Source organism: Notolabrus celidotus, chromosome 20 (genome assembly GCF_009762535.1).
Source record: "Notolabrus celidotus isolate fNotCel1 chromosome 20, fNotCel1.pri, whole genome shotgun sequence".
NCBI lineage: Eukaryota > Metazoa > Chordata > Actinopteri > Labriformes > Labridae > Notolabrus > Notolabrus celidotus.
The window spans coordinates 11012170-11155921 of record NC_048291.1 but is presented as its reverse complement, the minus strand read 5'-3'; the positions used below and the strand labels follow the sequence as shown (position 1 = coordinate 11155921).

General features: G+C 40.0%; 9 protein-coding genes across 10 annotated transcripts; 3 read left to right on the top strand and 6 right to left on the bottom strand.

Moving 5' to 3' along the window:
* Nucleotides 1-1037: 1037 nt before the first annotated feature.
* Nucleotides 1038-4175, bottom strand: rnf151 (ring finger protein 151). The gene is made up of 4 exons (XM_034711007.1): nucleotides 3639-4175; nucleotides 2314-2483; nucleotides 2107-2203; nucleotides 1038-1619 (listed from the first exon to the last, which is right to left on the bottom strand). Exons 1-4 carry the CDS (start codon nucleotides 3639-3641, stop codon nucleotides 1149-1151), a joined length of 741 nt encoding a protein of 246 aa, XP_034566898.1. The 5' UTR covers nucleotides 3642-4175; the 3' UTR covers nucleotides 1038-1148.
* Nucleotides 4155-29394, top strand: tbl3 (transducin beta like 3). The gene is made up of 23 exons (XM_034710967.1): nucleotides 4155-4348; nucleotides 4469-4520; nucleotides 5475-5570; nucleotides 6180-6227; nucleotides 6341-6482; nucleotides 6570-6654; nucleotides 6859-7029; nucleotides 7114-7189; nucleotides 7276-7372; nucleotides 7457-7668; nucleotides 8230-8371; nucleotides 9015-9073; nucleotides 9293-9399; nucleotides 9516-9651; nucleotides 13865-14104; nucleotides 14658-14728; nucleotides 17303-17459; nucleotides 18235-18293; nucleotides 19108-19211; nucleotides 22728-22802; nucleotides 23241-23399; nucleotides 24039-24132; nucleotides 28520-29394. Exons 1-23 carry the CDS (start codon nucleotides 4317-4319, stop codon nucleotides 28896-28898), a joined length of 2793 nt encoding a protein of 930 aa, XP_034566858.1. The 5' UTR covers nucleotides 4155-4316; the 3' UTR covers nucleotides 28899-29394.
* Nucleotides 29395-34418: 5024 nt separating this feature from the next.
* On the bottom strand, nucleotides 34419-37940 carry noxo1a (NADPH oxidase organizer 1a). Its single transcript, XM_034710985.1, has 8 exons — nucleotides 37702-37940; nucleotides 37534-37614; nucleotides 37378-37450; nucleotides 37107-37290; nucleotides 36511-36692; nucleotides 36307-36426; nucleotides 36036-36153; nucleotides 34419-35924 (listed from the first exon to the last, which is right to left on the bottom strand). Exons 1-8 carry the CDS (start codon nucleotides 37765-37767, stop codon nucleotides 35159-35161), a joined length of 1590 nt encoding a protein of 529 aa, XP_034566876.1. The 5' UTR covers nucleotides 37768-37940; the 3' UTR covers nucleotides 34419-35158.
* A 5960-nt stretch (nucleotides 37941-43900) lies between these two features.
* Nucleotides 43901-50644, bottom strand: gid4 (GID complex subunit 4 homolog). Its single transcript, XM_034711008.1, has 6 exons — nucleotides 50243-50644; nucleotides 48436-48495; nucleotides 46779-46886; nucleotides 46255-46356; nucleotides 45956-46086; nucleotides 43901-45864 (listed from the first exon to the last, which is right to left on the bottom strand). The coding sequence occupies exons 1-6, from the start codon at nucleotides 50465-50467 to the stop codon at nucleotides 45801-45803; spliced, it is 690 nt and encodes a 229-aa protein (XP_034566899.1). The 5' UTR covers nucleotides 50468-50644; the 3' UTR covers nucleotides 43901-45800.
* Nucleotides 50645-53164: 2520 nt separating this feature from the next.
* Nucleotides 53165-56343, bottom strand: LOC117832046. Its single transcript, XM_034711009.1, has 7 exons — nucleotides 56154-56343; nucleotides 55784-55852; nucleotides 54796-54890; nucleotides 54549-54675; nucleotides 54328-54448; nucleotides 54180-54250; nucleotides 53165-54000 (listed from the first exon to the last, which is right to left on the bottom strand). Exons 1-7 carry the CDS (start codon nucleotides 56223-56225, stop codon nucleotides 53875-53877), a joined length of 681 nt encoding a protein of 226 aa, XP_034566900.1. The 5' UTR covers nucleotides 56226-56343; the 3' UTR covers nucleotides 53165-53874.
* Nucleotides 56344-71856: 15513 nt separating this feature from the next.
* drc3 (dynein regulatory complex subunit 3) lies at nucleotides 71857-75883 on the bottom strand. Of its 2 annotated transcripts, none has more exons than XM_034710983.1 (13): nucleotides 75507-75883; nucleotides 75305-75421; nucleotides 75056-75222; nucleotides 74795-74941; nucleotides 74569-74679; nucleotides 74365-74489; nucleotides 73580-73742; nucleotides 73378-73488; nucleotides 73165-73296; nucleotides 72827-72897; nucleotides 72410-72527; nucleotides 72176-72307; nucleotides 71857-72062 (listed from the first exon to the last, which is right to left on the bottom strand). In XM_034710983.1, the coding sequence occupies exons 1-13, from the start codon at nucleotides 75640-75642 to the stop codon at nucleotides 71937-71939; spliced, it is 1656 nt and encodes a 551-aa protein (XP_034566874.1). In that variant the 5' UTR covers nucleotides 75643-75883; the 3' UTR covers nucleotides 71857-71936. The 2 variants fall into 2 exon arrangements, with proteins under 2 accessions (XP_034566874.1, XP_034566875.1); XM_034710984.1 differs by having other exon boundaries at nucleotides 74365-74486.
* A 904-nt stretch (nucleotides 75884-76787) lies between these two features.
* On the top strand, nucleotides 76788-104422 carry LOC117832051 (TOM1-like protein 2). Its single transcript, XM_034711015.1, is given in 22 exon segments — nucleotides 76788-76885; nucleotides 84197-84281; nucleotides 87687-87767; nucleotides 88032-88065; nucleotides 88067-88136; nucleotides 88139-88179; nucleotides 88616-88750; nucleotides 88843-88986; nucleotides 89402-89447; nucleotides 89450-89517; nucleotides 90232-90291; nucleotides 90293-90366; nucleotides 91478-91520; nucleotides 93942-94008; nucleotides 94011-94112; nucleotides 94465-94582; nucleotides 95986-96061; nucleotides 96945-97019; nucleotides 100900-100959; nucleotides 101532-101545; nucleotides 101547-101566; nucleotides 101684-104422. Coding segments are annotated over 22 exon segments (1611 nt in total). The 5' UTR covers nucleotides 76788-76833; the 3' UTR covers nucleotides 101830-104422.
* Nucleotides 104423-106227: 1805 nt separating this feature from the next.
* srebf1 (sterol regulatory element binding transcription factor 1) lies at nucleotides 106228-123956 on the top strand. Its single transcript, XM_034710965.1, is given in 22 exon segments — nucleotides 106228-106601; nucleotides 111716-111829; nucleotides 111832-111957; nucleotides 111960-112292; nucleotides 114429-114604; nucleotides 114720-114857; nucleotides 115088-115306; nucleotides 115420-115534; nucleotides 115777-115934; nucleotides 116131-116347; nucleotides 116494-116678; nucleotides 116830-117091; nucleotides 117357-117523; nucleotides 117729-117897; nucleotides 118057-118165; nucleotides 118753-118862; nucleotides 119484-119616; nucleotides 119741-119906; nucleotides 120494-120712; nucleotides 121391-121502; nucleotides 122148-122180; nucleotides 122183-123956. Coding segments are annotated over 22 exon segments (3552 nt in total). The 5' UTR covers nucleotides 106228-106495; the 3' UTR covers nucleotides 122368-123956.
* A 2057-nt stretch (nucleotides 123957-126013) lies between these two features.
* Nucleotides 126014-139232, bottom strand: LOC117832343 (retinoic acid-induced protein 1). The gene is given in 59 exon segments (XM_034711436.1): nucleotides 126014-126145; nucleotides 129521-129570; nucleotides 130565-130658; nucleotides 130885-130946; nucleotides 130949-131137; nucleotides 131140-131358; nucleotides 131361-131573; nucleotides 131576-131822; nucleotides 131825-131927; nucleotides 131929-132055; nucleotides 132058-132124; nucleotides 132127-132218; nucleotides 132221-132547; nucleotides 132550-132670; nucleotides 132672-132728; nucleotides 132730-132804; nucleotides 132806-132844; nucleotides 132846-132884; nucleotides 132886-133040; nucleotides 133043-133145; nucleotides 133147-133280; nucleotides 133283-133474; nucleotides 133477-133570; nucleotides 133572-133822; nucleotides 133825-133923; nucleotides 133926-134021; nucleotides 134024-134065; nucleotides 134068-134187; nucleotides 134190-134402; nucleotides 134405-134493; nucleotides 134495-134529; nucleotides 134531-134652; nucleotides 134655-134796; nucleotides 134798-134846; nucleotides 134848-135188; nucleotides 135190-135275; nucleotides 135278-135424; nucleotides 135427-135592; nucleotides 135594-135727; nucleotides 135730-135777; nucleotides 135780-135858; nucleotides 135860-135877; nucleotides 135879-136006; nucleotides 136009-136185; nucleotides 136188-136239; nucleotides 136241-136291; nucleotides 136293-136443; nucleotides 136445-136586; nucleotides 136589-136615; nucleotides 136618-136669; nucleotides 136671-136841; nucleotides 136843-136935; nucleotides 136937-137106; nucleotides 137109-137166; nucleotides 137169-137324; nucleotides 137326-137366; nucleotides 137369-137455; nucleotides 137458-137581; nucleotides 139155-139232. Coding segments are annotated over 59 exon segments (6843 nt in total). The 3' UTR covers nucleotides 126014-126136.
* Between the last annotated feature and the right edge of the window lie 4520 nt (nucleotides 139233-143752).

Here is a 143752-nt window from a genome sequence, read left to right as displayed (position 1 = left end):
AATATTACTCCAATACAAGTGAAAGTTGCTTAGTCAGATTATTACTTGAGTTAAAGTACTGAAGTACTTCCTTTTAAAAATACTCAAGTATTCAAAGTACTTCTTAAAAAATCTCAAAACATTGTATTTTCAAAATACACAAGTGCAGTCAAGATTGCATTGGATCACATTCAGTTACATTATGTTTATTTAGAAACCATTACTTGAAATCTCTACAAACCATAGAATAAAAACAGCAACTAAGTTACTCCAAGCACAGACAACTTAGTTTAAAATGTTTATCTGGAGTTAAACAAATGTTACGTAGCTCAACACGCTTTCCTAGGTTGGACAGTGGATTTTTGGGAAGAGTGGGAAACAGGGTGAACAGTTCAAACGATACGTATCATTCTTCATTTCATAAACCTCTAACATGGGCTGAAGATATGGTCATGGATGCTCAGGTGGAGAATTATAGCCATCATTACCACCTCTAATTGACCTGCCTGATCTGATTGAAATCTGCTCTGTGTTCCATGTTCAACCGTGGGATTAGATTTCAGAAAAAATAAGGAAATCCATGAGCTGACGTCAAAGCAAAAGTGGTGAGTAACTAAAGCATTGATAGAAATGTAGTGGAGTAAAAAGTACAATAATTGTCTTCTGAATGTAGTGGAGTAAAAGTAATGTTTCCCCAAAAAAACAATACTCAAGTAAAGTACAGATACTAAAAAAATGCACTTAAGTACTGTACTCAAGTACATTTACTTTGTTACTGTCCACCACTGCTCTTATGTAAAGCTATCTGAAGCAAAAGAACACAAACGAAAACCAGAAGCCACGTAAAGACACTCAAAAAAATAACGACAGAAAACTGCCACTGTCACAAATAACTTTTGTATTTCTATAAATTAGAATTTTTCTAATTTGAATAGCTTGGTTTGTTTTATGACAGCTAATATTTTGTTTTCTTTACTTTTGAATGAAGATTAGTAGGCCTATGACATGTAATGTTAAACACTTTATTTAAAAAAAAATGATGAAACTACAACACAATGTTACAGAGTCACTCATTTAATCATACATTCAAAAACACACTTTTAAAGAAATGAACACGCAGAATTATACAAAGCAGTAGCCAACCAGCAGCAATAAAATGTGATTTATCATCAACAGTTGCTGTTGTTGCTACCCGGAGTCCCACTGGAGCCGCCACTGCTCTCTCCAAGGTCTTCTTCTTCTACTTCGTTCAGGTCGTCCATAACCTCCAGGCTCTCACAGATCAGCCCTATCTGCCTCTTCATATGAGCCATGGTGCTCTGCATCCTCCTCATCTTCCTCTGCAGGGCAGTTGCAATGGCCCTGTGGTTCCTTTGTCTGGCTTCATACTCCTGCCTCAGTTGTTTGTAGCAGTTGTGTTGAGCCTGAGTGCGGTGGGAGAGTACCGTCCCACAGCCCATGTGGCAGGGCTGACGCCAGTGTTCACAGTGGCGTGCGTGAGTGTCCAGGTCCCTGCGGAGGAGCTGCGCCCGGCAGCCCTGATACGGGCAGGGGATGAGCTCGTACAGACAGCTCATGCTGTGGCAGTACTGCTCTGAGAGGGGGAAGGTTTCTGCACAACCACGGATCTCATTCTTACACTGTTTGGGATCAGACACAGAGAAATACAAACAGATTTATGGCTTTAAAGGTATGATTTATATATGTCAGACTTCAGCATCTTGGAGTATCCTTTACACATCGAAGTAGTTTGTTGACATAAATAGTCAAGAAGAGGTGAGATTGCGAGAGTTGGAGGAAGGAATCAGAAACTTTATTGAGATATCAGCAGGAATACTCACTGATAAAGTAAATCCTAATTTAAAATGCCCTTGTAACATCTTGACAGTTGTCTTTACAACATGCACACTGAATTTATTAAGGCCAGATAAACTCTGAGTTGTCCTTTTTACTGGCTGTCTCCTCTGAGCTTTTACGTTGATAGTGCAGGGTGACTTTTGAAGGCTGTTATGTCTCTGTTAAGTCCATCTTTTCCTCTTCAAGTACCAATGTACCACAATTTTGAGAATCAAGACTTTCGTATATGAAATAAATATTTGTATATGACTTTTCACTTTCATTCCCTACCTTGATCTTCATTCGTCCAATAGATTTGCTTAGCTTGAACATGACAAAGATCAAGCTTGGGTTTACAGGCTTCCTGCAGCAGGGGCAGGTCTCTTGCCTACAAAAGATAAACACTTGTAATCAGTATAAAGCACACAATAACACAGTAATACTACACCTGTTACAGTAAATTATTTCTACACTCTTGTCTGGTCATGCGGACAGTACCTCTTCAGCCACTGTAAGATGCATTTCTTGCAGAAGATGTGGTGACATGCAGCTCTCACCGGACACTTGAGGACACCCTGGCAAATAGTGCAGATCAGATCGTAGTCTGGAGTGTCCACAAACAGCTCCACATCGTAACCCCCGCTCTGTGTCGACACATCTGGGTCCGCCTGGATGTGGCACATAAAAATACTTCTTTATTCTTGGTTATAAGTTTTGTGTGTTTTTTGTAGACGTTAAATAATTTTGATAGCTGACAGACTGTGACGCTTACCAACTCATAAGTCTATTCTGTACAGCTGTAAAACACAGCACTTCAACCAGTGGGGGAAAGTAACTTATTACTTTTACTCACATTAGTGTAATTGAGTACTTTCCTGAGTGGTTTTATAATCAGTACTTTTACTAAGTATTTTCTGTGGAAAGAATCGTACTTTGCAACATTTCAACTGACTGGATAATATATACACTACAAAAAACTCTTATTTTCCAAAGTGAATTTGTCTTATATCTCATTAAACGTAACTCTCGCTAACCTTGACGTGTTTGGTCCTAATATAAATCTTGCTTCAAGATAAAGTGTTTTCAATGAGTTCCCTGAAGTAAGCATTATATCTTGTTTCAATAATTTTTGCTAGTTGTATACCCTGGATAGTTTCAGAGTCAAATACACTTAAGACATTAAGGCTGTTGGTTATATTACAACAAATACCTTGAGAACGTATGCTTTTACATAAACTGGAGGGCATATCTTGTTCCCCCACCTTCACCGCCATGTGATGAAAAATAAGTATTCAAGTACATTTCAACTAAAGCACTTTTGTAATTGACCAGATTAACTGGGTGGTAGTTTCACTTCGGCTTTGGTTAAATGTCATTAAAGTTATTTTAACTTGAGGCCTACTCAAGCACTGACATTAACTACACACAACCTGTCAACAGGGTTTTTAACATAAAGCTTGGAGATGACAAAACATGATTGTTCTGGAAACTCACATGACAGGCAGCATGATAACAAAAATAGGTAAAAAGTCTGCCTAGTCTTTTTCTCCACGGAATTACAAGATAAATACAAAATGTTGGAATTGATTTGGCATTATTTTGTGTCATCTTTATTTTAATACAATATATAAGAGAAAATGAACCCACTACTCAAACATGCCCATTTTTCTATGGGAAAACCGTACATGGAGTTGACAAAAATATTAAGAAAGTCGACTAATATTTGCCAAGTTAAGGATAAATATTTGATAGCTTTCCATTAACAAAACAGAGAAAAACTTGAATTAAATAATAAATAAAAGGAACAGCTGTTGTCAACTCACCATGATAATCTCCAGTCCTCACCGTTTTTCCATTCCGCCGGTTTACTCCGTATCGGTACACTCACATGTCACCAACAAAACACACACCCGTGTTATCAATGCACAAACACACACATGAACATTCCTGACAAAACATGAAGGAGGGACCACGCGCGCTATGTGTGGACCGAATGGAAGCCGTAAATCATGAAAAACCAAGGGAGATAATGGTTTCCATCTCTGACCGAGTCTCTTCCCCGCTGTTCTAGCATCAAAGCTCAAACTCCACACGTCAAACAGGTGCTTTTACAGCTGATCAGCCCCCCACTCACTCCATTGTTGGGGGCTTCAGGGACAAAATGTTGACATTTATGTTGGTTTTGAAAGTGTAATAATCGCACATAATCCACATAAAGTAACACATAAACGACGGCTCCTTAAAAAAATCTAAGTTTTCTTTATGTTATTTAATCCAATCCAACTATTTAGCCTACATGTTAGGATTGTACAGCGCTGTGTAAAATAACAGCCTGGCCAATCACATCCCTGTGCGCTCTGATGACGTAATATCGGTGCGACACGGACATCAACATGCGGGATGGATGTGTTGACTGTAACCAACGTGTAAAGTGAGAAATTACACATTTGATTTACACTGCTGCCCGAAATATCAAGGCTTTGGAATAACCTGTCAACAAAATGGCAAGCGCCAATCTTCAGTTCAAAACAAAGTAAGTTTTTGATGCATGGCACGTTCGCTGTGTGGAAGTTGTTATCTGACTAGCATAAGCTAGGGTAATGTGTCATGTGGGGTGAAAAGTTACACTATTTTTTGTGTCATTCTGTTACAGCTATGTTGTCTCCAGCAAAATTGAACCATTCTACAAAGGAGGGAAAGTGCAGGTGAGGCTTCTACCCTGTTTTGTATCCATGGTACCATTTTTTTTTCGTAAGCTTCAATACTTTTAACACCATCACCAAAAAAATGACAGTTCTTATTTTGTATTTTTTGCAATTGTCTTTTTATTAAAGTTTAAGGTAGATTTATACAACACAATCTCAAATGAGAATGTTTTCACAAAAGAAAACAAAGATGACAAATAAAAATACAACAAACAGAGAAAACATAACAGTCCATGTGGAGCAGGGAGCTAAGGGAGTTTCAGTACAGCTGTAGAACTTTACCTAAAAACCGTTCTATGTGGGTTAATAAACTAAATCCATCCTTTCCTAAATGTATCAAACACATCACGTTTGAGCCTCAGAGTAAACGTTAGTTTTTCCATTACAAAAATGTCGTGCATCACATTAAACCAGTCTACTAATGCAGGTGAATCCTGACACTTATTTGTTATTGCTTTTTTGCTATGGCTTTTTTGCTGGCCACCAGCATACTCTAAACATGTAAACTCTGGAAAAGCCGAGAAGTTGAAGTGGCATCTTACCCAAAAACAAGACTTGAAAACATAAATCAATCTTGATTTTTAAAACTTGTTCAATGCCATCTCTGATTGACTTCCAGTAATTTTCAATCTCTGAACAATCCCAAAACACATGATAGTGGTTTGCTCTCTGCGTCCCACACCCTCTCCATGCTGTCTGCCCCTCTGAATGTTTTTGTGCAGGGGTTATAAAGAACCTAACCATGTTTTTCCAGTTATTCTTATTTTATTTTAAAGCATGTGGTACTAAAACAAATTTAGAAAAACTATTGGAATATATGAAACCCCACTATACCAATCTTCAGATCCAATGAGACATACACAACTGTTTCTTCAGGCTGAGCAGCAATGACTAACATAAGTTAACAGATTTTGATCAAGTCACATCATCTGCACCTTTCTGTTTGTTTTTCAGATCAGCAAAGATGAAAAGTACATCTTTTGCACTTGTGGTTCCCGCGTCAATGTTTTGGAGATCAGCACAGGGAAGATTGTCCATTGTGTTGAGCACGTAAGTCCAGTATTAATATTTTTATTCGAAATGCCTCAGCCATACATCTGTAATATTTATGACAACAGATCCCAACACCACCAATTTTTGTTGCTTTGGGAAAGTCATGTACTGCAAAACGGGGTTGTCTTTTGCAAACTCTGACCTGTCGCTTTATTATAGTGCCAAAAATAGCTGTGGATTTTTATTAAAAAAAATAAAAATAAAAAAATATTTCAAAATTTGTTTGTTGGTTATACAATAAGCTGTTAAATGTTTAGCTGATTGAGAAAGTAAATAAAAAACAATTGTCTGATTTCAAATGCTAACTGCTTGTTTTTTCATCACTGTAATGAAATTTTCTGACCTTTTGGACTGCTAAGTCGAAAAATTGTGAAATTGATGATGCTTACGTAGGCCCTGAAAGCTTGTAGTGAGTGTATTGCACACGGATTTGATACTTACAGGTTAAACAACTGACCAGTAAATGATAAAGAAAAAAAGCAGCTATCATGAACACTTTGGTCCATTGTATGTACAGCATCACAATTAAAGTATGTCTGACTTTTTTTGTGTCAACCCTGACTTCTAAATATAATTTTTTTCCATCATGTAATGCTGTGACTGCAGGATGATCAAGAGGACATCACATCTTTCGCCCTCAGCTGTGATGATGAGGTAAAGCAAACATGTTTCACCTACTTTTAATAACTTCAGTCAAACTTAAAGGAGTCGATTCATCATTACAGCTTGTCAAAGGTCTCATGTCTCTGCTCTGTGTCCCACCACAGATGCTTGTAACAGCTAGCAGAGCGCTGCTACTGAAGCAGTGGGACTGGAAGGCAGCTCAGTGTACTCGCTCCTGGAGGGCTATTCACACAGTTCCTGTAGCCAGTATGACCTTCGACTCCACCTCCACCCTCCTGGCCACAGGTCAGTCATCACAAGTGTAACCATTTTCAGCTGTGTTCCCCTGATATGTGGTTGATATAATTTTGATGTCCTCTTGGTGCATTGCAGGTGGCTGTGATGGCACTATAAAGATTTGGGATGTAGTGAAGCAGTACTGCACCCACAACCTCAAGGGGTCATCTGGCGTTGTGCAGTAAGTTTTGATATCTTTGAACTATAAATGTGGTATATAATAATAGGACGCGATAAAATATCAGTACTGCAATTTATTGATGTCCTTACTTGTGTGATTCAGTTATCAAATTGCCGACTAATCAATAGAATAGAAAAGATGTTATTGCTTCATAAATCCAAAACATTCAAAAAATAAAGTAAACATCTTTATGTATTTTTGCAGTTTGGTCCAGTTCCACCCAGACATCAACAAGCTGCAGCTTTTCTCCTCATCTCTGGACTGTGGCATCCGACTGTGGGACCTGCGCTCTAGTCAGTGTGTGTGTGTGCTGCAGAGCCACTACAGCGCCGTCACTGCCCTCAGCTTCAGCCCCGATGGAGGCACCATGGTCAGGTACAGTGGTTGTAATTTACACAGCTTAAAATGTTTAGGTGTCTTTTTTTCTTGTTCTAATTGTGTGCTGATCTTTACTCGTAGCTCTGGCAGAGATAAGATTTGCACAGTGTGGGATCTGGAGTCCAAGGAGGCTACAAGAACTGTACCGGTCTATGAGGTAAGTCGGGGAAGAGGATGTTAAATAGAGAATATTCTTTAAAAAAATTCTCCAACCATTTTTTTGTGTGTTATCTTCGTCTTCAGGCTGTGGAGGGTGTCGTGCTTTTGCCTGACAATAAGGACTTCTCTCAAATTGGAGTCAAAAACACAGACTTACATTTCATTACAGCAGGGAGCAAAGGTGAATCCCTTGATTGGTCCCTAAGATCTCCACTGTATCATTCTGCTTTCTGTAACTCACCCATCCACTCTCCATCACTTGTAGGTATCTTGAGAGTGTGGGAGGCCAGCACGGCGCGATGTGTCTACACACAGACCCTCCCTGTCTCTGAAGAGGCGGAGGAAGAAGAGAGGGACGACGACCCCCGCAGTCTGACATACCTCCTACACCTGACCGACTCCTCACGACTGGCCACAGTCACTGCAGAACACAACATTGTGCTGTACCAGCTGCCTGCTCTCAGCACACAGCAGCAGGTGGGTACTGAAAGTTGAATTCAAAATCAATGATTGGAAACACTTAGTGTGCTTTATAAGACAGGTTTGCTCTTTTCTTTACTGTTACTTTTGTAGCCAAATTACAGCGGAACAATTCCAAAACAGACCTCAAGGGGGCAGCTTTAGGAGGTACTTTTTTTAGTGTAACCACCATAGACAGTATAAATAATGGACATAGTGTCAGTGACGTCACCCATCTGTTTCTAAAGCGCTGTTTTTGAAGCCAGTTGGCGGCGGGAGCCATAATGGAATGTGATCTGTTTTAAATGCAACTTAAATAAGAACTATAATAGTTAGAGCCTTCACTCTTTATGCTACTGAAAGTTGAGGCCTGTGCATGATATGGCCTAACATACCACTGACTTACAGGCTTTCACTCTGTCATATTCTTATATATGAATAACCCATAGATACTTTATCCTTGCTCATTTTTATCTATGAGTTTTGTAACATTACACTAGAGAGCCCGCCCAGACATGCAGACCTACTCTCATGGTCCCGTATGCAGATTTAATGGACCCTCTGTCTACCCGCTCACAGTTTGTGGGCTACAGCGACGAGGTCCTGGATGTGAAGTTTCTCGGTAAAGACGACAGCCACATCGTGGTGGCCACCAACAGCTGCCAGCTGAAGGTGTTCGAGCTGCTTACAAACAACTGCCAGATCCTGTACGGACACACAGGTGGGTCACCAGCAGAGGGCAGCATTTGTGCATGTTAGTTTTCAACTGAAACAGCCCAGGTGGGTTATTGTATTGGCAGAGAGAAGAAACTTTTCACAGCACTGCAGTGACTGAGTGATGATCCACAGAAGCTTTGTTTCTAATATCTGTGTGTACACGTTTTAACTTCTGTTAACACTGAAAAGAATATTTATGCAGGCAAATCAGTCATTTATTACATTTTCACAAGAATTACTGTATATTCTAAAAGCTGCAGTACACTTTCAGTAGCTGGTGACAATGTAGGTCCTTAGAAATGAAAACCTTTTTAAAATTTTTGATTTATAACCTGAAGACGTTGGTTATCTGTCTTTTTATTAATAAATCAATAACGTTATTTGTGTTAAAGCTGATACATTTCTTTGCTCTGTTTCAAATGAGAACAATAGACAAGGTTTTTTTTACACGTGTTGAAGTGATCCATATCTCAGAGAACTTAAAATGACAAGCTCCATAAAACATGTCAAGATGAGTGAAATGAAACCTGTCATCGATGGAACCAGAGCCCAAAGAATTCAGATCTGTGTGACCTGCTGAGCAGGTTTGATGGATGATTATCTTTTCTAACACTCACAGCCATTATGATCTGTTTATCTTTCCACAGATACCGTCCTCTCATTGGACGTGTTCAAAAAGGGTCTACTCTTTGCAAGTTGTGCAAAGGTGAGTTTGCGTCTTTTCAGTGTCAATTAACACTGCACACAATTAACTGAAATTACAACAACTCTCACACTGAACTGTGTTAAAGAAACCTGAGCATACACACCTTCCACTGAAGCACAGAAATATGAACTCACCTGCCTGCCAAAAGAAGCTACTCAAAAATAACATACCATGTGAAAGCTGACAATAACAATGTGTGCGATGTGTCTCTGTGTTCAGGACAGGTCTGTGCGTGTGTGGCAGATGGACAGTGACACTGGTCAGGTGACCTGTGTAGCTCATGGTTCAAGCCACACCAATGCGGTGGGCTCCATCACCTGCTCCAGGTAACTCTCCTGTTTCTTATCACAACACAGGCCAGGAATGATAAGACCTGGTCTAAAATGAAAGTAAACCAGTGTGAACATAAAGATCAAATTTCTTTGCACCTCTTTCTTCCCAGGATGAAAGCATCCTTCGTCGTGTCTGGCAGTCAGGACTGCACGGTGAAGGTTTGGGACCTTCCAGCAGACTTGTCAACAACAGGAGCTGAAATACATCAGCTGACTGCCCGGGCCACTGAGAAGGCTCATGATAAGGTACCAGCAGAGTTATGCACTCACTTTCAGGAAGAAGAAAAACCCTGCAGTAGTTGCAGCTGAAAGCATGCACTGCAGTAAACCAGACATAACAAGAGAAGAACAAACAGCCAATTACTCAATGAATTAGATTTGTTAATTGCTCTATTAAGGAAATCCTAAAAACTGTCTTGAAGGAAAAGTTGCAGTCTGCCACCTTCAGCTACGAAATAGTTCAAGCATGATGACGATGACAGAGAAACATGTCTGTGTGCCCCGCCTTCACATGCTCTACATAATTGTGCATGCACTGCGTTGAGTGGTTGTGTCCTGCAGTTAATAATATTGTTTGTTTAACAAATGAAGGACAACGAAACAAAAAAACTTGTTAAGAGTAGCATTAGTTGCACAAACACAAGACAGCATGTCTTTCTGGGCTACTTAGAAAACCACTAGACAACTCTAATGGCAATACAGTGTGCTGTGAACATTCATAAGTACACAGACACTTATATATTTACATGTGAACAAATTAATTATGTTTATTTATCATGCAAAAACACCCTTAAAAAACTGTCTGGTTTCAGATTTTCTAAGAGCTACTACAAAATTTTTGGGCTAAATCCCACATGTAGCCCTTTTCCCTCTTTTAAAAAATTTGCTAAATGTTTAAACCCAGGCAGATAAACATGTTATCACTTTTTTAACGGTATGGCAGTATAAAGAAGTGTTAAGGGTCATCAAATTTGAGGCTTATTTTCAAAAGTCTTTCTCCAAGGCAGGTATAGTCTCATTTATGCAGAGAAAGCTTTCACAATGGATGTTGGGGTGGGGGGACAAAAAACACTAACCAGGAAAGACTTTTTTTTTTTTTTTTTTTTAAAGCACAATTATACATGTTTGTACCTCTTAACAGAAATCAAACCTCTGAAAAATTAAAATTTCTCATGTTTTGATCCTTCATACCACCTAACAGTGTCCACATTTGAGTCCAGGACAGCATCTGTTGTTGCATCGAACAGCTATGTAAACTGTTCATTGAACTTTTCATGATCATTACAGACACATCCACACTTCCTATTAGCTGTGAATGAAACAAAATTAAAACCTTTAATTCCTGATATTACAAATTGAAGTGCCGAGAAAAGGAGTGTCAGGGTGTTTACTGAAATTGTTTGGCACAGGAGAGACTTGCAGATGCTTTTACAATGTTGTGGCAGTGACGTCAAGCTGTTAACCTACAAGCTTTTAAAGAAACGTGGAGTAACACGCCATGTTTTTGATTGCACACGATTGCTCACATGCAACATTAATTTTTTTTTTATGCTGCTATAGCTGGGGGGCTTTTACACCTTTTATTCATAGAGGAGAGGACGGTGGATAGAGAAGGAAACCAGGATAGAAAAGGGGGAATGGCATGCGTGAAAGGGGCCACAGGCTGGAATCGAGCCAACTATATGGGCACGCAACTTAAACTTTAAGCTAAATCCACTCCCATGTTCTAACACATTATTAGATTGTAACTGAAATATGAATTATCAGTGATTGAGATTCAGAAGTAAAACAACAATAATCAGATCATCTCTCATTGCATCATTTGCCGCCAAAATGAGGGTAAATATGATCCATTGATTTAATCTCTCTTACATAATTTGGGTTACTCAGAGTTCCTAGTTCCTGATATTACCTCAGCTCCACTTTACTGTAATTTGAAGAAAGCGTATTGGCATTTCACTCCATTGTTTTCTCTCCATTCTCACTTTGAATTCTCTCCAACAGAAAAAAACAAAGATCACTGCTCTTCTTTTGTCTTTTCTGCCTGCTCACATACTGCTCTCTGTTTCTGAGAATGATGGAGGAAACACATTTTTAAAGTTATATAAGCTCAGAAACTGGTACAATCCGGTAAAGGCTGTTTTTTTGGAGTGATGAGAGAGAGAAGAGTCAGAAATGGGAGATCATAGTGTGTGCTCTCAGGGTTTGAATGTTGCAGAGCTCACTGTTTTGCTGTCACCACTTTCAGAATCTGTGGTTTATAGTTGTATTCAGACTGAAGTAATTGTTTTAGTAAGTGATGAGTTGTTAAAAAAATTAACATGAAAAATTCCATACACCTCTTTGTTACTGGTTCCTTTTATTTTCTCCTATTATAGTTAAAATGGGGGGAAAAACATGGCATATGAAAGGGTTATTGTTAGGTTTGTGTTTCTGTAATGACACTGCTCACCATTTTTTTCTTTTTCATGAAGAAAATAGTTAAGGATGTGATTAAGAAAATAAGTTTCAGCGCTCTTGCTTAGCTTTACAGCATCCATACATTCATAATACTACATGGATCATAGCAGAAAGACCACAGTCACTCAAAGTGTCTATTTCTCCATATCACCTACCTTCGTTTTTATACTTACAATGAATAGCTTCTGTTTTAAGCCTTATTTCAAACAATCTAATTATAGAATCTGATCAAATATTGTTTTTCATTGCATTAAAATGTATCGAATATAAGCCATTTAAGCAATTATTTAATAGTATATAGCTAAAATGTTTAAAGACACATACTCACCGGGCAGCAGCCTCTTCACAAGCTAATAGATTTCACAGTGTTTAACATGCACAGACAGCTCAGCCAGTGATATTTATGGCTGCCTAAATATATTTGCCAACCAGGTATGCTTTTTAAAGTCAATAAACTAGTGCAGTGATTTTCAACCACTGTGCCGTGGCACACTAGCGTGCAGTGACAGATCGACAGGAGTGCCGCTGTTCATTATCAAATTTCACTTAATTAGTCCAAAAAAGTATTATTCATATATTGCAAACAATTTGCCATGTAGTGTGTCCGTGCCTGCAGTGTAGTGACTGGCAGAAATTAATACTTGTCCATGCTCTGACCTGCGCTACCCACCCACTGGGTGGCAATAAAGCACACTTGAGTTCATTTAAGACAATAGAATTAATGATGCGTGCATGAGGTGTATGTGACAAGACGTCACTGTACAACAGCGATGGATAAATAGTCAAAAAGGAAAAATGAAAACTCCAAACAGGGCCCTGGACAATACTGTTCCTGAGAAAATTCGACCGGGGACATATTCAATTATCCAAAAGTGTCAGGTGTCCCCAAAAAATCCCAATACACATTTTTTTTAATCAAATTTTTAACTCCATTATCAACCACTGAAATCAAGATTTAGTCCATTGGTGTTCTTTGATCCTCATAGATCATGGTTCAATGAGATAACTCACTCGTTTTTCATTCAAATTAATGTTGTAACTTTTTTTTATGTAAATTGGAAAGCCCTTAATATAAATAGATATATTTTTGTTTATTTTTTTAATTTAAAAACTTTTTTATGGAGTGATGTTGATAAATTAACATGACACCTCTTCTGTCACATGCTGCCCAGATTTTTATGCTGCATTTAGCTGGTTTGGAAGGCATATATTGCCTAAAATAGACTTTAAAAGGGTCAATTTGACCCACAACATAACAGGAGAGTTAAAAAGGTCTTGATAGTACGAATTTAAAGGACTCTTTTGCGCCTCTTTGTACTATAAAGGTTGATGAAAACAGACTGAGCTTTCTCTTTTAGAATGACGGAAATGTTCTGAATAAATAAAACATGAGCACACAAATTTTAAAGTAGTCTGGAAGCTTATTTATTAAACACAGTGGTTCCTGAAAGGATTTTACACAAATGAGTCACTGTTTTTAGCAATCCTTTTGTTACTGCTTTCTTGCACACCCCCTCTTCTCATAAGGAAGTGCTGAAAACTTGCTGCCCTCTTTCTGACCCAGGAAGATGGTAGACTTTAGCATACAGCTTGGAAGTAAGAATTCCAGCACTCTATGATTTCCTGCTACGCCTACCGACTCCTGACCTGAGATACGAGATATGACAATTGACAGTCTGTCCTTTAGCAGTGCCTGTTACTTAACTTAGCTTCTGCTGTCATGTAAGACAGTCTTTTTATCTCACACATCAGTTTCAGACAATGAGGGCTGTCAATCAAGAGCAACTGATGATGAAACTGGAGGCTGTGCAGTGAGATAAATTTGGAGAATGTTCTGCAGGAAAAAAAAAACGTATTACCACAACTGTCTCCACCAAGCTCTTCTTTTGCACCATATTTCATCACATTTTTGAACACAGTCTCCCTTCTGCCTCCAATTATTCATTAACTTGCAATCTCATAAAATGCATGACATGCATTACCTGTTTTCCCCCTTTAGGATGTAAACAGCGTTGCAGTGTCGCCCAATGATAAGCTGCTGGCTTCAGGCTCACAGGACCGCACGGCCAAGTTGTGGTCGTTAACAGGAGAGGGGACTGTGGGCTTGCTCGGGGTGTTCAAGGGCCACCGGCGTGGTGTTTGGGCCGTCTGCTTCTCTCCAGTTGACCAGGTGCTGGCGACCACCTCTGCAGACGGCACCACCAAACTGTGGAGCCTGCAAGACTTCAGCTGCCTCAAGGTGGGCAATATAATAAAGCATACACATGTCAGAGTGTCTTTTACAACATAATATGATAACTTACTAAATACTGTAAGCCTGCATGTACAGCAAATGCCCCCTTTTTTATCAGTGTCCTATCTTTGACACAATGACATGATTTCAGAGACTAAATAAAGATTCTCTCTCCTTTTATTGTTCCACATGTAACACTGTTACAACCTGCAGTTTGAATAGAGTTGCTCTGGCTTTTTACAGTTTGATTTAAGCAGACGTCTGTTGAAATCACAAGTTACACCGCAAGAAAATGAGTTCATCCTGATCTTAGTTAGGGGCTCTACAGAACAGCTTACTAAGTTTTTGATATTTTCATACTTTAGTTTCAGAACAGTTCCCTCACTCTTTGAGAGTATGGACCATCTTCTGTTGGTCAATTACCCTCATTTAATTAATTTTAAATTAAAGCCCGAGTTTTTGTAAAAAAAAATAGTGTATGCGTTCTCACTGTACTCATTTTTTTGTGGCTATAAAGAAGGATTTATAAAGGTTTGTTCTTAATTTTTAATTTCTCCAGACGTTCGAGGGTCACGACGCATCCGTTCTGAAGGTCATCTTCGTGAGCCGAGGCACTCAGCTGCTCACCAGGTAACTTCATCATCCTCCATAAAATCACATTTGTACACTTTACTGTTCCTCCACATTCAACTCTAGCGAGAGGTTTGGTTAGGAGAAACCGTGCAGAATCATTGAATTCAAAAAGGAAAAGAGAGCTCCTTGTTATCTCAGATGACTGACTGTAATGACATATCTTGCATTGCTCTCTTGCACAGAAAATTGAGGAATCAGGGAAGACATTTTCTTTACAAAACTGTAGCTGCGTCACAATTCATACTACATACTCATCATGCTCAGGGAATTTTTTTACCTTTTTTTAACCTATTTTTTGTAACTTGTACCTAAGCTAAAGAAGGAAACTAAAGCTTTGGGTTGTCCGAGCAGAAAATAAGAGAGAAAAATCCCCAGAAATGTAATACTTTTCTTTAAGTTTCTTCTAATGTCACAAAACTCACTCTTCATGGTCTATAATTGACTCAAAATAGTGCAAAATAGCTGTAAGAAGCTCCGCGACTCCTTGTTTCATCCAACTAACAGACAAAAGGCTATACAGTCCGGCTCACCATTATTGGCACCCCTGAAGTTTAAGTACATAACGTGGAATATCTTCTGAAAAAAATGAATCAAGTGAAACATTTTTTTTCTATAGAGAACTTGTGTTTGATACAAAAGAGAAATGACAAACAACAGTTTAAAACAATAAACAATGGGAGGAAAAAAAAGAAAAACTTAAAGCTTGCTGTGTCACTGGTATTGGCACCCTTTGCTGTAATTCAATATGGAAACACATTGTGACTCACCTGTGGTAAATCAAAAATAAGAATCACCTGGGATAAATTGCCTGTGCCCATGTGACATGAATTAGACAATGAATGATGACTTCCATGTTTTAAAAAAGCCATCTGTTGTCCCCTGTTCCTGTATCACAATGGTGAAGACAAAGGAGCTGTCTGAGAACATCAGAAGTGCGATAATTAGCAAACACAAGACCTCCAAAGGGTATAAGGCCATATCCGAAGACCTTGGTATCCCTGTTTCAACCGTGGGTAATGTTATTAAGAAGTTTGCCAAGCATGGAACTGTCAAGAATCTCCCTGGACGTGGGTGGAAGAGAAAAATTGATGAGATAAGTCTTCTTATTGCGAATGGTAGAAAAAAACCACGTCAAACATCCAAAGACCTGAAGGTCAACCTGGAACAGTCTGGGGTCATGGTTTCAACAAGTACCATACGCCGCACACTAAACCAAACAGGGGTTCATGGGCAAAGGCCAAGGAAGACACCATTGCTGAGGAAAAGACATAAAAAGGAATGACTAATCTTTACCAAAGAGTACCTGCACAAACCACAATCCTTCTGAGAAAATGTTCTGTGGACAGATTAAACAAAAATAGAGCTTTTTGGCAATGCACACCAACAGTGTGTTTACAGACGGCGCAATGAAGCCTACAAGGAAAAGAGCACCCTACCAACAGTTAAGCATGGTGGAGGATCCATAATGCTGTGGGGCTGCTTTGCTGCATCTGGTACTGGAGGCCTTGAACGTGTCACAGGAATCATGAAATCAGAGAATTATCAAGACATTTTAGAGCGAAATGTCCTACCCAGTGTAAGAAAACTTGGTTTGACGAAGATCATGGGTCCTCCAGCAAGACAAAGACCCAAAGCACACATCCAAGAGCACACAGGAATGGTTGAAAAGGAAAAAATTGACTGTTTTAAAATGGCCAGCAATGAGTCCTGATCTCAATCCGATTGAAAATCTTTGGTTTGAGCTGAAATCTGCCATTGGGGAAAAGAAACCTGCAAATGTTCAAGAGCTTGAACAATTTGCAAAGAAAGAGTGGGAGAAAATACTGAGAAGTGCAAGAAGCTTATAGATGGCTACAAGAAACGTTTGGAGGCTGTCATCACTGCCAAAGGGTCTGCAACCATATATTAAAGAAGGGTGCCATTATTGCTGCACATGCTGTTTTTTTCTGTTTCTTCTTTAAAATTACAATATTTAAGTTGAAAAAACTATTTTCTTTGTTAAAGTACTTTGGAACTCCAATTAAAAGATCTTGGTGATATAACTTTTGTACATTTTCATTTATTTCTGAAGATATTGTAGAGGTGATGCAAAAATTGAAGGGGTGCCAATAATGGTGAGCAGGACTGTATGTATGAAGTCCAAATTTCATAAAATATATCTAGCAGTTTCCACCAAATACTGTCTCTTTAAGAGTTTATTTTTTCAACACTGTTAACATGGTTAGAATCAGTATGAGTTGTGGATTTGGTCTGTTTGGTGTCTTGTTTTTTTTTTTTTTTTGTATTTATATGTTTTTTGGCATTTTTCCTTTATTGGATAGGACAGCTGAAGTGAGACAGGAAATGTGGGGAGCAGAGAGGGGGAGGACATGCAGTAAATGCTTGAGGCTGGAATCAAACCTGCGACCTCTGCCACGAGGGCTATAGCCTCTGTATATGGGGCGCATGCTTAGACCGCTAGGCCAACGACCCCCAATGGTGTCTCTTTTTGACAGTAATGTCAGCTGTTAAGAGTCTTAACTCTTCAAACGCAGTACTAACCAAGTATTCCTCATCCTGCTCTCTCCTCAGTGGCTCAGATGGTTTAGTGAAGCTGTGGACCATAAAGACCAATGAGTGTGTGAAGACGCTAGACGCCCACCAGGACAAAGTGTGGGGTCTCCACAGCACCCGCAAAGACGACAAAATGGTGACCGGCTCGGCAGACTCTAACATCACAGTGTGGCTGGTAGGTGTCATCTGAGGGGAGTGGTCTTTAACCCTCCTGTTATGTTTGTTTCTCTGGAACAGCATTAATGTTCCTGGGTCAATTTGACCCGGGGCATATTCAATTATCCAAAAGTGTCCATTCAAATCAATATATAGTTCATTGGTGTTCTTTAATTCTCACAGATCATGGTTCAATGAGGATAACTCACTCATTTTTTATTAAAATTCAAGTTAGAACTTTTTTTGTTCTTTGGAAAGCCCTAAATTTAAATACAATAGTTTTAAATGACATAGATTTTTGTGTATTTCCTTTTTAAATTTTGAATCTTTTAATTTTTATGAAGTGATGTTGATAAATTAACAAGAGACACCTCTTCTCTCACATGCTGCCCAGATTTGTATGCTGCATTTAGCAGGTTTGGAAGGCATATATTTCCTAGACTTTAAAAAGCAACATAACAGGAGGGTTAAAGAGTCCACACTTGTTATTGATGTCCACATTATTCTTTAGTGAAGTATCAAAATCAATGCATGAACTAAAGACAATTTCAAGCTCAAAGCTCAAAAACAGCAAGAAAGCATAGTCTGTCTTTGATTTCCTCAGAAACATTTGAAACCATTGCTTTGATAAAGTGATTAAACAATAATGACCATGCTCTCCTGAAAGACCTGCAGAAAACTGAGACAGACCTGCTTTACCTACTCCTATATCCACCCAGGTGGCTTTACTCTTCTAATGGAGTTTAAAGAAATATATGTTCCTACAAACATGTTATTTTTTGTTCCCCCTCTAGGATGTGACTGAAGTGGAGCTTGCAGAGGAGCAGGCCAAGCAGGAGGATCAGATACTCAAGTAAGTTGCACACAGATTTATATTTTAAGCCATAAAAAAAAGGGGTCACAGAGCGGGCTGGCTGGTGTCATTCGTTCCACCCTCTGAAGAAGTGGACAAACAAAGTCTTGTCGTCTTTCTGTCTGAGGCCAGAGATGTCCTTGTTGCTCAATCCTGTTTGTCTGCGACTGTGTTAAGCTAAGGTCTGACCTGAGAGAAGGTCAGGGTTGATTGTGTGCTGCAGCTCAGATAAGAAAGAAGGAATTTCAGGACTCAGACACTTGTTTAGTTTAATGTGTGTATATTTGCTCACTGATGTGTGTATACGTGCACTCAGAGATGTGTGGTCTTTCTGGTAAAATAATCCATCACTGTCAGGCTGCAAACAAATCCTAACTCTTATTCTATCCTGATACAAATATTTGTTAGCACTTAATCCACCACATTTTTGAACAACAGATGAACACAGCTGGAAAATGGTGTTATTACAGCTCTTGCTGCAATCATTTTGAAGGAAGACTGAACTGAACGTCTTCCTTCTTCTTTTCAGCCTCTTGTTATGTAACGACAAAAGGGCCCATTGTTTCCAACCAGACATTAATAGTAAAACAATCTTGTTGCTCATTTGACTTTGTATAATTTATGAGACGTTCTTTTTTACTACTGCGAAACCTACCAACGCCAAAAGTACACGTGACTTTGACTTTTTATCCTTTTTCTTTCATGCTTGGGAACAACATTTAACTTCTGTAACATTAAAAACTGAGAATCTTTGTGCAGATAGTTTTTTCTTACTGTGTCTGAACGTGTGTGTTTGTTTACCTCGTTTGCCAAGGCAACAGGAGCTGTCCAACCTGCTCCATGAGAAGAAATACCTGAAGGCTTTGGGTCTCGCCATCTCTCTGGACCAACCTCACACGGTGCTCACTGTGATCAAAGGTACTATGTGCGGCCACTAGTTTTGAAGTGGAAATCAGAGAAAGGGGAGATGGGATGCGTCTACTTTATCATGTTGTGACTTTCGTTTTGCATGTATACTGTGTAAACATTGTCTTCCTGTAGTCTGTGTTCCTCTGAGACGTTGTATCCCCTCTGTAAACTCTGCATTTCTGTCATTCCTCTGCCCATTCAACTGTCTTTTCTTTGACAACCTGCTGTTTTATCTCTGTCATCTGCCTTTCTGGATGGCTCCTCTCTTTAAGAGTTTGGTAACTCAAGCATTGATGCATCCCTCAAAGAGTAGCACATTTTGTCCTGTCCAGTGACTCAGAGATGAGCAGAACGAAGTCAAAACTCATCATACAGATATGTGCAGTAGCATTTGTCAACCTCGAGTGACCCCCCCCCCCCTCCTTGAGACTTTGGGAATCCCAGCTGGCACAAGAATAAAGAGGTTTCTGGGACACAGGTTATTTTAAAGCAAGCGTATGCAACAAGTTTGTTTATTTTGTATCTGGGTTGGTATCTTAGTATATCAGTTTCAACAATGGGAGTTATGTCTTAATCTGAGGATTCAAGACTTGAATGAATACAGTGGTGAATCAGCAAACATTGCGTTGCAAAACAAAAGGCTTCCATTCTTCTCGGTCTGGAAAAGATAATGCAAAGTGGTATCGATGACGATGATAGTTATGTACTACTGTTTCATAACCCTGTTTCATAACCCTGACTCTGATTATTTTAGTTTCCACGTGTTTTTCTATTTTTAGCACGAAGAGATATAATAATGTCTGCATTTGGTCAGTAATTACAAGCTGGTTCCCAGGTGTCTTCAGATATTATTCAACACCACTGACTTTTACTCCCACTGACATCGCTCGCTTTACTCTTATTCAATCAACCAGAAATGTTTTTGTCTGATCAAAAGGGTTCTGCCTCCTCTATGTTGACATGTGTAGTGCCTGAGGTATCACTTCTTTTGACATTTAGTCCAATCAACATACTCACCTTAGTAACCCATCGGTTTTGTTGCATTATATAATAGGGTTAGGCTGTCAATGCAAAACTGTAATTTAGCTACTCGTTCAATTGCCTGTCACTTTAATTCCAGGTTTCGTGTCAGACGAGGTCCCCTTTAATCTTATTCAAAATTTCCGCTCATACATAACTTGCATTTTATAACCCAAGGTTTTAAAGGTGCAAAGGTGTTTCACACCATGTCCATCCATCCATTCATCCATCCATCATTCCATCCAATCTAACATCCATTCATGTAGCCAACATAACACCCATCATCTATTCATCCAATTTAACATCCATCCATCCAATCTAACATCCATTCATGTATCTAACATAACATCCATCATCTATCCATCCAATCTAACATCTATCCATCCAATCTAACATCCATCCATTCATCCATCTAATCTTACATCCATCAATCCATCCAAAATAACATCTATCAAATCTTACATTCATCTATCCAACCAATTTTTCATTCATCCATCATCTATCCCTCCAATATGACATACAGTACCTCACAAAAGTGAGTACACCCCTCACATTTCTGCAAATATTTAATTATATCTTTTCATGGGAGAACACACTGTCCGCTCAAAATAACTCAACACACAGCCATTACTGTCTAAACCACCGGCAACAAAAGTGAGTACACCTCTAAGTGAAAATGTCCAAATTGGGCCCAAAGTGTCAATATTTTGTGTGGCAACCATTATTTTCCAGCACTGCCTTAACCCTTTTGGGTATGGAGTTCACCAGAGCTTCACAGGTTGCCACTGGAATCCTCTTCCACTCCTCCATGACGACATCACGGAGCTGGTGGATGTTAGAGACCTTGCGCTCTTCCACCTCCAGACCTGAACCAATAGGGTTCAGGTCTGGAGACACTCCATCACCTTTACCCTCAGCTTCTTTAGCAAGGCAGTGGCCATCTTGGAGGTGTGTTTGAGGTCATTATCATGTTGGAATACTGCCATGTGGCCCAGTTTTTGAAGGGAGGAGATCATGCTCTGTTTCAGTATGTCACAGTAAATGTTGGCATTCATGGTTCCCTCAATGAACTGTTGCTCCTTAGTGCCAGCAGCACTCATGCAGCCCCACACCATGACAATCCCACCACCATGCTTGACTGTAGGCAAGACACACTTGTCTTTGTACTCCTCACCTGGTTGCCGCCACACGTGCTTGACACCAACTAAACCAAATAAGTTTATCTTGGTCTCATCAGACCACAAGACATGGTTCCAGTAATCCATGTCCTTAGTCCGCTTGTCTTAAAAAAAATTTTGCAGACTTTCTTGTGCATCATCTTTAGAAGAAATGTGAGGGGTGTACTCACTTTTGTGAGATACTGTAAATCCATCCACCCATCCAACAGTCGATCCATCCATACGTCTAATATAATATCCATTCAATCTAACACACATCCATCCATCCAATCTAACATCCATCAATTCACCCAATCTAACATCCATTCATCCAATCTAACAATCAAACATCCATCAATTCTTACATCCATCACATCCAACATTCAAACATCCATCCTTCCTGCTCTGTCTTTCGTCAAAGTGCCTTCAATCATTTTGCCCTATCTTGATCTCAGCTGTAGGGTCACCTTTAATTGTTTTATTAGCAATCTAACACCCATCCATCCGATCTTACATTCATCCCTCCGTCCAATATAACTTCCATCCATCCATCCATCCATCCATCCAATCTTACATTCCTCCATCATCTGTCCCTCCAATCTAACACCCATCTATCCATCCATCCAACAGTTGATCTAACATAACATCCATCCAATCTAAAATCTATCCATCCATCCAATCTAACATCCATCCATCCATCCATCCATCCAAGTTAACATCCATCCATTTATCCAATCTAAAATCTATCCATCGATTCAATCTAACATCCATCCATTCATCCAATCTAACATCCATCCATTTATCAAATCTAACAATCAAACATCCATCAATTCTAACATCCATCACATTCAACATTCAAACATCCATCCTGCCCTCTCTTTTGTCAAAGTGGGGGGGCAATCATTTTTGCCCTATCTTGATCTGAGCTGTAGGGTCTCCTTTAATTGTTTTATTAGCTTGGAGTGTTTCAAGTTTGAAATACTGACCGGTGTATACGCAGGTTTTACTGCTGAACCCTGATAATCTCTTTATTGATTTAATGTTTACTTTTTATAGTGGGTTGTTTGTCTTTGTCTTTTTCTTTGTGTGAAACATTTTGTGCTGCTGTCTTGGCCCTTGAAAAATTAGGTTTTGTATGTCATTGGGAATAATCCTGGTAAGATCAAGGTGAACTACATTAACTCCACCAATACTGTTAAGGGTCTTTGTGGGCAAGGACCAATCCTGGCTATAATTGGGCAAGAGGCGGGGGGTAGAGCTGTGAGAAGACTGGATAATATTGTTCATGAACTATTACTTTTCATCTGTGATCTCCATAACTGACGTGTTGTTTCCATGTTTCTTTTAGCGATCCGTCAAGGAGGAGAGGAAAGTAAAGAGCTGCTGGAGAAGACGGTGCTGAAGCTTCGAGTGGATCAGAAAGGTAAAGGGTCTCTATTGTCCTCTACAGAATTATACAAGGAAAAATATTTAAAAGAGGTGGTTTTGAGGGTTAAACAATTCATTTCTAATTAATCTCAGTTTGTGTGAAATGTGCCATACAAATACAACTGAATTGAATAGCGGACAACTAAAATCAGGTGTCACAATGTTTTTAACACAATCTGGAGGTTTTGTTCCTTATTGCAGAAAAGTAGATGAAGTTGTAAAATTGATGGATATCAATATTAAAAATACTTTGAATTTCATGGCTTACTGGCATTCCAAAGATAGAATGACCCACTTCATGATGACTGACATATCAACAACCTGAGAAAACAATGCCTGCCAATGCCAAATGTATTGAAGTCTCTCAAGTGTATTTTCTTCTTTTAACTTTCCAACATCACTCAACCCTGTTTTGACTTCCACCCCCTCCTAGAGTCACTGCTGCGTTACTGCGTGGTTTGGAACACCAATGCCAGAAACTGTCAGGATGCACAGGCCATCCTGCAGGTGCTCCTCACACACCTGCCGCCTGAGGAGCTGCTGCTGTACCAGGGCACCCGCACACACCTGGAGGGACTCATCCCATACACAGGTTAGCGGGTGACATCTGTTTGTGTATGCTAGAGGAGGAGGGGAATTATTTTATCAATTGAATACAGGTCATGTGCAGAAGGGATTAAAATACTCCTTATATGGACCTGTATGTGAAAGCAAGACCTGCATCCACACCCTAGGATATATAAAAGTAAATGATAACAAGAAAACACAATGGAGGGAACAGCCGGGCCAGCCAGAGGGCAAGGCGTGAAGATGATGACATGAAAAGACAATTTAAAAACAGGGTGGGAACATAGTTTTGTTGGCTCGAGCACCAAGCGTGGCAAGCTTGCATGTTTCAGTGATGGAAAGTAGGACTGGACTCAAAGATGTCAACAGGCGAATGAATAGAAATAGGGCATTGGGGGCGCTGGTGGCCTAGCGGTCTAAGCGCCCCACATACAGAGGCTACAGTCTTTGTAGCAGGGGTCGCCGGTTCGATTCCCTGACTGGTTGACCATTTCCTGCATGTCTTCCCCCACTCTCTACTCCGCATATTTCCTGTCTCTCTTCAGCTGTCCTATGGAATAAAGACAACCCCCCCCCCCAAAAAAAAAAAAATATATATATGCATATATAAAAGAAATAGGGCATTGATGATTCCTGTATAATAATTCATGCTTGTCTCCAACAGAGAGGCACATGCAGAGGATCGGCAAAATGCTGCAGGCGTCCATGTTCTTGAACTACATGTGGCAGAAGATGAGAGTGGCTGGAGCTCCATCCAGGTGAGAGAGCCCTGCATTAAAATGAGGAAACCCTGTTTTAGTCCGTACAAAATGGGGGCTGTGTCTGTTAAGTGTTCACTATTGTACCAGTGAGACAATGAGAAACATGTAAGCAGGTCAAGATGAAGTAACACTAATGTTCAAGATGCATTAGTCACCACAGCTCCACTCAGGCATCACTTATACTCAAAGTCCACAAGCACTCCACTTCTTTTGTTATATTTAATCAATGAACTTTATTCGTATAGAGCCAAATCACAACAAAGGGTATTTCAAGGCATAGAGCAGAACTAGATGGTAATTTTTGCTATATTATATAAAGAGACCCAACATCAATCTAAGACCTGCACCAGTTGGGTTCAAGCAGCTCGAAGATTAATACTTTCCTTCTATTATTTAGGGCACCACCTCAACAAGCGGGCGTTCTCTCGTCTAATTACCTTGATAATTAGATTTGATTATGTTTAATAATTTGGATCAGCCTCTATTATTATATCTGAAAAACATCTGACATCATCTGAAATCATGAAGTCAGGAGTTCTTCACATGCGTATTGGCTAAACCTACTGATGAAATGAGTATACAGACAACTTCTCTATGGTATAAACAGTTTATTTAATGAAAGATTTATAATAGTGGGACAAACGAAACACACAACGAACAGTAGACACTGATACCTTGAGATATTGATTATTAAGAGGCTTGAAACAATAATAAGATATGTCTGGGCTATAGCAATGTTGGATATGTATATAGAATCTAATTGGTTTAAGGAATTAAAAGGGGAAAAGGCGTTGATTTCTATTCCTAACTTTAAGCTAAAAGGGGGTGACAAAACTATAAAAATAATAGAGATACGTGAGACTGAAAAACAGTTGGGCTTAAGCAGGTCCACGGCAGCAGGCAATTTGCAACAATGAGCTACAGGAAACTACGGGTCAAGGGAGCTGAAAAACCCCAGAAAGGTATTCAACATATACAACTGGAATTTGTCTCAAAGATTGGAGTGAATAAACTCTGACAAAAGCCCTTTTCACACAAGAAAAACTCCACAATAGATGATTTCCGGATCTTAAGGCTTTGAAACTTTCAGCACATAGCTGTTCACACATGCCAGAGATTCTCTGTGTCAGACGCAGTCCCACAACTCTGCTCATGCTCTGTTTGTTTGAGCTGAAAGGGGTTGGCTGTGTTGGGTATGCAGGAGAAGTCGTCTTTTGTGATGATAAATGTTTCTGTGGTAGTATCACTTCAACATGTACCAGCACATCTCCACAAAACACAACTTATACAGCAGAGATGCTTCAACATAAACAAAAAAATCAAAGCTGACATTTTGGGGGAGGCAGTAGCTCAGTCCATAGGGACTTGGTTTGGGAACCGAAGGATCTCCGTTTCGAGTCCCAGTATGGACGAAGTTTGGCAAGTGGACTGGTGGCTGGAGAGGTGCTGGTTCACTTGCCTGGGCACTGCCGAGGTGCCCTTGAGCAAGGCCCCGAACCCCCAACTGAAAAAATTGAATTTCCTCCCTGGGGATTAATAAAGTATGTTTCTCTTTCTCTTTAAAAAGAGGGCTAGCAGGGAAGATGTTACAATGTTACAATGTTACAATGTCATTTAGCAGACGCTTTTATCCAAAGCGACGTACATATGAGAACAAGAACAACACAAGCAAAGATCTAGACAAGAGGAAACAAGATCAGCACGAGTAACAAAGTGCTTCAAGTCAATTTGGGTGCAGGTACTGCCAAGCAGTGTAAAGGCAATGCACAAAAGTAAGTAAGGATTTTATTATTATTTTTTTTTTTTTTCAAAATGAGGAACATCTACAATGAAGCAACCAAACAATTTAAGACCTTCTTTTATCATCATCAACAATTAACATCACCACAATAATGACCAAAGTACCAAGTGCTGGGTCACTCAAGAGCTGAACACAGATTCCCAGAGTAGAGCAGGACAGTGCGAGTCAATTGTAGCTGGAAGACATGATCTGCCACTGGGGACAACAGTGGAGAACAGTCTAGCTAAGTGCATAGTGCTTCTTAAAGAGCTGGGTCTTTAGCTGTCTTTTGAAAGTAGAGAGGGACTCTGCAGATCGAATGGAGTTGGCCAATTCATTCCACCATTTAGGGGCAACAGAAGAGAAGAGTCGAGCTAGTGATTTTGAGGCCTTGTGTGCTGGGAGCACTAGGCGTTTTTCAGAGGCTGAGTGTAGCGGCAAGAAGGGCAGTAGACCTGGATGAGGGGTTCCAGGTAAACTGGAGCGGTTTTGGTGACTGCTTTGTAAGTCATGATTAGAGTTTTGTATCTGATGCGAGCTGCAACTGGAAGCCAGTGTAGCGAAATGAGCAGGGGAGTGACATGAGCTGTCTTAGGCTGGTTGAAGACCAGACATGCTGCTGCGTTCTGGATCATTTGCAGAGGTTTAACTGTGAATGCAGGGAGGCCTGCCAGTAGAGAGTTGCAGTAGTCAATGCGTGACATTACAAGAGCTTGAGCCAGGAGCTGTGTTGCGTGTTCTGTCAGGTAGGGTCTGATCCTCTTGATGTTATAGAGGGAAAAACGGCAGGACCGAGCAATCGAGGCAACATGAACCTTGAAGGTTAGCTGGTCATCGATCATGACACCCAGATTTCGGGCAGACTTAGTGGGCATGAGGTTTTGTGATCCAAACTCGATATTGATCTGTGGGTCCATAGTGGGACTGGCTGGAATGATAATAAGCTCAGTCTTGGACAGGTTGAGCTGTAGGTGACGTTCCCTCATCCATTTAGAAATGTCAGCAAGGCAGGATGAGATCCGAGCTGAGACAGTTGTGTCGTCAGGTGGGAAATACAGCATGGACACAGTTGGGGATTAAAAATATGTCTGTTTGCGTTCACACATGAAGCCCTGCCAGGGGGATATATTTACTGGCCAGGCTGATTTTTTGCTTAGCTACTGTAACATAATTTAAGTGGTATTTCAGTTTTCCTTGCAATTTCATGATTCTGTTTCTCTGAGGAAAAATATGTTCCAAAGTGCCTCCTCTTTGTCCTTTTGTTATTATGCTTTTGTGTTTTCTTTTCTTGTATGTATGTTGCTGCTGTTTTGCAGCATTCCTCTCATGACTTAAATGCACTTAAATGCCTATTCTTGTGTCTTAAACATCAAACATACCAAGCACACAACTCCCTATGGCTTAACCATAAGCTAACAAATTCCATTTGAAGACAGGCTAAATTGCCCATCAGTGAATTGCACTTGCACATATTTGACCCACTGGTGCAGGACGTTAACAGATGACACATTTTTGCTTTAGTAATAAAATGGGAGCAGGTTGTTTTTAGGCAGGTCAGTATGAATGCAGCCATACTGGAAATGCTGAACTCAACCAAACTTAGTGTGAGGTAAAGAGGCGGGGTTTAGTCTCCGAGCCAACAGCTACAGTATTCTCGACTGTCAATGAAGTCAGTCATGTTCTTAAATGGGCAAAACTTGTAATCTTAATATCTTCTGAACAATAGCGTTAGAAAAAAAATCACCCCCTGTACAGTGTGTGCCGATAGAGAAATTAGCTATTCAGACCTTTTTTCTAAAGATAGGTTTTTTGGGCATTTCTGCCTTTATTTGATAGGACAGCTGAAGAGAGACAGGAAATGTGGGGATTAGAGAGTGGGGGAGGACATGCAGTAAATGGTCGAGGCTGTAATCGAACCTGCAACATTTGCAATGAGGGCTGTGGCCTCTGTATATGGGGCGCGCACTTAGACCGCTAGGCCAATGGCGTCCCAGACCTTTTTTGAATTGGTGTGTATGTGATTTCCGGTGTTTCCGCAGCCAGCCTCAAGCAGATGCTTCATGAATTGCAGTTTATAACACTTCTGCATGGACTGCGTATTTTTGACCGGAGGTTCTGTCTTGTCACGGACGCTGGAACGTACGAAAGCCCTATTACTTCCTTGTTTCTCCATCCACCACAGTAAAAGTGCCTTCAGTGTTGTGGTCCGTACAACATACTTTATTCCGGCTCGGTAAAAGGGAAACTGTTCTTTTGTGGGTCAAATGTGACATAAAATACAGCATGTAATCGATCCAGCAGCAGACTCCTTCTTAGACAAAGACTGTGGTTTTGTTTTTGTTCTCATAGGAATCCTAAAGTGGAAACGTTGGTTTGGTTTTCTACATGGCAGCATTCTTACAGTTAAACCAGACATGATACCAGTTTTTTTCTCATCCTGTTTGAAACATATCATTAGGGCGGGAGGTAACACTGATAGGCCGCCAAGTCGAGGGCAGGTGAAACTTATACAATACACTGTTAGGTGTCATCAGTTATTGAATAAATGTTGTAGAAAAGATGACAGTTTATGGTTTTAATGTTTCTTTGTTTCATTTTCTGTAGCATGGACCAAGATGAAGAAATGGACACCACCCCTCTTGCACAGCCTTTCTTTACAATCGACAAGGAGAAAGGAACAAGCAGCAGCAATGAGGAGAAACAAGATGGAGATGATGTCGATGACGCACAGGATGAAGACCCAAACTGCCAAATGGAAGAAGAGGACGAAGAGGACAATGAGGTCAGCGTCACCAGGAAAGCATCCATGAAGAATGGCCGACTAGAAAAAAACGGAGAGAGCACAAAAACAAATGGGAACCACCACCACTCCGATAGCGGGGAGAGTTCAGAAGAAGACGAAGATGAAAAGGATCAAACTGTAAAAGCAATGAAATGTCCCCCAGTTTCTTCAACCCCACAATGCCAGACCATCAGCAGCTGACATAGATCTTCAAACTCATGACAGAGGACTCACTTCTGCCAGGAAAAGAAGCCCAGGAGGTGCTCTCATCTGGGACCAATAGCTGTTGTGATGCATTGAATCTGTGTCAGTGAAAGAAGCGACATAGAGACAGGTGTGGAAGGGATGATAGAGATAATTTGCCGTTCTGAATGATAAACAACTTTCTCACTTGTGCCAAAAACTAAATTGTGCATCACTTCTTCCCGTCAGAGTCTGAGCGGATTTGATGAAACTGTGTCAGCCTCATTTTGTCAGACACAGAGGACATAATGGAGTAAAGGATTAAGACACTTCATTGTTTACTTTGGGGCGTTGATCCAGGTATATGCACAGAAACCAGCATGCTTTGTCTTGTCTTGCAATGCTGTATAGTCCTGATCTACCGGCTCAACCACAACACAAAAGGTCTCTTATACAACCCTGATTTTTTTCATGTAATGACTGCTGATGTTTATGAAATAAAAAGTCATCTTTGTGATTTGAAATTAGTTGCATTTCTACACAAAACATACAGAGTATGGTTTTTACTTACCCAGGTATAAAGCCGAGTATGAATCCATCATACGCTGAGTGAATGCCAATACTGGAAATGAGTGGAAATCCCTGCAGGTGTGTTAAGGTAAGTATAGCTCAAAGAGGCTGAGGTGGGGCCCATCATGTTTCTATATATAAACTGATTAGATTTTATGTGGGAAAATAATCTTGATCGCACAAGAATTTTCTGGTGAATGTTTAGTTTTACTTTTTAGTAGGGCATGTTATTCATAAATTGTCCGATAATTATGTTTACAATTAAATATTATTGCTAGTCATGGCCATAGACTGTAGGGTTACAATATGGGGGAAAATGGGTTAAAATCTCAATCAATCAGAGCCTTTGATTTGAGTGACACAGTTGCAGTTTGAGAGGCAAAACAGAACTATCTATACTACACCGACTTGTCTTTGGGTGTGTAGCTGCTGTTTCCTTTTTTGGATATACTGGGAACTTTGAAAAAGATTCACACCTAGGCGTATTTTTTAGTTAAAAGCACCTTGGGGTAAAAGAACAGGACCGATTATTCTTTACCCCAGAGTGTTGGATAAGCATACTTGATTCTGATTGAAAACCCCATAATGAATATGATTAATTCCGAATAGAGAGATCAATGTGGAACACTGGTGGCCTAGCAGTCTAAGTGAACCATATACAGAGGCTAAAGCCCTCATTGCAAAGGTTGCTGGTTCGACTCCCTGCAGCCACCATTTCCTGCATGTCTTCCCCCACTCTCTACTCCCCACGTTTCCTGTCTCTCTTCAGCTGTCCTGTCTAATAAAAGCAAAAAGTCCCCAAAAATATGACTTTAAGAAAGATGAATGTCAGGGAGAACCTGACTACCCATGTCATACCAAATCAATCCACAGAAAGAAGTCCAGCACATTCGTGAGGTTTGTGTTTTCACCTCTTCCAGTTGAAAATTTGTTTCAGAAAGCCTTGGTACAAAACATGGAGGATATTTTTTAATATTAATTATTTTAGAGCAGGGATTCCCAAAGTGTGGGTCGGGACCCCCTGGGGGGTTGCAAGACACAAATGGCCGGTGGTGAGATGTCCTCCAGAATGTTATTTTTTTTAAGTTATCTAAAATGAGTACATTTTACCCATTATGGTAAAAAAAAACTATCAAGAAAAATAGTATCTAAACTTGAAATAAAATCTTGAAAATAGAAAATGTAATGAGTTTTCTGTCTTTCTTTTTGCCAGATGACTCCTATGTTTAGGGTTACTGACCAGTTAATTATCAAAAGCATCCATAGCAGCAGATCAATTCATAATGGCAAAGGAAACACAGCCACATACTCAAATGCTAAATTCCTCCAGAGCAGCTAAATGAAGCCACATTAAATTACTTAGAGGGACAGTGTGGTTCTAGAGTCTTTGGCATCTATTTTTGGGGGTTGTGGGCTGAAAGGTTTGGGAACCCCTGTTTTAGAGCACAGAATTTTGAATTGGTGGTTAATGGTTAACCTATCACCAGCAGAGAAAAGAGAACAACTGGAGAAACACATTGCAGAAACAAGCGAGGAGCTGTTTCAAGGACACAAAGCATAAAACATATAAAGTAACCACAAACCTAACACAGTATGGGTCTTGGCAGTGTTACAGTACTTGTTGAGTGGGAAGAAAACACCAATAGAAAAGTTAAAAGGAAGAGGAACTCATACAGGTGCTGCTGATATTATTTGCATCTTTTATGAGTAGTGGCAGAAAAATGCTAATGTTTAGAATTCACCTTGAAAATGTTCAGTATAATGGGATTTATAACAGTAAAGCAGACTAAGGTTAAGATTTTAAGGTAAATTTGAATGTTAAAGCTAATGTTAACTCCACTTGCACAAAAGTACAGATTAATTTATCATCTGTACTTATCAAAATCTGTATTTATCAATACTTTGTACAGTCTCAATCTGTATCCCAAAATCACCAGGCCCAGCCGGATAACTTCACATAGTGCGACATTAATCGACAACATATTCACAAACGACATCGACAACAGTACTGAGAGTGGACTATTAATAAACGACATCAGTGACCACCTTCCAGTTTTTACCGTGTACAACAGCAGCTACAAAACGCATAAGCAGAACAATACATTACAACACAGACGTATAAGGTCAGAAGAATCCATGGAGGCACTTAAAAATGATTTGCTAGCACATGACTGGGAACTCATTTACAAAGAGAAGGATATTGATAAAGCATATGAGGGATTTTTGAGAACATTCACTCTACTACATGAAAAAAATTGTCCAATTAAGTACTACAGCAGAAAACAAAAAAACAAAGATAATGAGTGGATGTCTAAAGGATTACAAAACGCCTGTAAGAAGAAAAACACTCTATATAGAGAATTTTTAAAACATAGAACTAAAGAGGCAGAAAATAAATACAAGAAATATAAAAACAAGTTAACTAATATTATGACAATATGTAAAAAGGAATATTATAACAAATTATTAGAAAATAATAAAAATAATATTAAAGGTATGTGGAAGATATTAAACAGTATTATCAGAAATGGCTCTAGACAGGTCAACTACCCTCCGTATTTTATTGAAAATGATGAGAACATCAATAACATGGATGAAATTGTCAATAAATTCAATACATTTTTTGTGGGTGTTGGACCGAACTTAGCAGAAAAAATCCCTGATCCAAAAACGTGAGCATGGAAATGATCATCTTATAGAAAGAAATCCTTGTTCAATGTTCCTCAAAGCTATAAATGAAAGAGAAGTAATAGATATTATTAGTAAGAGTAAAAACAAAACATCAACTGATAGTTATGATATAGATATGAAAACAGTAAAAAAGGTAATTGAGGGGATTTCAAAACCTCTAACTCACATTTTTAACTTATCATTCCAAACAGGACAATTTCCAAACAAAATGAAAATTGCTAAAGTCATACCGATGTTCAAAACTGGGGACAAACACCATTTCACAAATTACAGGCCTGTTTCTCTTCTTCCACAATTCTCAAAAATCCTAGAAAAGCTCTTCAATAAAAGATTAGAAAAATTCATAGACAAACACAATTTACTCTCTGATAGTCAATATGGCTTCCGATCAAATCGGTCAACATCACTGGCTCTAACTGAACTCATTGAAGAAATCACTAACTCCATGGACAATAAAAAGATCACTGCCGGGGTATTCATCGATCTAAAAAAAGCATTTGACACAATAAATCATGAAATATTAATCAATAAACTGGAACGGTACGGGATCAGGGGATTGGTTTTGAATTGGGTAAGAAGCTATTTTAAAAACAGGCAACAGTTTGTGAAGATGGGACAGTTTGTGCCGAAATGTTTGGACATAACTTGTGGTGTCCCCCAGGGGTCTGTGCTGGGACCTATATTTTTTATTCTCTATATCAATGACATATGCAAAGTTTCTCAGGCATGTAAAATAGTACTTTTTGCTGATGATACAAACTTTTTAGTTTCTGGTGAAAATTTCCAGCAACTTTTCGACTTAATCACCTTGGAGATCTGCAAATTAAAAATATGGTTTGACAAAAACAAATTATCGTTTAATTTAAACAAAACAAAAATCATGGTATTTGGAAACAATAAATCTAACAATAACATACAAGTACAGATTGGGGGGGTCAACATAGAAAGAGTACATGAACATAAATTCCTTGGTGTAATAATAGATGAAAAAATTTGCTGGAAACCTCACATCAAACACGTTCAATCCAAGCTGTCAAGAAGCATTTCAGTTCTCGCCAAAGCCAAGCACACTCTGGATCATAGATCACTTCTTATTCTCTACTGTTCACTGATCTTACCATATCTCAGTTACTGTGCTGAGGTGTGGGGAAACACCTATAAAAGCTCCCTGCAACCACTGTCAGTCCTACAGAAAAGAGCTATAAGAATAGTTCACAATGTTGATTTCCGCGAACACACAAATTCATTGTTCCTCAAATCAAAATCACTGAAATTATTTGACCTCATAGATTGTAAAACTGCACAAATTGTGTACAAGGCTAGAAAAAATCTCCTTCCAGGAAATATTCAAAGATTATTCTTTGAAAGAGAGGGGGGTTATAACTTCAGAGGGAAGTTGAGATTAAAGATGATGAGTGTTCGGACCACAAGGAAAAGCTTTTGTATTTCAGTCTGTGGTGTTAAACTATGGAACAGTCTCAGTATGGAACTAAAGCAATGTCTGAACATAATTCAATTCAAGAAGAAGTACAAAGAAATGATTTTAATGAGGTACAAGGAGGAATACAAGTGTATATAATCACGAGGGGTTTACTTTTGTTTGTTAGCATAAATATGAAGATAATAGATGAAGATTTGACATGTGGGACTGCACTCATATAATGGCAGAAAATAGTGAATAGAGGGGTAGGATTAGATAAGTTTTAAACTTCTTCCTACTCCTTTTCGTACATGTAGAGTAAATTGTTTCACTGCTTGCTATTATTGATTTTGTTTCTTTTGTAAAACTGCTTCTTTTTATTTTATGTTTGTATAACTCTTTCTTCTTTTCTGCTTTTTTTTTAATTGTATTTTTTTTACTTTTACATGTTCGAAATAAAGTCATCAAATCAAAAAAAAAAACTTGCAAGTAGGCTGAATAATTCATTTTTTTTAATTAAATTAATTATCCATAAATCCATAATTAGTGTCAACTTGTTTGTATGTTTAGTTGGTAGGTGGATAGTAAGTGGGATAATGTATAGTGAGGGAAGGTTCCTGCAGGCCTGTCGGGATTCTGTTTCACAGTATCACCTGCTCAGTATACATTATCCCTTACTTACTGTTGCATTAAAGGGGATGTAGGATTCAGCATTGATAAAGCTTGACTCATAAAAAGAAATAAAAGTCAGGGGAACTCCATCCATGTCTCAGTTTCTAAATTACCCATCTCATTTGAGGTTTCTTTTGTACATTTAGGTGTAAACAGTAGGATAAAAAACAACCACAGGGTCAGTGTTTCACTCCCAAAATTAGCTTTTATTTGTTGCAATCTCTTCCCTGACATGAATACACCCAGAAATAAAATAGCATTATATTGATTAGATTCAGTCATTTTTCACAAGCATCAGTTATTTACAAGCATCTCATTCATCATGTTGAGTTAGCTGTTAGTGAAACTCAAAGCAGGAAATAGACTTGTCAGCAAACACACACACAGACACTGTTATCTCAGACAAATATGTACTGTTGCTTACACAAAATGTCTCTCTTTTTCTCTCTCTCTCTCTCTCTCTCTCTCTCTCTCTCTCTCTCTCTCTCTCTCTCTCTCTCTGCAAGCAATAAAAGTCAAGATGCATATAAGGCACAACACAAGGTTTCCAGTGTGGAAAATAATCATGTAACACAGACAGGAGCAAAGAGATGTGTTCAGTGTTTCTGGTGAATTACCTTTGTTCTGATTTTGCAAATTTTTTTTAGGTAAGCAAAGCCTTTGTACATTGTACATTTGATGCGTACTTGTTGGCTGTCTCTCTTCAAACACAATGTCAACATTCACATTTCTATCAATACAGCAAAAGAAAAATCTGCTAATTTGCCTAAATACATCTTGTGCCTTTTATTTTCTTTCTTACTGAAAAAGTTCTGTCACTCTTCTTGTATCCACGGCCCCCTTCACAAGTTCACTCGCAGTTTGCAACTCCATCTTTACACCAAAGAGTACACCTTGGTTTTAAAACTGAACATCCACCGAAACTTCAACGGCTCAGAATCTCAGGTGATGTGGGTGAACCTCCTCCTCTGGCTGCATTCTTGCGAGTGACAGTGGTGCATCGTTGGAGGATCTCCTGGGCCTGCGGTCTGGGTGGAACTTTGGGTGATGTTGGGCCCTTGTAGAGGCTTGGATCAGAGATGCTGGGCATCAGTCTCCCCTCATTGGCGGTTGTCGGGCTCAGGCGATTGTTTGAGGGAGGAGGTGGTGTGCGGCTGAGACGCATCTGGTCATCATTCTTGGTCGGACTCAGGTTCATAATGGAGCTTGCTGAGGAGGAGCTGAGGTCATCGCTGAAGCTGAAGTCGGTGCTGTCACTGGAAAAGCTTTCCTGGCTTTCGTCTCTCCAGCTCTTGCCACCTTGTGCTTCTTCTCCATCCATCTGCACCATGATTGCAGGCGGAGGAGGATAAGTGGGGGTTGTAGGTGTGATGGCGGCTCTGTCAGCAGGTGGGGGGTTTGGGGTGGTGATCCTGGCAGGTGGAGGAGGAAGTTGGTCAGACAGGGTGTTCAGAGAGTGTGACCTCTGCCTGCTTTCCAGTTGGAGTGGCTGGGGTGAGGACGACCTGACAGGTGAGAGAAGCAGCAGGTTTCCTTGTGAGTGGCTGAACTGACGCGGCTGGTGCTCCAGGCCCGAGAGTGGGAACGGAGAGGAGGGGCGTTTATCTTGTTTGTGGGCTGTCATGCGGATTTGAGGGTAGTTGTAGGGCTGCAGGTACATGGTGGGGATGTAACCGGTTTTACCGCTGTATCTGAGGAAGAAAACGAAGACGAGGATGTGGGGTTAGAAATCAGTGTTTCTGTGTTTCAGGAAGTCAACTTGAGTACAAACACAACCATTGCTTTACACAAATGTTGAATACCTGATGAGCCACCAGCCATTATCAGACTTCTGTAAGATCTCCACCACAGTTCCAATAGATACAGTTATCTCATCATCTTTGGTGGCCTTATAGCTCTTGATGGCACAGTACAGCATTCCTGAAAGAGAAAAAAAAACACCTAAATATACAGTATATATAAAGATATAATGTAGGGCTGCAGAATATATGGTGTTCAATAGACATTGCATTAAAATGTAATGAATATATGTCATGCATTGTCACTTATCATGCAAAATGTTATAGAAATTACCTCTGTCATATGGCCCATCCAGTTCATCATCATCATCATCAGTATCATCTTCCATCTTCTCCAGGTATGGTGCAGGAAACCAGGCCATGCGTTTGTCTTCTGTCTCCACCAGCCACCACCCTGAAGCAGCACAACCATACAATAAACATCCAGCAGGTCTCAGCATATTTTGGGTACCAGAGGACTATATCAGCGAATCCTCACCTGCTTTGTCTTTGATGAGCACGTCCACTTTTTCATCCAACGCCACTTTGAAAGGTTTGTTCTTGGTGTCTTTGGTCTCATACGGGGCCACGCATCTGTACGTCTCGGTGACAAATGGCTGGGTCACATTACCCCCGCCAACCTTTGCTTGGACTTCATCCTCTGATGGCATGATCATGACACTGAGGAGAAGGAGGGCTGCAGGTTAGCCCTGACTTAAATGCACTCCAGAAAAAAATATATATAAATAACTCCCTTATTCAAGATGTCCTGTCTATCTCTCTTAAGTGTAGTTTTAAAAGAGCATGCACAGAGCTTTAATCGTCATTCAGGTCCACATGCTTGTTTAATAGAAATTCATTTCAATTATAATATAAAAATATAATTCAATAATGAAATAGACTTTCCAAAACAGTTAAAAACTAAAAACATTCAACTTTTACGTTTGGGGTTCATCGTAAACCTTAAAGACAAATATTGATCTGGAGGATTTGACTCTTGGGGCACAATAAGCAACATCACCCAAGCTCTCAAACTGTTGACAGCTACTACACAAAATAATTGTGTTGCACTTTGGACACAAATCATTGTCCTACCTGTTCTTAGAGAACTCTGGCTGCAGGTCCTGGTCTATGGGGTGGAAAAACTGGATGACATCTGCAGACTGAGCGACGCGCGCATCGCAGCTCAAAAGTTCATTACAGTAGTTCTGCAGAGACTTGAGCCGCGCGAGTGACTTGGTGGGGCCCTTCTTTTTTCCTTGGCGCTTAATCTTTTGGGCTGAAAGAAAAAAGCAGGCAGTCAGAATCTCGTCCACCTGCAGCTGCGCACTTTGGCTCAGATTCCCTGAATATTACGCACACTCACCTCGAAATTTAGGGAGGACTCTGTCGGATTTTTTTAGTTTACTTGCGGGTGGGAATACTTTCTTCAGCTTTTTCTGAAATAAAAAAGTAGAGGTTATTTTTTTACAAACTGCACGTGCGCAATTTAAACGATTGAATTATAGCAATTTTGACTTACATGCATATTTACGAAATCTCCAAAAGTTCTGTAAACAACAATCTCATTCTGGTCCGACCAAAGCACGGAGGTCATGAACATCTAGGGAGGGAAAATGCAGATTAATCACATGGTAGAAAAATACACATTTTCTATTTGGCACGAGAACAAATTCGCCCCTGCGCTTACTTTGCTCTTCTCCTTATGCATCACTCCAATCAGACGGACACTCAGTGGGAATCGCTGTTCCTCCATGATAATGCTTTAGAGTAAAGTGTGCTGGATATTCCAGGTGTGAGCTCTTTGCCTCGGCTTGCTAGAAGACTGTGACAGGGATGCTCAGCATGTGCCTTTATATGTCGTTACGCAGCAAAGGTGTGGTCGCGTGAGTCACGTACACCTTCACAGGTGGAAAATATCCTCGTCACCTGCAGGAAAGTCCAGCATTTCTTCAGCACATACTCTATAGAGACATCAGGCAACTTGAATACCACACACAGGTCAGGAATGTATTCTGTTTTAGGAAGTAAGGATGAGGCAACACTTTCAAGGAAACATGTATGTCTTCCCATATTCACTATGACAACATTTATCTTCAGTCATTTGTATTACATTCTGACACACACATACAACACGTTCTGCTTTGCCTGCAGCTTGTAGGGAGCTGTGAGCTGAATGTGGAACAGGTGCATCAGGAGCAGGACGGCCGCAGGGGCTCATCGTTTGTAAAACCCTCCAGCATACATTACATTATCTATTTATTAGATAGAAGTGTGCATAGTGTGTATATATCTATAATATTTTACTTTATTTTATTTTATTTTATTTCATTTTATTTTATTTTATTTTATTTTATTTTATTTTATTTTATTTTACCTTAACCTTAACCCTAACCTTAACCTTTATCATTACTTTTATTATTATAATATTTTTAACTATATAAGTACAATTTTAGTATTCCCCTGTCCCATGTTGCAAGCTGCTGGAACAAAGTAATTTCTCCCAATGTGGGATAAATAAAGTATATCTTATCTTATCTTATCTTACTATTAAAGCCATGTTTCCACCAAAAAAACCCAACAACAACAAAGACTTTATTCCCAGGTCCTTCTTTAAAGTTACTAAAATGTTCCTCCAGCCCATTTCTTTCTCAGTGAGTTGTGAAAAAGTCCTATGAATGCAGGGAGGGCTCAATCCTCTACGTTCTTGTACTTTGAGAAAGTCTGAGCAGGGATCTCTTTGTGGATGTAATTTGATCCATGATTAATTAGAGCATTTTGAAACACACACAATGCCCCTTTAAGTCCTGAGTCCTTGGGGAAAGTCCCTGCAGTGGAAACTAGCTCTAATGACTACGTAAACAGTGTGTGTTTTTACAATGACTAACAGTGGAATGATGAGTTTGATTGATGGTAAAATGTGGCAGAGGACACTGAGCATGGTTAAAAAAAAAATAGATTTTTTTAAAATTCAGAAATTGCAAGATATTAAAAATACCTTAAATTGTATTTACTACTCTACATGTGTTAAGTTCCAGTACGAGTTGTTTTCGGAAATGCGCGTTCTTAACAATGGTACATTTCATATTCTTATTTTGTTACATTTGTTGTACAGTATATCTAGGTAGATTTGAGAAGGAATGTTGTTCCACAGGAGATAGTTTGAACTAACCCGAGGCTAGATATAGTGCTATGGTCGACTAGCCAGAGGAAAGATTATTTTATATAACTGACAGCGCCCTGGGAGGACTCGGTGGTGGAGGCTTATGAGAATAAAAAAGCTTAGATATGCAGAGCTGGCAGCAGAAACTGAACAGAGAGGATGGAAAGTTTCCTCACTGAGGGCTTATCCTTCTTATGAAAGCAAAAGAATTGTTTGTTCATTTCAAATATATAACTTTAATGTTGTTATCTTCTGATTGAATACAAGCGTACCAAGAGTCAGAATGCATGTGTTACTTTTCAATCCTATTATATCTGAAGGTAAGACAGGAAATAAAAAGATTCTTAGTTTGACAAACTTGTATTTGACATGTACTTTTTCAGTAATGGAGACGGTTCAAATAACTTGTTGCAAATAAACACAAATTCTACTTTGTTGGCACAGAAGTAGCCTGCGCATGCATACCTTACAAGACATGACTTTTATCCTTTTTTTATTTAGTGTATCCGTTTATTGACTTGTCTTCCCCATCTTCATCATCCTCATCAGCTAATAAAAATGCAAAAAAGGTTCCTGTTTGACTCGCTTGTCCTCAAAGATTTTGTAAGTTTTTGAGATAATGTTAGTTAATAATTTCTCAGATAATGTTTTAGTATATGTTCTATTACACCACACAAATGAATACCATGGTTATCTAACAACAGCTATTTGTAACACATCTTTTTGACTCATCACTTTTTACTTCCTTGAAAGTACATGATTAAAGGCACAATGAAGCACTGTAAGATATGAAATACTTTTACAACACGTGCACATCATCTAAAACAGTGTTCTTTAAAGTGGGGGTCACAGAAACTTTGAGGAAAGAAGGGAGGATTTATTTTAGTCATTCAAAATAAAATAGAAAAACAATAAAATCAACTAACCACATTATTTGTGACAATGACAGTTCAACACCCGTTATATAATTTTAGAAGTTATTAATCAATGCGCATCAAATTCTGGGTGTGCTTTTCTATTCCACTGTTTTAATTTAAAAGAATAACACACAACACTCTGACAAAATATTTACCAAATTAATGTTCAAGGAATTTGGGAAATTTAGTAAGAGGTGACTCTTTGCTAAAGGTTAATGCTATACAGAGGTCCTTGGTATAATAAATTCCATAAACCACAGAACTAAACTATGTTTGAATTTCTAATCTCATAATCATGCGTTATGATAATGGAATAATTATCAATTATATAATATTAATCATGCAATAATATATATATATATGTGTGTGTGTGTAAGATATGCTTATTTTTTACCTCTTTAATCTAATAACTTTTAAAATAATTATTACTTTATAGTCTCTTGTTTGCTTTATATATTTCTTTTGCACTGTCTACTCTGTTACTGTGACACTTAAATTTCCCCGTTGTGGGACGAGTAAAGGACTCTCTCTATGAACTGTATTAAAATCCTTTGGGACCGTGTTAGTTAGTTTATTTCACTTGATGCTATCAAATTACTTAACTATCATCAGATATGTGTTTAGACAGTAGATGTAACAAATGAAATGCACAATGATTATTTTTAATGAGCTTCCCTGATTACAAATGCAGTACAATTAGCGTTACACATCTTTTAGAAAAGAAGACTTCATTGTTAAAGCTGCATGAGGAAGAAGCTTTTCCACATTTCTTTCCTTTGTGTTTTCTAGCGACGCGGACTCCAGCACGTACCACATTGCCAAATTATCTTTGTCATCTATGTAATTTCTCAGGAAAGCTTTTCATAGTTTGATTATTAACCTGTGAAAAAGGAATTCTCAAGAACAAAACATTTGATGTACCTCTAATCTGTCCTTAAATTCTATGAAAGCCTTGTTGCTAATGTAAGACTGCTTTGAGTCAAGGATGAAGAGTCAAGGTTATTGACTCGTGCAGAAATTCAAGAGCTATTCAAGAGTCACTTCATTGTATAAAACAGATAGTCATTTTGAACAATGCAGAACATCAACTTTGCTTTTCCTGGAAAGCTGACACGGTCAACTGATCTGTATGTTGTCGCCAGGTAAGACGGCCTGCAGACTTTTTCTTGATTTGCAGCAGCAAAAAGTAGTACTTCTCACTGACTGTTAACTACTACTATATAACCTCAAATATGCAAAGGTTGGAATAGTTTTTAGATTGGTTTTGACTCTCAGACATGCACTGGAAAGAATACAGGACCAGATAACTAGGATAACAACCCTACTTAGGACCCTTTGTGACTACTTGAACACATCCACGACTGTTAGAGGCTTATATTTTCTAGCCCTTCCCCAGTCTGATCTGAACTGACAAAGCCTTTTGGGGGAGAGGTGAAGCGTCTCCAAGAATTTCTACCAAGTCCAGTTGCCTGACGGATCAAGCTTTGAACAGGACCTGAGGTTTTTTTTGGTCCACTGCTGACATCTAGTGGTGGCTGCTGTTCTCACTGTTTTCTGAACTATTGCATGGGTAGCTCAGACCAAACTTTACTGACATCCCTGCCCCAATAGCTCGAACAGTAAATATAGTCTTAAACTGATTCCAGATTTTGAATTTGATAAAACCTTGAACACAGATTGTTCAGGGGGAAAAAAGACTTTGGATGCATTTGGATTAGATCATGCGAGTTGTTAGGGTTAGGGTCAGTGTTTGGGTGAGGTGATAGGTTGCGAGACAGCCCAAAGGTTAGGGTTGGGGATCAAGTCCACTGACAAATACTGTGGTTAGGGTTAGGGATCAAGTCCACTGACAAATACTGTAGGTTAGGTTTAGGGATCAAGTCCACTGACAAATACTGTGGGTTAGGAATCTAGTTTTTTGGGTGGGGATCTGGATCAATCCTTCAGAGTGTCATCCACTGTTGTAACTGATAGATCCTCAAGTCTGACATCTACCTCAACACCATCATCTGTCTGATCATTGCTTTCTTCAACAATGGTACAGAGAGAGCCAGGAGCATCAGATGCCGACTCCACTCTTATCGCTGAGGAAGCAGTATTTGTAATCTTTTATCTCTGCCTAGTGTATACCCCAACTGGTTTAACTTGTTAGTTGCAGCTGCAAAGCCTCCATGCCAATCTCCAACCCCAGGACTGGATGCAGGACCCCAGAGACAACGGATGAATGGAAGGAGTTCACAGTTATGAGCCAGTTTTTTCACTAGGTACAATGGATCTTAAAGGAGCTCATCCAATTCACAAGCTGTAATTGTAATGGGGACTGCAGCAACCGGCAATGCTGCTGCAAGAAGAATGGTGTGAAACGTATCTCAGCATGCAGAAGTTGTACAGGCAGTGCATGCAAGAACCCTATCCATGGTGATGTAGAGTCTGGAAAAGCACAAGACTCTTAAGATATTTTGACAGTATTGTTTTTTAACTAGTATTTGTGGTATTGAAATAAACAATTAGAGCCACTTTTTAATGTTTGTGTAAAAGTGGGCGTGGACGTTTTTCCACCAAGGAGTGTTTTTTGTGCAAAATAATTGTTTGCAATCACTTCAGAATCCCAAATAACCCCTAGTTTGACCCGTCACGAGGTTAACTTTTTCAGTTTTTCACCAATAAGGTTCCAGGTACCCAAACTTGAAGTAGCTGTCATGGATTTTCCTACAGGAGTTGAGTTCAAACTTTCATATGTGTTAGTAGAGACCTTTATGAACACATTGGTGACAAATTATTTTGGTAAGGAATTTATTCCCAGATTGACCAAATATGGGCTAATTTTCCCTGACTACTATTGTACCAAACTTTTGAGAAAATACAGGAATAACATAAATTGAGCCATTCACAGGGACTGACTCGAGATTTTATAAAGAAATGCAAGTCTTCGTTACAGCTTATGACTGAGGCCAGCTGTCACTCACAACTACAGCGCCAAGTGGATAAAAAACAGAGAGACGTGGTGATCATCTGGAACAACATGGCTCAATCATTGGCCATGTTATTCAACAACTGAGGACGAGTTATGTTTCCTTTCTTTCTTTAGAAACGGTTATCAGTAGAGTAGAGTCATTACATAACTATCAAACAGCCAATATCCTGGGAAAACCACTGCAAGTAAATCTTTAACACAGAAAGACCAGCGTTATCATTTCAAGATGATGAGAAAAGAAGTTGATCTGGAAATTATTCATAATTACAAAAAAAACTAAGTAAATCTAAAGTATGGATGAACTGTATGTCTCCATGAGGCCTCCATTGAATTCAGACCAGACGTCAGGGTAACAAAACGTCCAATAACCTACTTTGTTTATTTAACACACTTATTCTTGCACAGTAGAGGTGTTCATGGACCAGAGACCTGATGCAGTGACTACCCCATGCAGGTCCATGTTTTATGATGGTTGATAGGGCCCGGTACTCTTACATTACAGCGTGACCCAGGTCAGTTTATCATAGTATTATATCTATATTTATTGTTGTGTGTCTGTATCTGGATCAGATATATTCAATCCAATGTTACTTTCATCAAACAGGATGAAGTATAATAGATTATCTGGTCCTGGATGATGAAAAATAGTATTCCCAGGGCAGGATCATTCTGATCCAGATTAAATACTTTGAACAGCTGGACCCTGGAGGTTATTGCAGGGAAGAACATTAAACCTACTGAGACCTTCTTTTCTTTACATGTCATGTAGTTCTCCTCTCTCTGCTGAGTGAGTCGCAGAATAAAGGCACAGATTAAACAACACACAATACAAAACTGTGTACAAAATATGTCATCTTTATTCCTCCTCACACAATGCAATCACTGCAGTTTTACATCATCTCCTTTCAACAAACAGACTTTAAATGACAAACTCCCACATAAACATTTGTTTCTTGCATTGCACATTTTTCTTTTCATGATTCATTAAAAAAAAGCGAAATTATTTTGAAGTCTTTCGGACTTCGTCCACTGAACTTAAGTTAAAAAATTACACTGCCATCAGTTATCCCCCACGACTCATCAATTAATCCACTTTGTCATGCTGCAGTCGGGCGAGTCAGCTTGAAGTGTATGAGCAACAATGAGGCAGGCAGGCGGGCGGAGTACATGCACTCTCCAGAGAAAAAACTTAAAACAACCTTTTCCCAAGAAAAGGGTTCAATTTCTTTTTTTCCACAAATTCTCTCACAGAAATAAAACTACCAACAAAGTCTTTTTAAAAATGAACTTATATGTTTAAAAGTGTAAGGCAGAGGGTTTTTTTCTAAAGCATCAAAGGCGGTTTTCGCTCTCATCTCCTTTTTTTTTTTTAACTTTAGACGCGTAGCCGTTAGCTACAAAAGGTTCACTTAGTAGACAACAGGCATGTTCTTTGAAGCGGTCGATGTTACATCCGACTACTGTACGATATCAAAACTGCAGTAACATTGACTTATTCAGCTACATTGATCTGATTCAGTAGATGGAAGTACTGTAAATAACTGCAACCACATGTAGACTGAAACTAAAGGTCCTGACTTCACACACTGCACTGTTTCGTACATGCCACATAAACCGTTACTCCACTCTTCTTCATGTCTCCCGTATGTCGACATCTTTGACTGACTGACAAATCTCGCTGTTCACTGTGGTGGAATGTTTTGTCACATATCTGAGCTTCAATGCTGGTCATTTCAGTTCAATACATCTACATAATGTTCCTACTTTTGTTATGCTTTTCACTCAACATCATTCAAGATAAAGACAAATAAATCAAAACACTCTGGAAGACAAATGAAATAGTAAAGTGGCGTTAGAATTTCTACCTAATAGAGACCTTTGGCTTGCATAGAAATATCTGACATGAAGCAAGTTTTCAGTGAGATAACTGTGTAGAGAGGATTCTCTGAAAAGCAGCAGTTTTTGGTAATTATTAAATATTAGAAATTAGTTGTTCAGATGCCATCTTTGCTGTTAAGCTAATTCTAACTCCCATGTTCAGCTGTCGTTTGTCAGCATTACAATATGACCCACACATACTATCCCTGAGCAACCAGACTATAACCTTCAGTTTTACATACCTTGCATAAAAAGTAGATCATCCTCCCTTCTTCTGCAATCTTCTGGCAATAAACCATGAAACTGCTCAAATCACTATAGGGCATCAGAGTGCAGACTGCAAGGATAATATATATATTTAAAAGAAGAGGCAAAACTTTACTGAACAAAACTCTTCTCACAACGTTACACCCTTTTCTTTTGCAGCTCTTACCTAAAAGGCGTGTATTTTTAGTGTCTCTGGTGAAGGAAAACCTGTTATGATTTCCAACCACAGGGGACTACATCCTATGAGAGCATGAAGAAATCAGGTTACACAAAATGAAAACTCAAAATATTCATCGAAAAAAAAAAAACAAGGATCAAAATGAAATTCAAGGCAAACAGCAGTCTTATGTTCACTGTAAAAACGGTCCATCCATCACTGATCTTTTATCAGCTCCTCTCTCTCTCTTTCTCTGTGTCGTCTTTCTTTCAGTCCGTCAATAGAGTATCTGATCACAGGTTGGGCCCTGCAGCAAGGATCAGGATCAGCTCCAGTCTTTTCAATTAAGGGGCTCTCCATCGATCCCACCTCGTTTAACCACAGATCAGCAAGAACAGTCCTCAACTTGACTCGATACTCGTCTGTGTGTTCGTCACCGGAACTCGTAAATAGGCATACTGTGCTCTCGAACGTGGTTAAGGTTTAGAGACTGGTACCTGCAAAAAGTATATAAAAAAGGGATATCAGAGTAGAAAACTTGCAACAAATGCAGCAAAAGAGATTTATGTTTGCAATGATTATAGTCACCATTCAGAGCTCCTATGATAATAGTACCCCTCGATAGTGGCTGTGGACTTCTGAAAGCAGATATAATAAAAGCCGGCAAAGGAGGCACCGCTGATGTCTTTGATGGTGTGGTCTGGAACAAGAAACTGCTCCTGAGGATGCAAGACAGAAAAAAAAAGGAGAGGTTAAATCTGTGGAAATGCTGCCCACCCTGTAGGCATCCAAAGCATGCAGAGTGTCACCCAGAACAGTGATTTTACTGTATGACATTTCATGTGGCTGAACCACAGACTGTATAAATAATTGATGTAGTATCTGACCTTCCACCTCATGAAGACATAATCGCTGTTGTCCAGAGCTTCGTAGTCAAAGTCATCTGAGTTGAAGCTTTTGGCATATTTGTAAAAAGGCTTGAACTTGCCCTGTACAGAGATAAATAAAAACAAGTCAAGACAACAGAAAGTTGTGAAATTATTTCAAACAAAGACGTTTATGTCTTTAATTGAAAGCCTTTCTGTTAAATGACAATGAATCACAACATGCTTTTGAAACTGCTTGATATCTAATGTTTCTTGATATGATATTCATATTTATGAAGGCCTCAAAACGATTTATCAATGCTACTTCTGCTCTGTTTTATCTGTTGTTCAATGACAGGTAGCCTAAAAGTCGTTTTAAAGACATTTAAGGTTAAAGACTGGTTAAGGCCACAGGTGCATACTGTAGTTCAATGTAAACAACCTCTACTCTAAACCTTATTTGGAAAACTTCTTACAATCTGTTCTTCATTAAGCATCAATGTGTAATTAGTAACAAAACATAATAACAGTCAAACAGGACATACCCAGTGCTTTCGGTCCACATCTTCATCTGCGTCCCACTTCCGTGTTAAAAAAGGCCTTTTTTGACTGATAATTTCACCAGCAAAGAATGTTGTGAGTGTTGGATACTCCTGCCACACAAAGAAGGGAGAGAGGAAAGAAAGCCTTAATATAAGAGGAGTGATTTAGTTTCTTTCATTCAAGGCATTCACCCAGTGTTCATTTCGTCAACGAAATTATGACGATAAATGTTAGTCAACAACAAATTTTTTCATGACGAAGACGAGACTATGACAAGCTCAAGTGCATCACTGATAATAAAAACTCTGACGAACGTATGTTTTGATTTTGTTGACGAGACGAAAAATTTTGTGGCGGACCATCGGACATTAAGCATCCATGTTTCCCCCGCTGTGGGTCTAATCTTTTAAAATAAAAGCGAGTCATTCCTGTGACGACAGGCTGAGTTATTATCTGAGGGGCTCAGTGTTAGCTTGGTCTCTACCTGCAGCAGGTGTGCTTTATGAACCAGCTCTCCTCACCTCCATGCATCTGTCTCATCTTCATTGAGGATTTTCACCCCCCAGTGTGTGTTAGTGACAAAGTTTGGTGATACATCAGACACATTTAGTAAGTTTTTATCAACTCCTTGTTGAAAGATGCAGATGCATTTCAGAGTGCCTTGAACTGACTGTCCAGTGCGCCTCTCACTGCAGGTACATTCAAGGACCGTCGTAAATTAGCAATACAGACCTTTCATGGAATTTTTCTGTGAATCAAGATAATCAAAATACAGTCACAGTGGTCACATCAAGAATGTTTTCTTTTCATTTTTTTGTAGGGACAGGCTGAATTATTTAACTTAAGATATTACAAAAGCAAAAGTGTTAAAAGAGTGAAATGTTGCTGATTTTACACTTGGTATAACCCTGTTACCAATATCTGATCGACCACATGAATTATTTAAAGAGTGAAGATGTTTCGGCAAAAATCAAAGACTAAAATGTTTTGAGTTTTCTGCAACTAAAACTAGACTAAAACTATAAAGGGCTGAAAAGACTAAAATGTGACTAAAACTAACAGGCATTTTCGTCTAAAGACTAAGACTAAGACTAAATCTAAAATAGCCGCCAAAATGAATACTGCATTCACCTAAGCCCTGTACATCCAGACGTCCAGATGTACCCAAATTGGCTGTTTCAGACAGTTGAGGGAAACATCACACATAAGAGAGAGAATTATCCTCATTTTGGATTTCTACTGTTTTCATCTAAGTAACAGAAATGTGAATAATTACAGTCATCTAAGATTTCTTATGCACGACTTTTCAGTCTAAATGAGACTTGTTGTATCTCTGGAGCAACACACACAACCTCTACTCCTCTTTCACAGCACCCTGCTGCAGCCAAAATGCGCAGCAGGATCCTGCTGGCCTGTTCCCTCCACATGTTGCATAATGTAACGAGTATACCGTTGACACACTTACTGTATTCTAAGGACTCAAGTCTAGACCTGAAAGTAGAGGTTGAACCTAACGGCCTCATATTTGTCTTCTCCAATGTTACACAATTTAGCTCATATCAATCAAGTGGGAACCAGTTGCAACACGCTGAAATGTGTGAACAGTTTATCTTTAGATGGAGTAAAGGTCAGTATTAGTGACCTAGTTTTAAAGCTTACCTCAGTCAGGCCTTTGATCTTCAGGTATCCACACAAATATGAGTCCTCCATTGTCACATGCTGCCCAAGACAAACAAATGGAGAGTCATTTTTAGAACATAATAGTGTGGCTCAATAGGGTCAAAATAACAGGTGCAGAAATGGTTCCCCCTTTTCTTTCTTTAATACGTGGTACAAATGTTTTTTATATATATATATATAATTTATATCTTTGTATAAATACTTTGTTACTGTGACACTTCAATTTCCCCGTTGTGGGACGAGTAAAGGACTATCTTATCTTAACAATAAGCACAGAGACTGCTGAAAGCTGCAGTATGTTGTCTCCCTTTGCTATTTAGTATTGACAATAACAACATATTGTACTAATACAAATAAACACACTATGTGCACTTTCACAACTTTGATAGAATGTTTATTTGACTGGAAATTGTGCAAGACTTTTAAGCACACTCAGTACATCGCATATTAATCTATGAATATGATAAAGTGAAATTATGCGGGGTAAAATGTTGCACATTGAAGACGTAGTTGCAAAGATGCACTTGCACTGTATAGATTGCGTGATATATCAGAATATAATGTATAATTGTATCACAAAGTTGTGCTGAGAATATCTCGAATATCACCTCTGAGGTGAAGATTCATTTTTGTCTCTCGTCTATTTTTGTAACTTTTTGAATTTTTCTATTTTCGTTATTTTGGAACTACCTACTGTCTGTATTTATTCTGTAATATTAACTTCTCTCATACAGTAGGCTTCCTTCTCTTCTTTTCTGTCCGTTATATGTCTATCTCTGTTTGTGTTTAAATCTAAAAAGCAAAATAAAATATTCATAACAAAATAAAAACAAAAAACAAAATAATAAAAATAAAGAATATAATGTATATGCGAGAAAACGTACATGCATGTATAAGAATGTAAAAAAGCAAATATAAATGCAATATGTAAACATGTAAACAAATGTGACAAAGGCGAATTTGATTTACTTTGATACAGTTCTGGATTAGAAAATTATAACATATTAGAGTGAATACGCACCAATGTTTTTACAATATTTATACACTTTTTTTTTCAAAAGTTGAAATAGAACTGCAGATTATTTTGCATAGTTTAAGTTCCTGATGGATGACTCAAATTATTTGACTTGAATAAATCTAGTAAAGTTGCATGCAGGGAGGCGTTACAGCCAGTGGTGGACAGTAACAAAGTAAATTTACTTGAGTACTGTACTTTCGTACATTTTTTGAGTATATGTACTTTAATTGAGTATTATTTTTGGGGGGAACTTATTACTTTTACTCCACTACATTCAGAAGACAGTTATTTTACTTTTCACTCAACTACTTTATTATCAATGCTCTAGTTACCCACAACTTTTGCTTTGAAGTCGGCTCATGAATTTTCTTAGTATATATACATTGACTTAAGTAATGAAGCTGTGCACTTTTTCCACCACTGGTTACAGCAGGTATGGGGGTTGAATAACTGTGAACGCTTGTGGGTCAATAACACTCATTCGGGGAGCTGGTTGCATAAAATGCCTACGTGGTTGGGTGGTATGTGTACTGAAAACTAGCTTATGGAAATTTAATTCCTGTGATTTTGTCCTAACTCGTTATGTCAAAGCAGAAAAGGTCGCTGAAAAGTAGGTCAGTGTGTTAGTAATTTATGCCAACCAGCTGAAAAATGAGCCCAACAAGCTAACGTGTGCTAAGGGATATAAATACGCTGAGTTCGCAGATGACAGCCAACAAAACGAGCTTTAATATCAAACAGGACGAGCAGAAGTTAACAAAACGTTACCTGCAGAACCACCTCAACGTCGTAGGAGTTGCCTTTGCTCTTCTGATATCCCCGAAACTGTGAGCCGCTATAGAGCAGCGAGGTGGCCACCCCGGGCTGGTACGTGTTGATCGGGGCAGGGGGGAAAAGAGAGACCGGGGATGGGCAGGCCAAGCCGGTGGTACTGCAGCACTCTGCTCGGACAGGCATAATGAGCGCAAGGGTGTCACCGTCAGCAACCGTCATGAACTTAACGACGGAGTCAACAACAGTACGAGAGAGAAAGGAGACTGACAGGAGAGGATCTGCCAGCGGGGTGAGCCCCTGAAGTCAAACAACTTCCCTTGATTTGGGAAGCTAGCCCATGGAATTATCACTGAGGACGGATACTATGCTATGCGACGTCCCATGCTGCATTCAAGTACGCCTCGGATGATCATGTTTGCTGATTTGTGTTTTGTTTTTTTATAACTTTATTTTTCAAGTGTGTTACACTACGGAAGAGAGTTAGGGCCACTGAAAAAAAATCTAGATATTTTTTTATTATTACTATGACAAAAATAAGAATTCTGACTTTAATCTCAGAAATTCTGACTTTCTGACTTTAATCACAGAATTCTGACTTTTTTTCAGAACAATAATAATAACAAATATTTTGGACCTTAATTTTTTTTTTTTATTCACTTGCCCTCATCCTCTTCCGTAGTTACACCAATGTGACACACAACAAGGTAAGAACCTTCTACACAACAGTTACAAAGTAGATCACCTAAACAGAACAACAACAAATGGAATAACAAAAGGAACAAGACAGATTAATCAAGCATACAGATAAACAGGTTTAAAGTTGTGTACTGACAATTACACACAAAAAATCCATAACCTTTTTATCATACTCCACCCTTTCTATTGTTCATCCCCAAATGCAGTACCTCAACTGGGGTACATAGCATGAGATATGTTAATGGGAAAAAAAAAATAAATAAACAAAGCAACAACAAAAAACAAACAAACAGACAGACACAGGTACAAAACCAATCTCCCCACAGAATTATTTATATATGTAGTACACTTGGCAGTGAATAATTAATTAATCGATATCCCAAATTAATGATATGTATATATATATATACACACACACACACACACACACACATATATATATATATATATATCTTAAAAAAAACTCAAAACGTTGTATTTTCAAAATACAAAGTGCATTCAACAATACATAGGAGTACATTCTGTTACATCATGTTTATTTAGCAACCATAAGCCTACTTTAAATTACTATACCATGGAATAAAAAAAGCAACTAAATTACTCCAAGCACAGACAACTTAGTTTGAAATGTTCATCTGGAATGAAACAAACGTTTCGCAACTAGTTGGGTAAAGTTAGAAAGATATTCACAGATTCGAGCTTCTCGGATCAATAGCTTGTTAACGAAAGGAGGTAAAAGCACAAAATACACGTCTTTCCCATCAGTGCAAGACAGACAACGAGCTACAACACAATTTTCATCAATATAGGCCGTCTCTCGTGTTGTGCAAATAACATTGGTCTCTATGCGCTGCCGGTGGTGAGGCGAGTGGGCAGGGACCGTGTACAAAGTGTACTGCCGAAAAATTAAGCTATGAAAAAAAATCAAAAACTTCACTGTTATACAGACTAGTGTCCTGAAAGTCGCTGCAAACCTTCATCATGTCCTCCTGATTGTACTACAACAGTTAAGTTGAGAATATGTCTTTTTTCATAATTTTGGGGAATTTTTATTGCAGATAATATTCGATAACTTCACTGTTATACAGACTAGTGTCCTGAAAGTCACTGCATACCTTCATCATGTCCTCTTGATTGTACTACAACATTAGGGTTTGAGAATATGTCTTTTTTCATAATTTTGGGGAATTTTAATTGCAGATAATATTCGATAACTTCACTGTTATACAGTGTAGACGCATGAAAGTCACTGCAAACCTTCATCATGTCCTCCTGATTGTACTACAACATTAGGTTTGAGAATAAACAGTTTGTCATAATTTTGGGGAATTTTTATTGCAGATAATATTCAATAACTTCACTGTTATACAGTGTAGACGCATGAAAGTCACTGCAAACCTTCATCATGTCCTCCTGATTGTACTACAACATTAGGTTTGAGAATATGTCTTTTTTCATAATTTTGGGGAATTTTTATTTCAGATAATATTCAATAACTTCACTGTTATACAGTGTAGACTCATGAAAGTCACTGCAAACCTTCATCATGTCCTCCTGATTGTACTACAACATTAGGTTTGAGAATAAACAGTTTGTCATAATTATAGGGAATGTTTATTGCAGATAATATTCAATAACTTCACTGTTATACAGTGTAGACTCATGAAAGTCACTGCATACCTTCATCATGTCCTCCTGATTGTACTACAACATTAGGTTTGAGAATATGTCTTTTTTCATAATTTTGGGGAATTTTAATTTCAGGTAATATTCAATAACTTCACTGTTATACAGTGTAGACTTCCGAAAGTCACTGCAAACCTTCATCATGTCCTCCTGATTGTTCTAAAGTCTTAAGTTGAGAATATGTTTTTTTTTCAGAATTTGTTGCAAATGATATTCAATAACTTCACTGTTATACAGGCTAGTGTCCTAAAAAGGCTCTTTCATAACTATAAGACACATTTTTATGGAATAACCACAATATTTGACTTTTATACAGGTTAAACAATGGAATTCATGTCAACCACAAGGGTGTTCTCGCTAGTTTCATAATAACCTTTAGTTCCAAGGGGAACACTAGGAACTCTTTCAAAGTATACTCTCTGAGTATTGATACATTAACCAGAATTTATTTTGACATTAAAACACTGTGTGTGACCTTTGAAGTTTTACATAGCACAAAATTAAAGAAAATAAGCAAGGGAAGAGACATCAGCACTAGAGTGCACTTCTTAGAGTGCATTTATTTTTCAAGTATTCAATGTATCAAAAAAAAAAATTCACAAGGGGAAACAAAAGTCTGACATTGACATTCAGTCATTCAATGGCCCCATGACATGAATCCAGACTCAGAGAAATAATCTATTATGAGTTTTGATACAGTATAACTATTAGAATTTAGAAAGAAATATGCAAAAAGAAACACTCATTGAATCACTGTCCACACAAATTTTAACATTAGCATAAAAGGGTCACATTTTCTATGACTTTTGATACAGTATAACTATTAGCATTTAGAAAGAAATATGCAAAAAGAAACACTCATCGGATCACTATACCATACATATCTCTGTGCAAGTCAAAAATCCAAATTTTAACATAAGAAAACAGAAATACGTTCACAACTTCTATCTGCAAGGATGAATGGATCTGAAATTTGTATTAAGAATCTAATATAAAAAACAGATATTTATTGTAGTTTCCCAAAGTTTGAAGCACATATTTCTCCTTATTTTTTCATAATGTAATGCTTTTTTTAAAAAACCAAAAAAAAACCAAACCTGAGCTTATAACTTGTGGCTGGACCACACTTCCACATAAATACAGTCTGTAAATATAGTCCTACTGTTAAAGATTATTGAATTCTATTCCAAAAATCTCCTGAGCTTAACTTTTCCATCTCAGGTCAGAGTTAGTCAAACTTACCCTCAGCTACTCAACTCAGGGCTCTTGCACAACTCACAATACCAGGGGGTATCTGTGCTTGGTATTTGTGATGCTGTAATTCCAAGGCAATGTGTGTGAAACCACCTTGTGCAAGTCTCACATTGAATCTACATGGGGATAAGAAATTTTAACATTCTGAGAAAATATTATTTCAAGATATCGGTAATGCATAAAAGTATATTTGATTACTTTAATGCTATGTTTCATCCCAAATTATCAACTAACTGTTTAGCCACTACTCAGATTATCTATTGATGCTTAAGAAACATTAAACACTACAACTCACCCAAACAGCATTAGCAACATTTTTGGGTAGGTCCTCACTTCCACACAGGGAACAGAAGTCATCCTTTGAAACTGGAAACAAGTCAAGTATATTAGTATTGAGTTTGTAGGATGTCTTCAACATATTAATTTAAGGTTTCACTCTATACCTGATCCTTTCAGAATTTCTTCTGCCATTTCTCTTCTTAGAACCTGAAGACGTTTCTTTGCAGAGTCAATGTGAAATGTTTGTGGTATGTTTGGGAATCCCATCACTGTCATCTTGGCCATCTGTACGGATGGAAAATAATATATGTGCTGTTCATGATCTTTCGCAGTAAAACTACATGCCGTTTTGTCATCATAAAGACAACATGTTCCACAGAATCACCTGCATGACAAAGACCCCACAACTGGTGACATCTTTCTGGAAGGTATGGGTTATCTGGCCAGGCTGCCACTTGATGTTAACCCAGTCCTCCTTTCCAAATCTGTTCCTGCGCATCTTGAAATATTGTCTACCAGAGAACAATGAAATTAGTGTTGATTTACATTTGCAGTTAATCTTTGGTTTTACTTAGTGTATGTATAATAATAATGACAATTATAACATTATCCAAGTATGTATGTTATGTTACCCAAATCTGTGACCAGCCTTTTTGGACTCCTCAACTTCATTTGACCCTTGCTGAGGGTCAACCACAAAAATGTGGCTTGAGAGGGCATGAAGATACTATAAAAAGAGAAAGTAAGACCATTAAACCATGCCATCTATAAATATGTCAGAATATTTGACATGTGCCAAATCGATTGATTTCTGTAAAACTTAAGAATTACAAATGACAAATTGATTAACAGCAATGAGATCACAACATAGACAAGTGTAAATAAACAAAGAAAAAAGCCATCTTAAATGTGAACATTTTATCAGTGTAGTGAGTACTGGCTACTGTCAGATCAGAGAAAAGTGAGAAACAGTTTTGGTCATCATGAATGAAAGAAAACTCAAATCACAAATGACATTGGGTGCTTCTCAATTTGCAATTTTGTGCTTTGTTGCTTCCTCTCTCCTCTGGTGCATTGGAAATCACTCTTCCTCCACCATGATGGAGGATATTGCTATTCCTTAAATGCACCTGGAGATAAGGAGAGAGAAGGCTTCGGGCCAGGACACACCATGCAGCAATACCCCTTTGACTGCATATCTTTACAAATTGTTCAGCTGATCTGACTTTTTCAAACATGTTTCCAAATTGTCTGTGACAAGGACAACATTCGAGGGCTATATAGAGGTTCACCAGCCACCTGGTACATGAAGTGGACAGAGCCCTAACTCAAATCCTCGCTGAGAGGAGTTAAGAGGTGAGGAAGATATGTAAGTGAGGGAAACTAGAAAATCATTAAGGTATTGAGAAGCATCATTACTGTAGGACAGTCCGAATGCTTTGTTTGTTCAATAATTTTTTGGTAATTATTTCATTTAGATAGGAATAAAGACCATTTAAAACTACAATAATCTTAAAAGTAATCCTGACACAACGATAACATGCTTATGTATGTAGTAAATGTAAAATCCTGTTCTCAGAACAGTGTGTGTGTGGGTTGATAAATGACATATGTACTTACCACAAACTTCCAGTGCACATTTCTTATGTTAACAAATCCAATGGCTCCATCATAGTCATCAAATGTGACCTAACAAAATGTGTGAAAAAGGAAAAAGAAGTGTATTTTTCTGTACTATACAGAAGCAAAACAAAGAGTTAAATTAATTAAACAAACACACAAAAACAAACTATGCATTATGTATTTTCCCTCACAGGACCAAGCAAAAAAGGAATGTTGCAATTCACATGCATCACATCAAAGATACATCAACATCAGTAGATGTGTCCACATAATACGCATGATTCAGTCTCCTATCTGAAGCCTACTAACAAACCTACAGGATACAACAGTAAAGTGAATAAAGTAACATGATTACAGTTGTACTCACCTTTTTTAACCCTTGCCTGGCCATCTGTTCCCTTGTGCCATGTAATATTACGCCAATGGTGTAGTGATTCATCAAGTACAGTCGCTGGGCAGTACCCTTGGAGTTGAGGATGGCTCTGATGTAACATTCTATCACCTTTTGGGGGAATTAGATGTAATATTAATAAAGGTGCTTGATAGAAATAAGACTCTAGGCCTTCTGACCTGATAGTCAGAGGGCCTGGAAGTCATTTCATGCAGCACATAAACATTTTTAGGGATTTGTGCATGTACAGATAGAGTAATTTCACCTATTTGATACAAAAACAGTTTTAATGAGAAACTTGCCTCGCCCATGATGAGTTCATCAGGCTTCAATGTTTGGAATTCCCTGTGCCGGAGGGTGTAAGTGGTTTTCTGTTCAGCATCTTGCACAACAGCTACAACAACTTCCGATGGTTTGCATTTCCAAAGGGCATTAACCTACAAAGATGTGAACAATAAATATATAATCAGTTTATACAGCCATTGCAAACTCATTCCATTTTCAAACATTCAATACTCTGGATGCACTTGAAACAGAAAACTATGTAATTGAAATAGTCTACCTCTTTCTTTAATTAGACATTTTTCGGCCATTTACTGTTTAAGGGGATATGGACTCAAGCACAACAATGTCCTGGGCTGAACATTTCACTGATGCTTAATGTTTTCTTGATACGCAATGTTTTTCTAGTTCTGCTAATTGGTTTAAGGTTCTACAAATGGTAAAGACTAGATTTAAATCTGTTAAGAGTATACATTAGTTATACATTAGTGATTAGTAAGAAATGAACTACCTCTGTGACAGGTGTTGACCCTTTAATTGTGAGGTCATCTGTGGTCTTCTGAAGATCTCTGCCAGTGTTCTGTGTTGATTTTGCTTTCTTTGGAACTGGAAGAGTGGATGGAGCATTGAAATATTTGGACCTGGTGGTGAGAGGCTTTGTTCCATTTCTCTTTGCCCAACCTTCCTGAGACTGAGTGATGTCTTTTGGTGGCATGGGTTTGAGGAGCAACTGCTCTGAGAAGTTGTGACACATAATGTGTTCTCTGTATCTTCCCTGTAAAGAGCCATACATTTTTCGAACAAAAGTCCCTGCCCTTAGTCTTCTCTGATTTCTCAGAATTGACTGTTTAACGATCCCAAACCATCTCTCCACGTGACAGTTTGTGTCCCTTGTTTTACTTGGCCCAAAGGTGTCATCTTCCTTGTCAGATGCATACCTTTTCAAATTCCCAAGCAGCAGACCACTCCAAAGGGGGAAAATGCCAAGGTAGTTCTCGAAAAGGACATCAACAATGCCTGGGCAGAAGTATGGGTTTTCCTCATCATGTGGACTCCCAGCGTCCGCTTTTTCTAACTCTCCTTGTACCTCCTCCAACACCCTCTTGAATTCATATGTGAAGGGAGATCTGCCAACAATTGTGTGGGCATTTCTTCTTTCCTCATCGTCATCCTCCTGAACTAAGGGGCTGTCTTCTAATTTCTCCACCTCTTCACTGTCTGTCAGCCTATCCTTGGATTTTTTTACTAAGTCCTGCAAGGCCTTGAGATCTGTCTGGACATCATCGGTGTTGTGCCTGGAAGTGAATACACTGTACATTGAGCGGAAAATTTTGAGTGCTGCTGTCATGGAGGTTGTGTTTTGCAATCTGGCGAATGCAAATGTTGCAAAATCCTTCAGACCTTTGTCTGTTGTCTTTCTCCCGATTGCCTGAGTGACAGCTTTGAGCACGTGTGCAGAGCATAGGTGTAGCACTGTAAATGTCTTGATGTCCTTCCATGTCTTGACTTTTGAGCAAATGGCAAAAGCCCGGTCCAAATAGCTGACAATGCTCTCCCTGTTGAATGAGAGAAGAACACTTTGGAGTAGTGCCCAGCTGTAATCTGTTTCAACTTGATGTATTCTTATTTTTGTGTACTGTGCCAGTTTGCGGAGGAACTGCATTAGCCAGAATGTGATGGGTGGTACAGAGTGTTCATTTGTAAGCAATTCACAGACTGGGAGAGGAGGTGTACTCTTACCTCCTCCAGGAAGAGTGAGAGCATAGTACAGCAGCCTTTTAGTTTGACCAGGAACTTTTGAGGCAACATTACCAGTAGCATCCAGGTACAAGGTCACTGGGGTCTTCTTTCTCAGGTGTTGCACAATTATGCTAACTCCTGTTTCAGTGTACATATGTACACCAAAGGGGTCAACTTGCAAGTGCTGTATGTACCCAGGCATCTTATGAAAATTGAAATCACTTTCCTTCATGATATTTTGTGTGAGGAACATCTCCATGAAGACATCATCATGAAGTCTTTTGCTTTTTTTAATTTCTGAACTAATGACTTTAAGAACATGTTTGTTTAGACTTCGAGTTATGTTTCCTGAAATCAGTTCAGCAACTGGTGTTTTCTTTAGTTTTTTGTAATAGAATTGGCTCACTCCTTTTCTCAGAGCTTTTCCAATTCTCCCTCTCCTTGTGTTTGCTGCTTGTCTGAATTTTTTTTCACTGGTTTTGTGTGCAATTTTTCCTCTTTGCAGTACAGAGATCTTCACGGGGGTCTCTCCAGCTGGCTCCCTTTTCCGTTGAAAAGAAAATTTTGCACCACAGGATGGAAATGTACAAATTGCAATGATATTTAGATATGGACTGTTTACTTTACGGCTGTGAGGAGTTTTAACATGTTGGCTCTTGAAAGCAAGGGTGCAACAGGGATTTCTTTTTCGGAAACTGTTGTACAAAATGTTGGTCCATGGTTGCCTCAGTTTTGTTAAACCATGCAGTGGAACAATTGTTTTCCATTTTTTGCTCTTCACTGTAATTGTGAACTTCTTTGAAACTGCAGGCATCTTTCTCCATTGTTTTTTATTACATGCTTTCTTAGGTAGGGCTCCTCTCTGCATGGACACCTGTTCTTGTTCATTTTCTGCCTTCTTCTTTTTTATGTCCTCATCTGATGCTTGTTTGTCAGAAACTTCTGTCTGCAAAGACACATTTTCTTCTTCATCGTCTGATTTTTTCTTTTCTATGTCTTTGTCAGATACTTCTGTCTGCAAAGACACATTTTCTTCTTCATCGTCTGATTTTTTCTTTTCTATGTCTTTGTCAGATACTTCTGTCTGCAAAGACACATTTTCTTCTTCGTCGTCTGATTTTTTCTTTTCTATGTCTTTGTCAGATACTTCTGTCTGCAAAGACACATTTTCTTCTTCATCGTCTGATTTTTTCTTTTCTATGTCTTTGTCAGATACTTCTGTCTGCAAAGACACATTTTCTTCTTCATCGTCTGATTTTTTCTTTTCTATGTCTTTGTCAGATACTTCTGTCTGCAAAGACACATTTTCTTCTTCGTCGTCTGATTTTTTCTTTTCTATGTCTTTGTCAGATACTTCTGTCTGCAAAGACACATTTTCTTCTTCATCGTCTGATTTTTTCTTTTCTATGTCTTTGTCAGATACTTCTGTCTGCAAAGACACATTTTCTTCTTCATCGTCTGATTTTTTCTTTTCTATGTCTTTGTCAGATACTTCTGTCTGCAAAGACACATTTTCTTCTTCGTCGTCTGATTTTTTCTTTTCTATGTCTTTGTCAGATACTTCTGTCTGCAAAGACACATTTTCTTCTTCGTCGTCTGATTTTTTCTTTTCTATGTCTTTGTCAGATACTTTTGTCTGCAAAGACACATTTTCTTCTTCATCAACTGTCTTCTTCTTCTGTTTGTCCTCACCTGATGGCGCTTCTTGTTGTTTGGTAATCAAATCCCTCACTCCATGTCGATTTTTTGTCCAAATAACCCACAACCAGTGACGTTTTTTCTGATTATCGTCATCAAATAGACTTCCAGAAAGTTCAGACCAAAGTTCTGATGAATAACTTGTATCTCTGTTTGGAATGTTAGCATTCTTCATTGATTTCACTAAAGCTTCCAGTCCACCTGCCATTGCCCATAGGTCTTTCCTTTGAGCTCTGCCTCCTTTTTTAACTCTTCCCATTGTCTTTAATTTGTCACTAATCTATCAAAAAAGAGAAGAGCAAAAACTATATCATATTGTCAATCTGAAGTGAATTTGTGTGTAAAATTATTGATACACAAAATGACAGCCGGCACTTTAAACAAACATTGGGACAAACAAACATATGAACATATCTATACATAACTAAGCTCTGAAACATTCTGCAACACTTTAATAACAGTACACATATTAAACATTAACTAGTTGTACATTAGCATGTATATTAGTATAATATTGGCCATTATTAATTAGTCTCAGTGATTGCAATGCACGTACTAATAACTTATTCTGTATTAATACTCTATACAATATAGAACATCGTACAATAGCAAGCGCTTTCCCTGGATAATTCTGTTTCATGTTGTACATGATTTGCAGGGTAAAACTGGTTTGCTCAGTGTAATACACAGATTAGAATAGAATAATCAATCTCCTTTAATGACAGTTTGTAATTATGGTCTAGGCTTATGTAACTGAACACAAAAATACCAGCGTTATTAGTGTCCATATAAATCTAAATTTAGTCTCTTTAGCTCTGAACATATTCCTTATTGTAAAGTGAGGTCTTACTCATAAGTATTTAGCCAGTACTGTGAAACTTATTAACCCTGAGATCGTTTCCTAGTGAATTATTCATGACCAAGACCTCACACAGGACATACTCAACATATTCAGAGTAAAACTGGGGGGGGGTCACACAATAATCGAGACCTTATTTATCATTATTGAGGGGAGAATGACTGTTCCACTGACCCACGAGGTGCAAAGCATATTGATATCAAAAACTAACATACTTAGTATCAATAAACAGTAATCATCAGATTATTGTGGGGAAACTCTTCACCAATACTGTGGAATATGATCATGCTTAATAAGGCATTTGTGCTTTGTAATATCTAATTAAGGCCAAATATGCTACTAACATACACACTATTAAGCATTTAAATTTGGAAAAATGTTAATAATTTCAATGAAAACACATTTAAAGAAAAGGTTACTTACATATAACGATGGAGTTGGACAGCAGACAAAACTTTAAGGTTATCCAAATGACTCTTGAGGATTGCTTAATCATCATAGTTGCTATGCAAAATGAAAAAGGATGGCTCAAGGAGTCTGTTGAGCTTAATTGAAAGGTGCTCCTGATTGGCCAGTCACCCAAGGTTTCGCTCATATGATTGGGTAAAGTTTTTGGAATCCAGATAAGTCTTAAGGATTGCTTTTTCATCATTGTTGCTATGCAAAATGAAAAAGGATGGCTCCGGGAGTCTGTTGAGCTAAACTGAAAGGTGCTCCTGATTGGCCCTAGTGGCTGACATGAATTCCATTGTTGAAACTAGACTGTAATAGTCAAATACTGTGGTTATTCCATGAAATATGTCTTATAGTAATAAAAGAGCCTTTGTAGGAAACTTGACTGTAAAACAGTGAAGTTATTGAATATTATCTGCAATAAAAAAATCCCCATAATCATGACAAACTGTTTATTCTCAACTTAACTGTTGTAGTACAATCAGGAGGACATGATGAAGGTATGCTGTGACTTTCATGAGTCTACACTGTATAACAGTGAAGTTATTGAATATTATCTGCAATAAAAATTCCCCCAAATCATGAAAAAATACATATTCTCAACTTAACTGTTGTAGTACAATCAGGAGGACATGATGAAGGCATGCAGTGACTTTCAGGACACTAGTCTGTATAACAGTGAAGTTATTGAATATTATCTGCAATTTAAATTCCCCAAAATTATGACAAACTGTTTATTCTCAAACCTAATGTTGTAGTACAATCAGGAGGACATGATGAAGGTTTGCAGTGACTTTCAGGACACTAACCTGTATAACAGTGAAGTTATTGAATATTATCTGCAATTAAAATTCCCTAAAATTATGGACAAAGACATATTCTCAAACCTAATGTTGTAGTACAATCAGGAGGACATGATGAAGGTTTGCAGTGACTTTCATGCGTCTACACTGTATAACAGTGAAGTTATTGAATATTATCTGCAATAAAAAATCCCGCAAAATTATGACAAACTGTTTATTCTCAAACCTAATGTTGTAGTACAATCAGGAGGACATGATGAAGGTTTGCAGTGACTTTCAGGACACTAACCTGTATAACAGTGAAGTTATTGAATATTATCTGCAATACAAAATTCCCAAAAATTATGAAAAAAGACATATTCTCAAACCTAATGTTGTAGTACAAACAGGAGGACATGATGAAGGTTTGCAGTGACTTTCAGGACACTAACCTGTATAACAGTGAAGTTATTGAATATTATCTGCAATAAAAAATCCCCAAAATTATGAAAAAAGACATATTCTCAAACCTAATGTTGTAGTACAATCAAGAGGACATGATGAAGGTTTGCAGTGACTTTCATGCGTCTACACTGTATAACAGTGAAGTTATTGAATATTATCTGCAATTAAAATTCCCCAAAATTATGAAAAAAGACATATTCTCAAACCTAATGTTGTAGTACAATCAGGAGGACATGATGAAGGTTTGGAGTGACTTTCAGGACACTAGCCTGTATAACAGTGAAGTTATTGAATATTATCTGCAATAAAAATTCCGCAAAATTATGACAAACTGTTTATTCTCAAACCTAATGTTGTAGTACAATCAGGAGGACATGATGAAGGTATGCAGTGATTTTCAGGACACTAACCTGTATAACAGTGAAGTTATTGAATATTATCTGCAATAAAAATTCCCCCAAATTATGGACAAAGACATATTCTCAAACCTAATGTTGTAGTACAATCAGGAGGACATGATGAAGGTTTGCAGTGACTTTCAGGACACTAACCTGTATAACAGTGAAGTTATTGAATATTATCTGCAATTAAAATTCCCTAAAATTATGGACAAAGACATATTCTCAAACCTAATGTTGTAGTACAATCAGGAGGACATGATGAAGGTTTGCAGTGACTTTCATGCGTCTACACTTTATAACAGTGAAGTTATTGAATATTATCTGCAATAAAAAATCCCCAAAATTATGACAAACTGTTTATTCTCAAACCTAATGTTGTAGTACAATCAGGAGGACATGATGAAGGTATGCAGTGATTTTCAGGACACTAACCTGTATAACAGTGAAGTTATTGAATATTATCTGCAATTAAAATTCCCTAAAATTATGAAAAAAGACATATTCTCAAACCTAATGTTGTAGTACAATCAGGAGGACATGATGAAGGTTTGGAGTGACTTTCAGGACACTAGCCTGTATAACAGTGAAGTTATTGAATATTATCTGCAATAAAAATTCCGCAAAATTATGACAAACTGTTTATTCTCAAACCTAATGTTGTAGTACAATCAGGAGGACATGATGAAGGTATGCAGTGATTTTCAGGACACTAACCTGTATAACAGTGAAGTTATTGAATATTATCTGCAATAAAAATTCCCCCAAATTATGGACAAAGACATATTCTCAAACCTACTGTTGTAGTACAATCAGGAGGACATGATGAAGGTTTGCAGTGACTTTCAGGACACTAACCTGTATAACAGTGAAGTTATTGAATATTATCTGCAATTAAAATTCCCTAAAATTATGGACAAAGACATATTCTCAAACCTAATGTTGTAGTACAATCAGGAGGACATGATGAAGGTTTGCAGTGACTTTCATGCGTCTACACTTTATAACAGTGAAGTTATTGAATATTATCTGCAATAAAAAATCCCCAAAATTATGACAAACTGTTTATTCTCAAACCTAATGTTGTAGTACAATCAGGAGGACATGATGAAGGTTTGCAGTGACTTTCAGGACACTAACCTGTATAACAGTGAAGTTATTGAATATTATCTGCAATACAAAATTCCCAAAAATTATGAAAAAAGACATATTCTCAAACCTAATGTTGTAGTACAAACAGGAGGACATGATGAAGGTTTGCAGTGACTTTCAGGACACTAACCTGTATAACAGTGAAGTTATTGAATATTATCTGCAATAAAAAATCCCCAAAATTATGAAAAAAGACATATTCTCAAACCTAATGTTGTAGTACAATCAAGAGGACATGATGAAGGTTTGCAGTGACTTTCATGCGTCTACACTGTATAGCAAAGTTATTGAATATTATCTGCAATTAAAATTCCCCAAAATTATGGACAAAGACATATTCTCAACTTAACTGTTGTAGTACAATCAGGAGGACATGATGAAGGTATGCAGTCACTTTCAGGACACTAGTCTGTATAACAGTGAAGTTATTGAATATTATCTGCAATTTAAATTCCCCAAAATTATGACAAACTGTTTATTCTCAAACCTAATGTTGTAGTACAATCAGGAGGACATGATGAAGGTTTGCAGTGACTTTCAGGACACTAACCTGCATAACAGTGAAGTTATTGAATATTATCTGCAATAAAAATTCCCCAAAATTATGAAAAAATACATATTCTCAACTTAACTGTTGTAGTACAATCAGGAGGACATGATGAAGGTATGCAGTGACTTTCAGGACACTAGTCTGTATAACAGTGAAGTTATTGAATATTATCTGCAATTTAAATTCCCCAAAATTATGACAAACTGTTATTCTCAAACCTAATGTTGTAGTACAATCAGGAGGACATGATGAAGGTTTGCAGTGACTTTCAGGACACTAACCTGTATAACAGTGAAGTTATTGAATATTATCTGCAATACAAAATTCCCAAAAATTATGAAAAAAGACATATTCTCAAACCTAATGTTGTAGTACAAACAGGAGGACATAATGAAGGTTTGCAGTGACTTTCAGGACACTAACCTGTATAACAGTGAAGTTATTGAATATTATCTGCAATAAAAAATCCCCAAAATTATGAAAAAAGACATATTCTCAAACCTAATGTTGTAGTACAATCAAGAGGACATGATGAAGGTTTGCAGTGACTTTCATGCGTCTACACTGTATAACAGTGAAGTTATTGAATATTATCTGCAATTAAAATTCCCCAAAATTATGGACAAAGACATATTCTCAACTTAACTGTTGTAGTACAATCAGGAGGACATGATGAAGGTATGCAGTCACTTTCAGGACACTAGTCTGTATAACAGTGAAGTTATTGAATATTATCTGCAATTTAAATTCCCCAAAATTATGACAAACTGTTTATTCTCAAACCTAATGTTGTAGTACAATCAGGAGGACATGATGAAGGTTTGCAGTGACTTTCAGGACACTAACCTGCATAACAGTGAAGTTATTGAATATTATCTGCAATAAAAATTCCCCAAAATTATGAAAAAATACATATTCTCAACTTAACTGTTGTAGTACAATCAGGAGGACATGATGAAGGTATGCAGTGACTTTCAGGACACTAGCCTGTATAACAGTGAAGTTATTGAATATTATCTGCAATTTAAATTCCCCAAAATTATGACAAACTGTTTATTCTCAAACCTAATGTTGTAGTACAATCAGGAGGACATGATGAAGGTTTGCAGTGACTTTCAGGACACTAACCTGCATAACAGTGAAGTTATTGAATATTATCTGCAATAAAAATTCCCCAAAATCATGAAAAAATACATATTCTCAACTTAACTGTTGTAGTACAATCAGGAGGACATGATGAAGGTATGCAGTGACTTTCAGGACACTAGTCTGTATAACAGTGAAGTTATTGAATATTATCTGCAATTTAAATTCCCCAAAATTATGGCAAACTGTTTATTCTCAAACCTAATGTTGCAGTACAATCAGGAGGACATGATGAAGGTATGCTGTGACTTTCAGGACACTAACCTGTATAACAGTGAAGTTATTGAATATTATCTGCAATTAAAATTCCCTAAAATTATGGACAAAGACATATTCTCAAACCTAATGTTGTAGTACAATCAGGAGGACATGATGAAGGTTTGCAGTGACTTTCATGCGTCTACACTGTATAACAGTGAAGTTATTGAATATTATCTGCAATAAAAAATCCCCAAAATTATGACAAACTGTTTATTCTCAAACCTAATGTTGTAGTACAATCAGGAGGACATGATGAAGGTTTGCAGTGACTTTCAGGACACTAACCTGTATAACAGTGAAGTTATTGAATATTATCTGCAATACAAAATTCCCAAAAATTATGAAAAAAGACATATTCTCAAACCTAATGTTGTAGTACAAACAGGAGGACATGATGAAGGTTTGCAGTGACTTTCAGGACACTAACCTGTATAACAGTGAAGTTATTGAATATCATCTGCAATTTAAATTCCCCAAAATTATGGAAAAAGACATATTTTCAAACCTAATGTTGTAGTACAATCAGGAGGACATGATGAAGGTTTACAGTGACTTTCAGGACACTAACCTGTATAACAGTGAAGTTATTGAATATTATCTGCAATAAAAATTCCCCAAAATTATGAAAAAATACATATTCTCAACTTAACTGTTGTAGTACAATCAGGAGGACATGATGAAGGTATGCAGTGACTTTCAGGACACTAGTCTGTATAACAGTGAAGTTATTGAATATTATCTGCAATTTAAATTCCCCAAAATTATGACAAACTGTTTCTTCTCAAACCTAATGTTGTAGTACAATCAGGAGGACATGATGAAGGTTTGCAGTGACTTTCATGCGTCTACACTGTATAACAGTGAAGTTATTGAATATTATCTGCAATTAAAATTCCCCAAAATTATGGACAAAGACATATTCTCAAACCTACTGTTGTAGTACAATCAGGAGGACATGATGAAGGTATGCAGTGATTTTCAGGACACTAACCTGTATAACAGTGAAGTTATTGAATATTATCTGCAATAAAAATTCCCCAAAATTATGACAAACTGTTTCTTCTCAAACCTAATGTTGTAGTACAATCAGGAGGACATGATGAAGGTTTGCAGTGACTTTCAGGACACTAACCTGCATAACAGTGAAGTTATTGAATATTATCTGCAATAAAAATTCCCCAAAATTATGAAAAAATACATATTCTCAACTTAACTGTTGTAGTACAATCAGGAGGACATGATGAAGGTATGCAGTGACTTTCAGGACACTAGCCTGTATAACAGTGAAGTTATTGAATATTATCTGCAATAAAAAATCCCCAAAATTATGACAAACTGTTTATTCTCAAACCTAATGTTGTAGTACAATCAGGAGGACATGATGAAGGTTTGCAGTGACTTTCATGCGTCTACACTGTATAACAGTGAAGTTATCGAATATTATCTGCAATTAAAATTCCCCAAAATTATGGACAAAGACATATTCTCAAACCTACTGTTGTAGTACAATCAGGAGGACATGATGAAGGTATGCAGTGATTTTCAGGACACTAACCTGTATAACAGTGAAGTTATTGAATATTATCTGCAATAAAAATTCCCCAAAATTATGACAAACTGTTTCTTCTCAAACCTAATGTTGTAGTACAATCAGGAGGACATGATGAAGGTTTGCAGTGACTTTCAGGACACTAACCTGCATAACAGTGAAGTTATTGAATATTATCTGCAATAAAAATTCCCCAAAATTATGAAAAAATACATATTCTCAACTTAACTGTTGTAGTACAATCAGGAGGACATGATGAAGGTATGCAGTGACTTTCAGGACACTAGTCTGTATAACAGTGAAGTTATTGAATATTATCTGCAATTTAAATTCCCCAAAATTATGACAAACTGTTTATTCTCAAACCTAATGTTGTAGTACAATCAGGAGGACATGATGAAGGTTTGCAGTGACTTTCATGCGTCTACACTGTATAACAGTGAAGTTATTGAATATTATCTGCAATAAAAAATCCCCAAAATTATGACAAACTGTTTATTCTCAAACCTAATGTTGTAGTACAATCAGGAGGACATGATGAAGGTTTACAGTGACTTTCAGGACACTAACCTGTATAACAGTGAAGTTATTGAATATTATCTGCAATAAAAATTCCCCAAAATTATGAAAAAATACATATTCTCAACTTAACTGTTGTAGTACAATCAGGAGGACATGATGAAGGTATGCAGTGACTTTCAGGACACTAGCCTGTATAACAGTGAAGTTATTGAATATTATCTGCAATTTAAATTCCCCAAAATTATGGCAAACTGTTTATTCTCAAACCTAATGTTGTAGTACAATCAGGAGGACATGATGAAGGTTTGCAGTGACTTTCATGCGTCTACACTGTATAACAGTGAAGTTATCGAATATTATCTGCAATTAAAATTCCCCAAAATTATGGACAAAGACATATTCTCAAACCTACTGTTGTAGTACAATCAGGAGGACATGATGAAGGTATGCAGTGATTTTCAGGACACTAACCTGTATAACAGTGAAGTTATTGAATATTATCTGCAATAAAAAATCCCCAAAATTATGACAAACTGTTTATTCTCAAACCTAATGTTGTAGTACAATCAGGAGGACATGATGAAGGTTTGCAGTGACTTTCAGGACACTAACCTGTATAACAGTGAAGTTATTGAATATTATCTGCAATAAAAATTCCCCAAAATTATGAAAAAATACATATTCTCAACTTAACTGTTGTAGTACAATCAGGAGGACATGATGAAGGTATGCAGTGACTTTCAGGACACTAGTCTGTATAACAGTGAAGTTATTGAATATTATCTGCAATAAAAAATCCCCAAAATTATGACAAACTGTTTATTCTCAAACCTAATGTTGTAGTACAATCAGGAGGACATGATGAAGGTTTGCAGTGACTTTCATGCGTCTACACTGTATAACAGTGAAGTTATTGAATATTATCTGCAATAAAAAATCCCCAAAATTATGAAAAAATACATATTCTCAACTTAACTGTTGTAGTACAATCAGGAGGACATGATGAAGGTATGCAGTGACTTTCAGGACACTAGTCTGTATAACAGTGAAGTTATTGAATATTATCTGCAATTTAAATTCCTCAAAATTATGACAAACTGTTTATTCTCAAACCTAATGTTGTAGTACAATCAGGAGGACATGATGAAGGTTTGCAGTGACTTTCATGCGTCTACACTGTATAACAGTGAAGTTATTGAATATTATCTGCAATTAAAATTCCCCAAAATTATGGACAAAGACATATTCTCAAACCTACTGTTGTAGTACAATCAGGAGGACATGATGAAGGTATGCAGTGATTTTCAGGACACTAACCTGTATAACAGTGAAGTTATTGAATATTATCTGCAATAAAAATTCCCCAAAATTATGACAAACTGTTTATTCTCAAACCTAATGTTGTAGTACAATCAGGAGGACATGATGAAGGTTTGCAGTGACTTTCAGGACACTAACCTGTATAACAGTGAAGTTATTGAATATTATCTGCAATAAAAAATCCCCAAAATTATGAAAAAAGACATATTCTCAAACCTAATGTTGTAGTACAATCAGGAGGACATGATGAAGGTTTGCAGTGACTTTAATGCGTCTACACTGTATAACAGTGAAGTTATCGAATATTATCTGCAATTAAAATTCCCCAAAATTATGAAAAAAGACATATTCTCAAACCTAATGTTGTAGTACAATCAAGAGGACATGATGAAGGTTTGCAGTGACTTTCATGCGTCTACACTGTATAACAGTGAAGTTATCGAATATTATCTGCAATTAAAATTCCCCCAAATTATGAAAAAAGACATATTCTCAACTTAACTGTTGTAGTACAATCAGGAGGACATGATGAAGGTTTGCAGCGACTTTCAGGACACTAGTCTGTATAACAGTGAAGTTTTTGATTTTTTTTCATAGCTTAATTTTTCGGCAGTACACTTTGTAGACGGTCCCTGCCCACTCGCCTCACCACCGGCAGCGCATAGAGACCAATGTTATTTGCACAACACGAGAGACGGCCTATATTGATGAAAATTGTGTTGTAGCTCGTTGTCTGTCTTGCACTGATGGGAAAGACGTATATTTTGTGCTTTTACCTCCTTTCGTTAACAAGCTATTGATCCGAGAAGCTCGAATCTGTGAATATCTTTCTAACTTTACCCAACTTCGCAACTCAGGTTGGACAGTGAATGTTTGTACGTTTGGGCAGAGTGGGAAACAAGGTGAACATTTCAAATGATACGTAGCAATCTTCACGTTCAACTGTGGGATCAGATTTCAGAAAAGAGAAGGAAATTCAAGAGCTGACTTCAAAGCAAAAGTAGTGAGTAACTAGAGCATTGATAGAAATGTAGTGGAGTGAAAAGTACAATAATTGTCTTCTAAATGTAATGGAGTAAAAGTAATACGTTTCCCCAAAAAACAATACTCAAGTAAAGTACAGATACTGAAAAAATGTACTTAAGTACAGTACTCAAGTAAATTTACTTTGTTACTCTCCACCACTGTAGACAATAAAATTAAATGCGCTGAATATCATTGTTCGGTATGAGTCACTCCATATGAACACCAACAGCTACACTCCGAAGGCATTATTAGAGATTTTTTTTTTTTAAAGTCTGAAATTAGGCATTTTCGATACTACAATACAAATTAGCAACAATTCAATAATATTGTGTTTGTCTGCCATGAATCTGCCAAATATTTTACAGTTTTAGACTGGAGGAGGCTTTCACTTTGTAGTTCTCTGTCAAGAGTTAATGTTTCGTTTTATTCGGATGCCACGTGAATGCAACGTCAGTTTGCAATCCACCTTCCCTGAATTTCACTGGCTGGAGATTGGTGCTCGGCTCGAGCAACAATCCTATTGGATGATGTCCCCAAACGATTCCCGGGAGTTGTAATAAACTCAGAGCCTTCAGTTTTTGATAGAAAAAGGCTCTGATAATATTTTGGCCCCTGCTGAAGTATCTCCCGTCTTATTTCAAACAGAATGCAGACACAAATAGATCCTGTTGGAGCTGTTGTTTAACTTTATTTTTTTGTATTTAGTTGTTGATTTAGTTTATAATTAATAAGTATTATTAGTTGTTAGATTTATCTAAACTTTTCTTTTTATAACTCATTTAAGCAGATTTTAGGGTAATATTTTTTGCTAGTCATTTGTTTAGTACATTTAGGTTTTTGTATATTTAGTATTTCTTTTGTTTGTTTTTGTTTGTTTGGTAATTAGGAACTGTGGGCACATGAGGTTATTTAGGTATGTATATGGCAGAAGGCCAGCATGCACCTGGGTGGGCCTATGGGTTTTTATTTTATGTAGTTGCATTTTGTCATAAAAAAAACTCCAAGAAAAATCAAAATATCAAACTCAAACTTTAACTAAACTTAATCAAAGGGTCACTGATGCACCGTGGGGATGTGATGTACGCAGGCCAAAGAAGTCCAATGTCCATGCAAATGTTCAGCGGATTCCAATGGTTCCTCTTGTTCACTTGCTTGCCATCAAAATATTTGATATTTTGATTTTTCTTGGAGTTTTTTATGAAAAATGGCCACTACAGACCCATTTCTTATATCTATATCGATTCTAAAGGCACATGACAAAATAAACAGTACGTAATTACACAAACTTGCAAAACATTTGGACTGTATTCTTGTATTGGAAGTTTTGATATTTTTCAAGTTGATCTCTGTAAATTATTTTACTTATTTTATTGTTTTAGTTATAAAGCTTACGTTTTTATATGTTATTTTTAAAATGAAAGAGAGGTGTTCATGGCACAATGTCAATCTCACTCTAACAGTATAATACACAGACAATATCAGCAAGAAATAGACCAACAATCTATTTCTTTATACTCATTATTTCATAAAGTGTTGGGAAAATGTCCTCTTCCATTTTACAAATAATATCTGTCAAAGTGAGGATACTTCTGCCATTCCTCCAGCTGCTCCCTCAAGTGGACCACATATCTGTGGCAGTCTGTGATGCGGGTTCGGTTGCCAATAAGTTCTTTGTCTTGAATCTGCAATAACCAGGAAAGATAAAAGAACAGGTATGAAAGAAATGTACAGTACAGGTGAGAGGTTTGTTGACAAGGCCTGTATCAAATGTGTACTTGTAATTTTGACTACCAACCCCTTTGATGAGGGCCACTTTCCATGCATTAACATGTGTAAGCAGTTTAGTCTCTCTGTCATCTATCTTCAGCAGGTGGTTCATGTGGCCAGTTTCCAGTGCATCCATCACTGCATATCTGTCTTTGAACAGCTACACCCATAAAGCACAGGTGTGAAAGGCAGATGTTTAAGTTACCATGGTGTTGTCCTACATTTTGGATTGCCAATGTGATCCAAGAAAGACATCACTCACCATAATAAAATCATCTTGCGTGTGCGTCTCCTCGTGTGCCACCGTCTCCAGAGTTGCAACGGCAACCTTCCGCATCTTATCATAATACTCATCATCTACATCTCGACACTGAATGAATGTATTAGTGTGTCAAGGATAAGGCTATCAGTAATTTTACACCTACACGTTGAGTAAGTAACTGTGTATAATTCAAACACACATTAAAACAACAGTGGACTGGAGCTGTCCTTTACCCTAGACAGGACTTAAATCAAACTAGTTCAGGAGCAGGTGGCCTCCCTGACTGATCAAGGATTCATAAAGTATCCCAATTGCTTGTTATCGAGTGAGGAACAGACCCTTAGAGAAATAACACAAAAAAAAACATTTTAGAAATGATTCAAGGCTCTTGAGCTGGTGCACTGTTAGAAAGGATATATCCCCTGAACTGTCTCACTGAAGTTGCCAACCATGTCAGAGAGGTAGTGCTCCAACAGTTTGATAGTACTCTGCAAAGAACAGAAGGCATCATTGCTGGGAATACAAGGAAAATTAAGATGCTGGATTTAATGACGTGTCAGACCCCTGTAGCTTGTATTTTAGTTTGGAATTTTATGTTTTTCGAATACAGTTTGTTGTTTCAACTCCCCTTTTAAAGCATCCGTTTTCCAGCAGACATTTTTTTATGTATTTTTTTTACTTTATTTGTTTTTTTCAGCTTTAATACCCTTGGTCTGGTACACAATGTGTACACACAGGCCTGAATACACACCTACCTCTATTTGGCTGATGTGCAGACACTCCATTTTCATGAGGCTCGGAAGGAGCTGGCTGATTTCATCAGTGCAGAGGCTGATCTTTTCCTTCTTGAGGTCTGGGTCTGATATTTGCAGCAGCTTCACCATTATCTACGTGTCACCACAAGACGTATCCGTGATGAAAATGACCAAGGACATTTCTTTTTAAATCATTATGGGATACACACCAACCTCTGTTTCGCTGACATGAATTTCCTTCTCAATGAGGCTGTTGCAGGGCTGTGAGATGATCTCTTTCTTTGGTAGGTCTGGATCTGATTCCTGCAGCAGCACCATCATCCTCTACAGAGGTGTGAACAAGAGAGATATTCACATTTAAAAAGACCGAGGACCTGTCTTTTAAAACATTACTGTCCTCCTGCTCCCTGCTCACCTGAAGGTTCTGCTGTAACATTTCAGATACTTTCTTCTTGTAGTCTTTCATAGCTGCAGACTGAACACTGATAAAAGAATTTATCTCGGCCTCTCTTCGATGATGTTCAGCCGAGCTGTATGTAATTATCTGTGTACACAGCTCCTGCATTTGGCTCTCAAATGTAGGTATACAGTTAAAGAATTCAATTAATAATTTCCTGAAATATAACGTTTAGGCTAACACATCTGCTAGAATAGAAAAAGCAAAGTAGCCTATTAAATGTTTCCACTCTTTCACTGAGTTTATATGTAATTTTGCCCAAATCTTAAAGCTGCTGTGAGGAACTTTTGGTTTGTGTCGATTTTGGAGGGCAAAGGGATACCTTCTCTGTCTTTTCTGATCTTGTGCATGTGTAAGTAGTGTTTTCTAACAAATAATCTCCCTGCTTTCATAAAACATTGGAAAACTTTGTGTACAAAATGTTCAAAAAGACTGTTTTGGTAGCATGTAGTTAATTCAACTGACACCTACCCCCACCAGTGGCCTCAGGCATTACAAAAAGCTATACAGAAATAATCAATCTAGTTCCTGATGGCTTTACTTGCTTTTGGTCATAAAAAGGTATCAGTACTCATGTGAGTCTGTTTCATAACCAGCTATAAAAAAACATCTCACAGGAGCTTTAAGTTGCTGAAATTTAGAAAAAATATTAGAAATACAAGAAAATACCATCTGAATTCTACTCCCTTCTTTGTACACTTATTCTGTATCTTGGTGTCCTAGTAAATAAGACAAAAGGATATTTTTCCATCACTTCAGCCATTTCAGGTACACTTCGTAGTGTCTCTTCCTCTGGATCGTCTTTGAGCATGCTCTCAGAGGGACAACACCCATTCAGGAACTTCTCAAAGTTCACAAAGTCATTCTGCTGGGAAAGAAAATTGTCAACATACAGTATGGTATATATTGAGTTCATAATTGGTTGGCATTTCTAAACATTTTCTCACTGTGTGGATGGCTTCCTGGTTTTGTACAGCTTCTTTACTTTTTGCTTTCTGCAGCTCCTCAAATCCCATTTTCTCCAGGGCAATTTGGTACTTCATGTATGCTTTCTTTTTCTGCCCATAAACAAAAGTAACTAATTTTATGGTGTCAGCATTCAATATTTTGCATAGGCATGTTCTTAAAGATAATCACTTATAGACGGTTTATTAAAAGAAGATGACTATTTACTGTTTCTTTGTCAAGTAGTTTGCTGTCCAGGTACATCACTTTTGGCAAGTAGGCTGCAATAAAAAGTTTGTAGTGCTCTTCCTTAGAGGCAGGGTTTCCAGATAGGTTGAGAGAGAACAGGTTCTTGAACTTCCTGAGGTACAGCACCTTTGAAATGTGTTCAGTTGGTGTTAGATTAAAGAGACATTCTGTAACATTGCAGAACAAATTAAGTAGGTTATAGAAAAAAGGTGGAATATTCATGCAAGAAAATGTTGTTACATCATCCAACTGTCCAATGGCATTGTTCCCAATGCAGAATTGATCAAGCTTCTCAAGGGTGTCCATGTTTTCAATGACAGAGATCCTGTTGTTGGACAGACTCAACAACTCAAGCTTACGCAGAGACTCCAACCCCTCAATTTTTTCTATGCTGTTGAATGACAGATCTAAAAGACACAAACACAGCAAATTTCATCAGTAACTGTAGCTTGGTGGATACAGAGAACACAGGAAATCAAGAGGTCTTACTGAGCCATGTCAGATTTAAAAGATGGTCAAGGCCTGCAATCTTCTTTATGAGGTTGTTGCTCAATTCAAGCTTCTCCAGCGATGTGAACCCCCACAAGTGATCAACCCTCCCGATTGCTGAAAAAGAAAAACAACAACTCTAAAATAGCTAAATACCCCTTCAATTTACATCTCAATTTACATCTGTATTTACCCATCTCACCTTTGAATATCAGACTTAGCTGAACGACTTCATTAAACTGGATTCCCTCCTGATTCCTTATGCGCTTTTCCTCATCTCCAGAAGCCTGCTCCATAATTGCCTCCTCCAGCATGTTCTCGTCGATAAAGAGTGGCATAACTTCCACACAGGGACTTTTAATTATACTTTTAGTTCGGTTAGTCCCAACTGACAACAATTTCCCTTCTGCTAAATTAAGAACGTCCACAATATTTCGTTAATTTGGAGCTTGAATTATTGAGTTTACCAGACGCAAATGATACAAAAATAACTGAATACTTTGCTTCTGATGTGTGAACAATTAAAAATACAACCCACGCGTTAGTTAACAAGATTAAGTCAGAAAATAACCTCTGTTGTTTACACGCCGTTACATAGCAACTGTAACTTACAGCAAGCTGCATTCAAGAACGCACGAATTACTTTATCTGAAATACACTTGTACCCTAACCCTACACCTGCTTTACCCAACAAAATATTTACAGCAAAACAAATCAAAGTACCCGTGAGATAATATAACACTTTTTTTAAAAACTTAATTTTAGATGCACATAACAAACAATGAGTACATTCAGAAGGAGCATCATACATAAACAATCATTAAGGACGCAGAAACAATACAGTTTGAGCTGTTAATTTAAGACAAATGAGAAAATTATACATAGCCTACATAGAAAATCCTTTCATTATTTTCAATGATTTTATGTATAATTGGAATTCATTTAGAAAAACAACAAATTTTGGGGGAAATTTCATACTTCTGTTTTATGAATGAAGAATTTTGAGAGGCACATGATTATGTTACAGCAGATTTCATCACTTTTCACTTTTATTTTTTAATATCAAACCGAAAGTAATGTCATTTATTGAAAAGGAAATTGGAATGGATTTAATTTTTATTTTTAACCATTCATGGATATCAGTCCAGAAGGTTTTCACAGTTTGACATTAGAAGAAAACATGGTCCGTCGACTCCACTTCATTTTCTCAAAGGGGGCAAACATTGTCTTCCAATTTAAAGCGTGCACAGACTAATTCTTTAGAACGATAAATATTGCTAATAATTTTAAAGTGTGTATATTTTGCTTTGGGTGGTATATAGAGAATGTGAGATACGTACACATACATATGTATCAAAATGTCTCTTGAACACAGCTTTAGTTGCAACCTACGATCGACATTCATTACAACCAATCGTATTGGGAGTTTTATTATTTTGACCAATAAGATAACGCTGTGGGCGGGGCGTAGTAGTCCCGCCTGTGGGCCTCAGCTTCTGTCATTCTCGAGCGGATAGTTTGTTGTCAAAATGGAGTTCTTACTTGGCAATCCATACAGCACTCCTGTGGGCCAATGTATCGGTATGTTATCCTTAAAATGATTCATTAGATATGTGGTATTATCTTTGTAACGTTTTTTTTTTAGCGTGAGCAGGCACTGGGTGATTTATAGCAGGATTAGTGGCACCCTGAGGTGTCGCCAGTGGAAATAGCCTGCTAGCCAGTATCATCGCAGCAAACGTCATCTACTTGGAATGGGCTTTCAGCTAATGTTAGCCAGCTAACCCACCTCACTTATTATTAGTCCGTTCTAATTACAGATGCTTCGTTTCATGTCGGAAAGAGAATAACATGGAATGGCCTAGGATGTGAAATGACGTGGTTTACAGTGACTTGCAGAGCCTTCTGCCATGTCAAGGTTCAAAATGTCAGCAAGCCCTGAACAACCGATGACCACACTGGTTGGTCAGCCAAGTTGGTTTCAGCAGTATCCCAAGAGTCTATGTGATGGCTCGTTTTCTTGTTTTCTGCAGAAAAGGAAAACGACCAACTAACGCATCCCTTGGATGTGGTCTCATGTGTGCTTTGCATATTGCTTGTCTGCATATAAACAAGTCTTGAACAATTTATACTACCGTGACTGTGCTGGGTCTTATAAGAAAATGGCACTCCTTATTTAAAGAGGTTCCTCTCTGACATCTGTTAGGGGAGTTTTTTGATTTGACAAAGTGCCAACACGCAAGATATTGATGCAACAAAGATGTCTAGCATTTGTCTTACTCTTCACTCTGTATCAAAGAGCAGGGCGTTCAGCATTGAAACTAGAGATAGGATTTATGGCTCTTTGGAGGGAACCGGGTCTTGAGGAGCCGTTCCTTTCAAAGAGCCGTTCAAAAGACTGGCTCTATGGCTCATTGTTATATTTATTTATTTTGTAGAAGTCAACCAGGGGTAACACGTTTTTATCAAGGAAACAAACACTGGTAGAAGTTATACGATCAAATTTGGATCAGAATAATTCAAACTTACACATCCCACCGATATATATACTCTATTGGTGGGATTATTGATGCCATATCCCCATGCTTTGACAGTGAGATCACTATTTTGAATTTTCCCTCTCCTAAAAATCTTTGTGGCACTATGAAAACTACACAGGCTACAGATAACTCCCACGCAAAACAACTTTACTGTAACATTTTCCACACAAGAACATTTTAACAACACAGAAAAGGATATAAAATAATAAATAAGAATACATATATATGTATATAAAAAATATAAATACAACTAGAATAAAAATTAGGACATTATAAAAATGTGAATTTAAAATTGTGCTACCCCACCTGGTGTTTCTACACCTGAACTACTTTACAAACAGGAGCTCAGCTCCTTGACTCAAATCCACATCAAAACAATGTAAACAATAACAAAGTGTAGACAATAAGTGTGAACAAAAGACTCATGGGGCACGCAGGTGACACGTGAAGGTAGCGTGGGCAATCTGCATATTAAAACGACTCCCAAATGAACAACTCGCAACTGCGAATTGGTTCTCATCGTTCACTTAAAAGAGCCGTTCAAAAGACCGACTCGTTCGCGAATGTCACATAAGTTTCTATTCCCCTTGTGTGTTTGGTGGCTGTGTTCTTTGTCACTACTATTTTTATTTTTATTTAGTGCTGTTCAGTCATGTGGTTAAATAAATACATAAACAGACAAATATGTTAAGCTTTGGTACAAATATTTAATTTAATTTTACTTTGTTTTTATATCGAGCTAATAAAACCTTGTATGTCTCAGTGATAAGCAAGTATCCATGAGGGATATATTTGCATATACATATCGATTGAATCTTGATATATCCCAATAAATTAGGAAATGATTTCATGTTTATAATCAATGTTTTCTCAATGATGGAGGCTGGGGTATTATGTCTATGTTTTGACACCATTTCAATGCAGTCAAATTAAACTTCCGCCAGCTGTCAGCTCAAACCTCAGATTAACTTGTGATGATTAAGTGACGAGAGAACTGCTTTTTGGATGTATCTTGGATTTAGGAGAAACATGTTGCAAACAAGGGTAATGTGTAAAACAGCAGAAACAGTAGATAACAATAGAAAGCATTAGTTATTCAAGCTAATATACAATATTAAATATCTTTTTATTTACCACACCTCTTATTGATATCACAATGCTGAACTACCTCAACGCATATCCCATTTTTTAACATTGTGCCGTCTTTTTGTCAGATTTGTTGGTAAAGGGTTAAAATAAGAGGGTTTTTTTGTTAGACAAAAAAAACTTAAAGTCACAAATAATAAAAAAAGAGAATTGTTGAATTTTGATTTTATGTACATAAAAAACTGCCACATTTACATTTAATTTCCTGTATTTTTTCACATGGTGATAAACATCATAGAAAGACATCCATCCACCTCAGAGCCCCAAGTATTTGTTTTATTTGATGATTTCATGACTTTTTCACATTTTGAATGGTATTATTAACAGCCTTAGGTGTAGCCCATCCTCCTCTTCCTCATTCCTGTATTTTTCTAACTAAAAACATGTGTAAACATAAACGAAGCAGCTGTCCTGGAAGCATTTATTGATAACATTTTTCTCCCATGAGTTGAAGTAGAACAATCTGTGGTTTTATAAATATGGAGCAGTCTGTGTAGATCTCAGGGTTCCTTCTCTTAATACAGACGGTATGAGGAGGGCTTTAATCAAGTTTCTTAGATGGCTGGAAAGAAACAGTTTGGAGGAGGGACAAGTTTGAGCTTTAGAGAGCTTTAGGTATGACCTTTGGCCCCAAGTGCTGCACGCCATGTCATCCAAAATGTCCATTCCTCACGCATCAACTTAAAGCACTATTTTAAGAATTTTATCCAACAGCAGAGGCGCTTTTAGGTCATGAATCCAGCAAGCCATCTCAGGTTTCCACATTTCACAGAGAAAACAAGCTGCTGCTGCTTCAGCCTGATCCTGATCTCTGTGCAGGGTCGTACAGCCAGGTGTGTGTGTCTCTCTGATGCAGCAGGACTGTACACAATGGTTGAAGCGCATCAGATCTGCTTAAGTGAAACAGTGACAGAGAGATGGACAGATAAAGTCAGATGTGGGTGGATGCATCGTGAAGATGTTTGCGGAGCTTGTTTTATTTATTTTAAGACGGTGACAGAGGAGGGTGGATGATGTGTGCAGGTGTGTTTTTCTCTTTTTCATGCTGCAGGTTTATGAATGAGGTTCTCTTTTTACCTGCTGCTTGTTTCCAAAAGTGGCAGAGAGGCTACTAGTACGAGTCAGTGTAAGAACCTGGTCAATGAGGTCATGGAAAAGCAAGTTTAGTGTGGGAGTCAGAGCTTAGTCAGTCAGTGTAACATGGCTCCCAAGACCACTGACCAATACCAAGGGTTAGGTTTAGGCATCACACCCAAGTGGTTAGGGTTGGGGTAAGGGTAGCGCCCTAAGAAATCTGTTTTATTTTTTTCCAAATTCCGTTTTTTCCATTTTATATTTTGGGAATTCGTTTTTTTTACCCTTTACACTTATTTTGCCACCATTTAGTGTGTGCTTTTTGTGTCAGTAAATAAAATGTCCGTTAATGAAATGCAAAAATCCTTAAATTTATTGATGCAACACATCATTTCACAATTTTGGCCAGTACTTTAAGTCAAAACATAATGTTGTAACACAACAATGTACCAATAAGTGCTATAAGTACAAAGTGCTTATAATTCTACATGGTTTCAAGTCAAATAAATAACTGAATGTAAAACACAAGTCCATTTCAGTTGTTTTGTCTATTTCAGCACATCATAAGTGATTGCCTTAGGACAAGTATTCTAATAGAAGGACTAGCTAGACCTTGTGAGGTACCATCTCTCTCCATTTAGGTTTCCCACCGCCCAGTGACATCACGAGGAGAAGGAATGTTTGTCTAGGGAAATGTTTCCAAGGACCACTCATTCGTGGCACCATCCGTGCATCTCATCACAAACACTCACCTGCCTCCTCCCGAAATAAACCACATGTCGAAGCGGCCACCAGAAACACCGGCTAAGTCTGCAAAAAAAGCTACGAAACTCATGATGACAGCATTTCACTCACATTATGTAAATTTCCACATTATTCTGCGTTCAATAGCCGATTAGGTATGAAATCCAGTGACCAATGCTACCTCTTTATCTTTCTATGCCTTCTTGATTAAGCCACTACTACAACCTGGAAAACTGGCAGCCTCAAGAGCTTGGTTCTAAAGCTGCATGAACTACCTACATGACCAGCTTTCAGCTAGCAGATGCTGTAGAACTCCAATTTCTATTCTTAGAGCAGGAAAAAACAGAGTGTTCGATAAAGTAAGAGTGGAACGACACATGGGAGAAGTGTAGAGAAAGGAAGAGTCTTAACACGGAGAGATGGAGCCACAGAGGGATAGAGATTTGTGGCTTTAGTTGGCGGTGCGTGGCACAGCCTGCCACTGTTAAAGCCATGTGATGGACTGGCTCCACTGGTGTGGTGTGGGTTCCCAGGAGTGGGAGGGGGGTTTGTGGTTGACACAACACCATGAATGAATGCACTAAGCAGTCTTTGAACTTCATTAGCAAGGCTGTGATTGTACAGTGTCGTGTTTCACATGAAGAGATCAGATTGTTTTTCTCTTTTCCTCTCCCTTGATCACCCCTTACTCTGCCCACCATTGACCTGACAATCTACTTGTGGGGATTACATTGGATGTCCCTGAGCAGAAGCTGCCTCTTCCAGATGTACTCTTAATACTGAGACTCAGCATGCTTATGTTAACTTTCATTTTATGGCTGTTTCTTTTGCGATGATTGTTTTTTTAAGCTATAAATAAAAGAATAGCGTGTCTGTGTGTCTGTTCTCACCCAGTCTATGACAGGTTGATCAGAGACAGGGGGGTAGAGCATGAATTAGTCATGGCTGTCAGGCTCGTCCAATTTGTGGCTTCCCAAAAGGAAGGCAAAATGGCCCAGTGAGAGGCTCATGGCCTGGGCATGACTGCCTGCTTAGGGCCTCTGGGCATCATGAAGAGAAGCTCCTCCTGTCCAAACACCAGAGTCATCTAATGAGAATCTATCAGGTGTCAGTCACAGGAACTCGGTCACAGCTCACTTCGGTTCAAAACCTTTTTTTGTTTCCCTTTTCACTTTGAATCCCTCCCAACATGACTGCCAGCCTGGGAGACATCCGCTGTCACCGATATGATGGATGAAGTCAGGGGACAAGAGAGTAAGGGGGTGGGGGGGCAAAGAACGCTGCCAATCCATCACAGCAAGTCCGGGACACATTATTCTCCTGGATTTAGTATTTTGAATGGTAGGGTGAGGTGGGAAAGAGAAAGCAGGTCTCTGGACAAAACACAACCATAACCAGCTTGATGCTCCTCAGTCAGCTGTTTCAAGCTCACCTGTTCGTTCTGTCGGTGGATTTACGACAGCTATTTGAGATCCAAGCAACAGGTGGAGGCCATATTTGATATTACATAAGGGTTTCTATAGACAATGCTGAGGAAAGTAAATAAGAATCTTACTGGTCTGATCTGCCTCCTGATCCCTGAACGAGGACCTCATCTCAACCCTTTAACAGAGATTAGTTTGCAGTGAGGCTATTAATGGATCCCACTAGGACAGACTGTCCACACCTTTTACAATAACATAACAAAGCATGCTTTCCTGAATTGACTTGTCAATGTTCTTGTACTATTTTATTAGTTAAGTATTTCTTTTGTAGAGTTGCTCTTGACCAAATCTTTGCAGTAGAAAGAAACACATTTTACACTCGTCCAGTTTTAGACAAAGCCCATGTGGAAGTGTTATTAACTACAATTCATCGAGGATCCGCTTGAGGTTGGCTGCAGAAATATCAATTCAAAAAAGACGATCTTTGCAGCAATAATAAACATGTTTACAGCCTGGTCAAAAAAAAGGCTTCAGTCTGAAGAGCTAAATTCTCTATCGGCACCAAGCGAAAACCTCCGGTCTAAAAATTTGAGTCCAATGCAGAAGTGCTAAAAACTGCAGTACATCAAGGATCCGCTTGAGGCTGGCTCCGGAAGTACCAGAAACCACATACACACAAATTCAAAAAAAGACAATCTTTACAGCAGAATTAAACATGTTTACAGCCTGGTACAAAAAATTTGTGAAGTCTGGATAACTCATTTCTCGATCGGCACACACTGTACAGGGGGCAAATTTTTTCATAACGCGGCAAATTCTGAGGATATTGAGATTACGAGTCTTTCAATGAGAGGCACAGCTGACTTGACTGACAGGCAGGAGCACTGTAGCTGTTGGCTAGGAGGTTTAAAGCCCACCTCTTTACGTCACAATCGCTTGACAGCAGCAATATGGCTCCTGCCGACGATTAGCCTCAAAACAGCGCTTTAGAAGCGGATGGGTGACGTCACAGATACTACGTCCATATTTTATAAAGTCTATGATCGACACCATGCAGCAACCTCCGGCCTCGAGAATTGAAGCCAATGCGGAAGTGCTAAAAACTGCAGTTCATCGAGCGTCCGCTTGAGGCTTTCTCCGGAAGCACCGGAAACCACATACACACCAATCCAAAAAAAACGATCTTTGCAGCATTAATAAACATGTTTACAGCCTGGTTCAAAAAACGAGTGTAGTCTGGATAGCTAATTTCTCGATCGGCACACACTGTACGGGGGTGATGAATTTTTTTCATTACGTGGCAATTTCCATTACAAGAGGCACAGCTGACTTAATTGACCAGCGGGAACACTGTAGCTGTTAGCTAGGAGGCTAAAATCCCACCTATTTACGTCATATTCGCTCGATAGCAGTTGTGTTGAGTTCAACATTTCCAATATGGCTCCGGCTGACGATTGGCTTCAAAACAGCGCTTCAGAAACAGATGGGGGACGTCACGGATACTCAATTGTTTTTTCTTTCTTTCTTTCTTTCTTTTTTGAGGGCATGGTTTTCAGTTTGGCTGGGTTCTTCCATACTGTAGGCAAATTTTACAGGCACAGTAATGGGAGAAAAAACAGGGCATGGTGTACTTTAATTTGTTTGAACCAACTTTTGTACAAGCTTTAAGTTAGCCTGGGTTCAAAGAAGCATCATGCTTACTAAATTTAGTTGGTCAAATGGCAGCAAACTAACGCTGGATCATGCATGAAAACTAAACTCACTCCATCCAGCACCAGAAACCTTCAGCTTTGTGTTGTTCAGTCACAAAGCCTTAGGAATCACTCAGATTAACTCCCTAAAGTAAGGCTCATGTTTTTATAACTGTCATTATGTCGGGTTGTAGATTAAGGGGTGCAGACAGGAAGGAGGAACCAGATTGTATACGTGATAAAGTGTTGATTTTTTTGTGTGTGTTTCTACAGAGAAGGCCACAGATGGAGGCCTACAGAACGAAGACTGGACCCTCAACATGGAGATCTGCGACATCATTAACGAGACAGAGGAGGGGTGAGCTGCTGCATCTTCCAGAAATAACAACTGTTGTGTTATAATTTAGATTCTAATCAACTGAGGATACGTAAAAGGTTTCTTGTTCTGGGGCAGTGTTTGCCAGGCACTTTACATTTCAGCCTCTGCCATCAGCATGTATGAATGGTTTGTGTGGATGAATGAATGTGACATGTAGTGTAAAAGCCCTTTGAGTGGACAGAGGACTAGAGGGATTGGTCATAGTTAGGTCATACATTGAATGACTGAGGGACTCCTGGGAATAATACTCTGACTTCCCCAACAGACACAACAACACAGAGATCCTTTTGTTGTTGTTTTCAAGTCAGGTGTCATTGAGTGATGTAATGAATCCACTCTGTATGCAAAACAGTTATTATTGAGTCTCATGTGAGACTGAGGTAAGATGTCCCTGCACCTGGAAAAGCCATGAAATGTAAAAATAACCCTCAAATGTGAGTGTTTAAATTCACTAATTTCTCCTGGGCGATCCTTTACGTAACACAAGCACAGATTTATTTTCCATTACTGATGACGTAATATAGACATAGATCATTGTGCAAGAGTGTTTTGGAATAGAATTACAATACAAAAGTGCAAAAGCTCTGTTTTCACTCATATTTTATACTTTATTGTGTCAGTATTATATATACATGATAAACATTTCTTACAAGTTCGAACCTTTTTGTTTGAAATTTTGTGACCCTCCACCCATACAAAATTGGAAAGTAAATTATATAGAAATATAAAATAGAAAGAAAAAGATAATAATATTAATCATTTAAATATAAATAGAAAAGAAGGGCATATCATAATAAAATAAAAACTCAAATTTAAGAATACATAAATTCATATATAAATAACCCAAAAGAATAAAATAAATATATATATATATATATATATATATATATATATATATATATATATACAGACATACACATACATGTTTTCACTCATATTTAAAGACTGGACCGGACAGATGATTACATAACAGTGGTCCAGAAAGTATCCAGATCCTGTACTCTATAAAAAAGTCTGAAGCCACATTGTAAGAAAACTCTCTTCAAAGAAACAATGTGCTCATGTTAAACTTTTACTTCAGTAGCACTGCAACAATATGGGTACATTTTTATAACTTTTTTCAACAAATAATTGATTTTTTGGTTTAAAGACAACAAATAAAAAATAAATCATGAAACAGGTTTGTGTATTTTTTCACAACTTTATTCATTGAGTTTTGAAACATGGATATATGTTTGACGGATTCTTCTGTAAAATAAGAGTAGTTTTAAGTAAAAGAAACAAAAAAAACAAAAAAGTAGACAACTAGAACACAACACAAACTAGCTTGGCCGTTCAATGAGTTAAACAAAGAAATAAACAGTACATATTTGAGGTTACTATACCGCATTATACAGAAGGGCTCTAGAAGGACAAAGGAAGGAAAACCGGTGAGGGCAGCGAAGAAAGTGCCCCATGTTTATGAAATCTTTTGGTTGAACCTTTTGTTACACATCCTATCTTCTCCATTTAAGAAAGTATAGAACATCTTTGAGACATGCAAAGTGAGAGGGAGGAGGTGGGTGATTTCCAACGCAGCGAAATCTGTCGTCTTGCTAGGAGTGTCACAAACGCCACCAGGTCTGTCTTATATTTTGGAAGCTGTAGGTTAAGAGAGGGGATGCCAAAGCAAGCTGTTATAGCAGATGGCCTGACGGTGACCTCTAGGCTTTTAGAAATTGTTTGGAAGATTTCTGTCCAAAAATGTAAGTAGGGAAGGGCAGGACCATAACAAGTGAGGTTTGTGTATTTTTAAGGATGTGAATGATCTTAGAAACCTTAAAACAGGTCCCTTATTTGCCTGATTTTCATGACTTCTACTTTTTTGCCCCTATTTGTGTATCAGTGTTTTGAATAATTATGTGGAGGTATGGAAGTTTTATGGATGTATTAGAAAGTGTCAGGAAGAGACAGCAGACACATCACTGAATCTTTTATGGTAGATTCAGATCTTTTTTAAATCTCTTTGTAGACAGACGGTCACAATAAGAGTAACAGGAAAACTAACACAGGAGGGACTTTACAGTGAAAAAAAGGTGTGCATATATACTAGTATCAGTATCAGTATCAGTATTGGCCAAAATGGGCTTGAAAACATCTGCATATTGGATATCAGTAGAAATCCAATATCATGCATCCCAAGTCTCAGCTCATTTAGTCATTATGACAAAGAACACTTTTGTAACTTTCATTCACAAAACTTTTCACTTTTGAGTATTCATCCAAAGGAGAAGTTTTCAGTTCATCTTCAATAGGCTTATTAATCATTCACTTCTTATTAGCTATGTAAATATAACCATCATGTGATCCGAGCCAGCAGATCATTCATGCAGAGAGTGATTTCAGGAGGAAGAATAATGGAATCTGAGTTTTCCCCTCAACACTTTCGCCTTTTCCCCTGCTTCTCACATTCTTCATGCCTACACACACTCATTGTCTTGGCATGCTATATAGGGCCCTCTCTGTAACACCAAAAGACACACACACACACACACACACACACACACACACACACACACACACACACACACACACACACACACACACACACACAGAACACAGAACACAGAACACAGAATCTGTTGTCCTCGAAACGATCACTGAGTAAGACGATGTCTGGTTCGCTCCAGACTGATTCAGAAAATTCTGTATAACTGAAAACCTTTGGTGAACATATGATGTCTAAACACATACTTCTGAGCAACAATAATTCAATCTATGCAGTAGCTGGCATAATTAAATGATAGGTAATTATTTTAATAAGAAATCTGAGGTTTTAAATTAACGTATTAAAGAAAAAAGAATTTTCATATTTTAGATTTTCATGTGATTTTTTACTGGTTTCTGGACAACTTTGATTTTTTTCTCACAATTTTTGACCGAACAATCAATGAAATAATGATCAAATGATACATAATTAATCATTAAAATAATAGTGAGTTACAACCTGATCAATTTGACTGCAGGTCTGATCAGAAATACTTATACTCACACGCGTTTTCTCTCAGTCAAATTCTACCCCATTCATTTCCCATGTACTGTACCCATTGAAGGAGTCCATCAACCTTTTTATGCCTCATCTGCACCGAGGAGTCGGGCAGTTTAAAGCAGATAGCCGACCTGAGCTCCTCACGCATGGGCGGCTTAGGATCTCCCCTCAGGAGATAAAGATCCTCACGCAGACAGAAAAGGGAGAAAACAGATGGTGTGACAATTCTTCCCTGTCTTTGTCAAACAGCTACTCTGACAGCTAGACCGACGTCTGTTACTGAAGCACAGAGAAATCATTTATTTCAACAAAGTCAGAGATGTTCAGCTGAACCCCTTTGCGTTGTTTCCCTCCAGGCCTAAAGACGCCATGCGGGCCCTCAAGAAGAGGCTCACCAGCAACAAGAACTACAGAGAAGTGATGCTGGCACTAACAGTAAGAAGAGATGTGAACACTTTTTGATTGTTGAGTAGCACAAAACACTTGCGTTTTGTGAAGTGTACTCAAGCAGTGTGTGTAAACCCAGATTTAATGTTCTCTGTTGAGGATTCAGGTTGTTATTTCTGTTCGATTGCACCACAGAGGAAAGCAACGTCTTCCCTTTTCTTAGCCGCCTTACTCAAACACAACCTTTGCAGCTCTTTGCACTTGTTTTATTATTTTCCATGGTGTTCTAGTCAATCTTTTCCTCTCTGCAGGTGTTGGCAAACATGCGTAAAGAACTGCGGGCACAGGTTTTCACGTCCAGGTGGCAAACAGAGATTTCATCGACGGTGTGTTGGTTAAAATCATCTCCCCTAAAACCAATCTCCAACCATCGTGCAAGACAAAGTGCTGTCGCTCATACAGGTGAGGTCTGGAGGTGTATATTTTGTTGTTCATTGCTGGAAAGCACACACAAACTTCTGTTTGTACTGTTTACTCAGGATTCATTCACAAAAAGCTACACCTCCTTTGCAAAATGTAGTGACACGTGATAGTCCTGATGCCCCTAGCGGGATCATGGTGACTGCAGCCACTACTGCTATCCAGTTACTTGTAGTCACCTGACCTAACAGGTGATGTTCTATTATTTAAAGAGTTTTGTTAAAGAAAACCTACAAAAAACCCTTGTTACATTTCTTCCCTTACTCTATCTTTTCCGAGAAAGCTCTAACAGGAAAGTTTCCCTGACTCTTTTTCTTTTTTTTCTACTTGATTTGCACACATGGAAGGATTTTCCTGTACCGATACCTGTGATGAAAAATGCCTTTTCAGTTGAATGCTCATCACTGTGTGTTTGCAGGCCTGGGCTGATGCCTTCAGGAGCAGCCCTGATCTAACCGGCGTGGTCCACATCTACGAGGAGCTGAAGAGGAAAGGCATCGAGTTCCCGATGGCTGACCTGGATGCGTTGTCTCCCATCCACACTCCACAGAGGGTGAGAAGAAAATACAGAGACACACAGCTCAAACAGAAATGTACATCAACACAGCAGTGACCACAAGAATGTGTGTGTTTATTTTCTTCCAGGGGACACCAGAGGTAGACCCTGCTGTGATGACGTACGTAGCACCTGCTTCACCTGCAGTTGCGACACCTAGACCTGCGCCGGCTCCTGCCTTGGCCACACAGGATCCCCAGGTTCCAAGTCCCATTACAGCAACCGCTGAACAGGTGAGGGGCTTTGACAAAACCCTTCTTACTATTAAATGAGCTTTTCTGTGCAACTGCTGCATATAAAGTTCATAAAACTTTATTTATTCTAACTTTTAACTCAAAAGACTTTGCAAGTAAGTAAGTAAGTACATTTTATTTAGTATAGCACCTTTCATAGAATAGAATTGCAAAGTGCTTCACAGGAAAAAATATTCAAATTCAAATGAAATCATAAAACAGTAAAAGAAGCAGACAATAGAATAATTAGAACATTAGTCTGTACAAGGTGTGTCCAAGGTCTGTTTAAATGAATGTGTTTTTAAGAGTTTTTAAAAGTCACAACAGAGACAGCTGAAACAAAAACATCTGCAAAACAGCTGAGACCGAACAAGCTCCAATGTTTTCAAATATCCTTTGACCCTTGTGCTTTCAGATCACACGGCTGCGCAGCGAGCTGGACGTAGTGAGAGGAAACACCAAGTCATGTCGGAGATGCTGACAGAGATGGTCCCTGGCCAGGAAGAGGCATCTGACCTAGAGCTGCTCCAGGTTAGGGTCTACATACTTCCCCTGTGAGGCATATCCGAATATATGCTGAGACTTTTGTTTTAGCACGTAAGATAAAATCAAAGCAAATCCAATCAGAAGACAATGTCAAACATCAGATACAAACAGCTTCAAACATGGCACTACAGCTGGGAGATGTTAGACTAAGGTGCAGCCACTAGGGGGAGGTAGTATGTTTAATTTTCAGAGGGGACTCTCAACGTCACAACAACTATTATGAGGCTGCTTGTGATGGCAGAACTCCAGGAAATGGTAATTACCGCTGGTGTAGACATTCATGCAGAGCTTAATCTCCACAGGCCAGATCCACTCAGGTAGTTGTGCCAGTTGCAAGAATCTGGTTGTGGGGTAAGGTTCCCAAGAAGGTGGTTACATTTTCTGACTTTCCCTTTTTTTATTTTCTGTGCTGCCGGAAATAAAGCCTCAACAATTTTTACACAGCAAAATAGATATTTACAACTTTTTTAAATTGATGTTACATGAAAACAAATAAATCTGAGCTATGGTATCATTGAATTCCCAGGTTTAGACAAAGTTATCCTCCCTTTCCGTCTAATACATCATTAATATCTTCTGTGTATGTCAGGAAAAAGTGTCAATTCAGGGTTTAGACATATTTTGGTGCCATCTCCTTTTGCTCTTGTTTCATCTTGTTCTGCATTAACAGATCTCTCATTTAATCTCTTGTTTATCAAGGAGCTGAACAGAACATGCAGGGCCATGCAGCAGAGAGTCGTCGAACTGATTTCGCGCGTTTTCCAATGAGGAAGTGACTGAGGAGCTGCTGCACGTCAACGATGACCTCAACAACATCTTCCTCCGATATGAGAGGTACGGTTGAAGGAAGCATCAATCAAGCGAGACATGACATGATCGGTGTTACGCTATTGTTATTGTTAGAAAAATCCACATGTACAAATTAGGGATATACACAATTAATCGCTTATTGATTAATTGATTGTTAAGAAATTACTCGAAAAACGCATTTTTGTTTTCAATTTCAAAGCTAGCAGGGAGGCGTTTTAAGTTTAAAGCATGTTTCGATTTGATCAGCTGGTTAAAGGTGTTGCGCACAGCGGAGACGCTCAGCTGGCGGCTACGGCTGTGCGCCAGGTCTCCACGTGCGCTTTTTAAAGAGGATCAATGCGCAACTGCTGCCTACAATGGACTGATTATGACCTGGTTGCGCTCCTGGCTGACACCTGATCGAATACACACGTTTATTTTTCTCATAAGAACGAGTAGACTGAAAACTGTGAGCCTGAAGTACTTTTCTGTTAGTATTATGGGCCTTCACATTATAAGACTATGTCGGCGGAGAATATTTTATGAGCCTGGTGTTGATAATCAGTGCAAAAACATGTCCGTATCCATATCCAGTCAGTTTTATTGCATTTTTGTTGCTGTAGAAAATGCAATTTAGGGTTAAAAAATGTATTTGGCCTTGTTTTTGACATAAGAATAATAATGTTTTTTATTGATTTATCGATAATGATCGTTAACATTTTCAAAAATCGATCGTGGAAAATACTTAAAATGTACATCCCTAGTACAATCTGAATGTAGGTTTGGTAATATGAAAAACTGACTCAGGATGTTTGCCTGCCTCTTTTATAAGCTACAGACTTCTTCCACTAACTCTGCTGATCTGTAACTTAAGCCATGTTTAAACTTTGAGGCTCGAGATGTAATCAGCTTATCAATTTCTTCCCGTAAAACATGCCTCACACTGATTGAACACAATTGACTTCAAAAACCATGAAGTGAAAGAAACTTGTGAAAAAAAAAAATTAGCACAACTTGTTCCTTTCAAATATTCTGCCGTTTCAAAAAACTGGCAAAATGTTTCTTCAAGAGTTGTCTGAAGATGAAAATGTGAGTACGCATTTGAACCTCACAAAGCTTGTGGTTAAACATTCAAAGGCTTCTGTGCTGCTTGCAGGTACGAGAGGTACAGGTTGGGTAGAGCTGCGCAGAACAATGGGGTGAGTATCAAACACCCTTAAGTCTCTCTCCAAGGATTGCTTGTTCTCTGCTTGCTTTTGCATGTTTTCAGATCTTTTCGAAATGTTGTGTTAGCTTTTTAACACTGTCTACATTTGCATCGCCTGTGGCAACTTGTCTAACAGTCGAACATTAAGGGTGCTGCGAGAGATGTTTGTTGAGTTCATTTTAACGTCTGAATTCATGTCTAATGTTTACTCTGTTACAATATCACACACAATCTGCAGCAGGAGTCATATGCAAGATCAAAATGAAACATGCACAAACCTTAAGAGAGCATCAGTGTTTGTATGATTGGCTTATCTCTCACTGTAACTAACACTCAAACGGTTTTCTAAACTGATTTTTTGCGTTGATTTTGCTCTCTCTGTTTGTGTTGTGGCTAGCTGATGGAGGCAAGTATGATGCCATTCGCCCTGTAGTAAACCCAGACGATGTGTCAACATCAGTAGCTCTGTGTGAAAGTAGATACTAACATGTCCCTCCCTCACACTTATCAAGTCTTGTGCAACTGTTTGTTTAACCCTCAGTATAGCTTTAGTAAAGTGAACTCCTGACCCACAACGTCGACTCGAATCCTGTAAACAGTCAATTCTGTAGATGTCAGTAGCTGAAAGTTTCCTCTGTATACAAACACTGTGAGCTAACTTCCTTATTCTGTTATTAACTGCCTTCATCTCTATTTCCTTGCGGTGCTCAATTAATTTCATCAAAACCTTAAAAAAAAAAAAGTCCATCTTTCTGTTAATTTATGCATCATTAGGAGAGAGCTGCCTCTTTCTTAAGGAGGCTCAGATCCTTAGACATCTGCAGAAAGATGCTGCAGATGTTTTATCAGTCTGTGGTGGCAAGTGTGTTATTCTATGCTGCAGTCTGCTGGGGAAGCAGTATAAAACACAAGGATGCGAGACGACTGGACAAACTACTGAAAAGATCTGGCACTGTGATTGGAACCAGGTTGGATTCACTGGGGGCTGTGGTGGAGAAATGCACACAGAAGAAGCTATGGGTCATTCTAAATTACACAGATCATCCACTTCACAACTTCTTTGTGGACCATAGAAGCAGCGGCAGTGGACGGCTCATCTCTCTGCACTGCAGGACTGAGAGATACAGAATATCATTCATCCCTGCAGCCATTAGGCTTCATAACTCTCTAGCTAACGGGAGATGAGCTGACAGACACCTGAATTAGTTGTTTTATGTGATTTTTATGATTTTATCTGCCAGACACCTGAATTTCCCCCTTAAGGGGTTAATAAAGTACATTCTATTCTATTCTTTTCTATTATAAAATAGTTACATCCTACAAGGGGATTTGATAGGACCAAGCAGCAACCTCCAGTCTCAAAATATGTAGCCCATGCGGAAGTGTTATAAACTGCAATTCATCAACAATACGCTTGAGGCTGGCTGCAGAAACACCGGAAATACACACCAATTCAAAAAAGCTGATCTTTGCAGCATAAATAATCATGTTTACAGCCTGGTTCAAAAAACGGCTTGGCTCTATGTAGCTAATCTCTATATCGGCACACACTGTACGGTGGGTGAATTTTTTTCTAATGCGCGATTCAGAAGATATTAAGATTACGAGTTTTTGCCCAAATAAGGACATGACTGACTTGACTCCCGGACGGGAACACATAGCTGTTGTATGAGAGGCTCAAACTCCGCCCCTTTACGTCACACTCTGCCTGGTTGAGTTCCGCATTTCCAATATGGCTGCTCTCAGGAACAGATGGGTGACGTCACGGTTACTACGTCCATATTTTATACAGTCTATGGATAGGACGAGGGGCATCTAATGAGATTGACAAGATTTAGTTAATTAACACAAGGTCTTTGTGAGATACTGGTTGCATTTTAAATTTCTATGTTTTTAATATGTTAGCCTTTAATGGATGGGACGGCCAAAGAGAGACAAGAAATTGGGGAGCAGAGAGTGGGGGAAGACATGCAGCAAAATAGACGAAGCCGGGAGTCAAACCTGCGACCGCTGCAACAAGGACTGTAGCCTCTGTACATGGGGTGCACTTAGATCGCCAGACCAGCATTTGGTTGCATTTTAAATGAAAAACTGTGAATCCAGATAATTCTATGAGGTACAAACTTTCTGATCTGCAGAAACGACAAGTCTTAAATAATAAACAAAAGGGTGGGAAATTGTTCTCCTGTCTGTTTCAAGTCAGGCTGCAGAAGTTATTTAGTGGATTACTTTTTGCAACTATAAGCTGATTGTAGATCTGTTGGATAAACGAAATATCAAACTTGAAGTTGTGCAGTTATGATGAATGTCAGCACATCTTGGATTATCTACAACCCTCCGCTTACAGCCTCCCTTGGGTGTAACATTGCGTAGTTTATAAATATGTTGTAAGCTTTGTGTTGTCTCCTTTCAGATGTTGAATGAGGCCACAGAGGACAATCTGATAGACCTAGGCCCGGGCTCCCCTGCAGTGGTAACGCCCGGATCACCTCCACTCCTCCGCCCCACTCCCCTGCTAGGGCCACTGCCTCCCCTGCCCGTGACCCCGCTCCAGCCTCGCTGTCCACTGCGCTCTCTGGTCTCGGTGAGAACAAAAAAGGGGGGAAAAGACTCTGCTTTCGAGTGTGAAGATAAAGATACTTCTTTCTTCCAAATTCCAACTATTGCTCAATTTCAGTCCTCCTCGGTGTGTGCAGAGGTGTCATTGAAGAAGCAGCAGAGTGTGAAAGGCTCATAATCAGGCTCATAATGGGAAATAAGCCCAGTAACATCACTCATTGCTCGACACTCCTCCCTATCATTGACAGATCCTCTTTTAGTCTCTGGAAAGTCTTGTAACAGATTAAAGTTATATAAACTCCACTCTTGTTGTTGATGTGGCAGCCTCTGCTTTTTTGACTCCGTCTGTCTAATCCTTCATCACTGTCTCTCTGCAGATGTAGCCTCAGAGAGCGTGAGCGGCACCCTGTCCTCTTTACCCGCCGGCCCCAACAAAGACGACTTCGACATGTTTGCCCAGACAAGGAGCAGCTCTCTGGCTGAACAACGCAAAAAGTAGGGCTCAATATTTCAAATAAAACAAACCATGTGTACTCTCATGCAGTCTTTCCACGATGATAACTGCGTACAAGTGTGATTAAGTTTCACACTTCACTGTTTCATGTCCCATGTGCCCTTTACCTGTCCTTAACTGCATCATCTTCTCCTGCGAGTAATTTCCTTAACGGCTTTTGAATACCTCCAGGGCACAAATATGTTCTGATGTTTGCTGAACAAAAATATGTTCCCTTAAGCTGAATGTGGAGTATTTAGTTGGACAAGATATGACTGATAAAGGGAAGAGACAAAGGTTGCCAAATTAGGAGAAATGTGGGAAGTGCACTCTATTCCTAGCTTCATCTCAGGTACTTTCTCTCTCTTCTCTGTCTCTGCTCTCCTTAGATTTGATTTGTTATCAAATAGACATACAATTTTTATAGGGTACTTACATATCCGCCACTTTTTTCATAAAGGAGGGGTGGGAGCCTCCTGACTATGCCGAACCATCAAAAGTAACACAACTATTCATAGATGCTTATAATTCAAAGGATGTCAGAGGCATCATTGGTAAACTGTACAACGAACTTCCCCTTATGAATAAGAAAACACACTTAATAAGACAGCACTGGGAAAAAGAGCTAACATTGTGATATCTGAGAAATGTGGCTTCAATATGGCCAATCAATCCTTCAGCCAAAATTATTTTTTCTGTTTTGTTGGAAGAATGTCTTAGTTTTTTTTATTACCCCTCAGCAGAAGTCCACATCAAGTGGGTCACAATATTCCTGCGGGAGGAGTGTTGAGCAGTTTCTGCTGACTTTGTACATGTTTTCGGTCTTGTCCATTCCTTCAGCCTTTCTGGAGAGGTGTGGAACACTTAATCTCTGAGATTTAAGAAATATCATTTGAACCTTCTTTCATTTTTTTGTACCTCGGGAAAATACCTGAAGGCCTCAGAAAAAGAGACACGTATCTTCTGAAGATTTTCATGGCTGCAAGTAAGAAAGCAATAACACGAGGCTGGCTTCAGAAGAACCCTCCCACCATTAAACTACTTAAAAACATTATTGACTCTGTTCGCAGTATGGAAAAAAATGACTTTTGCTCTTCGCCTTCAAAAGGAGAAGGGGGATACACTCTGGGAAAAATGGGATGGCTATAACCACAAAGACTCTTAACTTTTTCTGTTTGTCTGAATGCCTTTGTCGTGTACCTGTGACTGTACCTGTCTATAATACTGTTCAATGTAATATGCTCAAATAAAACAAAAATAAAAATGAAAGTTTCAACAAAACAAAACAAAATAGACATAAAGTGTTATATAGAATCCTTTAAATGATCATGTATCTGTTTTTACATTTCCTTCTTTACCCTTAGTACTAATTTTAATCATGTTTCTATTTTTCATGTGTCCACAGTGTAAAGTATGAGGACCCACAGGCTCTGGGCGGCCTGGCCTCTGCTTTGGATGTGAGACAACAGAACACAGGAGGGGTGAGTACACAAATGCACACAGTTTGATGTTTGATGCAACTTTCTTTAACCCATGTGTGGACTGGAGTGGGGTGGGATCCTGTTCGGTAGCAGTCTTTCCTCAGAAGCTGTTGATCGCCCAATGCATGTAATGATATGTTTTGTCCTGTGTGCAATAATAGTTGAACTTTGATCAAAAATACCTAGGCGTATTGACTATTCCTTTTATTATAGAGCTAAACTAAACAGATGCTCAAGTGTGAGGTGTGCCTTTGAGTAAGTTTGGTGGCTACCATCAAAAACACAGATTTAGATTTCTTAGTCTTCAAACCAGACATCAGAAACTTCTTCATTTGTTTTTTATTTCAGTTTAAATCAAACTACACATTTGATTTTTGCTGTTAATCAAACACAGAAGTCCTCCCTGTCTGAGCACATGTAATGTATTTGCATGGTTATCATTAAGTACACAGTTGATTCTGAAATCTGAACCACCACACACACACACACACACACACACACACACACACACACAACACACACACACCACACACACCACACACACCACACACACACACACACACACACACACACCACACACACGTGCAGCCACTCACCAGCAGACAGGGTGGTGACTGCTCCTCATACACATATTTAACCGGAGGGAGTCTTTTCTCCTTTTTCCCCCTCATTTTCATCTTTATGGAATGAACACTCTCTTCAGTTTTGTCACTTCTCCACTCTCTTCTCCCCCCCCTTTTTTTTTTTTTTTTTTTTAAATGGCAATCGTCTTTTGCATATTTGACTTCTCCTCTGTCTCTCTCTCTGCACTGTGTGCTATGCTGTGTTGGGGGCCTGCTACCTTTCTTCTCTTGTGTAAGGTGTTGTTCTGTTGTTGATTCAGCTGAGGGTAAAAGGGGATGATAACCCAGCAGATCAGGAGCTGCCCATAGACAGCTGGCTTATTACCCAAGGAATGGTGAGGACTCCATCCTCAGTGTGTCCTCCTCCTACCCCCCTTTCCCTCATGTACACCTTCACCCATGCTCTCCACCACCTGCGGCATCTCCCGTAAAGCTCATGAGCTGCTTTTCATTTCTGCCCCATCTCACTGCTCTGTCCTGGAATGTTCAAAGATGGCCAAAACAAGCAGAGTTCATCCCCTTAAGAACCCCTACCTCCATGTCAAGAACACATATTGTACTTTAGTGCTGGGCAGTATTACTACTTCAAGATGTTGGAGATTTGACAACAGTTCCAGACTGTATTTGGCTTTGCTGTTACTGCTGAGGAGCCATCTACACCCTGTTCCAAATTATAATGCAAGTTGCATTTTTGTGAATATTTTAAAAAACAAGTTAACAGTCGTTTTCAAATTTGTCAAGAATTCAGATAGTGAAAATATTTATTCAACTGTGTGGTTAAAATGATGCTTTTCAAAGTATGCTGGCTGTACTTTTAATCTGAATTTAGAATCCGCAGAAATGAGTGTGCCAAATTATTATGCAAGTTGGTGATAAGAGCATATAACTTGTGAAAATTAAAAAATAGGCACCATTTTTAATGTTCTTTTGATTGAAATTAATAATAATTACTACAACTGTATTCAAACTTCAACAAAAACAACAGTTCTCTTAACATTTGTATACAAAATAAAACTGTTAAAGTCTCTGAAACATTTCAAATCTAAAGTGTTTCTCTAATGTCCAATATAACCTTCTTTTCTTTCAATGAGGGTCAGAGGTCACTGGTAAACTGATTTAGTGACTTCTCTGCTGACACTGTGAGCTGTAACTTGTATGGCTTTCCAAAGATGCTCTTTGAGCTGTATTTCTTTCCATTACTGTAAATTATCTCCATTTATTATTGACCACAAGTTCTCAGTCGGGTTGAGATCAGGTGAGCAGGCAGGCCGGTTCATGAGGTTATATGCTCTTATCACCAACTTGCATAATAATTTGGCATGCTCATTTCTGCAGACTCTGCATTTATTTAAAAATACAGCCGAAAAGCATAATTTTAACCACACAGTTGAAGAAATATATTCACTATCTGACTTCCTAGCGCATTTGTAAACGACTGTTAACATAGTTTTTAAAATATTCACAAAAATGCAACTTGCATAATAATTTGGAACACAGTGTTTGAAAATCTGTTTTAAATGTGTTTAGTCGGCTATAATCGGCAGTATCACAATTAAAGCAACCCTAGTTTTCCTACTGAAATACTTAATTTACTGAATATCTGCATGATGCATAATTTGTTATGCATTTAGATGAGTGGAAACCACAATCAGACACACTGTTTTTTAAACTATTCAACCAACTATCAAGTCAAGGTCATAAATTAGCAGCAGGACAAAATCTGGGAGTTAAAGTCACACATTTGTGACAAAAAAAGTGCCCACGTTGCTTCATTCTCTTATAAAAAATGAATATCTGCACCATCAGGTTGTTTTTCCTCATCCATCTCCCCCACAATATTCCCTTATACATCTTGATACTCACTAAATGAATCATAAACACATAAAACATGTGTTCATACTGCCCACCTATACTGTACTCTATTGACTTGGATGCTTAACACTCCCCATTACTGATGCTCTCCATTGTTATCTCACTCTTAATGAGCCCGATCCATCACCAGACACTTCCATCATCTTAACAGTCACTCAGTACTAAATCAGCAGAGCAGTTCAGATACATCTGTGACACAGCAGAGATATTAACCATTAAAGTCCTGACAACAAGAATACACCGTAAGGAATGGAAGTGTCTTTGCTGTGTCTCAGAGTATTCATCACCTGTCCTCTAACTGTCTGTGGCTCTCAGATAACACACTAAAGAAACGTAATAACATCACATCTCACACTCTAAGAAGAAGTAGATTAGCAAACTAATCCAAACCTGTAGTACACTTTAACACTTTGTGTAAATGTTATGACTGTACATATATGAGATTATACTTTGTACTTGTATCAGCAGGAGTCATGATAAGAGTGGGTTTCTTATTGTACTCTTTCCTACAACATTTCCTCCCCATATCACACACCTGCATGTGTTTTTTTTCTTCTGTGAATGACTCTACTGCTCCACTATCTTGGCCTTTTTTTTGAAAAGCTCCTTCACTGTGTTAAGTAGGATTAGGGTTGCAAAGGGGTGGAAAATTTCCGTAAAGGTTCCGGTAAAATTTCAATGGGAAGTTAAGCTGGGGAATTTTGGAAATATTCCAAATTGGAAATTTTCCATGGGAATTATGGGAATTTGGGGAATTAACTGGGAATGTATGGGAATTTATGGGAATTTATGGGAATTAACTGGGAATTTATTGGAATTAACTGGGAATTTATTGGAATTAACTGGGAAATTAACTGGGAATTTATGGGAATTGAGAGTAATATAATGGAAAGGTATCATATCCAAGCATAAATATTTGTTTTGTTATAAGCAGACATCCATCCAAAATACAATTAAAACAGATTTATTTGTAAGTGAACAATCAATTCTTTCATTGAAGAACAAAAATATGAATGTTGAGTTAAATATTACTCATCCCCCCGACCCAACCCATTCAGAAATTAACAAAAATGCAATCCCAACAAAGTCCCATTCAAATGTTAAATGAAAAAGCATCTTCCCTCAAGCTTCTCAAGCCTAGCCTCTGCAGGATTCTAGAAATCATCTGTGCATGTTATTAAGGAATAGCATGGATATTCAACTGTACTTGCATGAAATCTGGTTGTTTTAGTCAGGATTATACTAAGATATATTTTCCATAACTATATTTAAGTTCCCTATTAAGAGCCAACCTTCAGTTTAGTAAATTCCTGGCTTATTCCCATAAATTCCTGTTAATTCCCATGGAAAGTTTCCAACTTAGAAAATTCCCGGGATTTTGCAACCCGAAGTAGGATACCATAAGAAAACCTGACCATGTAGCCTTCAAGGGTCCCAGGAACAGTTTTTCCTCACACATTTTTATCAGGTCAACGTCAAATACGGACTTTTTTCGAGTACTTTGTGTAAGCTTGGCATCTGTTCTGCTTTTGTGAAGAGAAAGCAATCATCTTCGTTCCCCTAAATCTTTAGCCACAGCTTCCTTTTTTTCGAGTGCCACATAATGCTACACACTCTCACTTTGTGCCCACTTGAATACAAAGACACAAACGCAATCCATCTGCATTGACATGGCTTCCATCATCACTGTCACTGCACTGCTTTGCGGTGTTGCACAGTGCGCTCTGTAAGGTGTGTGTGTGCGTGTGTGCGTGTGTGCGTGCGTGCGTGCGTGCGTGCGCTCTGTAAGGTGCGTGCGTGCGTGCGTGCGTGCGTGCGTGCGTGCGTGCGTGCGTGCGTGCGTGCGTGCGTGCGTGCGTGCGTGCGTGCGTGCGTGCGTGCGTGCGTGCGTGCGTGCGTGCGTGCGTGGTGGGATAGCCCTGCCTCTCAGTGGTCCCTGTGCTGTCACTTTCTTCCATCCGATCAATTATTTAATCACATTCAAGCGATTGGTTAATTAACTAATGATGTGGAATAATTAACGCTGCAGTGTGACATTAGACGGCAGCTGTTACGCCGTGTCAGCACTACGGAAGTAATGAGGACAGTACACAACATGAGGACTCCTGTTCTCGTAGAGATACCAAAATCTGAGCACGGACTTCAGAGGGGTCGAGTGTGTCTTTTGAGCAATGTCATTTTGATTTGTTTTATCATCTCCCCTCCCTGAGCTTTTGGTGATTTCTATTCTTATGTGTGTTTGGTGTTTGTTTTACATTTTTGTTTTGTTGTCGGTATTGGGTGTCTTCTCTGTCATGTGGCTTTGGTGCTACCCCTTGGTTTGTCCATGGCTTTGCTCCATAGATCCCAGTATCGCAGTCCTCTGTAATGGATGACATAGAGGAGTGGCTCTGTGCTGACGTGGTGAGACCTCTTTACCTTGATTTATATCTTTTGCTCCTCTTTTGCTCTTTCTCTCTCTCCTCTCTCTCTCTCTCTCTCTCTCTCTCTCTCTCTCTCTCTCTCTCTCTCTCTGTTGCCCTGGCTTTTATTTTATTTTTTTTATGAGCACTTCTCATTCACCCACCTCATACAACCGAAGACTTTTAACTAAAACTTTCTTTTCTGTCGCACAATTTAATTCACTGTCAACTAATTTATTTCCACCAATGACTGAAGTATGAGAGTTTACAGTGAGGTTCGACTCATGAACATTGCAATAATAGTCCCATCTAACCAGCTGATCTGATGCGGAGGTTGTGGGCCCAGGGTGTTTACCTGCTGTCTTTACCTGAAGATGTATTTGAGGATGCATGACTGTTGAATCCTTCATGAGTATTTCAGTGTGGGTTTGTCTCAGTTGTTGTAAACTTTACTTTAAACTTTGTATTCCAGCTGGTTGTACGATAAGGTTCTCTGAAACAAAGACAATCCCATCAGTGATAGTTTTTCCAATGTGTGAATATCACCTAATATTTCCTCTGTCTTCTTAATAGAAAGGGGATGCCGCAGGAAGGGGTGACCAGTGAAGGTAAAGATGAATCACAGTATTTTACTTTCTGTTTGCTCAGATTCAAAACATTTTCTTACTCCATTGCTAAACTCTGAACCCCGCCATGTCTCTGATGATTGAATTTGTCTCTCTCAGAATTTGACAAGTTCCTGGAGGAGCGAGCGAAGGCGGTGGACTCTCTACCAAGTCCTCCTGGAGCTGACCCTGCTCAACCCGCTCGGGCCCCAGGAGGTTCCCACAAGAAAGCTGAACGGACAGAAGACACCCTCTTTGCCTTGTAGACTGCTCTCAGAGAACCTTGATCTCTCTCTCTGTCTGTCTCCTCTCTCTCTTGGGCTGCTAAAGGTCCTCGCTCTAAGTGATTCCTCCTCCTCCTCCTCCAAAAAAAAAAGTCCTTCCGGTCCCATTTCATCGCTGACTGGCCGTGGTGTAGCAAGTGATCTCCACCTCCTTGTCATTCTTATGCCACAGTGTTGCTCTAACATGCAGAGGTCCAGTAGGTTTACTGCGCACAAGTGTGTTGCGTTATTCTATATTTGGATGTATTAATCTGTTTATGTGGGATGTACTACTTGCAGCCCTGCATCTTAATCATCACACACCACCAAAGGAAGACAAGCTTACTTGTCTGATGTGGTTTAAAAATGTATATTACTGCAGGATGAATGGAAGAGTTCGTGGAAGGTCAATATAGAAGAATACAAAAGGGTTATGACGTGTTGTTTGACTACATTTGGCTAATTTATGCATTTATTGTTTCATTGTTTGCTCTAAACTATGTACAAGTGCTGTGGTAATGGTAGGTCCATGCATTTCTTATGCTCCACAAATACTCCAGTCAGAGCTGTAGTTCTATTGAGATATGTGTTGAATGGCAACATGTGTTACTGCTCAATTAGTTGTAGCGTGGAGAAGAAAAATGTATGTTAGCAGGCTGATTTTGCTAACTATGAATATAATAGCTAAATCTTAGCTTATCTTAACGAGTGTATGCCAGCATTCCTTTACCAAAGGGTAAAAAGACACAAAAAAAACAGAATGCACTATGAAGAGCCTCTGTTATGTTTTTAAAAAGGTCAATGGAGAGGAACGGGTCCATAGAACATTTCCCACCAACCTTTTCAGTCCTCTGAAAAGCCACAAGAAACTAGCTTAGCAGAGTACGCTCTTACAAACATCGTTACCCATTCCAAAGAATATTGAGGCTTTGATGACCAAAAGCACAGAATTCAGCCTGACAAACAATGATCGTGTTCATGTGATGTAAATGTTGGTGGATGAAGATTGTCCTTCCCCTGCTAATAATGTCTTTGTTTGTTTGCAAAAAATAAGGATTGTTGTCTTTTGTGTTTACAAGATGGCTACTATTTTTCTAGGGGAGGGGAAAAGACCTGTTTTGCACATCGTTTTCTAACTGTGTATAGCCGCACTTGTTCTGATAGATTAGATAATGGACCTACAGTATATATACTTAAGACTGCAAACAGCTTTTAATTATATTCCAAATTGCATATAGATGCAAGACATAATATGGCATTTAAACAAGCAGCCAAGACTTAGCACACTGGTATAGTAATCTGACAAAGCATATAGCTTACAGTAAGGCACTACAATAAAGGATACACTCATATCAGTAGACCCTCCTTACTCTATGTAATCTATATACCTCATAAAAGAAACAAAAATTCTGTTTCTGTATCTGGTTAAAAAATGTATTGGCTCACAGTAATATCCAACAAGCAGAGAGCTTTGTATTATTTGATCCCTGATTGTATTTTATAGTTGATTTAAAACATCATGTTTGTACTCATCATTGATTTTTGTTCTGTTGAGATTAGCACGTGTCACACGAACAAAATGTTTTTCCTTTGGCTTGAGCGCTCAAAGACTTACTTTGATCCTTTTGCATATTTCCTTTCCTGCATGATTCATCTGCTCCAGTTGGAGCCGCCGCAAAGCTTTTCTGTATCGTACTGAAATCAGCTAAGTTGCTCAGACTGTAGTTTTTCTTTGGTGTACCTACGTTCACACTGTGAGGCAAAAAACAATCTGATTTTCATTCCGTTATTTTATTTGTCTGAGGCTCTTGTTTATTTTAACAGAGATTATTTTAACTCTTTCAGTTAATGATGGAAAGCTTTGTTTAGGCATTCCAATTAAATCCATTAGTCATGCATTGGAAGCACTTGTTGAATTATCCGTCATCAGTATAGGCTTTTCACTCAATGGAAGTATTTATGATTTATAATACTGGTTAACGTTATGGAGTTTTGATATTTGACAAATTATTTGTGTCTACATAATCATTATGAATAAATATTTTTAAGTATTTTGGTTGTTAAACATTTTGGTAACAATTAACAAGCTTTACTTTTTTCAATGCTGTATTGTAAACATATAGCTATAGAGATTAATATGGTTGCCATGTAACTCAGATAATAGCGTTAAATTTACAATCAACCTTGTGTTTACTTTAAAAACTTTAAGAACCATGCAAAGGCTAAACAAAGATGATTAGAAATGGAAAAGGAAATCCTTTAAAGGGAACTTGAGAGAATTGTTCTGTGTACGTGTAAGGCTTTTTGGGATCTGTAACAGTTTTTGTTTCATTTGCTTTTATAGGGCTCAAGTCCTGACTGCAACATGTATTCCTCGAAAATTATCGCTACTTTGAAAGGGTAACTGAATGTTATTTTAGTACTGATGAAGCAGAACTGTTTGCTGACGTGTTGCGAACATGGAGGAGAGGATTATTTTGTTTGTTTTTGTTGATGGGTGTCCCATCTTTGCTGCCATTACTTATGGTCAGATTTCTGTTTGGCCTGATGCACGTGTGTAACTGCCCAATAAAACACTAGCAATGTGTGACCTCTACCTCACAAATGTTTGTGGTTATTTATTTACATTTAAGGGCTGTGTGATAATATCCTGCTTCTTCTCCACACACATGCTGATGCAACTTGATGCAACCCGTCCTCAATCTTGTACTGTGTAGGTCTGTCATTGCCACATGACCTTCTTACCACCTGGACACTTCACATGCAATAGGCACACATAAAATGTAAACAAACAAACAAATGCCCTACATATTTTTTAAGTAGAACTTCCTCTTGCTGCTTATAGAGGATTGTGTACAGGTTTCTGAATTCGCGTAAAGTGAAAAAAATACATACAATTACATAGAAACACATCCTACCAGAAATACCAAGCACAATAACAGGTTTTTAACAATACTCCACCAGTATCAACAACTTTCCGGTGCTACTCTAGGTCACTGGCCTAGTTCCCCAACATACCTCATATGGGGCTCCCCTTTTGTTTACACGTGACAGTGTGCTGACATTATAGATTTACTTAAGCAAAGCTTAAAATAAAGTTTGTTGCTGATTTTTTTAATTATAAATGGGTGTTGTTGACTTAAAAAAAACTACTTCAAAAATATGAAAGAGTTGTGTAACTGTGCTGAGGGAATGGATATATTTTTTCTGTAAATGTCTCGAGCCAAAACAAACACTTTGCGCCATTTTTAATGTTATTTTTCCACTTATATTCCTGCAGGTTATTTCCCTACTGCCTCCACTATTCTAGATACACATGATGTAATCACTAGTCCCAGAGATGTGACGTCAGATCACCCCACTCGGATCCCGAGCTTCCCATTGGACCATTTCACTGGTTCTACAGGAGCCGCTGCTGCGAGTCAACCTAACTTGGCTTTCACGAGTACACGCCCACTCGGCTGTCATTGGCTGTTTGGGGCAAGCCCACAATAACACATGCATGCTGTTTCTCTAAAAACAGTTTGGAGACTTATCTGACTGATATTAATCTGCTTTTACATGACTAACCCCACCTATTACATACTACACAAACGGAAACACATTTAAATTTGCAATGCATTTCAGTTAAATCAATTTTATTTTTATAATGATATTTTTATTTCTTACAGTCAAAGTAAATAATTTGTGATCGTTTATATATATATATATATATATATTATTATATATTATATATATATATATATATTATGCAAATCGAGTAAATAAAGACAAAAAATATATCAATTATAAAGAAATTGGAATTCAGAGTTTGAAAATAAATAAGTCAAAAATCTAATAATAATAGCAATGAAAGAATTTTAAATAAAGGGGATAAGAGCAAAAAAAAATGGGTAGTCTAATTTCACAGTTAAAATTAAAGAGAAAAGAAACAACAAGAACACCAACAATACAATACAAAACAAAAGAAATATGGAAAACAGAAACAACTACATATACCCCCCACCCCAACACTTGTTTTGGGTGGTTCTCATTGCACACATTTCATACACATTTCTGTTGTTGTCAAAAAGTACAATATAATTGACAGAGCAGTATGATACAAAATAACATAATGTTCAGGTCCAGGATCCAGAAATAAAAGCATGATCCAACATCATCCTCAATTTTTAGTCACATTTCACTTCAGGTATTTTGAAGCGATTTCTCTGTTTATTGAGTTAACAAAAAATAAATGTCAATGTATGCTTATCATTTTCATAAACATTGCATATTCCCCACAGAGTTTCACCTCTTCAGCCAAATAATCAAAACAACTCTGATGTACACTGCGACGTGGGAATCCAATGCAAAGACTCTGGTTGGCTGCAGCGCCTGTCAGTCATTGAGTTTGCTCGGAGGATTCGTTGTAAGCATGTTTGTACCACACTGAGCTCCAGTGTTTGGCTTGGCTTGACAAGTTTCTCCGGACGACCATGGGGGTAGGAGTGTGTTGCTAGTTGACACATCAGTACGAAGTTGCAGCCTACTTTGCGTGTGTTTCTACTACACTTGGGATCTGACATTTTTTGTGCAGATGTAGGGATGCGAGACTTTTGAGATTCTCTCTCCTGAGCGCGATTAAACACCCATTCAAGTCTTAACATTGGAGAGCCACACAACAGGAAAGATGAACAGTCTGTCTTTTGACGATCCTTCGCTGGATAATCTGGATCCAACGTTGTCGCTGAATGATCCCAGCGAAATTGACACAGCTCTCTTAAGCGACATTGACGGTAAGAGACCTTTACAAGTAACAGAGGCTGCTTGCTAATCCAGTCCCATAACTGTGCTCCTGACCTAAGCAAGCCATGTGTGTATACCCTAGTCGCCTGTAGTTATCTTTCCCACTGTGTCACACTCTCTCAATCATTGTTTACATCAATATAAAGCATTAATAGTGCCCAGCTTCAGGAGCAAGCTTGCATCAGCTATCATCAGCCAAACTAGCTTAGCTGTTCTTTGGTATTGGACTTTTGCTGAGGTGGAAATAAGTAATCTTATTAGGGTTTTCAAGTTTTTTTGTGCACCATTGGACCCGGCTTTCATTATCGTACTGCACTGTAACACAAACCTATTACTAGAGCTGTTAAATTAAGCTAATGGTGAGGCTAAACGTGCTGCTGGATGGTCGTGAGCGCGCCCCGCCCCAGCCTGCTCAACACAGAGAGGTTACTGCCGTTCATTCCTCCTTGTTGGGTTCACAGTGCCTCAGGTGACCGAATTCACACAATTTATTTATAACATTTATTTCCAGGAAATAAAACAATCAATTTCCATTTTCATCTTTTTTCCCCAATGTATTTTTTATAACTATTTTTTGATTAGCATCCCTGATTGTGTTATCCTTTTTTTTAATGAAAGCACTAATATACATCTATCAGCCATAACATTGACCAACCAATGCAACCATATACAACCCTTCAGCATAAATTCTGCTTTTACTAGCACTACAGCAGGGGCGTCAAGCTCATTTCAATTCAGGGGCCACATACTAGGCAAGGCAAGGCAAGTTTATTTATGAAGCACCATTCATTCAAAGAGCTTTACAGAGTTAAAAACAAAAACCAGAACAGTAACAATCAACAAAAACATACAGCAAACACTTCAAACATTAACATTTTATATGTGTCCAGTTATGTTTGATCCACTCTCTCTCTCTCTGTACTTATGTAACTTAACGTACATAGTAAATAGTGTTGGGTCTTATTATTTATAAATAAGGAGGGATTATTCTAAATAATCACCCCCCTTCGCTGCTCTGAAGTCCGTAACTTGCAGAGTCTTACTGTCCCGCAGGAAACAGAATCACAACTGATCTTGTCTTAACCGTAATGAACCTTTAATTATTTGATTCATCTCAGAACTTCTTCCCAAGGATTAAGACTCACACATTGAATCTTTTCTGTGTCAAGTCGCAGCCCGAGGCTGGCTCAGACCTCTTGACACCCTCGTAGGGTGCCCGTATGCCCAACATTTAATTGTAGATCCAATATCAGGTATACTAGTGGTGGGTGTATTGATTCTGTGGTATCGATATATCATTTCTCACACACTACTCATTTGAGTATCGATTACTCTAATGAAATTTCGATACTAATTAATAAATGCAAAATAAAAGCGCATGTTTCACTTCTGATTCTTTAAAGGTAACTTACTCCAGAATATATAAATATAGGATGTTAATTATTTATGTATTTTTCTTAATTTATTTAATTGTTTAAAAAAAGGCCACCAAAGGATTTGCATATTAAAGTTGTTAAATTAACAGCATATGTTATGTTAATTATTATTTTGAAATCACTGAAAGTATCCGTATCGGGTATGGAATATCAAATAAATTGCCAAAAAAGTATTCGGTATCGCATCCATTCACAAAAATGTGGTATCGCCCAGCACTACCACATACAGTCCATGTTGATCTGAAGTGGGCTGGACCAGTAAAATCATAACATAATAACCTATAAATAATGAAAACTCCAAATGTTTCCCTTTTGTTTAGCACAAAAAGTACATTCTGAAAATGTTCACATTTAATGATCTATCTTGCTACAAAAACAACTGTTGTGTTTTTTGCCATGATGAGTCTCATAGGGGGCCGAATATTTTACTCTTTAAGCCCTGAAACCTGCTGCAAACACACCAAACACATAGGTTACCCATTCACCCGACACAGTGTGTAATTTTAACATCAAAAGAATAGATAGATTATGATAATGAAGAAGGTTTGACTATTCTGGACCCCTCAGCTCCAGCATGAACAGTTTGCTTGCTGGACAGTGTTGTATGCAGAGGTGTAGTGCTAGTGTTAGTAGTTAGTGGATCATCTTATAGTGCTCTTAAAAGTCTTAATGAATCTCAACTGTATTATGCAAACAGTTAGTAATCTATTTTCTCACTTTGAAAAAAAAAAAAGTCCCGGAGCACCGTTCAGGTACACTCCATCAGCACTATGATTTTATACGACCCCAAGAGGACAAATCTGAAATAGTAGTTACTTTTATTGGAAAACGGAAGTAGATGTCTTCTCTGTAATTTTTTCACATTGCAAAGTCGTTCCGCGGGCCAGATTGGAACCTCTGGTGGGCCGGTTTTGGCCCGCGGGCCGCATGTTGACACCCCTGATCTACAGGTTCAGCTTTTGTTGACATGGTGAGACAGGTGCTAATTTTTATTATCGAAATCAGTGTGGGCGGAAGTACAATACAATTTTCACCTGTTTGATAATTTCAACAAAAAAACGGAAAATTTGGAAGCTTCCTGAAAGTAGAATTTATGATAGAGCTGTTGTATTGAGTTGCACTAGGTTTCCCAGGTGATCATAATGCTGAAGCTGACAGGTGTATGTAAGTACTGGGTTAGCAACTTCCCCTTTTCGTCACGATCACACCAGTCCTTTAAGGATGTAAAGAAAAAATCCTCCCACCTCTTGATTCAGAGAGGAGAGAGAGGCCCAGGTTATACACATTATGTAAAAGAAAATATCAAACAAGGAGTAAAGAATAACAAAAACAACTTAGGCATTTATTCCAGGTCTATTTTACAAACTATCTTGTTAAAATAGTGGAAATATGAAAATCAGTCTATGATATACATGATGCCTATTGTGGGCTCAGATCCCAGCATTGTCTTTGCAGTGTAACCTTTATATCAATGACACGTGTCTACCCCTGATCAATGTGTTTTTAGATTAAACATGCAGACCTAAAAAGAAAGTTAGAGTTTTGTAGGGATATCTTTCTTAATTGTTGGAGATAATGGCCTTAGATATATGGGTCACCATCTGTGCTGATATACAGTATTTTTGTATTTTCCTGGCCTATAATCTGCCAGAACTGCTGTATTTTCCTGTGAGACTGAGGGAAACATTTAATCTGACATATTAGAGGTTCAATAATTTTCCTTATATATTTAAGTTACATCCAATCTCCGTTTTAATATTAGTCAAGGTGTATTTGTGGCAGAATTAATGTAGGTGGTATTGAATATTCCCGTACCACCTTCCAAAATGTGACCGACAGTAACCCTGGGTGTTGCTGCTCGATGGTAACCTCGTGCGCAGCAGCAGCAGCAACAGACAGGCTCCCTCTCTTTCGTGTCTTCGGCTGAGCGGCATAGCAAGTCTCCTGAGGCACGCTCTGATTGGTCCAAAGCGATCACCTCATACAAAACACTGATTACAAACCTAGGCTGCTGCGATGCAGACCACAACGTGCCTTGAAATTTCAGTGTTCTTACACCACTTTTCCTCGTGAAATCAAAAGAAAGGACTGCAAAATTGTCTTTTTTGATGTGGATTCCTCATCTTCTGAACTGAATGATGCAGTTTAAGAGAGTGGAGCATGTTGCTGTCGACGTTTTTTGTGAACATCATATGTCTCATATTTATTTAAAATATTGCATGATATGCATGATAGCCAATTACCTTATTAATTAGGAACATGTCAATTAGTTATAAGTTGCATATTCAAGCCAGTTAAGCGTTTTTCACATGTTGGTCAGAGTTCACTACACCAGTTTTCCCCCTTCTCCCCCTACTTATCCCACAGCTCCAGGAATTCTATAATATTCAGGGGGAACAACTTTAAATGTAGTGTACAGTATGTTTACCTGTTGTGTGTTTGTACTGGTAATTTTTGCATAAAAAGTAATGTGAATATATTTTGAATCAAGATCAAATTCTTATTTAATCTTGCTTCTAATCCGTGTTGTATTTTGAGCTATGAGGTGTGAGAAAAAATATGATAAAATCAAAAACTGTCTCAATTTTTGTAATTATGTTAGGCTGCCCGACTTTGTTTTTCACGATTACTGTTTGGTGATAACTTTAAATAAATACATAAATTATTTATATATATGTATATATATATATATAGTATATATATATATTTTAAAACGTATGCTTATATTTCTCATTTTTGCTGATGTTGAGGTGAAACAGTTAATTCCTTAAAAAATGCTCTCTAATATTTTTGGTACCTTCCTCAACTCACTTTATTTATAGCACCTTTCATACATACAAACATGCAGCCCAAAGAGCTTCACAAAAGAACAGAGTTAGAAAACCACAGCAATGTTAAGATTATAAAAGGCATGCTTTTGAATAAAATACTTACAAATAAATGAAATCAATACAGTAAAGTTAATTGAAAAAAAAGTAGAAGTAGAAATAAAAGTTAAAAATAAGGTAGAGGTAAAAATATCAGATAAATAAAATAAATAATTAAATAAGATAAATAAATGTTACAGCAATGACTATAATGATATGGAAGTCCAGGACTGAAATAAATGACGCCAATTTAAAAAACAGATTCAAAAGATAAGTCTTAAGTTTACTTTTAAACACCCAGAGAGCTTGATGTCCAGAGGCAGAGAGTTCCACAGTTTAGCTGCATAAAAAAAGAAAGCTCTCTGGCTGGTGCCTGTGTGAGACATACAACGAACATTGAAAAGGGAAGCATTTGAGGACCTCAGTAAACGAGCTGGAACATAACATCCTCCTATACTTAAGCATTTTATTTTCTCAGTGGTTGTACTGTGTACTGTTATGACTTGTATGTGCTTCCCATGCTCTTTTATATCAGAGACGCTATCCAGTGGGTTTGAAGCGTGGCTAACTTGCAATAAAAATTGCTATGCAGACTACCATATCGCTGGTTTCATGAATAAATAAGCCGAGCTGAAATCAGAGTTTCTTCACTTTAAAGCAGCGGGATGATCCAGAAATATTTTGATCTTCAGACAGAACCGCTGCTTTAAAGATTCTTGCAGCAGAGTTATCTTGTCAGAGTTCTATATTTTTGGTCTTAGAAGCAGCACTGATGGTTGTTCTGATTTCCTTTCTTCTCAGACATGCTACAGCTCATCAGCAACCAGGACATGGAGTTTGGAGGGCTGTTTGATAACCCTCCATACACAGCACCACCTCCTACCCAAGAGCTTCCTGGTCTGACCCAGCCCATCACCCCTTCTCCCCTCCAGCCACCACAACCACACCTCCATCATCTTCTTCCATCCTGAGCAGTAGCCCCCACCTGGATGCACTACTCGGTCCTCCCATCACACGTAGTTCCTCCACCCCAGATAAGACCTTCAGCCTCCCACATTTCAGCAGTCCCCCCTGGCACAGGTGCCCAACACCACCCTGAAGCAGCAGCAGCAGCCACCTTCGCCGCAGCAGGCTTCAACCCTGAGGCTGCCCAATGTGGAGCAGCCCCAACCCACTCTCACTCTGGCTGCCCCAGCCCAGGCAGCTTCACCTCTCAGCTCATCAGGACCGAACCTAGTTTTCAGCTCCACGCCGCAGGCCCTCTTTACCTCGGCAGCACCGCAAACTCCTCCCCAGACACAGACTCAGCCACAGCTTCAGGTCCAGGTTCAGCCCCAACAGGCCAGGAGCAACTTCAGCAGTCAGAACGGCTTCACAGGTAAGAACTAGGTGGGGATGGAGTTGGATTTTGTGCATCTCGTTGACATTTTGTAAATCTAGACAGGACACAGGTTCTTAAAAATCAGACGAAAGGGTGTTATATCTGCATTTCTTTCGTCAGATCAATGTAATGTCCTTTAGTTATCCTTGTCTGATTTCTCCCCACATTTTTAAGATAACCTTCACTCGCATGTTCTTGCAGATATAGCTTTGTACTGACCATAGTGATGATTTTGTGATGTATTGTCTTCAAGTTTAAATCAAAGTGGCATTAAGATATCTGTAGAAGCCATATAACATATACTCACTTGCTCAACTAGCTAAAAATGTCTGCAAAAGGAGCATCCTTGCAGCAACTTTTAAGCTAATGTCAGTTTTATATTTTAGGTTGTATAAGTTACTTCATCATTTTTCCTGCCAACATTACCATAACAACACTAAACAGTGCACGAGCAGGAAGACACATATTTTTTTTCTCCATTTAAAGCAAAGAAATCAAGTTCAAAATTGGGTAGAGAGCATGTCTTTATTGTTGTCACTTATGTAATATAGGCAACCACTTTTTGTTTTAATTTTTCACGTAATGTTGACACCCTTAAGTTGTTACAGCTGACTCTGAGTAAAACAAAATGCTTCACTCATTCAAAGTAGATTTCAACATTAGGGACAACGTAATCTTTCACTAATAAAACCTCTGTGCTGTGGAAGAACGGTGGTCCTCCATGTGCGTTGCGTTTACCAGAGCTTACACACTCAATCATTCAACCTCAGCTGATCTCATATCCAAGTCCTAATCTGATAGACTTTGCTCAGCTGTGTGGTAGTCTGAGTGGAAAATTCTCATTGCGTATGCACAGAAGCTAATATATGTTCAAAGTACAAATTGCACCATATACATGTATGTGTCATTTTACAGGCAGACAGTAGTACGTTTAACACCAACCTCTGCATTGTCTTCAGTGCATAAATATTTATGACTTCTTGAACAAACCCGGATGTCGGCAGGTCATCGCTGCAGAGCCGATAAGAAACATAAGGTGACACACTGAATATTGCTATCACTTCCTAACACTGAGACAGTCTGCGTTTCACCTAATGGCCTACAAACTTATAGATAACGTCTTGCACGGTGACCAGTGTAGCAGAAGAAGGTCACGCCTCCAGAGATTCACAGACACCGGATAGAAATATGAGTACTTTTCCCCTCCATGAGCCAATGCCATGAGTCTTAAAACCAATCCAGGCGCTGTATAAATGCTGGTGTTGACATTCTAACCTTAACAATATGTTTTTTTATGTAACTGTTGTTACCAGTATTATGCTGTTTGTTCATTATTTTTAAAGCTGATGTTGGCAAGTTTAATTAACTGACACACAGTTGATTTTTGAAATGTTCAACCCAAAAAGAAATTCTATTAGCAAATAAAAAAACAATAAATTTAGCGCTCTCCAGAAATAAGGTGAAGATGCTCTTGCATTTGATTCTTGCTCACTGGACTAAAGCCTGATTTATACGTCTGCGTTGAATCGACAGCATAGCCTAAGCCGGAGGTCCGCGTAGCTCCCGTACCTACGCAGAGGCCTCCAAAATGTAGCGACATGTCTAATCGAGGCGGACCGCAAGCCCTGTGATTGGCCCGCTCCACAGCATTGTAATTCCCGCATTTACAGCACTTCTGGGAACCCTGCTAATAGGCTCACATCGGCCGTGTATTTCATCTCCTCCTCTCTATTCTTCATGTAATCATGTCTGCATGATAAACAGCAACATGTATATCAGCTGCAGATTAACATTACACACTCTGAATCACTGTGAAAAAGGAAACAGAGATCGTAGCGGGGCCGGAAACAGGCGACCCTACTATCAGAGAGATCACACTGACATCAAGCGCTTCGGCGGAATATTGCTGAGTGACAAGGACACATAGACGCACAAGTATGTGGTGCTCACGTCCACGTCAACCCCTGCTGCGTAGGGGCGACGCAGAAGTATAAACCAGGCTTTAAGGTTAACATTTTCTTGTGCAATTGCAAGACAGAAGGTAATCGGTTGGGTTATAGTCGTGGATATTTTGACTGAATTCAGCTGTTAAATCTTTTTTTTTTCACTCTTTTTTTGTTTTTTTTTCTCCAGCTGTCACCCCCAACACCGTGAGCCAACCTGTTGTCAGCTTATCATCCTCACCACCAAGTATTCAGCCAGTAACCATCCAGGCCCAGATCCAGGGGCTGACCACCACCTCCCCTCTCCTGCCCACGACAATGAGCACGCCAGTTCAAGCCATCGCACCCCACGTGCAACAAGTACCTGTAAGTTTGTTAAACCGACACCAGACTACAAAAAAAAAAAAACATCCAGTGCATGCTGAGTTTGTGTTTACAGTATATCTTTACCACATGTTTGTTCTCGTGTGTGTTTTCACAGGTGTTGCTGCAGCCCCAGTTCATCAAGGCGGAGTCTCTGCTGTTGACAACTCTGAAGCATGACCCCTGCATTGTGACGACGATGGCCTCTCCTACATCCCTGGCCTCTACTACAACAGCACAGAGCACTTCATTGCAGGTCAGCACATCACATGCAACACACACTGAGCACTCAAAAAAAACATTGATTGTTTATTTAACCTTGCATATAATTAGCCCGACAAGTCAGATTCTTATGTGAGGAATTTTGGATGTTTTTTATGTCTTGATGAAGATTGTTTTTCCCACATTATTCTGCTTCTAAGAGCGACTATCATTAAACGGTCTCATCTTTCTCCTCTCTCTCTGTTTTCTTCTCCTCCTCTTCAGGCTTTTATGGGCAGTGGCACCATCCTGACCACAGTACCTGTCATGGTGGATGCAGAGAAGCTCCCTATAAACCGCATCGCCATCAGCGGCAAGCCCATCGGCCAGCCGCACAAGGGAGAGAAACGCACGGCTCACAATGCCATCGAGAAGCGCTACCGCTCCTCCATTAACGACAAAATCCTCGAACTCAAGGATCTGGTGGCTGGCACTGAGGCCAAGGTTGGAAAGAGTAACTTGTAGTTATTCCAAGCTTGCGTGTTTTTGTTGCAAGATATTGCATTCGACTAGAGGATGCTAAATGCATTATTGTTTGTGTTTCCACCCTCTCTCAGCTCAACAAGTCAGCAGTTCTTAGGAAAGCTATCGACTTCATCCGCTACTTGCAGCAGTCCAACCAGAAGCTCAAGCAGGAGAACATGGCTCTGAAAATGGCAGCCCAGAAAAACAGTAAGTGCTTAAACCTCTCTCGCCTTTATTCTATTACACCTTTTCTGAGATATGTTTCAGTTCCCCGAACAAAAGTCATCCGGTTGACCTTTTTGTGATGAGGTCTATTGATAGTAAGTGTTATCATGAACTGACAGAAGTGGAAATGTTCTTGTAAAAGCCTCTAAGTAAGTGGAATTGAAGGCTGAAGATGTCTCTACCTCTGATTGACCTCTTAACTGTTCCCCTCATCTTCCCTCCAGAGTCTCTCAAAGACCTGGTTGCCATGGAGGTGGATGGGCCGGCTGATGTGAAGACAGAACTGCCCACCCCACCAGCCTCTGACGTGGGCTCCCCCTCCTCCTTCTCGCACTGTAGCAGTGACTCAGAGCCGGATAGTCCAATGGTGGAGGACACCAAGGTATGTAGCTCTCATCTCTCTGGAACTAAAGAGAGACCTTTTAGACTACATTCATGTTCATAGATACATTACGCAGGTCTAACAGATGCCAATCAATGAAAACTCATCTTTGCATCCTCTTATATTTAGCCTTCATTTCTGTCTGAACTCCACATCTGACATTAAATGTTTCTCCTCTCTCTGTCCTACTCTGTAGCCGACTGTGGGCGTTCCAGACAAATCAGCTGCAGGAGGTGGTGCTGGCGGGATGTTGGACCGATCCCGTATGGCCCTTTGCACCTTCACCTTCCTCTTCCTGTCCCTCAACCCTCTGGCTGCTCTGCTCTGCTCCTCTGGAAGTAGCTTAGCAGGGAGTGCTGCAGCTACTGCCTCCCATCCCGGAGGAAGGAACGTCCTTGGGCTGGACATCACAGGTATGGGGCGGGGTAAGCTGGTTTCTGGTGGAAGGGGAAAAAATGGAGCCACAGTTAGTTGGGATATCTGTGAAATGATTCCATGACAGTCTGTAATTTTATGCACTGAGTTCTAAGTGATGGCTCTGAAATGTGTGTTTTTGCAGCAGACTCGTGGGGCTGGATGGACTGGATGCTGCCGACTATTCTGGTGTGGCTGCTGAATGGTATCCTGGTGTCAGGGGTTCTGATACGACTGTTGGTATACGGAGAGCCAGTAACCAGACCACACTCTGGATCCTCTGTCCTGTTCTGGAGGCACCGCAAGCAGGCTGACCTGGACCTAGCAAGAGTATGTTCATAAGTCTTTTTTGAATTCCCCTCAGTAGATTAAATGTTATTATCTTTATTGAGATATTTACTGTTTAACTCCAGGTGTCTCTGTTCTCTGTTATCTTTGTTTTTGTACTCTGGCTCACCTCTTATTCATTCCTCAACACCAGGGAGATTTTGCTCAGGCCAGTCAGAACCTGTGGACCTGTTTGAAGGCTCTTGGTCGTCCGTTACCCATCTCCCAGTTGGACCTGGCCTGTGCCGCACTCTGGTCCCTGTTAAGGTTCTGCCTCCAGCGTGTGTGGGTGGGCCGCTGGCTGGCTGCCAAAGCTGGAGGACTGCGATCAGATCGCCCTCTGCAGGAGGACGCCTGCAAGAGCAGCCGTGACGCCGCCCTGGTTTACCACCGTCTGCACCAGCTGCACATGACAGGTTGGTTGGTGGAAAAAATCACATTAAATTACCTTGGTACATTTAACATTGTGAAGGGATTTTAAAATGACAGAATCTCATGTGGATTAAAGAGTTACTGAGCTGCAGTTTTTGTGCATTCAGATCCAAAAAAGATTCAAACAAAGGCTGTAAAACAATCACTTTAGTCACTTTGTGTGAGTTCTTATTTTAAGTATGTCATCATGCGCTCTGTAAAATATGTATTTCCTTATAGAAATGATAATTCTTCCCTCTTTGCACACAGGTAAGCTGAATGGCAGCCACCTGTCAGCTGTGCACATGGCTCTGAGTGCAGTGAACCTGGCAGAGTGCGCTGGCTCCTGCCTGCCCGTGGCTTCTCTAGCTGAAGTGTACGTCTCTGCAGCTCTACGGGTCAAAGCCAGCCTGCCAAGGATCCTGCATTTCACATCTGTGAGTCCGCTTGGTTTGGACAAGCATTTTTCAACTCAGTTCTTTATATTCTGAGAAACTGATGGCATAGATTGATTGTAGATGCTGGCAAATGAAGCACTTACACAAAACCTAATGACCCTGAGACTTGAAATGAACTCAAACACACTGAACCAGAACATCTAAGTAAACTAAACTCTGTTTCTCTGTTTATTCATTTTGATAGCGTGTGTTCCTGAGCAGTGCCCGCCAGGCCTGCCTGTCATCCAGCGGCAGCGTGCCTCCAGCAATGCAGTGGCTCTGTCACCCACTGGGCCACCGCTTTTTTGTGGATGGTGACTGGGCCATTCGCAGCACTCCTAAAGAAAGCATCTACAGCCAGGCTGGCAACACTGGTGAGCGCATACAGGATGTAGTAGACTCTCCATTTGTCACAGCAATGGCTGATTTAAAGCCTTTAGTCCTCTTTAAAGCATTGCTCCCTGTTGTAAAGTATACATGCACACTCAGAAAGTTGTATTTCTCATGTTTATTGTTTGTTGCTTCTCTTCCAGTCGATCCTCTGGCCCAGGTGACTCAGGCGTTCAGAGAACATCTCCTGGAGAAGGCTTTGTACTGTGTGGCCCAGCCTTGTGGAGAGAAAAGCCCCAACCAGGGCGAGGGGTAAGAAAGCAACAACAACAAAAAAAACAGATATCTTTGAAAAATGAGTAAACCTTTTGTATCTTTTATCAAAATTCCTTGGATTTAATACCCAATAGTCCAATCAGCTGGTCTTAATCTGACAACCAACTCTTATATCAGCCTCCAAGATCTCATTTTGTAAACCTCGCGCCAGCTGTTCAAAGGTTATTAAACGGTCTCCAGATGACTACTTTGTAATGATCAAGCCATATAAATGTCTTTTCCCATATTATTGAAGTTAGAAACTGCTCCGCTCATGGACAGGTTTGTTTTATAGCAGATGCTACTTTTCTGATGCTCCCGCTCGGCTTGGAGCACAATGACTCAGCTAAAAATCAAAAGTGCTGATACTCTTCTCAACTGATCATCTGATCTGTCAACTTTTAGTTGTCTATGGTCACATTTCTGTTGTGAATACTTTTAATAACTGAAAGGAAAAAAACAATCATGACATAATTAACCAAAAAAATAAAGGACAAAGATAGTGAACGGATGTCCTCGGCAGTTATCACCATTCAATGTGCATGTGGCAGCAGAATAACCATTTCATGTGTGTCTCTCCTCAGGGAGTATGCTGATGCTCTGGAGTACCTCCAGCTGCTCATCAGTGCATCAGACGCTGCAGGTGCCACATCACAGTCCTTCGCCATCGGCTCTAATATGGCTACTGTGACTGGTAAGTCGCCATGGACAGTCACTCCTGTCAAAAACAGTTTTTCTTATCTTACCTGTTCCTGCAGACTGCTAGATGCTCCTAATGTGTACACAAAATCAAAAGCAGTGAGAGAAAGTATATTTTTACACTGTTAAGATTGAGTAGCCTGATCTCCAGTTGCTCGACTTCCACCTTCTTCTCCTCGCTGATCACTGATCCAAGCAGAAGAGGTGGGCCCCGGTGAAAGGGAGGCATCCTCTTGCTTGCATCATCTATCTTCAGCGCTGTCAAATCAGTGATCACCTTGACAGGAGAGAGAGAGAGAGGATGTGGGAGGAGAGGTTGTGCAGGGACTTTAATCTGAGACTCTTCTTGGCAGAGCCTCAAGTATCAGAAGTCTGCGTGTGTGTTGCCCAGTGTTAAATGGAGGAGTTTTCCCTCATGAGGGAGTTGTCAAAATGGCTGCGTTCTCTCAGCTTGTTCTGACTCTGCCACAGGGGGCAAACAGATTGATTCAGAGGTCAAAATGCAGACAGCAGCTGTCTCTCTCTTCCTGTGCGTGTGTGCGCTGGAGTTGATGAAAGTGGGCAGTGGGGGATTCAAATCTTTGTCGAGTGTTGACTGTTTTGTTCCAACTTCCAGGCTGTGACCCCCACTCCAAGTGGTGGTCCTCAGTTGCTGTGGTGATCATCAATTGGCTCCAAGGAGATGATGCTGCAGCAGAGAGACTGTATCCCACCGTTGAGCACCTGCCCCGCAGTCTTCAGAACGCAGAGTGAGTTTGACATGCACACACTTAAAAGCCAAGCGCACGAACACTCACGCACACGCACACACACTTTTATTTCAACTACTTTAACCTGTGTCCTCTTGACTCCTCTCTCCATCGCATCCGTCAGGAGTCTTCTGCCCAAGGCGTGTCTGAACACATTCAGGGCGGTGCGAGCCCTGCTGTCCAAGCCGGAGAACTGCCAACAGAGTCTGAGCTACAGCGACAAGGCCAGCGCCCTGCTTCGAGACAGCCTCAACCTGGGACCACACTGCCACAGCTCAAGTTTAGACAAGGTACACACACACACACAGAACAGAAGCAGAAGAGAACATTAAAGTCCAAATAATTTTTATTGATCACAGGAAGGTCATGTGAAGTATTTTAGAAATCTATACACACACTGACAGATGTGCCCGGTAGAATATTGAACCACACACCTGCTTTCACAACACGAAGCCAAACACCGGAGCAGAACTCCCTCCTGTGATACAGCGGTGTCCTACCCTCTGGCGCTCAGCAGATGGTGATTCTGGTGGATAGGTAGCTCAAAGTGTTTGGCGTGTATGGCCGGAGCTGTGGTGCATTGTAGTTGCATTGCATGTGTGTCTCTGCTGAGTGCAATGTTTCTGCAGTGCAACACAGAGCTGGTTGCTGACAGTGAAACGCACACACACCATGAGGAAGGAAAAATGTCCTTCAACTTTTATCAGTGCTAGACAATTCATTTGTGTGTTATCTATCTGAAGTATTTCTGGTTAAGATAGTTAAAGTTTGCACAGATTGTCATTTGCACTCACTTGTCGCCGTCACTCCTCCATGTCGTGGTTAGTCCTTTCAGCTTGCTCCTTCCTCTGTGCTCATTTTGTGCATTCCTCTCCAGGTTGTCCAGTTGCTTTTGTGCGACCTCCTGCTAGTTATGAGGACCAATGTGTGGCGTCTTCAGCAGCAGCAAGGTGTCGGTCCTGCTGGGCCCGGTTCAGTCGGTACCAGCGGCCCAGCGGGGCTCCACCAGGCCTCGCCGCCGGAGCTCCAAGGCTTCCAGCAAGATCTCAGCTCCCTACGCAAACTGGCGCACAGCTTCAGGCCTGCAATGAGAAGAGTACGTACACAGCACAAAGTCCCTTCTTAGATGTTAATGTTTTGAGCCCAGTAGCCCTCTGCTACCTATTTTGTGGAGACTTTAAATAAAAATCGACACACTTGTACGGCTCCCACCACAAGAAGTGCCTGGAAATCCTCATAAAGCGACATTTCAATGATGAATGCTCAGGGATTAAGGAATGAGGAAAAAATACTGGCAACACTTTATGAGCTGAGCACAGCAGCCACAAATACAAATACTTCCAGTGCACATATTTGCAGGCGGGCCACGGTGCAGTTCTCTGAGGAAATTAGCTGTGAGGTGTTGCAACACATACACACAAACACACAAAAAAACACACACACAAACACACACACACACCCCTAAGGCAAATGTTTAGCAGCAATGTTCACAACGATTCAAAGTATCTGTGAGGTAGAGCTGAACACTCTGTATGACTCATCATCACTTGCACCCCGCCCTCTCTCCTCCTTCGCCCTCCCTTCTCATCTGTCTCCCCCTCCCTCCCTCTCTCTCTCTCTCCCCCTCCCTCCCTCCCTCCCTCCCTCTCTCTCTCTCTCTCTCTCTCTCTCTCTCTCCTCTCTCTCTCTCTCTCTCTCATCTCTCTCTCTCTCTCTCTCTCTCTCTCTCTCTCTCTCTCTCTCTCTCTCTTTCTCTTTCTCTTTCTCTTTCCAGTTGTTCCTTCATGAAGCTACAGCCCGGCTGATGGCGGGGGCCAGTCCCACCCGCACACATCAGCTACTGGACCGCTCACTGCGACGCAGAGCAACGCCTGGCGCCAAGACAGGTTAGTGGTGGATGTGTTGTTTTTTCACCCACCCTGCTCGAGTGCAAGAAGAAGTGGTTTAGGTTCCATGTTTTATAAGTGAATGTGTGTTATTTTATTATCCGTTTGTCCATACAGAGAAGATCAGCAAGTTCAGTGAGGCCTTGATTGATTCATGGCATTGATTTGCCTTTGAATGGGTTGATTACCATACCTCATAAATGCAGTTAATTAATTTATGACTGATAAGATGCTCTGTGTTCAGGCCTCCAGTGTTTTAGAGTGATGAGAACTCTGAAAGATGATGATCATTGTTTTTATGACTTATATCAGTGCAGTATCAGTTCTTAATGAGCAGCATTGTGAAGGAAGCAAATCAATAGATGAACTTACTCAAAATCTTGACCGTCAATGCTGTTTGACTCCAATGTTTTCTAGATTTGTGTTCTCTCACAACTTTTTAAGTAAAAGCTACACAGCTGAAAGAAGCTGAATGGCTGTAATCAGTGGCTCTAATCAGCTTCTCTCTTTTGCCCAATTGTTCACACTAAATCCCTTCAGTAATTAAACCAGACGCTGCTGAATGCTGATTGGCTGTCAGTGGCTGGCAGCTATGGAAAGCTCACCACTGTAACAAGATTGTTGTATTGCTTTTTTTTTCTGCAGAAGAGTGCGAGACGAGGCCCGGCCAGCGGGAGCAGGCGAGGCTGTGATGCTGGCGTGCCGCTACCTCCCTCCCTCCTTTCTGTCGGCTCCGGGCCAAAGGGTGGGCATGCTGGCGGACGCAGCCCGCACCCTGGAGAAGCTGGGAGACAAGAGGACCCTCCACGACTGCCAGCAGATGATCATCAAGCTGGGCAGCGGCACCACCGTCACCAACAGCTAAAGGGACTGGAGGACGGGGGGAGGGGCGGAGAACCATGCATGGACACAGTATATGGAAACATCATTGACAAACAAAAAGACACTGAAAAGAAACCCTGCAGAAAACACAACCACACAGGCTCTGGTGTTTTGGTGTGCAGCTATTGAACAGATTTATTAAACTTCTACATTTTCATATCAAATTATCAGGATCTTCTTTAAGGATCCACAACCCCACAACCCCACAACCCCACAACCCCACAAACCCCACATCAGGAGGCACTTGTAGAGTTCACACTCTTGTTGCTGTGGATTTTTACCAGATTATAAGAAGCATTTTCCCTCCTCCCATGCTGAACCCTCTCTTGAGGATGCATTGCAGTGCCACAGTTTGACCACAGAGAGGAGCCATCACAGCTCAGAGTGAATGATGTATGTGTGAGCTATGACAAAGAATACTTCCCCTGAATTTATTCAACAAACTCCTGCCTCCCCTTAATCTTCTTGACATAAATGCACCTTTTTTAAGGCGGTGAGCTCAGTCTGCTGGAGTGTCGGGCTGTTCTGATTGGCTGCAGAGGGACATGTCTCTTATTTGTGGGAGGAAGACGACCAAATTCGGACTCGGTCGCTTTCAGACCTCAAGCTTGTTCAGTGGGAAGCCGCTCCGCAGGTTTTGAATGATGTGAACGTTAATTAGAAACATGTCTTACTGATAGTCTGAGGCTCAGAGGGCCAATGCACATGCTCTGTGACTTCCATGCACTAGCCCTACGAGGCTGATTTCAATGAGATGAGTAAAAAGATAGCTTTATGAGTTAATTTTCATTCATCAGAGGTTGTTTTCCTTTCTTATTTTGCTGTGTACATATTTTAAAATGTATTTATAATCTGTATGAACGTGGATTAAGCAGTATTTTGCATAAGCAGAGTGATAAATGCTTTTTTTGTTCCCTTTAATATGTTTTGTTTGGTAGCTTCCGACCAGGCCCAAATGATGAAGTTACTTCACTACTGCCATGGCCGTACATGTCAAACGGAGAATGCATCATGTTAGTTGCATCACTCAGTCTGACTCAGTTGACCTTTTGCACTGTTGCACACATGAGCAACTATGGTACCATAAGGACTGGCAGTGTCCAAAAAAAGAAAGCGATAACTCCCACAGTGACATGAACCTTTGGCACTTTTTCCATCAAGTTAAAGGGTTGTGCAAACATTTCAAAATATTAAATGACTGTGATTGTTTCCAAAGAAGGCCTGTAGTGAAATTTCAGTGTTTCCTTTGTAGCTTCAACATAAAGAGCAATATTTGCTCTTTCAGTCATTATAGTTTAATACGCATACAGAACCACAATTCATGTTTTTTTTTAGAGGACTGTAAAAAGTAAAACAAGACTTCAGCATGTTTTTCTTCAAGGACCAGTATGTTTTTACGGTGTGTCACTAATGTGAAAGACTGAAAGTGATCAGAATGAGACGAATGAGATGTAACCATGTTTAAAGGTATTATTCATGTGTCCTTTTGATCGACACCTTTTCATCTCTTCCTTGTTCTTTACTTTCAACCTTTTATGATGTAAATATTAAAGCATTTTGTAAAGAAGGATACAGCGTTTCCTGTTGTGCTTTCCTGAGTGAGTTTAATACAACATAATGAGGGAAGAAGCCAGAGTCCCCCTCCGATCAGCTTCAAGTTATGCATTTAGGTCATGTGCGGAGATGCAAAATGGGACGAAAGTTTTGCAACATGTTCAGGGGATTTCTATTTTGGGGGGAAAATGTGGAGTAAATTGATATTTGGTGTCTTCCAAATCCAAGTTTTCAAACATTGTAAGGGGAATTTTGAGATTGAAAAGTTTACTTATCAAGTAGCTCTTCAATCTAGTTGTGCAGTTACGTTTCATTCAGATGGAAGCTTTGACATATGGCTACAAGAACAAAAACAACCCTTCTTCAAGCTTTTCTTGAACATTTTTCTTCACCGTATGTGAAAAGTTTACAACATACTGATCCAAACAGTGTTCCCAGTGTGTTGATGTCAGTGCATGGTCAGTAAAGACAACAGAGCAGGCGTTGGTCGTAGCAGCATTGAAAGGTGCTGGTATATTTAACATTGGCGTTACAAAAACATTTCAAACAAGTGATGCTGTGTCATCGATTCCAAACAAAGAGACATGAAAATCAATAAAACGGCATGCTCCAACTTAAGACGAGTGACATTCCCAAAAAAGGTCATTATTTTTTTTTCATCAATGGATTCTTTTAATAACATTTTATAAGCAATAACATATTCCATTTATAGAAAATAAACATCTCTAGGAAATACTATACACAATTATATTAGTACATCACATCTTACATTTAAACAGCATCAAATACTTATATACACCAGTAATAATGAGCTCCATAAAAGAGAGAGTTTGGTGTGGCCTTTTTGCACTTTCTTTTATGCTCTAATACTTAAATATGTCTTCTTCTGATATGACCGGTACTTTTACTGACCCCCGCTGTGCAGGGCGTTTTTACATAGCATGGAAGAGTGAGAGAGGCTACATTTGAGTTACACAAACAGACAGGTGTGTGATGATATCTGAGCTGAATGATGCATTTTCTGCACTGTTGTGGAAGGTGAAATATTCATACATAATGTAAATGTCGAACAGTAATATTTCTGAACTGTACATAGATATGAGGTGAGATGACCTGACTCCTCCCTCGGAGTCCTGATCTGCGACCTGTCCAGTGACGATGGCGGCGTACTGTACATACTGAATGTGCACACTGTTGAGATGCAGTAACACTCTTGAACAGAGTTATATTTTTTTCTCCTTACTCTTTTTTGATTTCAGAATAACACAAAGCCGGACACATACCAAGGGTGACGCAATGATGTCATATAGTCATAAAGCACATCAAAATACATCTCAGAAGATAAGAGCGTTATAGTAAAATACTGCGTCCGTTTTTTTCTTCATTATCAGAATATGTAGAACCTGTAAAGCACATCATCATGTACAGTTTCCTTTTTGTTTTAGACACAAATGCACACATTTGAGAGAGTACAATCCAGTGGTTGGCTGCTGCTTTTTTGATGCATGACATCTTGAATTGGAGATGACCTTTATCCCTTGCATACACACATTTGCGCAGACACCTGATGACGTGGCCGGGGGAATGATGAGTTCTATGACACACGCACACACATCCGCGGGCACACACACACACACCTCTTGGACCACAGACAAGGTGGCCAGAGGGATGCTGCTGTCCAATCAGTGTCCGCCAGGTGTCTGAATATGATAGCAACCCATCCGAAGGCAGAACACACACACACCACACACACACACACCACACACACACACACACACACCACACACACACACACACACACACACACACACACACACACACACACACACACATTCTTCGCTCTGCATTTCAAACAGCCCCCGTGTGCAGTGGGCTCTGGGCACACAGTCTATCCTCCTGTTAACTGCTGCCTTTTGCCTTCCAGTGAGGGGCTCAGTTGAGAAAACACATTTCCAGGCTGGGTTTAGGGAGCAGCTTTTCTCTGTGGACTTTTCTCAAGGTTTGTTCGCCCACACTCCAGCCTTTTCCCTCCTCCAGCCCCACTGGTCACCCGATGTGCCTGTCCGTCATCAGTCCACACCGTGTTTTCAGGTTCAGGGGGCTGTTTGGACCGTTTGCGTTCCTGTTGGCCTTACTAGAAAGGTGATGCTTGACCGGCTGTGAGAAGGTTTTGGTGGTGGTGGTGTACTAGAATATATCTACAGGTCCTGCAGAAAAAAAGGGAGATGAGAGAATGTGTCAAAGTAAAGTCACAAATGCACTGCTGATAGGAACAAAACCTTAGAGTCACAGCACTGTGACCTTAGAGCTCACTCAAACTTGTGAGCCTTTAGGATCTTCTTTTAATACGTCTACATAAACTGTATAACATGTGTTTCAATGTTTTGTGGCAGACAAAGGCAGCTAGCTTTAATGGCCTGAACAAATGCATGAACAGCAACCCTCATTGCAAAGCACACAAATACAGAAAATAAACACATTAACACAAACTCCAGCAACACAACAGAAGTGCTCCAGGCCTGTAGGGCACACTGATGGGACATCTTCATGTTTGGCTCCAGAGGCAGAGACAGACCAGGTACAGAGTTTAATCAATTGAATGATTATTAAGCAACAAAACATTAGATGCCACCGTTTGTTATTGTTAAATTTGAACCATGTTTTAGAAAAATAGGGTTTCTGATGAAGGATAGATTTCCTACAGCGAAGTGTTGCTACTGTTAGCCAGTTAGCTCAGTAATCCATGCAGATAGAACTAGTACTGATAGCCTTGTCTGCTCTGGGAACAGGGCTTCAGAGGGACTGTTTGTGCTCCCACTCCAAGCCCTGGAGCTTTGCAAGGCGTGAATATCAAATATGTGTAACCAAAGTCTCTACTCTGCGTCCCTGCACAGACCCCACAATGCATCAAGTTCACCTAACTTCTAAAGACTGGATATGCAGCATTTCTCTGTTGCTATTGTTTTTTGGGTTTGTGCATTTTTGGCTTCTCACCCTGTAAGTATTTGCATCCTGATTGCTGCTAGTTTTCCTGCTTAGGCCTTTCTTCCTCATCATTCTTTTCATTTGCAGCATGTCTTCATTGATATATTTGTTGTTTAACTCGTTTGCAGCCTGCATCCACTACTGATAGCCTTTTGGGTTGTTGCAGCTCGATTCTTCTGTTGTCCATCATTTCTACAATCATAAAGCTGAATATTTATTCCTGTATACTGCACATGAAGCTGTGCAGACCCCAACTTGAAGCTCTTATCTCTGTGCTGTACATGCATCTCTATGATTATTCCTGCAGACGTGAAATCCAGCACACTGCAGCGTGCAGGATTTGGAAGATGGATGCACCTGGCCAGTGAACCAGCTCCACTGTGAAAGACACAGCAGGAACGCCCGCTAATTACACTGGTAAGGTAGTGATGGTAGAGATAGTAGAGCTCTTTCTTTCTTTCTCCTTATCCTCCTCTGAAGTCACCCTCATCTCTACGTCAGTTTCTGTCTTTCCTCGTACGGCCTTATTGCCTGGAATCAGACCTGCAGCTTCGCTCTGTGTCTCTTTGTTACTTTTGTTCTGTCTTTCTTTTTTCTCAGTTCTCTCCCTTAAGTTACCCTCCCTCCCTCCTCTCTTTTTTGTTTACCTCACTGGACTAAGTCTTATTCTTTTGCACAGTCAATCTCCCTTGATTTTATCTCTTTTCTCCAAATGTCTCCCCCTCTGTTGCCCGTCTCTCTTCTCGCCCTTCTTTTCTCCTTCTATCACTGCCTCTTTCATTTTGTTGCTCTCTGATGTAACTGCCCCAATTTCTCTTTTTCCCTTCCCTTCCCAGCCACAGCACAAAACTGTTTTTCTCCTCCCTTTCCCTCTGCTCGTGTCTCTCGTGCTCTCAATGTGCATACGTGTTTGAGCCTACAGGTATACCCTGTTAATGAACCTGTGTGGACGCACACGGTGTGTGTACCACAGCTGAAGGCAGCATGTGTGCGAAACTTCATCGATATGTGTGTTCCAGCCCTGAAACCAAGTGAACGCAGGCAGAAGGAGAATTTTAGAGGTGGACCCATGGGTGGGAGCTTGTGTGTGTGCGTGTGTTGGTGTGTGTGTGTGTGTGCATCTGTATCTGCTCTTCCCTTTGATTAGGCTGCTCAGCGTAAATTGGCGCGGCACAGACCCACACACAGACCTTCAGATCCCTCAGCTGATGACAGCTCTGCCTCAGCTCACTAACACAATCTCTCCCTGTCTTGCTCTCCTTTTCTCTCCGTTTCTCATACTCTATTTCTGCCGCTTAGATGTGGGAGGCGAGGTGAAGAGATGCGGGGAGAGGAGAAGAGAGGAGATGAGAAAGAAAGAAGGAGGAAAGGGATGAGGGGAGGATGACTGAAAAATGGTAAAAGGAGAGCTCACCAGAGATGAGAGGTGAGCAGAGTGAGATACAGAGGGAGCTGGAACAGCAGGGAGGCGCAGGAGCAAAATGGGGAAAGTAACAGAGGGAGGAGACATAACAAGGAGAGGAGATGGAGAGAAGAAGAAGAGAGGAAAGGGTGGTGAGAGCATGTGGGGAGGATAGCAGGCAGTGATGCTGGTGGGGTGTTTTGATCAGCAGCCAGCTTTTCATCCCTGTCAGTCTGCACAGAGGAGAGCAGGAGAGGAAGAGGGAGGGAAAGAGGGATGCAGAGAAGGGAGGGAGAGAGGGAGGCTGCTGCAACTGCTGCCTCAATGCACCGCTGCTCCGCTCCCTGCTGAATGTCAGCATCTCTCCCCTCTTTACTCCCCTCCTCGCCTCCCTCTGCATTTGACCTTCCTTCTCTTTGTTGTAGTGTGAACATGCCGCCACCAGATGGCGTCTGTCTCACTGGAGCGCTGACATGGGTAGACTATTCATACTGATGCAAGAACAGGTGGCATGTTGTGATTGCAGAGGTCTGCAGCTGTAATGAGTGACAGCGATACAACAAGGAAAAATAACTTCAGTGTTTGAGAAGCTTTTTGATTGATAAGGGTTCAGCCTGCTAGGTCATTGGGAACATATTGATTTGTCCAAGTCCAAGTGAGCTTTCATGGGTTTCATATTGACGACAGTGTACTTGATACAAGTACAAGGAGCAACAACCTGATCCCTTCTCTTTCTCACTTTGCTTCCTTTTTTGTTTTACAGGTGCTGACAATCCTGTTTTTTATTCTGCGGCGTATCATCTATCGAGCAAGGTGCTGCTGCTTGTGACAGCAATGTGTGAACTCAATTTCTTTTTTTTTCTGAGCTGTGGAGAGGGATGAAGGGTGGAGAGGTGCAGGAGGTGATAAAAAATAGAATAGGAAAGAACAGAAGAGTTCAAAATGCACAGTGGTTCCTAGAGCAGAGAGGGCACACAGGTTCTGATGGGAATACAAACCAATGCACACCTGCAGCATGTACATATAGAAAACTTTATACCTTGAAATTGCACTACTGCATTACATTGCTTCCCAAAATCCCCTCTCTCTCTTTTCCTCTATGCATGACTCACTTGTAAAGCAAGGTGCAGTGATAAGCAGTAAAAGTCTAAAGCTGAAAAGATTTAAACAGGTTGAAAGACTTTTATTTTCCTACCTCATGTTTGGGACATTTGATGGAGAAGTCCTCCTCATGGAATGTGCAGCCTAGGCAGGAAGAGAGGAAGAAGAAAAAAAGAGAAGGACTCAGTTACAATGTCATTTAGAGACCATGATAAGGAGTAGAACATTATTATGAGGCTAATGCACAAAGTGACCACACAACCCCATCTCTAAAATTCCAGATTAATGACAAAGAGGAAGGTTAGGATGAAAAATTTGTAAGAAAAGGCAGAAGGGAGGGAAAAGAGAAAGGGAGAGCAACAGAGGAAAAAGAGACTGAGTGGATGAGGCAGACAGGCAGGCAGTCAGATATGGCTGGTGCACTCAGCAGGATTAAAAAGGGCCCCGCTCTGCTCTCAGTGCTGGCTAGGCAGACGTGGCAGGCTTTCTAATCCTCACACTGTACTTCCTTGCCATGAGGTAATGCGGGGGGAGCCATACAACACATGTGCTGACACCCAGACACTCACTTATATTGACTACAAAGAGTAGGCACACATTCAATGAAGGTATAAATACATGTTACTTTCTTTAGATGCGCACGGGGAAACATTAATGTAAAACCCTCACACACGTAAATGCATGCAAACGCAGGCACATGCAGTCACTCCCCAGACAGCAGAATAGATGGGCCGAGCCACAGGGGTTGTGGTCAATAATGCAACATCCACCTCCCTCTATCTCTTTCCCCATTCCCTTGTGCACACTCTGGGTCCCAGTTCCCTCTCATCATTCCCTTAATTCAAAGCTCCTCCCTCCTTCCCTTCTTCTTTTGCTCTCCTGAGCTCCCTCAGCCATCTCTCTCGCAACTCAATGACGTTACTTCTTGATGTATTTTCCCCTTTCTCATTTTAACCACATCCACTCTCCCTCCCCCTTTCTTTCTCCCCCCTTTTACTTCCACCTGCCTTAATTTCTCCCCTCCCACTGTCCTCTAAACCTACCTTCAATCTTCCCTCTCTCCTCATCTCCCCTCCCTCACTCATCTTCCCTTTTCATCCCTTGTTGCTCTCTTCCTCTCTCAGCTGTGGTCTCTTACCTATCTCTTTGGCGCAGACATAGTGGTATTTATGAGAGCAGCCTCTCCAACAGCAGCTGAGGGACGCCCCCACAATCTGGCACTTGTAGCAGTTCTGGGGTTAGTCAGACAGACGGACATATGAACCGGGACCAATAAGAGAGAACAAAATTGAACGATAGAGGCACATGGGACAGAGAAGAGAAAAGAGGGGGAAAAGTTGAAAGTTATTGCAATTTCTCAGAGAAGTAGCACAGATTGTCAGCATGACTGCTGTATCATATTATCTGAGCTTGCATATTACAGAATTGTTGAGAAAAAGTAGTGCAAATGCAACTTACCGTTTTGGCTGAGTTGTTGGCAGCCTCTTTCAGTCCGTATAGTCTCCCAGCTACCATAATAACCCCTTGGTCCAGATGGCAACAGTTTCATGCGCCCAGTGCTCTTTAGCCTCTGCCTCCACTTGTAACCTTTGGAACATGCTATCAGTGCCCTCCTGGTTACCTGAAGCCCCTGTGCTGACAGACTGGAGCTGCTTCATCCTCCTGAACCTCTCTCTGAGCGTTACTCTTCGTGGACCACCATCCTGACCATCCTTTCTGTTCTCTCTGCACGTCTGTGGCGCCAATGATGGTGCCTACCACTACTACTGCTGCTGCTGCTACTGCCCTCTTGTGGGGATGCCTCAGAGTTGCCCTCCTCTTTTGTGCTAACCTCGCACTCCTTCTTGGGGGAGTCGCCTGTTTCTTCACTGTTGCTACTGTTGCTGTCATTTGTCTTCTCTGACTCTATCCTGAGAGATTCTGTGTGACTGTCGTCAAAAGTTTCCGTGGAATGCTATCCTCCGTGTAGTATGGTCCACATAAGTCACCCAGGTCTCTGTAATTTGCTGGCTTTCCACACAAGCTACATGTTAGACACCTATCTATTAGGTTTCTGTTTACTAAAGGTCCTTGTAGCAAGGCAGCAGTGTGTGGCACTACCTTGGCAACAGTGAAAGGATTCCTCATTCGGAGTATTCCCTTTTTCTACGTCTCTGAAATATTACTGCATCCTCAGGTTTGTTGACTACGGAACACCACGAGGAAAAGTCTCTGGAGTTGTTAATCCGTACATAAGGACAAAAGGACAGTTTAGGGTTTTGATAGACTGGTCTACGCCTGAATCTTTTGACTGTAATGGTCTCAGTCTTTTTATCTGAGACTGTCACTACAGGACCAATAATGGATGTCTCCGGACTTTCCTTTATTTCTCTTTCCTTGTCTTTCTTTTTCCTTTCTCCTCCCTTGCATCTGATTCACATCCTGCAGCTCTTACTACGGCCTCAATAACCTCAATTGCATCTTTCATCCCAGGTTTTGGCCCAGGTGTTTATGGACCTTTATGGCTTTCCGGGAATCAGTTCTGACGAGCTTTTGCCACGTTTCCTTTTAGTTGGATTTGTTGATGGTTTTCTGCCTCTCCTTGGTTTCTGGATAAGTTCTGTGCTGGTAACCTGGGGGGCTTCTGTGGTCTATCTGGGCTTATTGGCAGAGGTACTGTGGATGCTGTAAGGGTTGCTTTCTCTTCTACCCTCTCTGTGTTTGTTGTTCTGCTGTTTCAACAAGTATCTCCTCCACTGGCTCTGTTTTCTCTTGAACAGCTTGGCCTTTTCTCTTCTTTCTCCTCTGCTTCAGTGCATCTCATGGTTGTTTTTGATAGCCCTCTGCTTGGCTAGCCTTGGTGTCGTAACTATTAGACTATCTGCTTCCAGTGCTACAACTGAGGTATCTGTACTCTCAACCATGGCCCATCTCTTTCTTTTAGTTCTTGAGGAATTGTTGGCAGTCAAAGATAAATCTTCTGAAGCCTGTTGTGTCAACTTTCCTTGAGCCCTGACTTCTACTGGGGCCTCCGTTGAGCTCCAAACCTTATCAGCTCCACCATGCTGTGGTGTCCCTGCTTTTTGGTTTTCCTGTCTGGTGTCCTCATTTTTTACAACATTTTCTTCAGACCCTGTTCGCCCTCCTTTTGTGACAATGCCTCTTGACTCAGCACACGTTTTTCTTTTTCTTGTGTTGTCTCTTCTTTACTCTGTTGTTTCCCTCCTTCTTGTCTAGTCTCTATGCTTTTCCCTTCTCCCTCTGTCTATCTCAGGGCTATGCAGGAGAATCGAGATCTCATCTTCCTTTAAAAGCTGTTGAGACCAAAAGCTTGGATGTCACATCATCAGTAAGATTGCTGTCTATCTGGGGAATTGGAGTGTGCTTCTTCAAGCTAGAGAGAAGTAATTTTCTGCACCATGGCCTCATATTTCTGCCCCCCTACCTTTGCGTGGTGGGAGAACTTTTGTTTTAGTGGGGCCACTGAGGAGCCACCACAGGCACATCACTCGTGATATCAGGCTCACTGATGGTTGGGGGAGCAACAACAACAGTAGTTTTCTTCCGGTGACCCTCGCTCCTTGTCGGGCCCACAACACTTTTCTCCGACGATGTTGAGAAAATTTCTTCCAGAGAGAGGGTTCAGGTGGTAAGGGTTTAGGTTTGGGTTTTGGACCCCTCTTTTTCTTTATTGGTGCAACAGAAAGTTCAGGGCTAGGTTTCCGTTTGAGTGGAAGCGAATGTCTTTTCTTCAGATTGTTCAGTTGGGAGTGGTGCTGCAACTGGTGCAGGTGTGTCAGCTGGAACATCTGTGTTTTTAGCTGTATTAGCAGTGGTTAGTATGCTTTTCTTCCAGGTGATGGACCCCTCTATTTGGGAGAATTATTACTGGCTTTCGTGTCAGTTATGGTCTTAGGAACAATATTCTCCCCCACAAATTTATCTTTTTCTTTTGAGGTCTTTTCTTGTGAAGGCTTTCTGGACCTTAAGACCATGTTCTGACTCTCTTTCTCTGGCACCTTTTCGTCTTGGTTTGCTTGTTTCTCCTCCTGGTTCAATATTGATGTCATAGTTTTTGGGTTCTTCTGTTCCTGCTTTGCTGTGCATTCAGAGGCTGGATGGTTTCTTCTTGTTGTATCTGCTTTGCTTTAGAAACTGAGCCTTTTAGGTCGACCCACAGAGGCCTTTAAAGGTGTAGTATCAACAGGCTGTAAAACATCTGCAGGTTTGGGTCCAGGCTTAGGTCCTGGTTTAAGAGCTGGTTTAGTAGCTGCTTTGGTACCTTGTTTGGGTCCAGGTTTTAATCCAGGTTGTGGCCCAGGTTTCGGTCCAGGTTTTGAACCTGGTTTCGGTCCTGGTTTTCGTCTCAGAGGAGTCGCAATTTTCAGTGGCAGCTCTGGTTCATTTGGCACAGGTTTGGTCCTGGTTTAGGTCCAGGTTTTAATCCGGGCTTCGGTCCAGGCTTTAGGCCTGGTTTTGGCCCTGGTTTTAGACCTGGTTTTGGCCCTGGTCTGGTCAGGTTTTTGGCCCTGGTTTGAGTCCAGGCTTCGGACCTGGTTTTGGACCTGGTTTTCTCTTAACATGAGGCTCAACTTTGGGTGGCAACTCAAGTGCATGAATGAGCGGGTGCACATTCTTGATCTAAAACCATCACTCAGCGTTTGGAGTTCTGGCTCACAATAGACTCCTGATGAGCTAGGTCCACTTTGATCTGAAATAGCACAGTTTTACTTGGAGGCATGCATGTTTTCTGTGAGGTGAGGGGAGCACTTACATCTTCCTCTCTCCCTCCTTCTCCAAGCTTAGCTGTCGCCTGATTCCCACACCTGACTGCATGAGTCTTCTTCTGCCCCTGGCATGCTTGCGTCCAAATGCTCTCGGCTGAGCAGATGGAGCAACGGGCTCTGGCTTGGCCAAGGGAGTCACAGCACTGGCGCAGCTGATGCCCGGCTCCATGTCTTCATCACCTTTTTTGGGGGAGGGTGGAGTGTCTGCCCGGAGGGGGGTGAGGGAAGTATCGACTTTCCTGGGAGCTGGGGAGAGTCTGGCTCCAGCACCTTAGCGTCACTGTGATCTATATGATCCCTCCGCCTGAAGTGTCCCCTTGTCATTAAGAGCTGAGAAGGACTGGCATAGCAGACTGAGGCTGAGGGGCAGTGTCACCGATGGCTGACTCCCTTGCAGAAGCTTCTGCTGCTGCTGTTACTGCTGCTGGATTTGGGTGGGCAGGTGCCCCTGCAGACTCATGTCAATAAGGAGCTCAGTAGTCTGACTCTCTGTCCTGCTGCAGAGATCTCCAACAGGCTTCTCTGGCCCATCTCTATTATTCATGTGCTCCTCAGTCGATGACTTGCTCACTTTTTCTTCCTCCCCCAGTTCCCCCTTTACATCAGGCATGCAGAGGAGGGGAAAGAATATGTAGCGGTTGTTTCTCTATTTCTCTTTTCCTCTTTAACAACCTCCTCTTCTTCTCCTCCCTCTTCTTCATCCTCTGCATTTCTACTTGATCTCTTGTCCAAGTTGCTCTCATCCAAGACCTCGACTTGGGAGGTTGGGGAGGCGTTCTCAGAACTGTCATCCTTCTCTGTTGAGTATTGATCCTGTTCAAGGTCACCCCTAGAAACGAAAGGCAGTGTTTTCACTGAGCTCTCAGAGGCAGTGGGTGACTCAGATTTGCATGCCTCAGATTTCATCTCATTGACAAAGTGCTCCTTGTGGCTGGAGTCAGAGAGAGCTGCTGGGGACTGCTCTACTGAGTCTCTTGCGTCAGAGTCATATTTACTTCTGGACCTGTTGGTACACTGTCTCCTTATAGCAGTAGTCTTGTCCTGTCTCCTCTTTGTTTAGGTCGCTGTATTGAGCTGAGCATTCTCCTCGTCTGACCATTTCTCCAGAGTCTCTGCTGACTTAGTAATGTCTGCATCGCTGTCATGGTCAGGGGTTTTATCTGTCGTCACCTCCTCTTTGTCTGTGGGTTTCTCTGTCCATGCTGATTCCTCAAAGTTTTCTTTGACAGGTCATTGATATGCTGTATGTCTGAGGGAGAGTCCCTTTCTTGTTTCATGGGACTAGGGATTGCAATACTTGTGGGTGACCTCTCATCACCAATGCTCTTTACTGGAGTACTCATCCATCTCCTCCCTGCCCTGACTGACAATCTAGTCGGGTCAGGGGTAAGGTTGTGAAGGACCCGAGTCCCCAGATCTGGTGGACATATCATCTGGTGATGTCATAGAGCATGATGAGGCTGTATCCAAGCTTAGTTGTGCATTATTTGGGGCCTGTGCTGGACTTCTGCCCTGGCCACAGTAGGAGCTAGCCCCTCTCCAGTGTCGTCCATACTGCTGGAGTAGCCTCCCTCATGGAGCTCATGGGCATTGGCTGATGCTGTGGGGTAGAGTAAGGGTCCTGCATGGAGCTTCCACCAACACTTCCAGCACCACTATCTGGATAATGGAGGACTTTTGTACTCTTTCACCTTTTTTGGAGGATGCCCCACTTCCTACACTGCTGTTGCTTCCTCCGCTGCTGCGTTTACTTCCCTTTTTGTTTGACACCAGAGCCTCTGAAAGCAGCAGCTGCTGGACATTGTTAGAGATGTCTCTACCTGCGAGGTCAGTGCATTCAGACTCCACAAGCTTGGGTTTGACAACAACTTCTCTGAGAAGCGTTCTTTCATGGTTGGGACCTGCGGTGTGGTAGTGTAGCTATGCGGTGCTGCATGGGGCACATTGGGTGAGGGGTGTGAGCGTGATGGCATCAACATTGTATTGGTACTGGCTGCTCCTGCATACCAGCTGAAGACGATGAGGAAGAGGAGGCTGCCCCAGGTGTTCATGGGAGGTTGACCATACTGGAACTACTCTGGATTGGTCATAAGTGGCGATAGGGGTGGAGCTGTATGAAGGGAGCGCCCCACAGAGCGTGCTGGGAGTGGCTTGAGGAGGGCTACAGGTCTGATAATACTGTCTGGGATCTGACAGGAGAGATCAGACAGGACAGTAGTTTTGTTGGGGTTGGTGTAGTGGTTGATATTTGCATGGGCTCCTGGGTGTTGGTCATGGCCTGTAAAGGGGGATGCTGTTCATAACCTCTTGAGGGAGGCTGCTGATAGCCATAACTGTTCTGAGTTGATCTGTAAGCACCCTGCTTCAGATTGCTGTGGCTACTCATTTGTCTGCATACTGAGAGTTGGTTGGCATGTTGTACCTTTATAACAATGGGGCATTGGGCTGCACTTTTCCATGTATGGTGAAGGAGAGGGTGGAGTGCTGCGGGTAGTGCAGGTGACTCTGGGGGTACATGAGAGGGGATGGAGAAGGGTTAGGAGGGTGTGGCTGGTGATGGGGGCTGGTATAGGCAGGGTTGGAAGGCTGGTGGCACTGAGTCTGGGAGTGGCCCATCATGTTCTGGTCCAGGTACTGGGAGGAAACAGGTGGCAGGGGTACCACTACCTTCCAGGCGGGCGACCATCTCCTGGTCATACTGTGCTAGCTGGGCTTGGTCCTCCCATTTCTGCTGGAGGTGGCCCCTCACTTATATACTGGGCTGAGTAATTTCCAGGCCCCATGTGGTTACTGTAGGCCCAGGACTCTGTAGGTGCTGACCCTGGGTTGGTTGGGGGAACTTTGCTTGCTCTGTAGGATTTCTTAGCCTGTGGGGAAGCTGTGCCCACGTTTCCACTTCCATTCCCACCACCATTCCTGGGTATCCAGGGTAAGCCTGCTGGGTGTAACAGTCCTTGGGTCCTCCTCCAGTGTCCTGGGTCCTCCGGCTGGAGGCATGCTTGTTGGGTTTGCCAGTGAAAGGGCCTCATAGCCTGGCCTGGTGTGCCCTGGACCTGGGCCTGGATGTGGACCAGGACCTGGATGCGGGTGCTGGGGATGGGGATGATGTGGGTGTTGCCGATAGGTCTCCAGGCTGGGCTAATTCATGGGGCTCCTGCTGGTAGCAGGGTTGGTGCTGTGGTAACCACCGCTGCGCTCACGGAAGGACTGCATAGCTGTCTCGTCTGTAAGGGGGGGAGGTGAGGGAGATGGGAAAGGGGGAAGGGAGGGTTAGGGGTTCTGGAGGAAGTAAGGAGAGGGGGAAGAGAGAAAAAAAGAGAAAACATGATGGTTAGTGGTGTTGAGCTTGTGGTTTATCTAATCTGCAATTTCCCTTTATAGTCCAGTGTCTAAATTGTTTTCCCATTCACCCTTGAGTTAAATGAAAAAATGTACTCTGGAAACCTTTACTTTCACATCCTGTCACACAAAACATGCAAACCACACAGAGGTATTCACCCCATGTACATCAGTATCATAGTTTCATCCTTGAACACAAACAAAACATTTCTATGCATAGTCGATATTGAATAGTGAATGTACTGAGATTGTTAGGAAATACTTGAACTTTAAACCTGTACAGACTTAACGGACACGTTGTGTGTGTTGGCTCATAAATGCTGGGGCCTCATACATTCTTTTTTAGCCTTTTAAGATGGAGGTATGGACTGGCAATGTAGGCTCAGTGATTGACAGTAGGTGAGGGAAAGTAGAAAGACAGAGAGCTTGCAGTGTTTGTATTGGGGTCATGACACTGGCTCCAACTCTAAAAGGAACTCAATTACAAAGCCACTGGCCATTAAGCTTTCCAGCTTAATTTGCATGATGCATTATTCATAATTGTTTGGATCAGATATGATCCCCCGACTTAGCCCTTTTTTTTTGGAGTCACTCTAATATATTATGATTTATTACCAAAACAAATAATACAAAGCAATACTTTCTGGCTTATCTTTCATGCATTTTTTTCTCCTCTTTACTCCCTGTGTTTTCTTCCCAGATGCAAACTCTTTTTTCCTTCAAGGGGAAGTGTTACAGTGTGTGTTTGTACGTGTGCTTAATGTAAGATTTACTCCAGTAGGGGTGTCATAGGTTGTGTTTGTATATATTGTGTTTGGTCTGTTTGTCCCAATCTAATCTTTGCCCACATATGTATATATGTATGTGTGTCAGAGTGTGTGAGGAGTGTGAAAAGTGTGTGGCATGTTTGTGAATGTGAGTGTATCTATCGGTCTGTTTATGCATTCAAACAAAAAAGAAAGGAAGAGAGGAGGGATGGAGTTTGCTCCTGCTTTATAAAAAGAACAGAGTCACCTGGAGACAGAGCTGCAGCTCGTTCGTGTGTGTGTGTGTGTGTGTGTGTGTGTGTGTGTGTGTGTGTGTGTGTGTGTATGTGTCAGCCAGTTTGAGCACAATATCCCGGCATTCAACCCGCCCTAGGGACAGTGCTGCATCCCACCAGACGCACAGTAGCATTATTCATCTCCGAAAACACACATTTTGCGTGTGTGTATGTGTATGTGTACGTATGAGGAAGCAGAGCAGTGTGTTAAACTTCCGTGCATCCATTCTTGCATGCCCATGCCTGAATGTTAGTTTGTGAGGAAGTGTTGGACTATTTGTGTTTATGTATGCAGGTCCACAGCTTTTGGCAGACCCTTAAATATACACACAAACACACAATAAACACAAATTCACACATTCAAAGACAAACACACACACATCTCCAGATTCCCCTGGAGATTTTTCGTCCTCAGTCCTACCTCCCTATCTCCTCTGCCTTCAGCCTGCTAGAGCCTCACCTGCGGTAATGTGTATGTGTGTGTGTGTGTGTGTGTGTGTGTGTGTGTGTGTGTGTGTGTGTGTGTGTGTGTCTAAATGTGTGTGTGTGAGGATACTTGTTGACCTGAATAAGATGCTTACAGGGGACAAGGGGTGTGATTTCACCAGACCAAGCTTGCCAAGCACAGCAGAGAGGATGGACTGAGTGTGCCTACACATCCCGTTTGGGATCCTCTGTTCTGGTCTATCTATACATTTTTATATACATTTTTACGTATTACTGCTGACTGTCACACTCTGGATGGGCAGCTGAAATTCTGTTATAACAATGCACTCCTGTGTTTCATGTTGTAAATTATATAAACATGTGGAATCCGACAAAACGTTATCATTTTGTTGCTTCTATATTGATCAACAACTGTAAAGGCAATGAAATAACAACAAAGAAAAGACATTTGGCTATATTAAAAGTTAAAACAACGTCAGGGATGTGATTCTTCTGGATAAGTCTAGAAGTTCCAGATCTAAACAGGTGATTGTGGATATCCATAGAAACAACAACATCTATGAACAACAATAAAGGAAGCAGTGATTGAAGCTGTCAGTTTTTATCTGCCCGCTGTGCATTTATTTCAAAGTGAAATGGTTCTGGCATTAGTTATGCTTAAGAGCTGGGCGAGTAGGGGGTCCTGCCTTTTTGCCTATTACATGCCTGATTTGATAATCTGTTTTCACCAAGCGGCAACCTCCGGTCTCAAAATATGAGTCAATGCGGAAGTGTTAAAAGCTGCAGTTCATCGAGGATCCGCTTGAGGCTGGCTCCGGAAGTACCGGAAGTCACATACACATGAATGGGAAAAAGACGATCTTTGCAGCATTAATAAACATATTACAGCCTAGTACAAAAGATGAGTGTAGTCTGAATAGCTAATTTCTCGATGTCCTCTCACTGTGAGGGGGGTGAATTTTTATCTAATTCGGCAATTTTGAAGATATTGAGATTACTAGTCTTCCAATGAGAGGCACAGCTGCCTGTGGGAACACTGCAGCTGTTGGCTAGGAGGCTCAAAGCCCGCCTCTTTATGTCCCACTGGCTCGACAGCAGCAATATGGCTGCTGCTGCCGATTGGCTTCAAAACAGCGTTCAGAAACAGATGGGTGACGTCACGGATACTACGTCCATATTTTTTACAGTCTATGGTTTTCACTGCAAGTCAATCACTAATATTGCCTTTAACTCACTTCTGAGATAAAACTATAGTTAGCTTTGAAGTGTCTGAATGCTGATTTTACTGTTTGATAACAACCTTCAAAGTCTGCATTTGAAGACCAATTGCATCAAAGCGACATGTCAAAGGAAGTCCAGTTCCATAGTATCCTTTAACTATGACCAGCTATTGCTTCCTACATTCCCAGGCTGACCAATATATCATCTGATTCAACAATTAATAAACTGTTATTTTAAGTGTTTGGTTTTACCTCAATGATATAGCTTGTGATACAAAAGTAAAAAAAAAAAACAGACACCTTGAAACTTGAAATTATCATTAAAATGATGATGGTAGTAAAGTTATGTGGTTTTAGCTATGTTAGCTAGTGAGCCAGCTAGCTACCTGTTGCTTGACAGCAGGCGCAGTGCTTTGTGATGCATGTGTGAGGGAGGGAACAGCTGGTGACACAAACAGGAAATCTGCCATAGACCAGACCATGGCTGTTTTCGAAATGGCCTGCTACATACTACCCACACTGCGTTTGAATTTAGTATGTAGTATGACTGTTCTGTTTGATCTGTGTTGCAGTGCGCTGGGCCTTTGGAATGCGGTAGTAAACAACAACCAAGCTGATAGTGAAACTGCTTCTTTAGCATCACTTATGATTTAAAAATTTAGGAAGTGGTTTATATGGAATTTAATAACAAGAACCTAAAAACTGAGTCCCCCCTGTCAATAAAAGAAGAGAAAAGAAAAAGCGGAACGAGTGCTGTGCATTGTGGGAAACAGTACGTGAGGCGGCCTGGTCCTATGCATACTGTGAATTTTTCCAGAATCAGTAGACATCCGGGGAGTTTTGGCATATTGCAGATTTTGCTCTTCTTCACATACTACTTACTAAATAGCCTACTGAATTTTGGCCAAATCACTACGTACTGCTAGTTTAATAGGCGGTTTTGAAAACAGCCCATATCTCAGGCTAGATCCCTTCGAAGGATTCTATCCCTGACTTGGGACACAGCTATAGTTTGAAGACATAAAGATTTAAATTCTTAGCTAACCATAATTCTAGCTAGCAGGTAACACAAGCTGATGTTTTTCTGACCTTTCACTTTATATGTCTTTCAGCTGCTATATGAATTTATAATATTTGTCAGTGTACAGATGATTTTCAAACTTGGAGCAAACTCCACAGAGGCTGCATTCAAGCTTCCCACCCTGAAACACGAAGTCAGCTATATGAATTTGGTTACCGGCCTATCACAAGAAACAAAATCAGTCTTATACATCCTGTTTGTGAAAAACAAAGCAAGTCAAATCTCCCTCCTAATCAATTTACTTCACTCCTACTTCCATCTTTTTTTCTCAAACACTTCAGTAGCATATATATTCCAATCACGTCTCCTCTATGCCGCACCTCCTCCTTCCACTTCTAACCTCCACATACACAGAGCCCTGGCATTGTGAAGCCCGGCAGGCCGACTGCTGTATTTGAGGATGCACCGCGCCGTGTCTCACTGCTGCCTGCCTCAGTAAGGGTCAGAGAGGAGAAAGGACCAACGATACATGCTGAGATTGCTGAATCTGCTCTGTTGATCCGTCTGTCTGTTTATTAGTAGGCTCTTGCATTGATTTTTCTGAAGCTTGAGCACCGAAAAGAGGGATGAAGCAAACACACATTTCACTAGCAGTTTGAATTTAATTTGCACATGCACATGCACACGCACGCACGCACGCACGCACGCACGCACGCACGCACGCACGCACGCACGCACGCACGCACGCACACACACACACACACACACACACACCAAAGCACACATCAGGCTGTACCTTGTTTTTTCTTATATGTGGTAAGCTGTTTTTATGTGGTCGCCTCTTTCTTTAAACATCTTTCTTTCTTTCCCCACCACCCTACAAAAACCTTCCCTTTACTTTTGGAAAAATGTACTCATCTTCTTTATTTTCCCTCTCAAATCTCAGACGAGACTGGAAGATAGAATATGCAACAAGAAAGAAAAGAAATCACTCTTTTTAGGGATCTAATAGTGGGTGGAGAGAGAGAGAGATAGAGTAGATTGAAGCTGGGGGAGAGAAAGATTGACAGTGGGGGATGCATGCGGAGGGAAAGAGTTATAGAATGATAAGTTTGAGGAGGAGGTGGAGGATGAGGGGACACGGGAGCTGGGGACAGAGAAGGATAGATGATTTAGTGAATGGGCTTTACAACCTGGGCTCATGGGAAATATGAGCTGCAGCAATCACCGCACACACACACTCACTCACACACAGACAGATGCAAAATGCTAGATTGCACACAGGCTCACAATGTGGTGGGGCTCATGATTAACCAAATGCTTCACCTAGCTGCTAGACACGTGATTGATTGTCTGATCCAGGGAGCTGCCCTCATAACCAGCTTTATTACCACTGCAGATCTCCAAACCTAAATGATTTCCATTATTCTTTTTGAAAACACACCCAGGAAGACCTTTCCATATCTTGAGCATTTACTAGATGTGTCGGTAGGTAAAATATTTCCAGAAAGAAGGACGGGGGGGAAGGGTGAGGAAGGAGTGGAGGGTGAATCTGATTGTTCCGCTGGATGCTCCATAATGCGCAAAGCTGCGACTGGTTACAGTCCCCCCTTCATTCTTTTTTTATCCTCTCTCCCTCTCTTTCATCGCGTCATCTTCAGAGGCAGCTTGAGATGGGATTTATCTTTTTTTCTCCTCACACACACATTCACATTCACACACACACACACACACACACACCACACACACACACACACACACACACACACACACACACACACACACACACACACACACACACACACACACAAGTTACAGGCATGCACAAAGAGAAAAGCTCTCGTTCCATCAACTCTGGCTCTGAAGCACGTTCACTTCAAGTCTTTTCTTGCTCTCCGTCTATCTGACACGAACACACACATGCAAATGCGCTGGCAAACACATGCACAGACAGACAGAACGACAGACACCCCCCTCACCTCTACACAATCACACACTTGCAGACACACACAGAAATGGAGGCATACAGAGGGGAAAGATGGAACGTCTCCCTGTGTGTTTACCTCCCCAGTCATCCTGGTTAATTATGCATTCAGAGGCAGTTTGCTAGGGAGGAGGAGTGGCCTGAGAGGAAACACGCACACACACACCAACTCACCCCATCACACATTGTATTCACACACAATCACACTTCACCCCAACCATCACCAACGTCGGAATCATCACAACACACCCTAACACCACACACACCGAAGCTCGGCTCACATGCTCCTCGACAACCGATGACACACTCGAAAATAACCCAAACACGCAGATCTCCCTGCCCCCACCCGCCTGGAAACACACACTCATGTCTAACACATCTGCCTTTAACACCCTGCTTAACACAGCACGCTCCAAAATAACACAGCAGCATGCCTAGATGCTGCACCCAATCAGCACGCTGCTATCCCCGTCCTAATTAAACACACTTCAACAAGGCAGAGAGCTG

Coding starts and splice junctions, on each gene's coding strand:
- noxo1a (XM_034710985.1), bottom strand. CDS start 37,767: ATGGAGGAACAGCGATTCCCACTGAGTGTCCGTCTGATTGGAGTGATG. Junction 37,451..37,533: donor GAGATTTCGTAAATATGCAT/GTAAGTCAAAAT, acceptor TTTTTATTTCAG/AAAAAGCTGAAGAAAGTATT. Junction 36,693..37,106: donor CCAGAGTTCTCTAAGAACAG/GTAGGACAATGA, acceptor CCTTCTCCTCAG/TGTCATGATCATGCCATCAG.
- drc3 (XM_034710983.1), bottom strand. CDS start 75,642: ATGCCACTCTTTATCGACGAGAACATGCTGGAGGAGGCAATTATGGAG. Junction 73,743..74,364: donor ATGGCTGAAGTGATGGAAAA/ATATCCTTTTGT, acceptor CTGTATACCTAC/ATTTGAGAGCCAAATGCAGG. Junction 73,489..73,579: donor TGTTACAGCAGAACCTTCAG/GTGAGCAGGGAG, acceptor ACACCTCTGTAG/AGGATGATGGTGCTGCTGCA.
- rnf151 (XM_034711007.1), bottom strand. Junction 2,204..2,313: donor ATCTTACAGTGGCTGAAGAG/GTACTGTCCGCA, acceptor TATCTTTTGTAG/GCAAGAGACCTGCCCCTGCT. Junction 1,620..2,106: donor TTGGACGAATGAAGATCAAG/GTAGGGAATGAA, acceptor GATCCCAAACAG/TGTAAGAATGAGATCCGTGG.
- LOC117832046 (XM_034711009.1), bottom strand. CDS start 56,225: ATGAATCACTACACCATTGGCGTAATATTACATGGCACAAGGGAACAG. Junction 54,676..54,795: donor AAGGCTGGTCACAGATTTGG/GTAACATAACAT, acceptor GTTCTCTGGTAG/ACAATATTTCAAGATGCGCA. Junction 54,251..54,327: donor AGAAATTCTGAAAGGATCAG/GTATAGAGTGAA, acceptor ACTTGTTTCCAG/TTTCAAAGGATGACTTCTGT.
- gid4 (XM_034711008.1), bottom strand. CDS start 50,467: ATGACGGTTGCTGACGGTGACACCCTTGCGCTCATTATGCCTGTCCGA. Junction 48,496..50,242: donor ACGTTGAGGTGGTTCTGCAG/GTAACGTTTTGT, acceptor TGTCTTGGGCAG/CATGTGACAATGGAGGACTC. Junction 46,357..46,778: donor ATGTGGACCGAAAGCACTGG/GTATGTCCTGTT, acceptor ATCTCTGTACAG/GGCAAGTTCAAGCCTTTTTA.
- tbl3 (XM_034710967.1), top strand. CDS start 4,317: ATGGCAAGCGCCAATCTTCAGTTCAAAACAAA. Junction 6,655..6,858: donor GGGTCATCTGGCGTTGTGCA/GTAAGTTTTGAT, acceptor GTATTTTTGCAG/TTTGGTCCAGTTCCACCCAG. Junction 14,729..17,302: donor GGCACTCAGCTGCTCACCAG/GTAACTTCATCA, acceptor CTCTCTCCTCAG/TGGCTCAGATGGTTTAGTGA.